Source organism: Neofelis nebulosa, chromosome 3 (assembly GCF_028018385.1).
Source record: "Neofelis nebulosa isolate mNeoNeb1 chromosome 3, mNeoNeb1.pri, whole genome shotgun sequence".
NCBI lineage: Eukaryota > Metazoa > Chordata > Mammalia > Carnivora > Felidae > Neofelis > Neofelis nebulosa.
The window spans coordinates 96,856,318-97,000,496 of NC_080784.1; positions in this window are offsets into that span (position 1 = coordinate 96,856,318).

A 144,179-nucleotide genomic window follows, 5' to 3' on the forward strand; every position below is an offset into this window, starting at 1 on the left:
TTTATTTCTGATTCCCTTTGTTTTAACAGCTTAGCCTTTGTTATAACTAACATATTATTCATATTTCTGTCCTTTTTTAGAACTATGGGGTTTTTTTGTCTAAGGTAGGACAATTCTAGGAAGTCATCTCCAAAAATAAAGAAATCCTCCAATTCATAGAAAACAAACTAAGAAATTAAATAGATGAAAAATCAAACTGAGATCTATTTTACACCTCAGTGAGGACTACAGATAACTATTATTATTAAGAGTGAAAATACCTTATTGTCCTCTTGTGTTTTGTTTCATGGGCTCTGTCTGCTTTCTTTTGTTGTTAGAGTAATATGATAGCATCCAACAAAACAATATGTATTTATTTTGCAACTCCTACATTACAAGCACACAATCTTTTCTTTGATTAGAGAGAAGAATGAGAGATGCTGTGTTTTTTTTTTTAAGTTTATGTATTTATTTTTGAGAGAGAGAGACAGAGAGAGCAAGCAGGGGAGGGACAGAGAGAGAAAGTGAGAGAGAGAGAAAGAATCCCCAGCAGGGTTTGCACTGTCAGCACAAAGCCCGATATGGGGCTCAAACCCATGAACTGTGAGATCATGAGATCATGACCCTAGTGGAAACCAAGAGTCAGACACTAAACCGACTGAGCCACCTAGGCACCTCAAAAGATGTTGTATTCCTACATTCATTTCCACAATGGACAGAAGAAAGAGTCCCAGGTAGAAGACACAGATCTCTGATGAATGGGTAAGAAAAACAAATAAGGCTCTGAGATCAGGGCCTAATCTCTGTTGCTTCCAGAGAAGCAAAACATCAAGAGCATGCACCATCACTCATCACTTCTCCATTTTGTTCATCAGTCCTTTTGTGCTGTTTGCCCTCCCTCAGCCTTCAGAAAGTCAATCAGGCTGAAATCATAAGGAAACAAATTACAAGATGGCCAAAGAAAGCAATGGACTCAGGGAAAATGATTATTTATATATTTGAAATCTTTTTAAAGAAATTCCAAACAGGTCTGAAAAATTTTTCTAAAGCTACATTTAAATTTTTACAAGTGAATACTCCAACTTACAGGTGGATAGGGAACAGTGAACATGGAATTGTTTGATCCAGTAGGTTAAGTAGTAGGCAGAAGATAATAGAGAATAAATTGCCAGCAGATGTTGTTGTTGGTTCAGAGCCTGGGACTGCCAAATAAGAATAGGCTGCTGGGATATCATAGAATATAAATGACTTTCTCACTCTGGGTGATTTAATTTCACTGAGTTGAAACTTGTAACTATTTATTATGGTGAGGCCAATATAGCTGAAAAAATTTTTAAGTTTTAAAAGTATTTCTTTACATGGATAGAGGTCAGTGTGGTGGATGCAATGGTATACCAGTAAGACCCCACCCAGGACTGAATCAATGTTGCAGGAGAGCCAGCTCTCTCGGTGACTAAGGATGCCAGCATCCTTCCCCGAAGACTGGTCTATGCAGACAGTAATAAATCTCAGCCCCTTGGCCCCAATTCAGGACAATTCTAAGGAGCCATTACAGTATCTTTGTGATGACTGCATCACAGTTTGATCTCCCCCTAAACCCATTCCTGCTTCCTTCACTCCCTTGTAAATGTCGATCCAAAAACACTCTCCAATCAACCTCTTACATGCAAATCTTCACCACAGAGCCTGTTTCTCAAAAAACCCAACCTGAGACACAGGGATAAGAAGGATAGTCTATTACCCAGATCTAAAATGGAAAATTAATCATTCTAGAAAGGCAATTGACTATAACACTCCTTAGTTAGTTAGTTTTGCACTATTTTTTTTAAAATTTTTTATTTGAGTATAGCTGACATTTGAGTTACATTAATTTCAGGTGTACAACATGGTGATTCGACAAGTTTATACATTATGCTATGTTCATCACAAGCATAGCTACCATCTGTCACCATACAACGCTATTACAATATCATTGACTGTATTCTCTACAGTGTTACCTTTTATTCCTGTGTCTTATCCATTCCATAATTGGAAGCCTGTATCTCCCATTCCCCTTCACTCACTTTGCCCTTCCCCCAATCCCCCTCCCCCTGGCAACCATCAGTTTGTTCTCCATATTTATAGATCTGATTCTGTTTTTTGTTTGTTTATTCATTTGTTTTGTTTTTTAGATCCCACATGTGAGTGAAATTATATGGTATTTATGTTTCTCAGTCTGACTTATTTTACTTAGCATAACATCCTCTAGGTCCATCCATATTGTCATAAATGGCAAGATCTCATCTTTTCTTGGCTGCATAACATTCTTGTGTGTGTGTGTGTGTTTGCATACCACGTCTTCTTTATCCATTCATCTATCAGTGGACACTTAGGTTGCTTCCATATCTTGGCTATTGTAAATAATTCTTCAGTAAACACAGAGGTGCCTATATCGTTTCAAATTAGTGTTTTGTTTTCTTGGTATAAATAGTCAGTAGTACAATTATGAGATCATATAGTATTTCTGTTTTTAACATTTTTGAGGAAACTCCACACTGTTTTCTACAGTGGTTGTACTAATTTACCTTCCCACCAACAATGCATAAGTGTTTCCTTTTCTCCACATCCTCACCAACATTTGTTATTCCTTGTCTTTTTTGATTATAGCCATCCTGACGGATATAAGGCAGTGTGGTTTTGATTTATTTGGGGTTGAAGTAAGTGGGGGGAGAAATGGAAAGGAGGTGTCAAGTTCTCTTGACTAACTGTAGCTTCCTCCTCATTGATTGATTACACTTTCCTTGCTAACCCTGAATGGTCATCTATGTCCAATTAATGCCAGAAGTCCAAGTCCTGATTGAAGGGTTGTTTTTCAGAAGTTACCAGGAGGCCCTGGAGATTCTCTTCATTTATCAGTTCTGTGAAAGAGGAAGCTATGTCTGGTCGTACCTCCTAATCCCCTCAACTCCTGACTCCCCCACAATACAAGATGATGGAGTAAAAACTGACATACCCCGCTGTCCCATGAGGAGAAGAAGGGAATTTTGCAGCACTTAATCTTGAGCCCATGAGGTTCTATTGTTCTGTTTGCTCCATAGATTGTCCTTTACACAGTCTGGGATGAGAATGAGAGGGTGCTGGAGTAAAGGTCAGAGTTCATGAGCTAATAATTTGATGGAGTTTTCTGGCCCCAATTGTTGCTGGCTTTTGGAGGTTCTCACTTTAAATTTGATGGTAATTAATGCCTCTTTGCTCAAAGAATACTAATCAGCTATTCTGGGTCAGCAGGAAAATCTCACTCAGTATCTTCATAATATGAAACTGGCACTTAAAACCATTTCTAAAATCTGCCCCCACCCAAAATATTGCCTATTACCAAATTAGTCTAGATTGTATAGTGAGATAATGCTGAGCCCCTGAATTTAGCATTTGAATTTCCAAAGTAGTTGTTACATTGATTAATGTATGAGAAAAGTGTTGCTTCATCTCTTCCCTTTGTATTTGTGGAGACAGAACAGTGTGGTACAAAATCTGATGATGACTAGAATGCCCACATAAATAATACCTTATTGGTTTGATGGGGCATTCTAAGTACAAGCCTTATGATTATAGCACCAGTTGAGTGAAATTTTCTATAATTATTCTGTTTCAATTCTACACATTGAATCCTGCTGTACATGAAATTCAGCACAACTTCAGGTTTTATCTCATAACTAGATGCCATCATTAATTTGCTTTTGTGTTATTTGAAAACAGCCCTCTATCGTAAATAGTTTGCTTCATACAATTTTCCTAACAACAACAAATTGAATCCTTAAAGGCATGTCTGTCAGAAGTCTATGAATTTGAAAAAAAAATAGAAGAGAAAACAGCATCAGCCCTGTTTGTTAGCAACCACAACCTCAGTCCTCAAACCAACTTAAGAGAAGAAAAAGGAAAAAAAAGCACTATTGGCAATACAGTTTGGGCTCCCTTAATTTCATGCACTGTGACTTCAACAATTTCTCCATTTCTCATCTTATTTCTATAAAAGTAGCTTCATTTAAAAGCAGGGAAACCACATTTCATGCTCTTCAGTTTCATTAAAGTTATACAAAAGGAGCCTACCAAAAGGAGCCTCTCCTAATTAAACAGTTGTAGCAGATGAAAATATTGAAATGATGAATCTGAAAGGAAGCTGACACTATATATTCCCCAGAATTTTTTATCATGACATGAAAAAAGGAACTAAAAAATTAAGATCTGAATCTTAGGATGAAGTGTCACATATGTCATTATAAAATGAAGAAATGAAGCCCACTGACTTCTTAAGGTAGTACAGGTGGTTTGAGACAACCAGAGAACAAAGGAATTTCCTCTGATCCTTCCTTAGGATAGGTTCTGTGTAGCTCCTGGACAGGGAATCTTCTCCTATGTTGGAAGGTTATCAGAGACTCACTCTTGTAAACTAACGGCAGTGGCTGGTTGATGCAGATGCCTTGGACTCCCACGAGAGTGCTTTCATCATAATTCAGCCCGAGTTATGGAGTGTGCTGGTTAATGGGCACTTGAGGTAAAGTGTTACCAAGAATAAGAGAGAGTAAAACTTAATGTGTTATTCCTCCCCTCCAGGACCTGCAAAATAAGCTTGCTTGATTGACAGTCGCCTCTCTCAAAGTGGAAAGAGTAATGACATGCTTCTCAGAGGCTTAGGAATGAGACTGCATTCTAGATGGCTTCTACCTCAACTCTGAAGGCACACAGAACAAGGTTTATAAAGCAAACACCATTTGTTCTGATCTCGGTAGTTATTTATTTCAGTGAGTTTCATTTCTTACAGCTCAGATTCTCAACCACTTACTGAGGTCTGATAAGTAGCTTAGAAATCTATACATTTCATATGAAATTTTATGTTAATGAATTTGTGGTCTAATTACTCATTGCCCTTTTCACTGTCTTATATTATTTACAGGGTGTTCCAAAGATGAGCTTTCCAACCCCAATCCTATTAAACCCCAAAACTAGTTGGTATGTTATTAGGTATAAGTAATTTTGACTTCTGATTTCTTTAATCCCTTGAGCTTTTAAAAACATTTAAAAGTTGACCTCATAAAGGCATAAAAGATTATTTCCTATTATCCCTATTCTTCAGATTTCTTGAATATTCCAGACCACTATGTAAGTTACACATGTTCTGACATGTTCTGACATGAAGGAGGCATTCTAAGGAAGCGTTCTAAGGAGGAATGCCTCTAAGGAGGCATTCACGTTAAAACTGTATAAGCTTAACATTTGTATGTGTGTCTATCTATTGATAGATACATGTATATGTGTTTCTATATATATGTATGTAAATATAATGACAGCTTTTGACATAAGGCAATGAACTGTCTGGTTCTAACAAAATTTTTGTATCACAACAGTTTTCTGAGAGTTGAAAGTAAATAGTTTGAGGAAGAGAGATTGTATGAGTAAACCACAGCCCTGAATAATGGTGAAAAGTTCTACACTGTGTGACTTAGACACACACTGTACATGAAAAGAAAACAATAGATATAGATAATACTGAAAGTTTACTATATACAAAATTCTGTTCCTTATGCTTTAGAAACAAGGCTTTAGGTAGATATTATCACTTTCAACATTTTGCAGGCAAAAATCTGAGGCTTAAAGAGACTAAGTCACTCCAAGATAAAGTGACTATATAGTTTATCACCTAAACCAGAACATTTTTGAGAATGAAAGGAGCCATTAACTGGTAGGATGCTAGGACAGGAGGTATAAAAGGGAGCTATCCTAGACAAACTAGAATATATATGTGCTATTCTATTCAACAGCTGAAATTCAAACCCAAGAAGACGAAGTCTAGAGCCTGGAACTTTATTTTTTTTTAATGTTTATTTATTTTTGAGAGATGGAGCGCAAGTAGGGGAGGGAGGAGAGACAGAATCTGAAACAGGCTCCAGGCTCTGAGCTGTCAACACAGTCTGACTCGGGGCTCAAACTCCAGAATGGCAGTTCTGACCTAGGCCAAAGTTGGAGATTTAACCAACTGAGCCACCCAGGTGCCCCTAGAGCCTAGAACTTTAACCACGAAGATATACTTAGTAGTTTCTTCCTTTATAAAGTAACAAGAAATAGAGGAATAATGTGCTTAGAAAGCACTGTAGCATAATGCATACAAGTTGTCAAATATGGATAAAATAAAGTTGTGCTGGTACATACAACTAACTGACTGGGACTCATATCTTTTTTGGGGTGGAGGTCCAAAGTAAGCAAGTAATGTGAAAATGGAGTAGAGTCAAACTTTACTTTAAAAGCTTCACAATGATCAACATCATAACCAGGAGAACTGACTCCAACTGCAGAAATTAGAGATTTCTACTCACCATCTCTTGTTCTTTCTCTCTTTCTCCCTTCTGAAGGTCTGGAGTTCAGTTCTGGTGAGTTAAGTGAGCATAGCATGAAATGTCATTGAATAGTTCTCAGTAGAATAAAACCAGTCCTCTGCATCAAGAAAAATGAGGGGGAAAAAACAATAAAAAATAGATTAGATGACACTTGCATAGAGAATGCATTTGAAGTGAGTGCATGAAGGATAATAATAGGCAGGGACAGGAGGTTAGGACATACCAGGCTGAGAGAACAATTTTCACCAGGATCATGAAAATGCCTATACCTGGAACATCAGACCCAGAGAAAGATGTAGTTGAAGAGTAAGATTACGCAGTACTTTGAATATCAGCTCAAGTTTGGTCCTCATTCTATAATCAGTGTATGGTAGCCTTTGGTATGAGTCAGATTCACCCATGAAGCATTTTCTTATAAGAGCCATTATGTAGCATTAGAGAGCAGTCATAAAAGGAACAAAAGTTTTGCCAGGAAGAAGTTGCTCCTGAGGCCTAGAAATTAATTTGGTGGTGAGATGTGGACTTGTGATTTTCATGTTATGCCCTTTGGTACTGGGTGTTTTGTTTGTTTGTTGTTGTTGTTTGCTGGAGATAGAGAAATATGTACATGTAAATTTAATTTTTTTATAATTAAAAAATTACATATACATACATAACCTCTCTTCTCAGTTCTCAGTTTAAGGGCATCTGACCATGGTGAAACATGAACATCTGCATATTTCAAAACATCCCAGGGGTGCCTGGGCAGCTCAGTTAGTTAAGCATCTGACTCTTCATTTTGGCTCAGGTCATGATCTCATGATTTGTGAGATCGAGCCCCACATTGGGCTCCATGCTAACAGCATAGAGCCTTCTTGGGATTCTCTCTGTCTCTCTCTCTTCCCCTCTCCCACTCTCACACTCACACTCTCTCAATCTCACTCTCCCTCTCTCTCTCTCCATCAAAATAAATAAATAAAATTTTTTTAAAAATAAATAAAACATCCCAAACCTGAGTCTCATGGGCACAGAAGTCAGGAACAATTATTATTGGCAATGGTGGGCCACCACAGGTTTTAGAGTCTGATCCATTTTAATAACTTTTTCCTTGACAATTTTTTGTGAAGGAAGGAAAGTCAAGGACTGGAGAATAATTAGAAAAAGTCTGCAATAGTTTAAGGATGAATGGCATCAAAAGTAGTTCCTAAATATAGACTGGCCAACATCTGATGGCCAAGCTTGCTAGAACAGCTTCACATAAAGTTTGAATAACAAAAGAAACTGATGAAATAAAAACTATATAAGCTGGAGAGAAAAATAATTATACAAGCAAAAGAGTGTGTTGCTATACTCTGATATATATCTGAGGTCAACAGACCTCACTTCAAATCCAAGCTCTGTCATTTACTATATGTAATAGACCTCGAGCAAGATACCAGACTTTAAGTCTCAGAACCTCATCTGAAACAAAGGAGTTTTACTGGTCAATGAGACCAGGAACTGCTTCCCACAGGCGTACACCCAGAAGTCCTAGGGTAATTTAAACATAGGCAGAAGCCAGTCTGACTCACAGAATCTTAGTAAATTTTAGAGTGATAAATACTGGCTGGATGTCATGAAAGTTGTGCATAGGCAACTTCAACCTGGCTCAAACAATGGACAATCTGACCAAGACATATGAAGGGACTTAAAAAAGCTAGTGATTTCTATCTCAAGATCAAACATTCAGTTTGAGATGTATTGATGAGAACTATCTTCTCCACAGCCATATATCTCAACCTCATATATCATGTCTCCTTCCCAATGATGTATTTTCCCTGCTTTAAGCCAGCTTCCCACCCATGTATGAAGACAGCATGAACCTAAGCCAATCCTCTTTTTCTCACTGTTTTCACATCCTCTCTCTTAGTCAAAGCAAGTTGCATGTAACGGATTAATCTATATCTTCCTCATCCCATGAACAGGTGCTTCTCTTTCATACAATATAGCACAGCAACCAAGTTGGCCTGCTTTCCACAAGTGGAAACGTACTCAAGATTTTCTGTTCATTTCTCATTCTCTTGACTCCCAAAAACAACTACTTTGTAAGACTGTGTAAAGATCAAAGAGAACATATATAAGGACCCTATAGAGAGTAGGAACTGAACAAAGGCCACTAATTACAATCTGGAAAATCCTGGCACCACTTTAGTTATAGGACATGTTTCTTTATCTGTAAGCTATACAAATAATAAATTCCTTCAAGAGTTGTTATGAGAATTAATTAATAAAATTGGATAACATATCAGAGTATGTCATTCACTTTAAAGGGGCTTTCCAAACACTAATTTCCTTCTTTCTAATTCCACTCTTCCAAAAAAGCACAATGCCTTGGAATTCTGGAAAGACTAAAATGGAAGTGAACACTTGGAGGGAGCTAAGCTGTCTGGTCAAACCACAGCTCTCCCAGCTCTGTACCTTTGGGCAACTCATTTAACCTCCTTGTACTTCATTGTCCTCAGCTGTAAAGGCAATAATGAAAGTATCTACATCACACTGGTATTTGTAGGATTAAGCCAGATGATGCATATAAAGCACCTAGAATAGGACCTGGCACTTAATTAGTGTTGGTGTTAACCATTATTGTTATTTCGTTTGACAATTCCTCTTTAGACCATTTCAAAAAAAAGAATCAGTGGGGTGTGTGGTCCCTGACAGGACAGGTTACTTGTGCTCTTCTCAATTGTTATGAGGGGAAATACCATCCACTGTGACATTCTTAGATACATTTACTTTCAGAGCTGAACTGTAAGTACTCTCTGTATTAGGTTCCTAGGGTGGCCATTACAAAGTACTACAAACTGGAATGGTTTAACAAAACACAAATTCATTCTCTCACAGTTCTGGAGGCTAGAAGTCCAAAATTGAGGTGTTGGCAAAGCCATCATTTCTCTGAAGAATCTAGAGAAGAAAATGTTCTTCTGACATTACTGGCAATCCTTAGCATTCCTTGGCTCAAAGACACCATGACTCCAATCTCCGCCTTCAATTTAACATGGCACTCTTTCTGTGTCTTCACATGGTCTTCTTCCTGTATGTCTCTGTGTCTCATCTCCTTTTCTTATGGGGTACCATGATGACCCCATCATAACCTTACACTTGTACAATGACTGTGTTTCCAAATAAGGCCATATTTCTGAGTACTAGATATTGGAAGTTCAACAAATGTTTTAAGGGGACATAATTCAAACCATAACACTCTCATTTATTTATTTTGAGAGAGAGAGAGAGAATAAGTGCACACATGTGTGTGCATGAGTGGGGGAGGAGAGAGAGAGAATCCCAAGCAGACTCCATGCTGTCAGTGCAGAGCCCAAGGTGGGGCTCTATCTCACCAGCTGTGGGATCATGACCTGAGCCAAAACCAAGAGTCAGATGCTTAACCAACTGAGCCATCCAGGTACCCCATAAGTCCCATAAATCTTAACAAAAACTCTTTCAATAGCATCTACCAAAAGCTTCATAATACCATATAAAAATAAAAACTAAGTAATCCTTCTACCCTGAAAAAGAAACTTGGTAACACTGGCTTTGAAAATTTGCTATTATCACCCAAGCTGCTTTTTTTTCTGTTAAAAGAAAAAAGAAGGTTTTAAAAAGTTCATGTACTTAAAAAAAAAATGACTAAACTTTAAAGTAAATATTACTGCTAAATAACTGTTACATAAAACCCCAAGAAAAGAACACTTGATATGGAGAACACAATGTAAACTGGGCATGCGTGTGTGTGCTTGCTCATGCACACACATGCATAATATGCACATACATTATTTGCCTCTGTGTCCCTGGAAAAGATGGAAATGGTCTGAAATCAAGCAAAACAGATGGCTGAGTGGGCCTTGTGAATCTCATATATCTCAAAGAAGTTAAGAAGTCAGTGCAGCATTTCTTCAAGAAAAAAAATCTATGAGTTCTTGAGTTTCTATACTTTGTCTTGTCTACTTCTAGACAACTTAGAATATCCACTTTTGAGATCTCCGAAGGTTAGGACTCTGAGGAAGACTTAAAATCTAAATGAAATAGTGCAAGAGCTTTTGTTCAGGATGCTCTTCCTTATAAACCAGAAATACATCGGCATGCTAACATAGCACTCAGATGTGTCTTGCATTACACTCTAGTTGTTTCTGAAAGAGTCTTGTAAAAGTTGAAGGAAAATAATTTATACTCACCAAAAGTGCTTGCTGTTCTCAAAAGAATTTTATGTTTAAACCTCTTGTGAAGCAAAGAATCCTTTGTGAACATTTGTACTGTATAAATGTAAAAAATTGTTATCCTTTACATGGGGAAATACCTTGTATGTATGTTAGAAGGATAGCACCTTATGGGTAACATATTAATGTGACAAGCCTCACCTCCCTTGAAAACATCTTATACAAATACCAGAAAAATTTTCTTGATACATTCTTTTGCAGTGATTTCTGGCTAGCATTGAGGGCCATTTATAAGCTCATCCCCAAGCCCGTAAGAACTTTGAATACACTTGGTCATCAAGCTTGATCTTTTGCTCCTTTAATCTTTTCTATGGAATTCTGGGACCTCTATCAATTCCTATCTTTGTCCCTAACATCCTTCATGGTCCAGCTGGAATTTTCTCCTTGAAGTTTTCTTTGGCATTCACTGCCTACTCCACCCCTACCCTGCCATACACACAATAATCTTTTTCATTTTGTGAATATTTATGGTGTTCATTATCTTTCATTTGATTTCTCTTGAATTATTTCTCATAAAATAGTTATCTTTTCATATATCTTACAGTACCCACCAGTTTGATCATTTTTGACAGTAATAGTTTAGAGTTTTTCATGGTGCCCACCCATTGCCTGATACAAAGTCTGTATTCATTATTATTTGAGGATGTGTTTAATGTCAGACATACAGTCAATGCATAGGTCACTGCACTAGGGGCCACAGGAAATATGAATAAGGCCCAGTCTCTACTTCAAATATAATCTGTTAGAGAGAAGGGGAAGACTCAAGTAAATATAAAAGGCAGACTACAATAAGGGCAATAAGGAGTCTATAAAATAATGACAGGGACAGGGAGACAAAGTAGACTAGATGGCTTGCATCAGGATAGGGTTTATGTTGAAGGCAGTTTTTGGAATGGACCATGAGAGGGGGGTCAGAATTTTAATAGGCAGGAAAGGAAGCCATTTAAGAAGCAGAGACCAAACTAAGCATAAAATCCCTGGATGATTTCTGGCATTCTGCAAGGAACTGAGCTACAAGCAATAGTAACCAGAGGTGGTAAACTTAAGACTGGTTAGCACAGGCAATTTTTTTTTCAACGTTTTTTATTTATTTTTGGGACAGAGAGAGACAGAGCATGAACGGGGGAGGGGCAGAGAGAGAGGGAGACACAGAATCGGAAACAGGCTCCAGGCTCCGAGCCATCAGCCCAGAGCACAGGCAATTTTTTAAGGACCCTCAAGTCTGGCTGAGCATGTACAAAGAATTATAATCCTCTGCATTCTCCATTTTTGCAAGCTAGGGTTCAGGAAAAGATATTTATTTTGATCGGTAACACTGAGTTATTAAACAGAATTACAATGTGTCTAAAATCCTAAATTAATTGAAAAACAAAGCCTGCATTAACCAAACTCAGGAACTTGCACTGTTATTCCTCAAAGTCATAAATCAGACCAAATGAGCACAGAGGCAACTGGGCTTCCTACCAAACATTAGTGAATTTCACCTAAATTTCTCTCTCTTAGGAAAAAAAAAAAAAGAATAAGCTTTCAGTTACCTACACTTGCCAAGACAGCAGATTAGCTGTAACTGTGTAAATGTCTGCTCAGTGCCACATGTATGCCTGCATGTAGTTAGATAATTAATTGATACTTTTCTCATCATTTGTAATGATAGCTCATTTCTAGGAGGAAGCCATAACCTATCAGGTTAAAAGAAATTTCTTCTCCACAAAGACAAACATTTAGTTTTCATTCTACATTTTGTATTACAAATAACAACTCATTATCTTCATCATGGTTCAAGTACACTTAAAGACAGAGAAAGAAAGAGATTAAAAACATATTTGATTTTTTTTTTGGTGTGTATAGTTTTTAATAGCAAAACAACCACCACAACAACTCAAGAGCAACAATGAATATTTCCCGTAAGTACCCAAATTTTTCTCAAACTAGTTACATGCATCTCAAACTAGATAGATTTTTAGATCTCTAAAAATCACCTAGAAATCCTCATGTCAATAATGGGAAAATCACTTTGGGGTCATAATATGCATTTTTCTACTGGTCAAGAGTACTTCTTCAGTATATTTTTCTAGGCTTGGTTTAATCTGATTCCAAGTGTGTTCTCTTGTCAGGAGGCTTCTTTCTTTCAAAATGTGCAGCTCTTCTGGATTTTTTCTGATATTCAATCTAAATCTCTCTCTTCTCTTACCCTATTTCAGAATATATTTTCTAAGGATGCCAAGTCACAGAGGCCTACATTCTAATTGCCGAGACTTGAAGTTGTTGGTGAGTTTTCTTTTTTCTTCTCTTTTTTATCCATTAGCCACATTCTCTTTGAGCCGCAGAGGAACAGATGTTGAGTTTCCAATAAGAAAAAGCATGAATCTCATAGGAAAATAGTATCTCCTGTTTCTAAAAGCAATATCAGAACAGAACAAAGATTCTAATATTTGACTAAATTTTGCTTAGGAAATGAAAATCCAATGGCCTCTTCTGTGTACATTGCTGATGTTTTAGTCTAAAATAAACTGGCAAGGCTATCTTAATGTTGAAATCTATGTCCCCCCAGCAGCAGTAATAAACTGTGCTTCCTACCAAAGCTCGGAATTTCTCTTCTGTAATTAGTTTACTGTGCTTGTAGGCCCGAACTTACTATTTACTATATATAGAATGGGATGGAATACAGATGTGCTCTCAGTATATTTCATACTGTGGAAAAACAAAGTTTAAAGTACAGTCAGGTACTTTGATAGAAAACCGCAGTTCTTTGATTACTTCTGAAGAAGTATGTGCATTAATGTCAAATCATCACTTGATATAAAAGCCCAGATTTTCTGATAAAAAGTAGCTTTTACAGAACATTGAAATCAGACAGATAAGCAGTTAAATGCCTTTGTGCTTTGTAACTCAGACCAACTGGTGTGTCTCCTGATGAATGTGGGAATAATTGAGAATCACATTTTGAAACTGACTGGAAATTGGCTGGAATTATAGATATTAGATCATTTCAAGAAAGCAGAGTCTAGGTCAGGGTTAGGGGTCAGTAAAGCAATGTTTAAAGCCCTTAATATCTGATCTGTGTCCTTCCCTTTTTACTTCCCCCAGCATCTAGCATAGTGTCTTGCATAGAGCTAATGCTCAATAATGTTTTTTTTTCTATATATATCAGAAAGAATGAGAGATAAGGGAGTAGAGATAGCAGTAAAAAAAAACTCTTTGGAGAAATTCTGCTGTTTAAGGGAATGGCAGCTGAAGGAAGGACATAAAGGTCAAGGAAAGGGGCTTTACTTTTTATTATTTATTGTTATTAGTAGTAGTAGTAGTAGCAGTAGTATGGGGGGGGGGGGTGGGAGACATCTTGAAATGGAAAGAAACCAACTAAGACTTGGATGTGCTATGAAGGAGGAGACAATATGACTTGTGCTATTGCTTGGGAGTTAAATAAGACCTTTAACTGATTATTAACTGATTATTGATACAGTAATTATTGATGCAGATACCCTGCAACTTGTTTACAGTATAGCTTTAATTGTGCTGTGCAATACAAACCCATGTTAGTGAAAGGAAGTGAGTCCACACTGGGAGCTTGGCTTTGACATGATAACTGTCTATAAGAGGACAAAGCTAGGACATGAAGATTTATGCAAGGTGGTCCCTACAGGATAATGACTCTGTTAAATACTCTTCAAAGATATTAGAGGAAATGTGGCCTTTCCTCCCCAGAACCTCACTGCTTAGAAAATCTCTAGTTTAGAAACCCCAAAGGCTCCAGGCTTTGGGACATACTTGGATGATGCGGTCAGGATTTGAGATCTGGAGGAAAGCAATTATAAAGCTGATTGAGGGTGGAGGAATGGCTAGTAGAGTCAGAAGTTGTAGATATTATGTTGAAACATTTTCTAAAAATGAGCCTGGACCATTATTATTATGAATAGACTTATTCCCCTGGAGTAATCACTGAAATTTCATTCCAAAAGAACAAGTGTTATTGTAGAAGAAAAATCAAATTTACTCTATGCAACTTGGAGAATTAGGAATACAACAGGGACACAGATTCAAGTTGATATTAGGAAGAGCTCCAGAAAAAAGGAATTGTTGAGTTATGTTCTTGAAGTATAGAAGCAAAAGAATAAAAATGTGTTAAATTATTTAATTTAATCTTAGATCCATTGTTTTTCATAGACCTTTGTTCATATAGATCAATTCTCTGCTCCTCAGTTTCATTGCTTTATAATAACTATAGCTATTACTCATTACATGTCAGGCACTATTCTAAATGCATTATGCATATTGACTCATTTAGCCCTCAAAAAATCCTATAGTTATTGTACAATTATTATCCCCATTTAACAGATAAATAAACTAAGAAACAGAGAGGCTGACTTGCCCAAGCTCACCCAGAGAGTAAGTGGTAGAACCAGGACTCAAACCCACGCATTCTATTTCCAATGCCTATTACCTCAGAGCACTTCTAGCCTGTCCAATCCTATCCTATCCTAGGCTCTTACCCTTTCCTAACCTCCTCTCTCCACATAGCAGTGGTTCTCAAACTTAAGTCTATTTCAGAATAACCTGAAAAGTTTCTTAAAACAGTGACTACTGAGCCCCACCCCCAGGTTTCTGATTCAGAAGTTCTGTGGTGGGACCTGAGCTTTGCATTTCTAATAAATTTACGGGTGCCACTGCTGCTGATCTTGCTACTATGGGAACCTCACTTTGAAAACCACTATTCTGCAAAATCATTGTAGAATATGGAACTAGCCTGGTTAATAGTAAATAGTATCTGTTAGGGTGAAGGCTATGCATTTCTTTCAAAGAAATAGAATTCAGACACACACACACACACACACACACACACACACATTCATTTTTCCCTTGTACAAACACCTAGAGCAGCTCACATCAGGATTGCCATTCAGGATAGAGATTTCTGCTATTTTGTTGCTCTACCATTCCTTAGGACATTATTTTCTGCATGGCCAATTCTGGTACTCAGTCATGTACAGGTTCCATCAAATGAGAATGGGAAAGTATACCAAATAAATTAAGGTCCAGACCCAGAAGTGACACATGGCATTTCAACTCATGTTCCAATTGCAAAAGCTAAGTCATCTGACTACAGTAACTGCAAGGAAAATTTAGAAGTCTTCTATTATATTCAAAAATAAAACATGGAAGAAATAGAGTTGGTGGTCAATATGCAATCTCTGCCACAAATATATTGTATATATTTCTACTTTGTCCCTTCTATACCCATGCCTTGCCTGCCTAACTACACTGGGTATTACACACACATTCTTTATTCTTATAGAGTCTAGAGCAGTCAGGATTTCCACCCTGGAGAGACTCAACAAGTATGATTAATCAAATTATCCAGAGTAAAGTATTTAACCTACCTATAATTATTTAATTATCAAAGTATACTAATCATATCTTTCCTTTCAATCATAAAGATTGAACTATAAAATGTAATTATGGAAAAATAAAAAAATTACTTTAAAAGCTCCTGTATTATGTTGGGCAGTTTGTTTTACTTAAATCATTCATCTAATCATCAAACAAACCCTATTTCAGATAAGGAAAGCCCATTTTTCAGTTAAGGAAAGGAAGTCACATAAAGATTACATGACTGGTCCCAATAACACAGCTGTCAATTTGTAGAACTGACTTTTGGACACATACGGATGTCGCCCTAAGTCTTTGCTTTTCTTTGCTGAATCTTCAAAAATATAAACATTAAATGATAAATCACTTAACATATGGACTGAGCTACCTTTCAATGATGAGAAAGTTATTCATGCCCTTAATATTCAGTTTGATGGTGCTTCCTAAGAGATTACTTCAAGGATTCATAGGAGTCTAATTTGAAGACATCTTATTTACTAGTCCTGAAGGCTGAGTGCCAGAATTATCTGCAGAACACTTAAAAATGACACTGTCTGGACCCACTCCAGACCAGCACCAAATCAGCCCCTTTGTGGTGAGGAACAGGTGTCCATATACTAGTATGCGTTATAATTGTACCAATGGATCTAACCAATGGGAAGTATTATGCTAATGAAAGAGTAGTCAGGCTGACTCAGGAAACAGGCAGCTTATAAAGACCTAAATGCCAAGCCACATCCCATAGGTGAGCTTTAAATTCTTACTGTCTTTAAACCTAAGTGTAATATTAAAAGTGTTCAGTATTTCCATAGACTCAGATACTTTTCAGCACACATTCCTCAGTTTCAATAAGTTTTCTTTTTATGATTGGTCCTCTCTTGCCTTGTCTCTCTGCTGTGACACACAGCTCATAAGAAATTCTTTTAGTAAGATATTTAATGAAAATGCCCTTGGATGGACACCAAGGTAGACCTTCTTAAGATAACAATAGTATAATCAAGTTCCAATATTGTTATCAGTGCAATATTGCTCCAGTATTGTTTAAGCTTCTGTGTAATCCACTAGGATGTTTTCAAAACCTGCTAACAATTGCAACTTAGATTGTTGTTTATATCTTTAACTCTGTCATCTATTCCTCTCACGAGAAAAGAAGAAAGTATTTCTCCTTCTGGAAGAACAAAAGAGTTAGTGATTAAATATAAATTCTGCAGTTTATTTAAATTTTATTTATTTATTTATTTATTTATTTATTTATTTATTTATGAGAGAGAGAGAGCACGCAGAGGGGCACAGGGAGAGGAGAGAGAGAGTCTTAAGCAAGCTCCACACACTGCACAGAGCCAGACACAGACAGAGCCAGACACAGGGCTGGATCCCACGACCCTGGGAGCATGACCTGAGCCGAATTCAAGAGCCAGATACTCAACTGACTAAGCCACCTGCTGGAAGCCGAGCTATACCAGCCTGAGTGGCAAGACCCGGGCTGTGGACGGATTGGTGACTACTAAGCGGCCCACCGACAGGGAAGCTTCTTGTACTCCCGCTTTTCGGTAATTTGGCCTTAAGACTACCTGGGATATTGTCTGTTGGGGAATTGCCCTCGACAGGCCCTCTGGTAAAAGAACCATTAGGGAAGAAAATAAGGTTCCACAAGAAATTGTGCAGCCTTATGTTTAGCCCTTGCCATCCCCTATGGAGACTCTACTTACAGGAAGGATAGCCTCATACATTTGCCAGCAAAGAGGGCCGGTAAAGGAGAGACATATGGGTTTGAAAGCCCCACTCCGGTAACTAAGGAGTGTATCTCTGGGCACAGGTGACTTCAACCCCTAGGCCCACCTGGCCCCCCGGAGGCATTCCAGATGATGACTGAACCTAGTCAGTTAAGGTACAGAATGGTTCATTGGTTCCTGGTGCATTGTCTCTCTGAGAATGTGTGAGGCATGGATTTCTAAGACTTTTTCAGCCCCTTTCTGGCACCTCGGACCGAGGCAAACACACTGTTCTTCTGGCCTCATGTGTTTAGGAGGTCATGTCCCTGTAACTGTTCCACTTGAGGTGTTGAGAAATGGAGGGCCTTTCACGAGAACAGCAAACAAATGCTTTGTAGATTATAGATAAACGCAGACGCATAATGGAATAATGTAAGAAATTAATCAATAATCAAAGGGTATGCAGGAAAATTAGGGGAAAATCGCCATGTTATTTCTTAAAGGTTGTTTACACATAGGAACATTTTCAAAATTAGGTAATGTTAGAAAAACATAGATGACGTATGCTACAAGGAAATCACTAGCATATATAATGCCACGTTTACTACAATAAATCGCCCAGTTCAACACACTGTTGTTGTCTGTGTCCATTTTTATTTTAGTTTTAGTTTTTTATTTTTTAGTTTTTTATTTTAGTTTTGTTTTATTTTCACTGACGCCGTTCTTCCTTTGGGAACCCCTGGTTGCTGGAGCTGGTCTCCGGCAGCCACCCAGAAGCCCCTCTCTAAATTTTAATATTTGACTGCACCAGGGATCATTTGTATTCTTCAATATCCATCTTCCCCTTTTCCTCAGTCATAGAACCCCTGAGTATCACTTGATCTCATGACGGCACAAAATAAAGACAGCCTGGAAGTCACATGTGACATGACTAAGTTCTGACTAATGAAATCTAGGCAGAAACAATCTTTGAAACTCCTGGGAAGTAACCTTAAAGTGAGGGAATATGCCTTTTTATTTCTGTTTTCTTCTTCCTAATATCTGAAATAAGGTTATAATGACTGGTCCTCCAACAGCCACATCAGACCTTGGTCTGTTGTACAAGTTGGCAGGTGAATCAGAAAGATGAGCCTGGATTCCCAATGACCTGGCACTGGCATACCAGCCCAGGTATGGGCTGGTTCCATTTCTATCTGGTTAAACTCACTATATTTTGGTATTTCCATCACTTGCACTAGAACCTAATCCCAATTAATACCTGGCCACTTAAAATAAGTCACAAATGGATTAGCAAACAATTAACAGAAAACATATACACATAAAAGCAATAGTTTAAAATTGATGTTTTATAATGAAAAAACTGAATATACTTTCTCTTTCTTGGTTGCTCTTTCACTGAACTGTAAGAGGGAGAGAAAAGGTGAAATATATAGCTTTCATGGAGGAAAATGTGAGAGTTTGAAATCATTTAATGTATGAAAAAATTGTTGCTAGGTGACTGTTGTCTGAAAGCTTGCTGAGGTGTGTTAGCACCTAGAAAAAAGTACAAGTAGGAGTAATGCTTCGTAAGTTTATCCCTTAACGAAGACATTGTATTATTTTAAAATGGTGAACACTGGGTAAACAAGAAACAAAAAACATTTTTTTCATGTAAGATAAAAACAGCTTTTGTCTGCAAGCAGCCACATTCTCCAGAGGGGGGAGTCGGTGCTGGCACAGGACCATGATGGGTAGCTTCCTCATTGTCCCCCTTGTTCCAGGAGCACCACACGGTCTCAGAGGCTCCAGGAGCAGCTGCCACAAAAGTCAATTTTAGCTTGTAACACCCGTCAGAGACTGAGTCGCTTGGGAAGAGGGGGGTCAGGTGCTGATGGTCCTTTTCACAAGGGAAGGCCCAGGCTGAATCTGGTGACAATCTTGTGTCACATTTACTGCATGTGCTGATGTGGGAAATGAAGGGAAGACAGACCCAGAAGTTCTTCCTGACTGCAGAGAGACGGGGGGAGAGCGGTCAGACTGGAAACAGGTCAAGAGCATAGTAAGCGGCCGCCCTTACATCAACTACCACTTCCCTCACCAAGAGATTCTGAAGATGGTAGAGAAATCATTCCTCCCCACCCACTTCCCTCCTCCTGGACACCTTCCTAAAACTGCTCTGATCAGCTCTGAATTTAAACTTCTCTCTCAAAATGCAGCTAAAATCTTCAGCTGAATGCAAAAGAAGATATTTGTCATCATTAAAGTTTCAAGAATGGGCTCAAGTCAGTCCTAATAGATGCAAGAAGAAGTAGTGAAGAAGGTTAAAGGTGTAGGCTTAGTGAAGCGGGAGATTCCAGAGGGAATATTAGAACTAGAAAGAGAAGATCTGACCTGTGAATACAGGCGTGCACCCACCCTCTCCTTCACTCCCTCAATTAATTTCAATTACCTTATTGCTGGTTTTGACCACAGAAGCTCAGGTGGCGCCCACACCCCAGGAGGAACATTTCTAATGATGACACCACATGGCTTGGATCAACCCTTCTGCCGGCTTATAATTTATCTGAGGACTCAAACTTTATTCTGACCTATCTAGGGGAAGGGGATCACATTATTGTGTTTATCCCTGTAGAGGTGAAAATGTACGCAGAATTAAAGCAAGGAGACATTGCCCATGGGTGGACGCAGCTCTTTTTCCTGCATTTAGAATGTTTCAGGCTGTGATGTGGGAGGAGAGCAAAGTGAAGGCACCCGGTGGTGTTTCCAGCAAAGCTAGTGTTGTCTCCCTCCAGGCAACAGTATTTGTAGGATTCTAATCATCATCATTATTATTATTATTATTATTATTATTATTTGCCACTTTAAAAGATCGGTTCAAAAATCCCGAGCAATAATTTACCTCACAAGAATTTGCTCATTATGTAGTTATTCCATCCCTTCTGCTCTTTCAAAACCTTATTTTGTAGCTAGGCACGAAATAATCTCCCAGAGTTTCTGGAGCAGGTCTTTTTCTATTCATGTGATTGCAAACAGAAACTCCTCATTCAAGAAGGAAAAGGTTATTAAACCAAGTGAAGGCCTTTCTATATTAAAATAAAATGACAGAAAAGAACTTTGACTGCAGCTGTAACTGTGAGGCATGATGTGAGAAGCTGGGAGTAGAGCACAGCTCCAAGACCTCCTGTCCATACCGGCATGTTGCCAGCAGTCAACTTAAAAGTCAGTTTGTTAATTTCATTTACAATGTGCTTCGATTATTTTTAAATATTGGTTTATTGTTTGGGGGTGTCCAGACCTGCTTTCTAAATGAAATTCAAGTAAGTTATTAAAACTTTGAGCTGTTATATTCTGAGATGCTCATTTGGAAACTATCTTAACATTCAAGCAATGATTTCAAAGTGCATCTGTGGTCAGAACACGAACTACATCCATGTTTTTGCAGACTTTTTTTTTTTCACTTAGTTCACTTAGTTCACTTGGCATTGTTTTGGACTAAGAATTGATAATGATTATACTGTAAAACAGAGTCCTGTAATTTTTGCCATTCTGACTATCACCACCCCATTGTAATGCCATGTCACAATTTGAAAAATTTTCTTTTACAAAGCATAACTTGACCACATCACAATCCAGAAATGTTACTGATTCTTTCCATCAGCCTTCTCCCAATGCATAAATTGTCCCAAAAGCATCCCAATGACCTTGCTGACTACAAGACAGATAGAAATTATTAGCCAATACTCTGAGCATACCACAGTCATTGCTAGGAAGTAAAGCACAAAAGTCATACTAAGCTGTTTCATTGGGTGTTATCAAGAAACAAAATGAACTAATTATTATTTCCTTTCTTTTTCCAATGATTTGTAATTCCTAGATGAAACCTGAAAAATACCAAAAGGTTTTAAGGCAACCCTTTAGAAAGTGACCTTTTGCTTTCCCCATTTCATTTGCCCTAAGTGTTAATTGACTTTGAAAAAGCAGTATATTATCTTTTTAGAAAAAAGAAAAGGATAGACCTGATTTGTGAACACCAACATCCTCCTGCATCAAAGTGTTGTTTAAATCATCACCCAGCAGAGCTGAGAACAACTATCCAGGAGAGTGAGAGAGAACAGATTTAAAAAAAAAAAAAAGGCAGAATAGTCTCAGAATGAAAGAGTGCCACTGCCATCTACAGGGAGAAATGATAGTAGCCAGCTATAAATTCAACAAGCAGGGAGATTATTTTAATTATCATCCTGCATTGCCAGTAATTTTCCTATTCTATTGGTGCACAGAGGTCACCTTTACTCACTCTTCTAAACACTCACAGACTTGGTGGGGACAAATGGATGTGGGACTTCACGAAAAGTGGTTCTCTCCTAGCAAGATGCTTCTGAGTTACTGACAGGTACATAAGAGTTGATGTGATATCCATGTAATTGAATGAAATTACTTTGTTCTGACATTCAGAAGATCACATGTGGGTTTTTCTTAGACCTCTGGACCCAAAATTGGTGTGCCTATTTCTTTCAACGTCTTTATGACATTTCCCCCTAAACAGCCTAACTTGTCTTACAGAATTAAAAACATTTTCCCCTTTAAAAAAAAATTGACATTTCCCTAAATGAAGTTAAGATATTTAATATACATTAAATAAAATAGTCTTGAAAATTATGAAAAAATAGTAAGTACAACTACCTTAAGAGAAGTTAAATTTGGAGACATTATTAGGCATATAGAACTTATGGGGGTAGGAGGCTAAGAAAATAAGGGGGTTGATGCTTTCATCAACATTCAGGCCAAATACAGTGAGAAGACATGAATTATTATGCTATGTTACTAATTGTTTTGGACATACAATTGTTTGATTTAAATGTAGGTTTAATTTAAAAATAGAGTATAGTCCGCAATCCCTATCAAAATAACACCAGCATTCTTCACAGAGCTAGAACAAACAATCCTAAAATTTGTATGGAACCAGAAAAGACCCCAAATAGCCAAAACAATCTTGAAAAAGAAAACCAAACCTGGAGGCATCACAATCCCAGACTTCAAGATGTATTACAAAGCTGTAATCATCAAGACAGTATGGTACTGGCACAAAAACAGACACTCAGATCAATGGAACAGAATAGAGAAGCCAGAAATGGACCCACAAACATATGGCCAACTAATCTTTGATAAAGCAGGAAAGAATATCCAATGGAATAAAGACAGTCTCTTCAGCAAATGATGTTGGGAAAACTGGACAGCAACATGCAGAAAAAATGAACCTGGACCACTTTCTTAAACCATACACAAAAATAAACTCAAATTGGATGAAAGACCTAAATGTAAGACAGGAAGCCATCAAAATTCTAGAGGAGAAAGCAGGCAAAAACCTCTTTGACTTTGGTCGTATCAACTTCTTACTCAACATGTCTCCAGAGGCAAGGGAAACAAAAGCAAAAATGAAATATTGGCACAACAAAGCTTCTGCGCAGTGAAGGAAATAATCAGCAAAACTAAAAGGCAACCGACAGAATGGGAGAAGATATTTGCAAATGACAGAGCAGATAAAGGGTTAGTATTGAAAATCTATAAAGAACTTATCAAACTCAACAGCCAAAAACCAAATAATCCAGTGAAGAAATGGGCAAAAGACATGCATAGACACTTCTCCAAATAAGACATCCAGATGGCCAAATGACACATGAAAAAATGCTCACCATCACTCATCATCAGGGAAATACAAGTCAAAACCACAATGAGATACCACCTCACACCTGTCAGAATGGCTAACATTAACAACTAAGGCAACAACAGATGTTGGCGAGGATGAGGAGAAAGAGGATCTCTTTTTCATTGTTGGTGGGAATGCAAGCTGGTGCAGCCACTCTGGAAAACAGTATGGAGGTTCCTTAAAAAATTAAAAATAGAAATACCCTAGACCCAGCAATTGCATTACTAGGTAGTTATCCAAGGGATACAAGTGTGCTGTTTTGAAGGGGCACATGCATCCCAATGTTTATAGCAGCACTATCAACAATAGCCAATGTATGGAAAAAGCCCAACCGTCCGTCAACAGATGAATAAAGAAGATGTGATAGATATATATATATGCAATGGAGTATTACTCAGCAATCAAAAAGAATGAAATCTTGCCATGTGCAACTACGTGGATGGAACTAAAGGGTATTATGCTAAATGAAATTAGTCAGAGAAAGACAGACATCATATGACTTCATTCATATGAGGAATTTAAGATACAAAACAGATGAACATAAGGGAAGGGAAGCAAAAACAATATAAAAACAGAAACGGGGACAAAACATAAAAGACTCTTAAATACAGAGAACAAACAGAGGGTTGCTGGAGGAGTTGTGGGAGGGAGGATAGGCTAAATGTGTAAGGTGCATTAAGGAATCTACTCCTGAAATCATCGTTGCACTATATGCTAACTAACTTGGATATAAATTAATTATGGGGTGCCTGGGTGGCTCAGTCAGTTGAGCGTCCAACTTCGGCTCAGGTCACGATCTCACGGTTTGTGAGTTCAAGCCTCACTTCAGGCTCTGTGCTGTCAGCTTGGAGCCTGGAGCCTGCTTCAGATTCTGTGTCTCCTTCTCTCTCTGCCCCTCCCCAACTTGTGCTCTGTCTCTGTCTCTCAAAAATAAATAAATGTAAAAAAATTTTTTTAATTAATTAATCTGAAAAAAATAGAACGTAGTCCACATGCATAAAACTACACCTCTTAAAAACATTCTCCCCCTTGGAAGAGAAAGTAGCTTATTTTTCCTCTCAGCAGACTTGGGGAAGAGTTTCTGTGAATTGTAATCACAATCTCTACATAAAACATTATTTAGGGGTTAATTAAATAGCAATTTGTGGCTTTGACTCAAAAAGCAATATTTCTTAATAATTTAAGAAAAATTCTTGTGTAAGAAAAAATTCCATTTATAATGTCACCAAAAAGAACAAAATACCTAGGAATAAACTTAACCAAGGAGGTGAAAGATCTGTACTTTGAAAACTATAAAACATTAATGAAAGAAATGATGACAAAACAAATAGAAAGATATTCCATGCTCATGGATTGGAAGAATTGATATTGTTAAAATATCCATATGACCCAAAGCAATCTACAGCTTCAATGCAATCCTTATCAAAATAACCACAGTATATTTCACAGAACTAGAAGAAATAATACTAAAATTTGTAAGGAACCATGAAAGACCCCAAATAGCAAAAGCAATCTTAAGAAAGATAAACAAAGCTGGGGGTATCACAATTCCAGACATCAACATACCCTACAAAATTGTAGTAACCAAAACAGTATGGTACTGGCACAAAAATAGACACATGGGGTGCCTCGGTGGCTCAGTCAGTTAAGCAACCAACTCTTGATTATCAGTTCAGGTTGTGATCTTGTAGTCCTGAGATTGGGTACCAGGTCAGGCTCCAAACTGAGCATGGAGTCTGCCTAAGATTCTCTCTCCCTGTCTCTCTGCCCCTGCCCCATCTCGTGTGCATGTGCTCGCTCTCTCTCTCTCTCTCTCTCTCAAAACAAATAAATAAACATTAAAAAAATATACACATAGATCAAGAGAACAGAATCAAGAAACCAAAAATAAAGCCATAATTATATGGTCGATTAATCTTCAACAAAGGAGGCAAGAATATACAATGGAGAAAAGACTGTCTCTTCAAAAAATGGTGCTGGGTAAATGGACAGCTACTTGTAAAAGAATAAAATTGGACCACTTTCTTATTCCATACACAAAAATAAACTCAAAATGGATTAAAGACCTAAATGTAAGACATGAAACCATATAAATCCTAAAAGAGAACAAGCAATAGTTTCTCTGACACTGGCCATAGCAGCATTTTTCTAGACACATGCCCTAAGGCAAGGGAAACAAAAGCAAAAGTAAACTATTGGGACTATATCAACATAGAAGCTTTTGCACAATGAAGGAAGCCATCAACAAAAAATGAAACCTACTGAATGGAAGAAGATATTTGCAAATGATATATCTGATAAAGGGTTAATATCCAAAATATATAAAGAACTCATACAACTCAACACCAAAAAAAACCCAAATAATTCAATTAAAAAATGGGCAGAGGACATGAAAAGATATTTTTCCAAAGACATACAGGTGGCCAACAGACAAATGAAAAGATGCTCAACATCACCAATCATCAGAAAAATGCAAACCAAAACCACAATGAGATATTACCTTACATCTGTCAGAATGGCTAAAATAAAAAAGAGAAGAAATAACAAGTGTTGGTAAGGATGTGGAGAAAAAGGAGATCTAATATTCTGTTGGTGGGAATATAAACTGGTACAGCCACTGTGGCAAACAGTATAGCTTCCTAAAATAATAAAATAAAAATATAAATACCATATGATCCAATAATTCCACCACTGGGTTTTTACCCAAAGAAACCAAAACACTAATTTGAAAAGATATATACACCCCTATGCTTATTGTAGCATTATTAACAATAGCCAGAGATGAAAGCAATCTAAGTGTCCATCAATAGATGGATAAACAAGGAAGATGTGGTACACACGTACACACACACACACACACACAGACAGTATGGAATATCATAAAGCCATAAAAGAGAATGAGATCCTGCCATTTGTGACATGTATAGACCTAGAAGGTACTATGCTAAGTGAAATAAGTCAGACTGGGAAAGAAAAGTACCATATGATTTCACTCATATGGAGACTCTAAAAGACCAAGTGAATAAATAAACAAAAAATAGAATCATACCTATTAATACAGAGAACAAACTGATGGTTGCCAGAGGCAAGAGGGATGGGGGAATGGGCAAAACGGGTGAAGGGGAGAGAGAGATACAGGCTTTCAGTTATGGAATGGATAAGTCATGGGAATAAAAGGCACAGCATAAGGAATATAGTCAACTATATTGTTCAAAAAAAAATTCTTCCCACTGTGTCCTTAAAATTCCTATTTTAAAAAGACTTCAATTATACTTCAGTTTACTATACTGTTTCAACACAGAACATTTGCCTGTCATATGAGTGTTGTCAGTGTTATAAACTATGGTCTTTCCCTTCATTATACTAAAGATGGGGGAGTAGCACCAACCAGCAATTAGTCATTTAGAATGATTTCTTGTTTGAGACATGAGTCTGCAGCTATGAAGTGGCTCTGCAATACAGGAAAGCAATACCTCTATATCCTCTTTTAAAAAAAAAAAAAAAAGTAAGAACTGGACTAAATGATGTTAATGATCTCTTTTCACTCTAGGAGTCCAAAGTCCTAGTTATATTACCATATGATCATGTGGTTAAAAATTGGGTTCAATATAGGGGCACCTGGGTGGCTCTCTCAGTTAAGCGTCCGACTCTTGACTTCGGCTCAGGTCATAATCTCACAGTTCGTGGGTTTGAGCCTTGCATCAGGCTCTGTGCTGACAGAGCCTGCTTGGGATTCTGTCTCCCTCTTTCTCTGCCCCTCCCCTTCTCCTTCTCTCTCTCTCTCTCTTTCTCAAAAATAAATAAATAAACATTAAAAAATAGTTTCAATCTAAAATGATAATTAAATATGGGTTAATAAATGAATAGAGTGCAGCCAAAGTTTTACCCACAATATTTCTTCTGATTAAAAACTTAGTTATAATCACTATAGTAATATTTGAAAGTCTCTATAAACAAAAAGTATGATGTTGATATGGATAAGATTTATGACAACAAATTGTTTTATACTGAATTAAAATATTCTTACTTTTGGAAGATGTGATATGGACTGTTACTCAGCCATTAAATGGAATATTACTCAGCCATTGAAAAGAATGAAGTCTTGCCATTTACAACGACATGGATGGAGCTAGAGAGTATTATGCTAAGTGAAATAAATCAGCCAAGGAAAGACAAATACCATATGATTTCACTCATATGTGGAATTTAATAAACAAAACAAAAAAGCAAAGGGGAGAGAGAGGGAGAAGCAAACCAAGCAACAGACTCTTAACTACAGAGAACAAACTGATGGCTACCAGAAGGGGGATGAGCAGGGGGATGTGTTAGCATTGGGAATTAAGGAGTGCACTTGCTGTGATGAACACTGGGTAGTGTATGGAAGTGCTGAATCACTATATTGTACACCTGAAACTAATATTACACTGTATGTTAACTAACTGGAATTTGGATAAAAACTTTAAAAAAAACTACACCCTTTAACATTACAGTAAAGCACATAAAAATAATTTCTCACCCACAATCTACTGAATTTATCCTAAATACGTATGTTTATTATAAGTGTTTTTGGAGTTGATAGAACAGAAAACTTTTTTGGCCCTTATAAATGTTGTTACATAAAGGTTTTAAGGTGGTAATTAGCTCACTATATTAAAAGGAAAGAAAAACATAAAGATGTAATGAGTTACTACATTCAAATTAAGTTCAAATTATTTCATTATAAAAAATATATTCTGGGGCGCCTGGGTGGCTCAGTCAGTTGAACATCTGACTTCAGCTCAGGTCATGATCTCACAGTCTGTGAGTTCAAGCCCCGCATCAGGCTCTGTACTGACAGCTCAGAGCCTGGAGCCTGCTTTGGATTCTGTGTCTCCCTCTCTCTCTGCCCCTCCCCTGCTCATGCTCTGTCTCTCTCTGTCTCAAAAATAAAATAAAAACATTAAAAAAATTGTTTAAATATATTTTTATTTTTGATTCTGCAGTTTGATGATGATGGATCAAGATACAAATTTTCTTTTATTCGCCCTTCTTGGATGGATCACTAGGCTTCTATGATTTGAATGTTGGTATCTCTTGTCAATTCTGGAAAAATTACAGCCAGTTTTTCTTGAAATATTTTATCTCCCCCATTCTCTGTGTCCTCTCTTTCTGGAAAGAGACTAGACATAGATCACATAGGTCACACCTTCTCATTCTATATTATATGCTTTTAACCTCTCATATTCTCCATCTTTGTCTTTTCATAGCTCAATTCCACCTAATCTCTTTAGCTATGTCTTCCAATTCACTAATTTTCTCTAATGCTGTTTCCAATCTTCTGTTAAACCTGTTCCTTGAGTTTTTAATTTTAAAAGATGCTTTTTCAAAAAATGCATTTTCCATTTTTTAAAATGCTACTTTTTCTTATCTGCATAGCCATTTTCATTAGCTTGCTCCTTATTCATTTAAAATATCACATTTTATTTCTATAAACTCATTAAATATGTCTATTTTTTCTTCTTTATCTAATACTACCCATAGCTGAAGACTTTCTGAACATGATACTACCATCTACTAGTCTTGACACTACCATCTTCTGATAGTCCTCACACTCTTGTTTTGTTTCTTTGTGTATTTTGGGATTTGAACTGCGAGCTCATATTCCTTAGGATATTTGTGGGAACTATTTGAGAATTGAGTTGAAGATAGATTCTTCCAAGAGGATTTGAACTTGCTTCTTCTACGATCCTAATGCACACCAATCTCACATCACTTCAAACCTACTGGGGACTGTCATGTGGCTAGCAATTCTAAAGAGATCTTTTTTCTCTCAAATCAATGTCAAACTTTGAAAGAAATGATTTTGCTTGCTGTGATAAAAGTGACAAGGCAAGGAGTATTATTTCTAGCTTTTATTTTATCTCTACCTTAAGGGTACAGGGCTTTAAGGTCCCATTTTTATATGGGGTCTCTTCTTTAAATCTCCAAATTTAGAAGGTCCTAGTCTTTTTCTCTTATTTTTCATACCCTATGGAGACATAAAAACTAAAGATCAGGCCACATGGATTTGGCAAATACTCTCAGAGTGAAAGCTGGCCTCATTCCTGTAGTTATCCGAGTTCTCACTTTCACTTATGTTTTGCCTCTGAGAATTTCTTAATTTTTTGCCAGAATGTCAATGATATAATAATGTGGGAGATTTTTGTTGTTTTTCAGCCAGAAGATCTGTCAAAGAATGTAGACTGACTTCCTGGTAAAAACAGAGGTCCATTTGTATTGAAATCCAAACATAAACCTATATATGTATTACATTTCCTATGACTTGAGATACTGAAAACTCAGCTTCTTGCTATAATATTGCTTGACAATTTGACTGATCTTTCAAAAATAAATCTAATTATGCCATTTTCCCCTTTAAACTTTTCCCTATCAGTCCTTTGCAACAGAATAAAATTCAGTCTCCCTAACATGTCTTACAGTATGCATAGATCTTGTTCAATTCTTTACCCTCCCCTTTCTCTACCATCAACACCATTATGATTGTAACCATCATTCAGTCCTATTGAGTCACACTCTCTTAAACCTTTTCTCATGTTCATTGCTAGAGCACTGTTCTCCTCCTAGTCTTTCTTCAGGTTTCAGCTTATCTGTCACCTCCTGCAAGAAGTCCTCCCTGAATCCCAAATCGAGGTTGAGTCATACTCTTCCTTTGTCCTCCCATGCAGCCTTATGCTGAATTCCCTATCACAGATTTGCCACACTGTTACCCAATTGCTTGTTTATATTTCTGAGTAAATAACTATATTCACTACAATTATAATTATAACCCCACTATATGGGATGCCTGAGTGGCTCAGTTAGTTAAGCATCTGACTCTTGATCTCAGCTCAGTTCTTGATCTCAGGGTTGTGAGCTCAAGCCCCACGTTGGGCTCTGCACTGGACATGAAGCCTACTTACAAATAAATAAATAAATAACCCCACTGTAACACAGGCCTCATGTATACTTGTCCTATTCAATTATTTATTTGGCACTTACCACAATCCTTGCAACAGAACAGGCACTCAATGAATTTTTTTATGTAAAAATAATGTATCTTTTAGCTTTTTCTTAATTGTAAACAAAGGTATTTTTGTACTTGGGTATTTCTTTTGATTGAGTCATAAATTATTGAGTAATACAAAGATATGGGGATCTGCATTCACTTTAAGGACATTGTTATTTCAGAACCTTATTTTTACCCTGAAAAGGCAATCTTCCAAAATATTGAACACAAATTTGAAATTCAGTTAATGCTGTTGCCAAGAGGACATCAAATCATAAAAGCTTTTGGGACTGTATTCCTATTGTCTATGAAGAATGATTTAATTTCTTCATTATAATTCCAACTGCATTGAAAGGAAACAAGGTAAAAGACTCATCAGAAGGTCTTCCTAACTGAAATCTTAGGAGATTGTGGTAATTTGACATTCATTAAAACAACAGCTAAAATGATTAGAGGTAAACAGACCCTAATCTAGCCTGTGTGTAACTAAAGGGAGGAAGAACAGTATGATATGCCTACAAGTCACATAAATATTACCTTTCTTTCTTCTTCACCCTCCTCTGATCCCTCAGTCACTTGTTTTGCTTCTGTGTTCTAATTTACTGCCTTCAAGATTCATGTGATGTCCTTTTTTTCTTCAGAATTAACTTAAGAATTTGACTTAGTCAATAGTGTACACATGCTATAAAATTATCCACCGGCTAAATGATTTCAGGCTGAAATTGCAGCAACTACTGGGATTTTTTTAAAACACCGAAGTAATTAGTCATCCAGCCCTTTGATTTTGATGAAAATAGAGCAAAGTGGCAATTTATAGACATGTTAATTTTGCACAATGGACATCATTCTTTATAGCAAATGAAATGTGCTAGGTTCTGTATGTCAAAAACCACACTGAAAATAATTTTCACAAGAAAATAGAGTGAATTTAAAAATCATGAAATCTAGAGCACAGAGTATTGAAAACTCACGATATTATCAGTAACATGGAGCAAGGGGAAGTCCCTGGAAACTTTTGGGTTTTTTATTCTTTAACTTTTCAGAAATATTTATAGAAGTAGAAAAAAAGTAATATAAACAACTTCTTTAAGTTTCTGTTCATAATTTTGACCTGTAAGAGAATTGAGATCTTGAGTCAGCTTCAGAATTGTTATTATAAAATTTCTGGGTCTAAATTAAATAGTCATGTTTTTCCAGGATCTTAGACATAGTAATATTTTATGATAAGGTCTGTGAAATCCCATTTTTAAGGGAAGAGTACAATTCTTATTTTTCACTTTCTGATGGTAAGCACTAAATCTCTCTATAGATAATGTTCTCAATTCATTATTATTGCATTGATATTGTACAACAACGTAACACACTCTTAATAAGGATTCCAGTATAAAGATACAATGGAACAAATAAATGTTTCATAAATGTTTAAATAGATACCACTGGTGTCACCAGTGGCAAAAGTGAATCAGGGACTAGTTCGGTATTTAGGTAATTTGTCTCTCATTCCTGAATTTTTGTCCAATCGTTATTCACCCTCCTATTGAAGTATAACTGAGCTTTTTTTTCTCCTTGAGAAGTAACATGCTATTATATGATTACTGCTTTCTCAAAGGTTCTTCTATCCAATTTAGAAAAAGAATCTGTGATTCTAAACATGAGTGTCTCTTTACAAAGAAGCCTGCTCTCCTTTGAGCAACATGGATTACAGGAAGACATACAGTGAACCAGGAGAAACAAGTTGCTGAAGTGGATAATGACCTGGATAGGATATTGAAGCCAAAGGTGCTTGTAAGTAGCAGCTGTGCCAAATGGAGGGAAGTGACTTGTGGCATGTCATAAGGATCAGCATTAGTATTGGTTTTAGTTACTTTTCTGACCTAAAGGAAAGAAAATACAGTAAGGTGATGAAATGTGCTGATGCTACTAAGTGGAGAAATTTCACCAATATGAGGTAGGAAAACAATAAAACTAACAATGATGGGTAAACTAGAATTATGAGCTGACAAGTACCTTCTGCTATTCAATTATGGGAAAGTCTAAATAAGGTTGACCTGAAGGTAAGTACACAAGAAAAATAAAATGAACCTTTGATGGTCCATAGTTATCAAATTGTTTCCCCCAAAAGTTCAATGCAGAGCTCTCTTTTATTTTTTCCAAATATTTAAGAACAGAACACTCATAGCATTGGATGTAATTCCATGCAAAGGGCCAAATGTCATAAAACATTGGTAGTATTGGGGGATACTATGTCTTCACCTTTGAAACAAGTAAGACAAGCCATAAAGAAGTTTGAGTATTGAATCAGGCAATCTAGTTTAACTCCTCGAAATGAAAAAGCTACTACTACAGATGCAATTAATATGCAACACCATGGAAAATACTTCCACTGAAAGAAAGTACAATGGAGGAAAAGCTTCCTACCTTTCTCAAATTTACAATTATAAACAGAAGCTGAAATGGAAAAAAAAGTCTCAACTGAGAAGTAGATGGCAAACTTGAATGTTTTTATTTCCACAGAGCAGGATTCAGACAATTAAAGAACAGTCAAAGGTGTCACAATAAAAATGAAATAAACAGAAGGTAGGAGGGAAAGGATAGATGAACTCGTATCACCCAGCCTCTGGTACTGATGGCTGTGACTGACAGACGGACCACCCTGTACATGTCTCTTGGAATTCCTCTTGTTTGAAATGCTGTTTCTTCAGAACTGTCTCATTATCAGAATTGTCTTACAGTAATTCCTGAAGTGTTTGGCTATCTAAAGCCATGCATATTCTTTAGCTACTAATAAGAAAGTTAAAATCTCTATTAAAAAATCATTTTTAAATTTCTGCACAAAATATTTTGTTCTGTTTAATGGATAATGGCCCTTTAAGAAAAGTATGATCGAAGGAGTTTTAATAGAAGCTATTATCTAATGCTTCTTTTAAAGTATGTGTAGGGTCCCGCTAAGGGGAACCAAGTGTAAAGTGTTTAATGAGTGAACAATCAACTGCGTAAAAAATAACCCACATCAGAGGAAGAAAAGGGAGGAGTAGTTTCACTCCCCCATTTGAGTGTCAGGAGAAACACTTCATTCTAATTAGAGGAAAAGCAGACATAGGGCCTTCAACACTTTCAAGAGCCCATTATATATTTCTTATCTTCCTGCTTTTGCTGCACAGAAGATTGGAATAATGACAATAATAATAACAACAACAAATATTTTTTGAACTTGCACCTTGTGGCAGGCAGGAGGTGGAGTGAAGCTAGAAAAAGGGGACCAGAGAGTAGACATTTTGGGGTTGTGATTCACTTCCCTTTGACTGTTTCTTCTTTGGCAGTGGAAAGAGGAGGAAATTGAAAAAAAAAAAAAAACCAGTAATAGCTGAAGAAGCACTGAGAGTCTGAAACCATGTACTTGCTGAGTTGGAAAGGAATACATGATCAACCATTATACATAATTAGTGTCAAAACACACAGATAAGGTCAAAATTCTGGATTATTAAGAAAAATACCAAATTATACAAAAGATGGTTTACTAATTTTAAAATGTTTATGTTTGTTTTGCCTCTATCTGTCTTTATAGTATGAGCAAACAAGGGGCGCCTGGGTGGCTCAGTAGGTTGAGCGTCCGACCTTGGCTCAGGTCATGATCTCGCAGACTGTGAGTTTGAGCCCCACATTGGGCTCAGCACTAACAGCTCAGAGCCTGGAGCCTGCTTTGGATTCTGTGTCTCCCTCTCTCTCTGCCCCTCCCCTGTTCACGCTCTGTCTCTCTCTCTATCAAAAATAAATAAACATTAAAAAAAAATTTTATAGTATGAGCAAACATTTATTAAATATCTATCATATGCCAAGTACAAATCACTTGATTTCAATTTCACACTATCTTTATGGGTTAGATGTTATTAGTCTTATTTCACATAGAAGAAATTAAGACCCAAAGAGCTTAAGTAAGTAGTCCATAACACAGTAATAGTTACTGTCAAAGCCAGGATTCAAAACTAGGTCTGTTTAATCCTAACTAGTTTCCTTTTTCTTTTCATTTATAGTGATTCTAATGTAAAAATAATATCAATTTTCAAGTATACAATAATATTAATGTACCTAGTTATTGCAAATAGAGAAAGACACTGTGATTCCTGATGGCCCATGAAATTACAGCACAATTCTAGACGAATTTGGACTTCATGTAAATTTTGTAAGAGTAACACATATTGTGAAATTGCTTACACCCAAATAACTAGAGACCCTTTTCCTCAGATCGTTCTTCATTATACTCAGTTTCTGTCTTCTATTCATTTGTTGCTTCGGATCTGTTTCAAACATCATTTCTTTGACCCAGTTGAAATTCTAACCTTTATATCAAGTAAGAAAACTTTCCATCTCAAACTCTAAATTATAAATTTAGTATGTGGTGTCCCTCCATCCTTTGTTAATTTTGCACAGAGCAGTATTTAGACCTTCACAATCTCTTCTGATTACCATTTACCTTTTTTCCCATATTTTGTTTTGTTTTATTTTGTTTTGTTTTGTTTTGTAAATGCTATAACTACTGTTACCAATAAAAGGTAAGAATGAGAAGCGTGGGAGGAAAGAAATGGTAACAACTACTTTGGTGCCCAAATCTAACCCACAACTAACTCCCTGTAACCTTTACTTACTTACTCTCATTTCTTCCCATTCTCCCCTCACCAATGTTTCCGAAGCTTTCTGCTCTATGCCGCGTGGGGGAACGGGAGAGTTGCAAACTTTAGTGAGAGAAGAAATAATGAAGATGAAGTTCACTAGAAAGTAACTACTAAGTTGATTAGCAAGTAGAAAGAAAAGGAAGAAAGGAGATAGGAAGGAAGGAAGTGAGGGAGGGATGGAGGGAGGGAATTCCAACAATATCTCTTTTTTTAAGTTTATTTATTTGAGAGAGAGAGAGCACATGTGTGTGTGGGTGCGTGTTGGGGAGGAGCAGAGAGAGAATCCCAGGAAGGCTCTGTGCTGTCAGCGCAGAGCCCAATGCAGGGCTCCATCCCACAAGCCCCTGAGATCACAACCTGAGCCGAAATCGAGGGGCAGATGCTTAACTGACTGAGCCACCCAAGTACCCCAGTAACAGAATCTTTTAGTCTCTTGACTACACTCCCTGAAAATGCATATAAATATGAAATCTGCAAACAAGTTCAAGAGTACACAGACCTCTCTCCAAAGCCCATTCATAGATTGAACCCTTGCATTGGGATTTATTGTGAAACCATGTCTCTGAATGAAAAATATAACTGAAAGATGATTTTCAAACACGTTGTGGCTGTCACCTTTGGCATACAGCAGCTTGATATACAAAGACTAGGATGTACAATGCACACGTGCAAAAAATATAAATAGAAAGCACGAGAAGTGCAGATTACATAATAGGCCACCAAAAATGCCTGAAGGACACTCTAGGAGTCTGACCCTGCATGGCACCATGTTGGCATATATCGGTTTCTTATGATACCACTGAGCTCTTCCTTAAAGAACTCACCCTGGCCTATTTTCCCTCCACTGCAGGTGGTTTGAGTCATCACATTGCTGTAAAGAATGTAATCTGCTCTCCAACTGGGAGCAAAGGTGAATTTAGTTGTGCTCTTTCTTCTCTCGTGAATAACATCTCCCTGACTGCTTACTGTAATGCCAGCACTTGTAGCCTCTATCTCCTCTTCCTGTCAGCATCTCGTCAGTTTGTTGGAGATTGGATCAGCCAAATGGAGTTCATCCAATACACTCCATCCATCTAACAATGTGACATCTAGGACAATGCTGTTTCCCAAGGAATCAACTGAGAATTGGCACACTTGAAATTTTTCATGCAAAGCTGTGTCCAAGTACCTTTTTTCCCTGATACCACATTGCATCAGGTTAATGCTAGATCTAATCTTGCAGTGAGCAAGTGGGGATAATACCCCACTGACAATAAGCTGCTCAGTCTGGCGAGTTATTAAAATGATCAGAGAAAAGGAATTATAAGAGCCCCCAAAAGAGTTTCTCTGTCCTATGGATAAGCAGCTGTCTCATGAGGAACACCTTTGGTGGCTCCCCATCGCCTACCTGATATAAAACAAACTCCTCAGCAGGGCTCTCCAGGTCCTGCACATTTGTTCCCATTCCTGTTCGCTTCTGAAATATGATCCTCTTTCTAGATATCTCTCTCTCTCTGTGGGTCCACTCTTAGCCTGAGCTTCCATCACTTTGCTTTTAGGCAAACTGCACATTTTTTTTCCTTCTGCTTTCTTTGCTTTGGGTGTTCCATTCCCATTCATTTTTCTTATATCAAATTCCCACCCAACCTTTGACGTGCAACACCTCCAAGCTGCCCACCTTGAAGCTTGAAATCTTCCTTCAAGCTGCCCACCTTCATGCCAGAAGAAGGCACTTATAGTCCTGTAGGTGGGACAGAGGGCAAGCTATGGATTCAGACAAATCTGAGTTTGAAGCCAGGCTGTGTGCCATTAGAAAAGTTACCTAACCTTTCTGATTCTCATTTCTTTCAACTAGAGAATTGGTACCAAAAATGCCTTTTAGGCATATGGTGAGTGTTGTCTGACATATGAACATACTCAATAAATGCTAATTCCACATTTTAAATTATATTGTGTCCTTTTCAGTATTTATCACATGCTGTCTCATTCTGTGCTTGCTTATAAAAATGTCTGGTCACCTCTGCTAGATAGTATCGCTCAAATATCAACTTATTGTAGAAAACTTCCACGATTTTCATAGGTAACCCACACATTTCCTTTTAATCCTCTTTCTCTGCTTTTTTGCTTCATAGTAACTATCACTATCTGAAATTGTTTGTTTCTTTGTTGTTCCTTTGCTTGTGATCTATTTCCCTTCCGATATGAGCTCGGTAAGAGCAGGGACTTTTTCTGTGTTGCTTACTGCTATATCACCAGCACCTAGAACAGAGCCTGGAAAATAGTAAATGCTTAATAACATTTGGCAAATTAATGAAGGATTTAGTAAGTCCCCCAGCGATAATTTTTTAACTAATATAAAGCCTCAAGGCTGGAAGGCACATTAAAACCCTTTTATTGATTACAGTGCTCCTCAGACAGCCATGCACACAACATAGCCCCTACTTCTAATCCAAGGAGACACTCATACCACCACCCCCACCCCATAATATTCCATGCTCTTGAATGCCTCCCTCACTTTGAGGTGCTATTCCTGCAGTCATACATTCCCTTTTCCCGCTCCTGATGAATTCCTCCTGATCCCTCAAAAGCCAAGATAACAAAGTGGCTTTGGAACCCACAGAACTGGATTTGATGCACTCATTAGCTGGGTGACATTGGACACTTTACTAGGCTCCTCGGAGCCTCAACTGTCTTGTTTAGAAAGTGAAAATAGCAGAGGTGAGTATAAAAGATACTGGACATAAATAGTCCATCAAGGTTTCTCATAGTAGACTGCCTACAAATTGAAAATTTTTAAATGAAACAAAAAAATTCTTTCCTGCTCCTTTCTCTATAAAACTTTCTATAACTAGCCAAGCAAAATTGATCACTCCCTCTTTACGCACTTTGATAAATCTTATAGATATTTCTAATATATAAATAATATTACATTGGTACCATTCGATTTCCAGTCTGTGTCTTCCATTTGAATTGTGCTTAAGACAGAAGGATTGACTTCTGTTGCTTCAGCCCTAGCACTGTGCCTGGCACAGAACAGATAGTCAATACATATTTGTTGATGAAATAAATGAATCTAGGAGAGTTGTACCTGGCCTGCTAGGCTCAATGCCCTTGCCATTTCTTTAGATTATTTTCCCTCATGGGAGATTGATTCTTAAATGTCACCTCCTAGTTTATAACTTTTCCCACCTGACTTCCCTTAGGTCAGTTAATAGAGTCTTGGTGGCTGTCCCAATCGATCTCCTAACAAGTAACACATGAATTGCCCTCCAATGTCCAGTTTATTTCTATTAGCTTGCTTTATCCAACTTAGTTTATATACTCATTCACTCACTCATTTATTCATCCCTTCAGTGTGCATTCACCGAACAAGTCTCAGAACTAGCAGGTAGGACCTCTCTGCTGGTTGAGTAATAAGCACATCACATAGTTCCTGTTATGATTATCCTTTATTTTTTTAAAGCATAGACAAAAGCCACATTCTATAGCATAATGGCCAGCAAGAACCAGTTTGTAATATTAATTACCTATAGCTTTGTACTTGGAAAATAGAGTCATCCTTAGTTTCCGTGAGCATAGTTAAAAAAAAAAAAAACTTGGTAAATATATGTTCTGATTTCCAACTAATTTTCTAAGATTGGTTTATCTATATTTATGTGTTTATAAGTGGTACTAAGAGATATAAATAAGTTAGGTATTGTATTACCAATTTTAAATGATACTATCATAGATATTATTGCCAGTTCCTTTAAATTTAAATCTAAGCCTTCAGCATATAATAAACTAAACAGAATTAAAAGCAAAGAAAATGATTCATTTTGGTGCAGGTTTTTCTATTTGATTATCTACCACCCCCACGCCCCCACCCCCTAGGAAAAAGAGAGGGAGAGAGATGTCACCCTGACCAGGCCTTCTTCAGAACAAAAGACTTTACAGATCTGGTAGTGCAGATAAAACTTGAAACTATTATCCAAAAATAAAGAATGAAAATGCTCTCTCCAGATGAGAAAGCAAAGTGAAAATAACACAGAGAAGAGAGTCACACAAGGGGACCCCTGCTCTCAAGGTTAGATCCCACAAGTAAGAAAGCCTAAACGCCTCTCTTGACACAGCCCGTCCCTCAGTCTGTAAATCTGTAAAATGGAGACAAAAGATGCACTCGCTTCATCATATAAGAGTCAGCAGGACTGATACAACTGGGCTGGGACTGCATTTCAGAATGCACAGATGAAGCATAATGAAAATAAAGCATAAAAACTGCTATTCAGAGATGCTTTTTCAAATAGTCCTGACTTCTCTAGATGCAGTAGGCTTTGTTCACATGGGTAGGATATTTAAAGGCCTCTGTGGCAAAACAAACAGTTCACTGTTTTATCTGGAGAACAGAATAAGACCTCAAGCCTTTGCTGACTGTCCAGGGTGCTATTTCAGATTCTGTACAATACATAAGCTGAAATGGTAAGTCTCTGCTGACTAACAGCACACAAGCTAGAGGAAAGACAAAAGCACAGGATTAAAATACAGCTATCCTAAATTCTTATTTTGATTTCTGATTTCCTAGTGCTCTACTTGGAAAATCATTTTCCTCTTCTCTCTCTGCAGTGAGTGAAGGGCTGGGCTGGAGTCAGAAGCCCTGGGTTAGCATCCAGATTCGGCCACTTACACAGGCCAAGACTTATGTACTTCAAACCTATGTGTTCTCATCTTTAAATCACTTATGTGATTCCTTACACTATGGGTGGTTTAAAGGATGACTGTTTAAAGAGCTATTTAAAATGATTCCAAAGACACTGTCAACTGTAAGCACTCAATGTAAGAATCTGTTAGAAGAAGCCTGCCTTTCAATTTCATGAAGACTACAGAGAAATCATTCAGTTTCCATCTGTGGAAAACTGAGCAGTATGTGGACTCGGGGTGGAAAGAAGTTTGCAGAGCACACGAAAACCTTGGTCTCACGAAATGAATAATGTAGTCAACTTCCTGAAAGAAATTTGTTCCATGAATACCTGAGAGTTTGTGGGCAGATGTGATAGATAAACCTGCAATTCTGCAATCAGGAGAAAGGCATGAAACAATCATCTTGCCCACTCCATTATGTAGAAAAAGGAAGATACATTAACACGTGCCGGCCCTGCAATGAGCAGACAAAATGACACAGTTAGGGAGTGTAGCAAGGACAGCAGGCCGCACAGTCACACATATTTCCACAGACAGAAACGCTGTCAGCAGAGGCAGCAGCAGCCCCCTCACATTTAAAGCACAATGATAAATCTAACTAGAGGAATAGATGAAGTTGGAATACGGAGAAGCTCCTGATACTGTCTGTGTGTTCATAACACACTAATCAAATCATCGAGAATGACTGCTTTCAAAGCCATAAATATTTTCTGTAGCTGCAGAAACACAATGCAGCTGTGTATTTATGTGATAAGCTCTCCATATAGAAAGCAGGTCCATAAGCTTACAGAGATAGGATGCAGGGGCCGATAGTAGAGAAGGAAAGAAAGTGGCTCTGCCCTTGTTCCACGTCAGCTCAGCAAGGGCCCAATGTGATATAATAATCTGTACGTGCATAGCACCTTCCTTACAGGGAAGAAAAAGCAATTCCAAAGCATTACCTCATTGCTTTTCATCACGCCCTCAGGGAATAGGGACCAAGTATTATCCAATTTCGCACGCAGTGAAAGTGAGGTTGTGATTGGCCGAACATCTGGGTAAAGGTTACAGAGCAAGTCTGTGCTATTGCCAAGATTAAAACCAGTTCTTCCGCCTTCCTTTTGCAATACCTATTACTTAAACACACTTTAAAACTCATTAGAATGGCAAGGAGAAGTGCTCATAGAACAACACCAAGTGAAATAAAAAATAGAAAACTTCACATTCAACATTCTTAGTTATATAAGATGCGTGTGTTTATAAAATTAGACTTGTGGACAGTCACTATTAGCAGCAAAAGCATCTGGATTGTGGGATTAATGGTTATTTGCATTTTTTTCTTCATGCCGCTGTTATTTTTCAAGTTCTAAGTGATGAGCTATCAAATCTTTGATGAGAAAAACAATTCAAAGTGCAAACTTCATTAACAGTGCTTTATAGATCATAGAAATGTGAAAGTATTGGTCAATAACATTTCTGAAAGTTTCTATACTAGATATGAGTGTGAACAAAGAAAAATAAACATCTCTACAATATTCTCTTTTGCTTACACTTAGACTGCACACTCCCTCCACTCTAACCCACCCTGCGCTAGCCAACAGATTCGTTTTCCTAAACTTCAGCCCTAATCAGTGACACCTTAATCTCTCCTAAATTAAGTCCAAACTACTGAGCCTAGGACATGACCACAAACAAACTCACCAGCTTATTGTTTGACTAATCCTTAACTACTGCATGCATAGTCCCTCCTTCAAAAACATTTCATTCACTGGGGAAAGAACCATCTTTTCAACAATAAATAGTGTTTCAAAAACTGGGTACTCACATGCAAAATAGTGAAATTGGACCTTAACCTTATATCATATACAAAAACTAAATCCTAATGGGCCAAAGACTTAAATGTTAAGAGCTCAAACTATAAATCTCTTAGAAGAGAACAGAGAAAAACACTTTAGCAATGATGATGTTTTGGATATGACACTAAAAGCACAGGCAACAAAAGAATCTTAGATAATCAGATTCCATCAAAATTTTTAAACTTTGTGATTAAAGGACATTATCAACAGAGCGAAAGGCAATCTATAGAATGGGAGAAATATTTCCAAATTATATATATCTGATAAGGGCTTAATATCCAGAATGTATAAAGAAATCCTCTAACTCAACAACAGAAAAACAAACTGGTCAAAAATGGACAAAAGACTTGAATACACATTTCTCCAAAGAAGATACACAAATAGCCACTAAGCACATGAAAAGATGTTCAACATCACTAATAATCAGGGAAATGTAAATCAAAACTATAATTAGATACTATTTCACATCCATTAGGATGGCTGCTATCAAAAAGAAAAAAACAGAAGATAACAAATATTCTCAAGGATATGAACGAGTTGGAATCCTTGTGCACTGCTGGTGGAAATGTAAAATGGTACAGCCAGTATGGAAAGTAGCATGGTCCCTCAAAAAGTTAAAAACAATTACCATATAGGGGCACCTGGGTGGATCAGTTCATTAAGTGTCTGACTTCGGCTCAGGTCATGATCTCATGGTTTGTGAGTTTGAGCCCCGCATTGGGCTCTGTGCTGATGTCTCAGAGCCTAGAGACTGCTTCAGATTCTGTGTCTCCCTCTCTCTCTGCGCCCCCCATCCCCTGCTCATGCTCTGTCTCTCTCTGTCTCTCAAAAATGATTAAACGTTAAACAAAAATTAAAAAAAAAAATTACCATGTAATCCAACAATTTCACTTCTGGGTATATACCCCCAAAAAATTTAAAGCAAGGCCTCTGAGAGAGATTTGTATACCCATGTTCATGGCAACATTATTCACAATAGCCAAACAGAGCAGCAACCTAAGTGTTCATCAACAGATAAATGGATAAGCACAATGCAGTATATACATGCAGTGGAATATTAATCAGCCTTTAAAAAGAAGGAAATTCTGACAGATAATTGCAATATGAATGAACCTTGAAGACATTAAGCTAACTGAAATAAGTCAGTAACAAAGGAACAAATACTGTATGAATCTACTCATTTGAGGTACGTAGTCAAAGTCATAGAGACAGAAAGTAGAAGGGTCATTGCCAGGAATTGGAGGGAAGAGGGAATGAGGAACGTTGGTTTGCAACCTCAGGCACTTTTGGGGTGAAATCTGAAACCAGCCACCTTACACAGAAGGCAAAGAGAGAACTTACTATGAGGCTTGCCTTGAGCAGCCATGAGATAAGTAGATCTCTGCACCCACCTCTCAGAATCATAAAAGTTTATATGTGGGGCAAATGGGGTTTGGTCATGTATACCAATCAGATGGTCTCAACAACACTTTGCTCTATCAAGACTTCACCCTTGAAAATGGTTCCCATGGTGGCCGTGGTGGGCAGATGTACATTCCAAGGACAGGGGAAGGGGTGAGGAGCCTCTGATTGCCTGGGTCCAGCTCGGGGGCCAACCAGCACTCATGTCCTCTTGATGACCTTCTCCAACGAGGAGTTATTATTGATGAGTACAGAATTTCAATTGTGCAAGATGAAAAAGATGGCTGAAGAAAAGATTTAGATGGGTGGTGATGGCTACACAATAATGGGAAGGTACTTAATGCCACTGAACTGTACATTTATATGGTTACAATGGTAAATACATGTTATGTTATTTTACCACAGGTTTTTTTTTAATATCACTTTTTTACAAAAAGAAAAAAACACACTGTTTTTTGTTTTGTGTAGCTTTGTTCCTTTAAACTGAAATGTCCCCACCCTACCTCCAGCTTTTGAAATCCAACCTTCCATTCAAGGTTGCTGATTAAACACTCCTCTTAGTAAAATCCCTCAACGAGATGCACCATCACCCTCACCTGAATCCTACCTGCAGTCTAGAATGCAGCAAGGTACATTACTAGAGCACTTTTCACACATTATATATATTTGATACTCACAAAAATATTAAAATATACATTTTAATGTATGTATGATGTTTAGCCAGGAAAAGTTATGCAACCTGATGAGGTCAAACCTCTGGCAGTGGCTGAGCATCCAGTCTAGGGCTTCCAGTTTTAAATGGAGCTGCCCAAAGCATATTGGATCTAACTTTTGGCACTCACTATGCACTACTTTGAATTATTCATTATTTATAAGCCCCTTTTTTGGTATCTCTACTAAGCTGTAAACTCCTTGAGAACAGAAACTAAATCTCAACCATTTTTGTAACCCCAGAAGTACCAACTATATATTCAATCAATTTCTGTGGAATTAATGAAATAATAACCTGGGAACAGTTTCTATAATAACAGAATGGATGCTACTAACCAAACACATGTTGATAATCTAGAATTTAAAAGTATAAATACCATAAAAAGACATTATATTCCTAGCTGATACCAAAGCATGGTAGTTGTCTAGATTGTTAAGACAGCCAAACCAATTAATTCGGTAGGAAAAAATGTTGTTCAGAAACACCATAACTGGCTTTCAGTGAGTAATACTCAATTTCTGCACTTGCCTTCACTCCTCTGCCGTTCACTAGCTGTGTTCATATAGGCAAATCATTCTCGATTTTGGATAAGGGTTATCACCACATTCTTATTCATTTATGCAAAATATTTTGTCCTGTTTCTACTTAAGAAAGATAACAAAACAATGTTTTGCATGACTGATTTTGTTAAATAGCAGCATCTGGGGGTGCCTGGGTGGCTCAGTCAGTTAAGCATCTGACTTCAGCTCAAGTCATGATCTCACAGTTCGTGAGTTCGAGCCCTGCATTGGGCTCTGTGCTGACAGCTCAGAGCCTGGGGCCTGCCTCTAATTCTGTGTATCCCTCTCTCTCTGTTCCTCCCCCACTCATGCTCTCTCTCTCTCTCCTTCAAAAATAAATAAAAACATTCAAAAAATTAAAAAAAAAAATACCAGCATCTGCACCTGAGAGGTTTGTCCACACTTCTCAGTTAGGTCTGATGGTTCTAACCCAGAATATTCTATAGCAGCTGGTCTCTCAATTGGACTTGGAGTATTACTTCTAGAGCTTTGTTTTTTTTTTTTTACACTTCTTAGCATTTATTTGAGGATTAATTGCAAATATGTAATACCAGCAGCATGCTGTGTTTACTGATATAATCCCCAGAAGTCTGTAGGCATATAAATTTTACGGTCAATTATTTTACTAGTCTCCATACATTACCAATCCCTATCATTAACTAGATTTCACTTTATTCTTTCAACAGTTATATTCTAATTGACCTTGTACTCCTTTGAGAAGAACAAAATGAAGGTTGTAGAACACATTACCAAAGTAATGCATGTTTCAGTGATAAAGTGTGGCCATCCGCTGCAAAGAACGTGGGCATTTCCACATACTCTCACGACTTATGATCATACCATCAGCCTAGCAGAGGCAACCTCTTAGTTACTAGAGATGTTTGAAGTCAGCCATGTCAGTAAAGCACGGAATATTTTTAGATGATCCATAAGCTCTCCGTCAGAAGGCTGTGCCTATGTGTAAGCTTGTCAAAGTCTTGTATAATGATATAATGATGCAGTATGAATCAGAAATGATAGAAATCCATTACAGGATTTGGGGGAAATACAGAAATTAGAGGTTCTCCACACAACCTGGCATTTTTCCCAAAGGCTTTTACCCTTGACTCAGTACTCAACTCATTTAATTCCTTAATATTGCCCATGAAACAAGAGAGGGCATCCCCAGGATCCTGGGTGATGCTCTAAGGCACAGTGGAAAGCAGGAATGTGACAGGACTTTACAATGAGCTAGTTCCCAAGCCATGGCTCCCACGCCAAGGCTCCCAGAGGTGTATCCACCAGGAAGCGTGCACTTGGCTTTTTACACATATTTTGTAATGGTTGTGAGGTAATTGCTCGTAAAGCTCGCTTTAAGTTCATTCCTTCACATGAAGCCAAGGCAGGCCCTGCACACCAAGGAAGGAAGAACTTTGGCTTGGAAAATAACAGAGGTCTTTTCTGTTTCATAGCCAAAGAGACTGAAGCTCAAGAAAGATGGTGGTGGGTGGGGTGGAGAGAACATACTTTAAACAATTTGTAGCTATTTTGCTTGATTTTCCCTCAAAGCAATAAATAACTGTGCTCCCTGCTGCTGGTATTTTATCAAGCTCTGTTTGTTATAACTGTGCATTATGTTCCATACAAGACAGCATCTTTGAGCTTTCTTTTCGTATTTCCCTACTACAATTTAACTCTGTGAGGAGCAATACCCATGTACCACCAGGAAGAAGCAAAAATAGCGGAGCCTGCTGCTAAATACCACCACCTGAATGCAGAATTCCCCTATTAGGAACAAATGAATGCCATGTTGTCTCCTTGAGCGTAAATTAGGGTGGTGAATAAAATAAGCAAGAGCCTCTAGATTAACATCCACTCCCTCCTGATGATGACCTTTGCCACTTAGAAGGTCAGAATAAGAGAAAATTATTTCCAACACAGTATACCTACCCACCCTCTCCCGAACACAGATCAGCAGTCATGGGGGAGGATTCCCAAAGGTGGTTCTATCAAGTCTGGTTTTTATTGAAGTGTGATTTATGTTGTGTCTCTGTAAAAGGCAGAGGAATCAGGGAATACTGTCCCATTAGTGTCATAATGACGTGAGTTGCAACTGACTAGAATCACGGCTGCTCAAATCATTAGCCCCATGACACCGAATGTGATTTAGCTCCTCCTAAGGCCTGTTCTCTCAACTAAAAATAGTAAGAATAATAATAATCACAATTATAACAGGGATAGTCATATTCAAAGCGTTTTTAAATTTCCATTTCTTATTTGATCCTTAGGGGGGAAAAACAGAGATGTATAGGTGATTATCTTCCTCATTTCTATAACAAATGAATCATTGATATATGAAACTCCTTAGGTACCTCAGTTTTCCTCCCTATAAAACAAGGCTTTACAAAGCTTTAAATGTACACTGGGCCTGTATTAATCTAAATCACTAAAAATAAATTGCAGGAACACTTCTCAAATGCAAAAGGACTAGGCAAAGTCTGTTTCAAATTCAGCAGCCTCTTCCTTTCCTTTTATGAATTACATTTAAATGAATTATGTCGAAAGAAGACCTGCCAAGGCTAAAACCTAGGCGTGTGTGAATGAGTGCACCGCCTGAGTACTAAGTAATCACAACAGGCGCAGAGCACATGCACCCTGGGCCCTGTAATCCACACTGTCTGCCCAAGTGTTGACAGGAAAATCCTCTGCCAGGAAGAATCCTTCTCCTCTAAAGACAAGAGGGTCCCGGAATTGGTGCTAGCAAGATGCTATTGCAGTGAGGAATGGGAAAAAGCGCTGACATCCCTCTCTGCCATATGAAACCAGTAAATCTAGTTGTGAAGGCAAGTAAACTTGAGTTGTGGGGGGAAATGTTCTCCAGCTAAAAGTCCCAGGAGCTCAGTAAATGTTTTCGTATTAATAATGGTTTATAGATGGAATCTTTCAACTTAGAAATTTTAAGATGTCATTTAGTGATAATTTAATAAAGAATGCTACAGCATTAAAAGTAATATAAATAAAGGAAATGTAGTCACTGTAAGGGTCATTTGGACAATTATTTCATCTCTTTGCATCCAGCATTTTGAAATGATACATCGTCTTTTCTCACTTCTTCTGCAATAAATCATTTACCAAATGTAAGTGGTTTCATAAATAAATGACTGTATCTATGACTACTCTCCCCAAATCAATAATACGTTTATTGATAATTCTGCATTTAAAGGTTCATTTCACCTTAGTATTGACATTCTGTCTCCCCTGCCATTTCATTAGATTTAAATTTTTTTTCATTCTTGGTAATGAACTGTAAGAAAGTTCCTATGTTAGAAGGTGGTCCCATTTCAGAATTGGGCAGTGAAACTCAATATATCATTTTCTATTAATTACTATAATCAGTAAAGTTTCTTGTTTGTCTGCTCAGCAAAATAAAGTTAGGGGTCTTTTTCTTCATTTTGTGAGGCAAAAATTCCTGGCTTCTCCTAAAATGTCTCCTTTAGCAGTTCTGTAAAATGGAGCAATATATAAAAACTTAACTTCTCATGAGCCTTCAGACTAGACTTGAGTCAGTTCAATAAATTCTTTTGAGGAACAACAAAATGTCCAACACTGGGTGGAGTGCCAGGGATTCAAGAACTAAACTATAACACTGGTCCTTGAGAAGCCTACATTCTAATGAGAAAGCAGATATATGCACAGAACAAGAATGCCAGCCCAGTGGGGTAATTTAGGGACTGCTGCACAAGACAGATAATACTTAGGCTACATGTTAACCCTTTTAACATTAAGATTTCTCAACAGAGTATAAAACATAAATGTGTCTCAGTCAGTTTGGGCTATTAGAACAAAATACCACGGACTGGGTGGCATAAACAACAGACATTTATTTCTCAGTTATAAAGGCCGGAAGTCTAAGATCAAGGTGCAGATAGCCACCCTCTTGCTACATCCTCACATAGTAAAGACAGAAACTCTGGTGTCTCTTCCTCTTCTTCCAAGAGCATTAATTCCATCATGGGGGCTGTACCCTTATGATCTTATGTGAACTTACCTCCCAAAGGCCTTACCTCCTAATACCGTCACATTGAGGGTTAGGGCTTAAACATATGAATGGGGGAGAAGACACAAATATTCAGTCCATAACAATGAGAATGTCTAACTCTATCAAATCACTAAGAAATTTAATAAAATTATTACTACAATAATTTAGCATGTGACCTTTTATAAAAACCTATATGAGAGCATCATGATGTAGAAGAATCACGTCCTTCAAAGGCAGATCACTACACAGTCACTGAACCTCAAAGGAGATTACACAAGCAGGAGAAATACAGAGGTTTTCTTTTTCACCCTACATTAATGCTGTAATACCATAAAAATTGTTAAGATAATTTTAAACTCTGGCACAGGGCGACTGAAAAAAAAAGGTTATACTGCCATCTACTGGCAGTACTCCATGACGACTGTCAGCAAATGGGTACTGGTTTCTACCTGCAGGGTCCAACTCGGTTCTGCCAGCAGTAACAGTACAGGTGTGGGGAAAAACACTTCTCATTAGCTATTTTATTAGAGAATATACATTTAAAACCCATTTCCAATAAAATGAGTTTTCTGAAACTCATTTTCATTGTATTATAATCAGATAAGGAAATGTTAATGATATTTTGTAAGTAAGTTTTAAAATAATAACCCCAGCAGAAACACATTTTTTATTCACACCTCTTGAATTTTTTATGTATACCTTGTTTTTTCCAGCACAATTTAATAAGACACACTATGGGGAAAAGGCTGCATTTGCCATCAGATTTTCAATTAGCTAAAACAAGATACTGTCAGCAGTTGAATGAAGTAGACAACACTATATTTCATGTATTGACAAATATTTAAATGCCTTTTTTTTGTCCCAATTTGAGAGCAGGCTTCATTACACCAAATCCATACACTATGTGTGTTTCTCTAACTTTCCCCAAGATTTTACTTTAACTATAAAACCATTTATGCACCCCCCCAAAAAAGAAACCAATAGTTCCATCACTTGCTAGTTTTCATTATATACTGAAACATCCATTCAGCATTTTTATCTGCTAATGTAACAGAAACTCATCTGCTCAATGAGATTTATTACTTGTTTTTTTTTCACATGTTCACAAGATATTGTTGTACATTTTGCAATGGGTCTTTATTATCTAGTAATGATGGCTTGCAAATTAAATTAGTTTTTAATGGCATAGTTAAATTCTAATTTATGTTTTGGAGCTTTGTTTAATTCATTTAGTTATAATGTAATCATTTTCTTGCTATTTTCTTACATTACATAGAGAGAACAAAAGAATAGGGTCTCATCTCATCACATTCAGTTGTTTTGGCTTTATTAAATCTTGTGACTAATTGCATTTCCCCCAAGAAACTTTCAAAACAATTGTAGTCTGATCCTCTGGGCAAAACTATCTGGTTGCTCAGCATTCTGTCTGAGAAACTGAATCAAACTATTACTGTAACTCTAAGGGTTGGTTGGATATTGCACTTTCTCATACTCATTATAACCCCACTGCGCTGTGTAACGTACTGGACAATTATTCTTTTGCAACAAATTCCTTTCCTGTGAGCTCTCTTTATTTCCTGAGCCTTTAGGAAAACCAAAACCAAAAGCGATCATTAGCGGCACAAAAAGTAATCTTTTATAATGTCTACGTGCATTTTCTTCTCTCTCAGTCGACAGGACTTTCATGGCTGCAATAACCTTTCATAATACCTTTTCGTTGGGGTTCCCATGGCAAGAGCAAAAGACTCCTAGCAAGTTTCAAGGTTTGAAACCAGAAACTGGATTCTGGGGTGGCATAGGAATAATTGATGTGGTTTAGAAATTTCCTGAGTGGGCTTGACCCCTCTTCGGGAAAGCAACCAAATTTTCCCAGGAGGATTGAAGCACCCTCATGACATCTTAATGAGGACCACTTGCACCACTGGCTTTTAAGTTCCATCCAAATAAGGAAGGCCTCTCAGGCTCACTCTTCCTTTTTTCTGATAAGAAAAAAAAATAGTCTCAGACCCCAGATAATTTTTTCATTCTGATTTCAATTCGGGTGTGCTTTTCTGCATTTGGTTCCCTCAGAGTTTCTAGGTACAACGTGCAGACGCCAGAGGTGATCAGATCACAGATTCTGCTCGTCTGCCTGACCACCATGTTTAAAATTCTTGACACTGGCCACCAAAAGGAGAGTATGATTATCAGGAAAACATTTTCTGATCCTGGAAAAGCAATTTACCACACCAATTCTGCTGACAAGGAAGCAAGTGTGGCAACTTCACAAATGAAAACAACACTAAAAGGAACATCTCACCATATTTCTTATGAAGATAAAACAAGAATATGCTGTTGGGGTGAGGAAACGTACTTTTCAGTTTATGCCTTTTTCATAAGTTTTATTTTCTTTCCCTGCACGTATTCAACTTTTTGTGAAGCTTCCTAAAATAACAACATGATGTAAACATGTGATATTACTCCTAATTTTAATTCAGTTTAATATTTTACCTATTAAAGGATGAGAAAGAAATAAGCTGGGACATCAGGGGTCCTTTTATATGAAAGAACATTTCTCTAAAAACCCAATGAAGAAGAAAAGCTGCCTTGATGTTAATCCCCCTGTCCCCCAGTATGAACCATAATCCTTGGTGTTTTCTGGTCCCCAAATTTGCTGCTGACAATGACTAGCACAGCATCCACAGAATGAATCCAAGATCATAAATTGGTCCTTGAAATTTACTTATTCAGGAGACACATCTGCACTGAAGTGAGCTTGGAAAGAAAAGAACATTTGTAGAAAAAGCAATTTTCTTCAAAGCTCACCCCTGCTCCTAGCTGCTCACACTCTCCAGTCCATTGCCTAGGAGCTGCATGCAGAGAGGAGACTTCAGCTGACAATCTGCAGTCTTTGTGCTCCTCACTCTGTAATCCACCAGGTGTTATGTAACACACCTCACCCTTTCCCTAATTCGCACTGAGGCCATCTTTCCCTGAAATTGCAGTTCACTCTGATGGTGATATGCTTAGATCCTTAGAGTAGGAATGAGACTGTTTAGGACATGATTTAAATGAAAATTTTATAGATGTGAATGCAATTCATTTAAGTATAAAACTATCCTATTGCTTATTTCCATCCAGTACAACTGTGAACTTTAAAACAGAAGCATCCATGACTACGCTGATTTATGGGTCATGTACTCATCCAACTAGTGTTCTCTAGGTCCTGCCAATAACACACCAGCCATGGAAGCCCCAACCCTCCATACTAGGGTTTCTGCCAGCTATAGAGTCCCCATGGCTTCCCAAACTCTCACTGTCAGGGGTTGAATTAAGTCCCCCCAAAAGATATGTTATAAGCCTTAACACCAGTACCTCAGAAGGTGACCTTATTTGGAAATAGGATCATTGCAGATGTAATTAGTTAAGGTCTGATCATATGGTAGCAAGATGACCCTTAATCCAATATGATTAGCGTCCTTATAGAACACAGGCACATAGGGAGAATGCCCTGTGATGATGGAGGCAGAGACTGGAGTGAGGCAGCTGCAAGCCAAGGATTACCAAGGATTAGCAGCCATAACCAGAAGCTAGGAAGAAACAAGGAATGATTCTACCTACTCTCAGAGGGAGCATGGTGCTGCTGACACCTTCATTTTAGACTTGCAGCTTCCGGAACTGTGAAGGAATAAATGTCTGCTGCTCTAAGCCATCCTAGTTGGTGGCACCTCATTAGCACAGGCCTAGGAAATTAATACACCCACCCACCTACCAGAGGCTTATCCTGGCCTAAAATCAACCGCACCAACAGCAACCACTGCCCACTTCCTGGGAGTCAAAGGGACTTAGAAGTAATCATGAGTTTGTTTCACTGATGTTGCAGGTGCACTGGATCCCACAGATCCTACAGATCCCACAGATCACTAGCTTGAAAAGTCAACCATCAAATGATGATATTCATAATAAAGACACGGTATCAAATTCCAAATAATTTTTATAAAAACACATTTTTGATTATATTATATACATTTAATTTTAATATCATAATTTATCAGAAAGTCTTTAAAAATTGGGGAGCTGTAAAGCTCATCATAGCAGACACAAATTTTCCAAAATTCTAGCTGTAGTATAAAAGCTAAGCTTGAACTTTATTAACCACAAATCTTATCAGTAATTTTTTTTCCTTTCAAGATTTTTATTTAAATTCCAGTTAGTTAACATACAGTGTAATATTAGTTTCAGGTGTAGAATTCGTACATATTCAACATGTACATACAACACCTGGTGCTCATCACAGCAAGTGCACTCTTTAATCCCCATCACCTATTTACCCATCCTCCCACCTACCTCCCCTCTGGTTATCATCAGCTTGTTCTCTATAGTTAAGAGTCTGTTTCTTGGTTTGCCTCTCTCCTCTTTTCCCCCTATGTTCATTTGTTTTGTCTCCTAAATTCCACATATAAGTGAAACATATGGTATTTGTCTTTCTCTGACTGACTGACTTACTATTCTTTGCATAATACTCTCTAGCCCAATCCACGTTGTTGGATGTCAAAATGTCAAAATTTCGTTCTTTTCTATGGCTGAGTAATATCCCATTGTGTGGGATATTTATCCATTCATCAGTGGATGGACACTTGGGCTCTTTCCATATTTGGCTATTATTGATAATGCTGCTATAAACATCGGGGTGCATGAATCCCTTTGAATCAGTATTTTTATATCATAAATACCTAATAGTGCAATTGCTGGATCATGGCATAGTTCTATTTTTAACTTAAAAACGTATTTTTAAAACATCTGTTTAAATGGGTTATACCTATTTGGATGAAGTGGACTGTTTTTAATATGCCGTTTAGTTTTGTAATGGATGTGTCTAGGAATAATTCATTTTTATCTAAGAAAATTTTATAATTTTATAATTTTTTTATAAATTATGTTATTCTGATGATGAAAATAAACACAGAACTGGGGAAAATTTGGTTTGGACCTGAGGAAATCAGGTGCGTGTGTGTGTATACAGTCGACCCTGGGACAACACGGGTTTGAATTGTGCAGGTCCAATTATAGGTGGAAATTTTGTAGTACAGGACTAGAGAAATAAAAATTTTTCTCTAGCTGGCATTATTTTAGGTATACCATATATAATACATATGATGTACAAATACATATGATATACATGTTAATTGCCTATGTTATTGGTAGGGCTTCTGGTCCACAGTAGGCTGTTAGTAGTTAAGTTTGTGGGGAGTCAAAAATTGTAAGTGGATTTTTGATTGCGTGCATTGTTCAAGGTCAACCTAACCTAACCTCAACATTGTTCAAGAGCCAACTGTATATATATTTTATATACATATTTATATAGATATGAATATATGTATATTCACTGAATATAAAAGGTAAATAAAAGGGGTTAGCTTTTTATCTAATTTTCAAAGGAATCCATACTTTTAAGAGACAGAAAAAGAAAATAATAGCTTTAATGGTATTTAATTGTGAAGACGACTTGCAAATTTGGGGCACCTGGTTGACTCAGTCGGTTAAGCGTCCAACTTCAGCTCAGGTCATGGTCTCACAGTTCGTGAGTTGGAGCCCCTGCATTGGGATCTGTGCTGACAGCTCAGAGCCTGGAGCCTACTTCAGATTCTGTGTCTCCCTCTCTCTCTGCACCTCCCCTGCTCACGCTCTCTCTCAAAAATAATAAAATAAACATTAAAAAAATTTAAAGACTTGCAAATTTGACAAAAGTCCTTCATAAGTGTGTCATTGGTTTGGGCATCCTGGCATATTAACCATCACCACATACAAGAGGCTCAGGAATTTTTGATTTTTTTTCTAGACTGTTCAGGACAGTCAGTTCTGTTCAGGACAAAAACACCTCCAATAATCTTGTCCTCAGCTACTCATTCCCATGACCAAACCCTACAGCATTTTCCAAACTTCTTGAACTTACTATAAATTAAGAAATGCATTTTGTATTGTGACCCAGTATAAACAGACCTGTATATGTACATGATTTATATGAATATACATATTATATATAATTGAAACAAACATGTCACAAAGCAATTCTTGTCCTTATTACTTCTAACACACTCTAATATTTTTCATTCTACTCTATTTTAATAATGCTGATCCTGACCCACTAGACCTATTTCACAACAGCTGACATGAGTCATGACCCACCCTGAAATGATAGCCATAAATTCTGTCATTACAAATAACTCCAACACTTCCATAGCCCCTGTTAAAGCACCCAGATCCCCATTTTCCCTCTTATCTTTCCAGCTTATTTCTCAGAGAATCCCAGCTCCTATAATTCCTCTATACCAGCAGAACATATAACCCATTGATTCTACCATTTTTCCTTGAATCTGTCCCTTTATAGCCTCATTACCCTTCACACCAAATAAATGCCATTAATGCTTTATTATAATCACTTTTTTACATTGTCTCTCTTCTTTTGTTCCCTCTTGCTTTGTCTTACTGTCCTAGTAAAACTCGAGTCTTGGTTAAATCTAAGTCTGTGAACTCTGGGCCTGCATGCCAGCAGGTGAACACAGTTGGAGGTAGACATGCAGCCATGCTGCTGGTCTCACTTTTAATTTGTCAAAACTGACTCCAGGTGGGCCTTAGTGCCCTTATAAATCTCATCTGACCTCATGCTCTAAACACCATTGCGCTGGTGATGCCCATTTTATGTCTCCAGCACTACTCTCTCTCCTGAACCACAGATTTGTATATATAATTGCCTGTTCAGCAGATTTACTTGGAGGTCTAAGAGGCACCTCAAACTTAGTATGGCGAAAGCCAAGCTCCTGTTCACCAATTCCCCACCTCAAATCTTCCTCTCCTACAGCCTCCCCACCTCAGAAAATGCTACTCCATTCTTTTAGTAGCTTTCCACCTCCCTCACAATGGAAGTCCTCCACAATGACACCCCCATAGTTACCTTTCTGACCTCTCCCACTAACTTTCCACACTCAGCCAACACCAGTCACACTGGCCTCTTCTTCATTCTTCATGCCAAGCATACTCCCACACCACTGCCTCCACCCTTGCTGTTCTTCCACATGCTTTCTTTTTTTAAAAAAAATAATTTATTGTGAAATTGGTTTCCATAAAACACCCAGTGCTCATCCCAGCAAGTGCCCTCTTCAATATCCATCACCCATTTCCCCCTCTTCCCCACCCCCCATCCACCCTCAGTTTGTTCTCTGTATTTAAGACTCTCTTATGGTTTGCCTCCCTCCCTCTCTGTAACTTTTTTTCCCCTTCCCCTCCCACCTGGTCTTGTGTTAAGTTTCTCAGGATCCACATATGAGTGAAAACATATGGTATCTGTCTTTTTCTGACTGACTTATTTCACTTAGCATAATACTCTCCAGTCCCAGCCACATTGCTGCAAATGGCAGGATTTCATTCTTTCTTGTTGCCAAGTAGTATTCCATTGTTTATATAAACTACATCTTCTTTATCCATTTTTTTCTCTCATATGGTTTCATGGCCCACCTTCTTTAGATCTTCACTCAGTGTGGCCCTTATGATCTCCCATTTAAAATTTCATCCCATCTCTACTACAGCACTCCATATTCCCATCCCTGTTTTATTTTTCTCCTTAGCACTTATTAATATACTATATAATTTACTTACTTATTCTGTTTATTGTCTGTCTCCTCTATCCAGACTATAAGCTCTAGGAGAACAGGAATTTTTTACTATTTTGCTCTTGACTATCCTTACAAGTGCCTGGTACATAGTATAATAAATGTGTTCAGTGAATAAATAGATGAGTGAATGCCAGTGTCATATAAGTCCACATATTACATCTGAGTTCCAATGGTGAAACCAAATGTCCTAGGAGTTTAATTGGGATTGTCAATCTATTTTATACAACTTCATGACCAGTATGCAGAATCTGCTCTCTTTTATATTGCTGTGAACACAGAATCAGTTTCAATTGCCCGATGATAACATTGTCCCCAACTTACCTGGGAAACATGCGTGCACACATACACACACACACACACACACACACACACACACACAGAGTAAGAAAGTCAGAGATACCTTGATCTTTCTACATCTCAAGACTAAGATCCCATTCCTAGGATATTTGCTTGAGAGATGCAACTTTCTTCCAGATCCTGCTAAAGGATGGGGAAGCACAGATTTCTGAGAGCTCCAGGTATGACTAAACTTGACCCAGAGGTCCTTGTGTTTCAGATAGGGAAGGTAGAACCCAGAAAAAATGAAAATCACAGGTTCAAGCAGTTGTCTGTTTTGCAAGAAGTTTTCATTTACCTTTTGAACAGGCAATTCTTAGGAAGAACTACTCATTCTACAAAACTTTTTAATTGTGCAAAATATAAAGCAAAGCACCCATTCTGGACTCAAGGTATACAGGTTAATTTAATCCCAAGAAGAAAACACTACCTGTCCGAGTTAGCATAGAAGAGAGTTTTAAAAAAAGAAAAAAAGAGATTGTTTTGTAGATAAGATAATCACATGAGGAAGATTAGGTTGCTTTGGGAGACAGAGATGGCGTGTTGAAAATTCCTCCCATCAGCTTGGAGAAGATTTGGATATCTATGGGATGAGGCAGATGACTAACAGATGAATTTCATAAGAAGCTGAGAAGTTGGTGAGAGGTTGAGGGCCTGGTACTGATGAAACAATTCATTGAACCTTTTGTAAAACCAAAAGAAAACAAACAAACAAAACAATAATGCATAATAAGCACTCAGAAACTGTAATTAATAAATTCGGGTACAAATAGAGCTGCCTTAGAGCTTAAATGACCAAATATAGCATAGACCTGAAAAGAAAATTCTCCTCATCTCTGTCTGTCTGAGGACTGAAGCTTTGGGACCATTCAAAGACAGCACCCTTGACAAAAAGGTGAATACTGTTAGCAGCAACCAGGGTGAGGCTTTCAGAGGCCCCATGACGTGGAAATAGAAGACCATATTGGATATGTCTGTGCAGATGCGTGAGACACCCATTCAGGGGCTCCCAAAAATAGCCTGGGGAACTTTAAGGGGGCAGGTTCCATATGGGGGGAATGGGTAGGGGCTCAGAAAAAAGTGACTTGGGCCCACAAGTAGGCTGCTTTGGCCACTCAATGTTTTCATACATGCCTATGAGGCAACTGAGAATAATTTTTAAGAGTATGCTTAAGTTTAAATCAATCTGGGATCCAAGGTGGGCTAGTGAATTAATTTATTTATTAATTTATTATTCTTGTCTAGTCAGTTCCTAAAGGGAAAGGATAATTGGGATTTCAGCTAAGAGCTCCAAGGAGTAGTCTAAAGAGGCCCAGTTCAGGCAGACTGACTTCTCAGCTATCCTGAGGATTTAGGTGGAGTAATTAAGAAACACCGGATCCCCTTCAGACTGGAACCTATGAAAGTCTCAAACTTGGAGAACCACTTTTAAGCATAATTAACGATGATTCTTTCCATGATACGAAAAGAATTACTTGGGGTCACTGAAAACAAAACCCCATATGCCCCAAGTTGATAACCGTACAGACTTTCTAGTAACATCAGCATGTAATTTTGTTGTAATAAGATAATCCTACCACAAGAAAGAAAGCTGGAAAAGAAAATAATTCAAAATGAAAAAATTCAAAAGAAAAGAAAAAACCCATGGCATGACATATTTAGACAACTTGGGGTTTTTTACAGCAAGTCAAGTTACAGCAAATTCTGTATAATGGAGTAATAATGAGTATATAGCAAGAAAGTGTTTCCACTTTGCATTTTAGTATTCATTCCTCTATTTTTTTTAAAAAAAAATAAAAAATTGAAACAAGCTCTTGGTTGTTTTACCTGGAGGCTTAAAGTTTGTCCTCAACTTTGTGATTCATGATGCACCTCCCAGAGGGGCATTATTAACAATGCTGAGCCATCTGGTGGCCTCCTGTTTTAGCCAATCATTCTTGCTAAGTAGATATTAACATCAGTTGTTCCTGCAGTGCTGAAGGAGTGCACATGCTGTAAACATGTAAATGTAACAATCTTTTTAAACATTATTTTAAATTTGGATATCCTCTACACTTTTGTGCCCACTGCTTTAGTTACAGCTCTGCCCTTGAAACTTGTTTCATCGACATCTGATCTCAAGTGTCATTGAAAGGTATTGGGAGGGGGATATATTTACGAAGACTTGAAGAAAATAAAGGATAAATCTAAGTGATGTTAAAGACAGATTCCCAAGATCACTGGCTACTGTCAATCTCCCAATATCCAGTAAATCTTCAGTTTTGTCATTGGCTTTCTGTGAACATATAAAGCCATATGTTGTGAAGAGGTCAGTATCATATGGCAGCACGCTGGCCAGAAGGTGATAGCTTGCTAAGTCAGAATACTGTCAATTGCTGGACAAGTTTCTGTGTAAATTAAAATTTAAAACCTGATATTTCGAAATAGTGCAAAACTTAGCTCTCATATTTGCATTGGCTATATGAGGTGGAGATGTAATCCATGTTTGTTCTGATTATTCTGTTAAGGGTTCTCTAGCAACTTTCTTTTCTATACCCAGTTAGTATTCCACAACAACTATAAAAAGACTGTTCACAGACTGACCTTCAGTAACTTCTAAACTGTACAAAGGACCCCTAGACAATGTCAGCCTCTGAATACCCTAACAGCCCTAGGGAGGAGAGGCCAGGGCTGGAGGGAGGAAAAGAGAAGAATGCACACAGCAGGGAAGAGTCTTAGCAGGAAAGCAGGTAATTGTGGTCCTCAGTCAATGCTAGGAAAAGGACAGAATGTGGTAGAGAAGACTATTGATGGGTCATGGGGAGACAGGAAAGACCAAATCCCTTCCAACCTCTAAAAATCTGACTTTAGTCATTTCTTTAATTCCTTTTATAAAAACAGAAAATTCCTCATTCCCATCTCGTGTTCCACGTCCACATTTTTGCTAAGGGGAACGCATAAAATGAAATCCTCTACCTTCATCTGGATGGGGAAGGCCACAGCTTCCCTCTTCTGTCAGCACATATTACAAGGAGAGGAGAAGGGATGCTTTCTGCCTGCTGGGCTCCAAATAAAGCTCTGTTTATGTTCCCTTGGAGTTCACATTCAGAAAAAAAAAATCACATAGTGACCCCCTAAACAACCCCAAAAGGGCTACAGGGAGACTTGATAATGGAATGGTTCACTGGGAAAGAGCAAAAGGCTTAAGTTCCTGAGTTACAAAACAGCCCCAAGAGAAAGCATTATTCCATGCCCCAGCCATGTCGTGCCACATGCCCCGATGGTTGCTTTCTTTTCCACAACGAATTGTGTTTTCACATCTATTGTTGCAAATGTTTCAAGGCCACTAGAAGCTAGTGAGTCCTGTTTCTGACACGGCTGGAGAGCAGATTGTCGGGTATCGGGGGCACCTTCCCTGAGGAGTGAGCCCTTTTCTCTCAACGCGCCAGTTGCCTCGCAGTCATTGGAGGCAAAGAATGCAGAGCCCCGCCCGTCACGCTGCCGTAATAGACTGTGATTAAACCTTGGCTGAACTTTCCCTCACAAAACAAGGTATCACATAAAGTATCCAAAATCAGGGGTATTGGGGAAAAACAATCATTCACTTGTTCAACCTAAAAAAGGTTTCTAGATCTAATTGTTACCTGCAGCGCACAACATGCAAAGGTTGCTGGCTACAAGACAGAGTTGTATAAATAGCATGACAAACAGCTGCAGATTTCAATTACTCCATGATCATCAGTGTATAGAAGAAAGAGGCAATTTTGCAGAGGAGAAACCACAGGGAATACATTGGACTGACAACTGCCTGGAATTCAATTTGCCGAAGTGATATTGAAATATGGGGGAGAAGTCGCAGTGCACTGATTAAGTTTCAAGCTGCTGCATTACTAATACTATCTCATGAACCTGTATGCTCTGCTATCACCATGGCAACGCGATCATCAGAGCAATCCCGAAAACAGGCTACCCCATAGACTGTTCATTTACATTTGTGATAAATACTGGAAAAGTCAGGTACATTAATAAGCCAGGACACTCACAGAACCTGGCATCCCAGAAAAATTGCAAAGAGCAGAAAATATCGTTTTTCTATACCTTTACTTATTTGACACATATAAACAAACAAATAAGAAAGATGAATGAACAGGAGAGCCAAATGTTCATCCAAGAAGAAATAAACACAGAAAATCTGTTTCACTATAGCAGTGGTGATATTTAGATTTGCCCAGAGCACCTAATGGGGATTAAAATACCCTGCTTTGAGATACTTGAGGGAAAGAGGGGTCATACACACACAAATACACGCAGGTAAAGTTAAGAAGGTCACTTAACAGAATCAAATTGTTGGTTCTCATTGCACATAGATGTACAAAAATTCTTCGCATGACTAAAGTTTTTGCTGATTATATTTACTGTGTTTACTGAATGAATGAAAAATAATAAGCATTTTTGACAAACTGGACTTATTAACTTGACTCATTATAAAAATTTCTCATTTTCAAAATTTTAATTTCTATTTTCTTAACTTTGATTATAAAGGAAAAGTGAAATATAAAAAAGTATATACCATTTCTGGCTTTTCATTTTTATTAGGGAAATTTGATTTCCTGATAGAGTATGACAGAAATATTAGAATCTAACTTGGAAAGTATGCTATTTTTCTATAAAATTAATCAGATGAGAGAAAAATCTCAGAGCTACACTTTTAAATGTTTGCTTTTTGAGAAATGGCAAATGGACATGTATCCTCTAAAAGTACTCAACATCTAATATTTTTCAAGTGTTTCCAGCCAATATCTTCCATTTCAATAGAATGACACCTTCGTCTTTCAGCCCCTGTCTGTCCGAAGGCTATATATCATCCTTAACAATGAGAATCTTTCTTCAGGCTTATGTGATATTGCAAGCTGGAAGCTAGGACAGTTTATTCTTATGCACTATATTAAAAAAAATCTGTTTCCCAAATAGTTTGCTCATTGCAGTTCAAACAAAGTTCACTCTTAGCAGGATACTACAATAAAAATCTCCAGAAGCAAAGGCAACGTGCAATGCATTGTTGTTTTATTAGCAAACTATTTAGAGGGCTGTTATATTGTGTTACTGCAATACAGGAATGTAGTAATTTTCATTCCAAAAGAAACCCATATCTCACATGGAGGAGCAGTCAATAACAGACACCTGAAAGAAAAAGTAACAAAACTTCTAATCCTCTCTTTGCCTCTTTCTTGGGCAGACTTCCCAGACTGTATTACCAATCTATGCATGCATTCCCATTCAGATCTTCTCACTTTGTCCTATTTCCTGGACCTCTCAATGCTTCCTTGTTCTTTGGAAAGCACCAAGGCACAGAGGGAAACACACACAGGATTTGGTATATATTAAACTTGAGTTGAAGTCTCAATTCCCAACTCTGTAACACTAGGTAAGTCAGTCATTTGATTTCATGCATCTAATTTTCCTCATATGTAAAATGGGGATCACAACTATTTAAAGATTAGATGAAATAATATATTGAGTGTGTACGTGTCTGCCCCATGATAGAAATCCAGTCAAGGTTAGTTCCTTCCTCCTACCTTCCTTCAGGACACCTGCCCCATCCATCATGCTCACCTGTTCACTGAAGTACTCGTAAGAGCTTCCCCTTTCACTGTTCTTCACAAAAACTTTCCTGAACAAATAGTCTAACAATGACACTATATCCTAAACTGAATACCCACATAAGCCTTATCAGTTAGACCATTTGGCTGTACCCTATCGAATTCCTTTTGCATTTTGCATTGGTTTGCATTTCACACCAATGTCCCCAATCACCCTCTCCTTTCTCCCTCTCTTCTTCTAGCACTTCCTTAGTTCCTCTCCCAATTCATTTTCCCCTGGAGTATCCAGGTACTTCCTCTCCAGGAAGACAAAGACGATTGGAAAGCTTCCCATGGAAACAGTGTCCAAATCGGGCAAGTTATAATATTAAAATATCTCTGGAAAACTTTGGTAGATTTACAAAAGCATAAATAGCAAAAAGAAATGTCAGAATCTCAAACAGACTGGGTTCTGACTCAAGCTCTTTTGAAGTTGAGCAGGTAAGTTGGGAATTAATAATGAAATAAAAGAAATAATAATTCATCCAATACTAGGCACAGATTTCCCAAATAGAAGCTGCTCACAATACCCTCTCCACCACATTAGACTGAAGAGTTCACTTTCTCTTTACTCAACATGCGTATAAGAGAGAGTTGAAGAAGGAGATGAAATGAGCAATTGCCCATCTCCAACCATTCCATATGCCCTCTTCTTTTGTTCAGGCTGCTATAAACAAATACCATAGACTGGTTGGTTTAAAGAGCAAACATTTATTTCTCACAGTTCTGGAGGCTGGAAAGTCTAAGATCAAGACACTGGTAGATTCAGAATCTGATGAGGGCCCACTTCCTGGTTCATAGACAGCTATCTTCTTCCTGTGTCCTCATAGGCAGAAAGACCAAAGGAGCTCTTTGGTATCTCTTTTATAAGGACACTAATCCCACTTATCAGGGCTCCACACTCATGACCTAATTACCAACAAAAGTCCCCACTCCCTAATACCATCACATTAGAGGTTAGGATTTTCAATATGTGTATTTTGGGGGAACACATATAGTTCATAACACTCCCAGAACTCTTCCATTTCTGTAAGCAAAACTTCTCTTTCTCCTCCACACCAAAGTGTACCAGTATGGTAGTGGTGAGAATCTCACTGAATTAGAAGTTAGGAGAACCAAGTTTTGGCTTCAGATCTGACACTACTTACCCATGAGATCTTTGGTGCCATAAGACCTCTTGGCCTCCATTTCTTCTTTCAGGGATAATCATTTTAGACCAAAGACCCCTTTGACAGTCTGATGAAGCCTGTGAAACTCTTCTCAAAAGAATGCATTTATTTTTTTTTATTTAAAAAATATTTTGGGGGGGTGCCTGGGTGGTTTAGTTGGTTAAGCGACCGACTTCGGCTCAGGTCATGATCTCACAGTTTGTGAGTTCGAGCCCTGCCTGGGGCTCTGTGCTGACAGCTCAGAGCCTGGAGCCTACTTCAGATTCTATGTCTCGCCCTCTCTCTACCCATCCCCTGCTCACGCTCTGTGTCTCTCTCCCTCTCAATAATTAAACGTTAAAAAAATTTTTTTTAATTTTTTTAATGTTTATTTATTTTTGAGAGAGAGAAAAGACAGAGCACAAGCAGGGGAGGGGCAGAGAGAAAGAGAGGGAGACCAGAATCGGAAGCAGGCCCTAGGCTTGGAGCTAAGCTGTCAGCACAGAGCCCAGCATCAGGCTCTAACCGACTAACCGCAAGATCATGACCTGAGCCAAAGTCCGACATTTAACCAACTGAGCCACTCAGGTGTCCCAGAGAAGAATGCATTTAAATGTATAAAATAAAATAATAGGAATACAAAGAAAACCATTTACATTAAAATATAGTTATCAAATATTTTAAAAACAAAATTATGATATAATAATATCTATGCTTCCTTTTTAATTCAATTAATAAAATGGTTTACTGGCAGGTCTAAAATCACTGTAAGTTTGAGGCAGAAATGATTATAAATGATACTTCAAAATATCTGCTATAAATGATATATCTGATAAAGAATTAGTATCCAAAATCTATAAATAACTTTTAAACTCAACACACAAAAACAAATAATCCAGTGAAGAAATGGTCAGAAAACATGAATAAAGTCTTCTCCAAAGAAGACATCCAGATTGCCAACAGACACATGAAAAGATGTTTAACGTCACTCACCATTGGGGAAATACAAATCAAAACTACAATGAGACACCAACTCATACCTGACAGAATAGATAAAATTAATTACACAGGAAACAACAGATGTTAGTGAGGATGTAGAGAAAGGGGAACCCTCTTACACTGTTGATGGAAATGCAAACTGGTGCAGCCACTCTGGAAAACAGTATGGAGGTTCCTCAAAAAGTTAAAAATAGAACTACCCTATGTCCCAGAAATGGCACTACTAGGTATTTACCCAAAGAATGCAAAAACACAGATTCAAAAGGGTACATGCACCCCGATATTTATAGCAGCATTATCAACAATGGCCAAACTATGGAGAGAATCAAATGTCCATCAACTGATACATGGATAAAGTAGAGGTGGTATATATACAATGGAATATTCCTCAGCCATAAAAAGAATGAAATCTTGCCATTTGCAACAACATGCAAAACATGCCATTTGCTAGAGTGTATTATGCTAAGTGAAATAAGTCAGCCAGAGAAAGACAAATACCATATGATTTCACTCATACGGTGAATTTAAGAAACAAAGCAGATGAACATAGGGGAATGGGGTAAAAAGAGGGAATAAAACCATAAGAGACTCAACTATAGAGAACAAACTGAGGATTGATGGAGGGGAGATGGGTGGGGGATGGGCTAAATGGGTGGTAAGTATTAAGAATGGCACTTGTGTTAAGCACTGGGTGTTATATGTAAGTGATGAATCAGTAAATTCTATTCCTGAAGCCAATGTTACACTATTTGTTAACTAGAATTTAAATAAAAATGGAAAAATCTGATGTAATTATAAGTATCTGAAAATATCTGTGATTTTTAATGGGAAAAAAATTACAGGTATTGTTATAATACTATGATTTATGACCTACATTCTTAATCTGAAAAATGCAAAAATTCAGTAAAAGTTTACTTAAAATGTTTTTGTAAGTTAGGGAATTCTGCTAAGTGATCTCTAAAATACCTTTTGACTCTAATATTATGATTCCATTATTTTCACCAAGCCATTTTTCATCATTCTCACTTAGTTCTGAATGCTTGCCTCTTGATTACACTGGGCTCCACATCATGTTGAACTTCAAAGAAAGCCATTTTAATGTTGTCTTCACCATCATATTAGAATTTGTCAGCCCAATCTGTTACAACAGTTATAACTCCAAATCCTGATTCGTCATGATCATCTTTTCTGCTAAGCCTCCCTTTGCTTCAGTTTCTCTGGTAGAATGAGAATGATGATGGTTCTCACCATATGGCTGCTATGAGAATTAAACAAAGCTGCAATACAGAAAGCAGTTATAATAGCCCCTACAGTACAGTGGAGTTACAAAAGACATTAAATGTTTTTTTTTTCTTATTAACAATATTATTCCATTACTTTTGGCCACACTTATAAAGGAAGATATAGAACATGTTACCTTCACCCACTACAAATACATGTCATTTAGCTTCCACTGGGTCTTATCACTGCCTTATTCATCTCTTATTCACCATTGATTTGTTAAATATTGAATGTGGGACTTTGAGCACACAACTGTGTGTGAAGCACTACTGTAGATGCTAGAATCTAATTCATTAACTTGCTCATTTATTAAATAAATATTTATTGAACACTTACAGTGTGGTAGGCACTGTTTAGGGTATTGGGAATCTACCAAAGAACAAGAGACAAAATCTCATAAAGCTTATATTCCAGTAGTAATATTACCATTTGATCATGGTCAACAAGGCCCCCATTCTACTGAATCTTACATTCTAGTTGGAGGTGACAGGTAACAAGTTACAAGCAAATAAATTATAAGCAGATAAATAAATTATAAGCAAATAAACAAGAATATCAGGTAATAATAAGCATTACTGTAATTCATGATCAGTTCACCATTTTGCTTTCTCCTACCTCTCTTCCATACAAATAATAATAATCTTGGATCTTGCTTCCCTCTTAGAGATATCTTGCTCTTCCTCCACAACTGAGATATATGTATTCTATAACTTATATTTTTTATCAATAATTCCCTACTAGACACCCATAATTTAAGTTTCCATTTCCTCCAATCTACTGAAACTATTCTCTGAAAGGTCATTATTAACTCCCTTTTGATTAAAATCCTTTTAGAAATTATATCCCTTTAGGTGTCTCTAAACTGTTTTGTATAGATAATTATAGTCTACTTGAAATTCTCATCTTTTTGGAGTTACTGTTCTGTTCCCTTCTTCCCTACCACCTTCTACTGCCATTTTTACTCTACTTCTTTTACTGGACTGTCTTCCAACTAATAACCCCTTTCCAGTGAATTCTCTTGAAGGCTCTATTTGCCCTCTGCTCTTTCCTGATATCTCAATGCAAATGACTTCCAAACCTGCACCTCAAGCCCTGGCTCCTCACCAGTGTAGGACCAGTCATCCATATGATATATCCATTCGGATGATCCAGTGGCCCATCAAAATCTGTACATTCAGCAAACCAAAGATTCTCCTATCTCTAATGTGGTTAATGGTCACACTTCACCCCTATCATGGGATGCCTAGTTCCTTCTCTTCCTCTTTATTATCATGAGTAGAATGAGGAGGGAAAAGGTCTTTATGACTCTTTTCTCTCTTGAATATTAATCTGAGTTGAATCATATTCCATGGATACAACTGAACCACAATGTTTGCAGTGACAGGGCATTAGTGATTCACATATGTTGGTATAGCTTCTCTCTGGTACTCTCCAATACCCTATACTCCACAGCACTAGAACCTGTATCCTTGGAAAAATCTAGCTATCTTTGTCTCTCTTCTTGCCATAAATGTTGTCAGGGAATCTGACATTCTTTGTGTCCAAAGATTAAGGTTAAGATTTGAAAACAGGTAGAGAAAGATCTCCATTTATGCTGGGTCATATGCAGATCCCTAGTCTGTTGGCAGAGTGGGACTTCATTTACCATGTGCCATTATATCTTGTGTATATATATACGTATATGTACCGCACCTGAATTGCTAATAATATCCACATTACAAGGCCAAGTTCAAATCTTTTTTTATAGCAATTAATACCATAAGCTCTGCATTGAAAAAGCTCAGAGTATGACTCTCAAGTTCATTACATAATACCTGTGTGAGTTTAATCAAGTTATTTAACATCTCTGAGATTTTACTGAATACAAATGTGAGTTAAAAGAGATAATCTGTCTGCAGTATTTAGCACTATTGCTGGAAGGTAGGAAGCATTCAGTAAATGCTCACATAGCTTTGAAGCTTGTGCCCCTCTTCCAGGCTTTCCTATATTACTTAACATATAAAAGTATGAATTTATAGAACATTACCGGTTTACTACCATTGATAGTTTTCTAAATGTCCATGTATAGTCTTTTATCTCTAACAAGGAATTTGAATCTCCTTGTGGGCCATACTTAAAGCTTTACCTTTTCCCAAAAAGCCAAGAGTGACCAGCACAGTACCCGCAAACCTCAAAAGCATATGACTGTCAAATGCTACATAATAGGTAACACAGGGTCACATTTTTAATCATGTTGCCAATAAATATTTTTACTACAGATCAAAAAATGTGCCTGGCACGTGAATGGCAGCTTTTGCCATTAGTCAAACTTCCTAGTTTGTAGGAATTTTTACTATAGCAGAGCTCTGCAGAAGATTGCAGCACCAACCCAACCCCCACCTGCCGTAAGCTAAGTTAAATCAGGTAAAAAAAAAAAAAAAAAATATATATATATATATATGATTTCTCCTGACAAGTGATGCCACATCATTGCAGTTGTATAGGAACCAATCTAGGATGCAACCCCCAAAATAACTAAACAAATGAGCTCGATGGTACTTCAAGGCAAACAAGTAGAATCATGAATAGCAATAAATAACAAACAGCTCTTGCTCATTATACTGTGATGACTGGAGTAAACAGTACAGACAGCTAATGCATCCACACAATATCTGTCAAATTATGTTGTAGTAAATATTATGTTATTGAATATTTATTTGCATTTCATGAAATATAATTTAAGTGGAATATTTCAGAGACTCTTTCCATTTGGAATCTGACCTCCACATGTATGTGTATTCATTTCTGAGGAGCAAAAGGAAGGTGAGGCTTAATAATTTCTCATTCCTGTTTTTCTCTCATTTATCAATCCCTTCAAACTGGGCAACTGCAATGTTCTTTAAAAAAAACCTTTGTAACACCCTGTGTTTCCCTCCAACAGTTAAGGTTAGAGCTTATTCACTTTACCATCATCACATTACAATTATAGAGTAAAAAGGAAAAAAAAAAAAGAGAGAGAGAAAATTAATGCTCTGCTTCAGAGGACAAGGTATTATTATTTTTAATGTTGTTATTTGGGCAATTTGTTTTTTTCTTCAGTACTTAATCAAACTTTAATCAAGCCAAGAGCCTAAAGCAGACTTCTGAAAAGAAAAATGGCCAAATGCACATGCCCAATCACCACTGCCAGGTGAGTAACTCTTCTCTCTGGTTCAACAGAGTGTGAGCCCTGATAGTACATCAGGCCTCAACTTTCTTAGGGTGGCTTGCCAGCAAAGAGAAGCAATGCAATTTTAGGCTGTGTACACAAACACATCCGTCATAGAGCAGGGGAAGAATGCCCCAATGTTGCCCTTAGGAGCATCATCTACTATGAAATACAGTATACTGCTCCCAGCCCTGGCAAATCAGGAAAGTTTTGATCAAAGAGGGAAGAACTCAGAGGGGAGTTACAAACGTGGATGGAGGAAGAGCAGAAAGTTTTAAAAGACTGTAGCAAATATTGTGTGGCCAGGCAATGACTAAGACGTATGAGGAAAACATTTACAAGCACAAGGAGAGGGTAAACATGAAGGAGAGAGAGGAATTGTTTGGGGTGCACAAAAGCGGAATAACAGCAGTAATGAGATGAAATTGAGCAAAGGAAAACTTAGGCTGAACATCAAGGAAGAGTTTTCTAACAGCAAAGCCTATTAGACTGCCAAATGGCTTCTCAAGGGAAGAGGTTTGAGCTCCATTGTCCAGGTCATTTAAAACTGGACTGGACAAAAGCACTCAAGGAAACAGTGTGGGAAACAAGCCTTCCCCAGCAGGGGAGAGTCAAGATGACCTACCAGTTCTTGTTCCCTCTCTCTAATTTTTGTGATATATAACATCACATCATTACATGGCCTCCAAATGGGCTGCTCCTTGGGCTGAGGGTATAATGAGAGTGGATTACTTAGCATGCAATGTACTCCAGGGGAAGCATGCGGAGGCCCAACCTGTAAACCACAGCTCATTAACCAGCAGCTACTCAAATTATTCTGTGCATCTCTGGCCTCATTCAAATTAGAATCGGAGAGTTTTCCCTGCCAGGCCAGATGAAAGCTTCAAGTTTTCAGCATTTTACAGTCTGTTTTACTATGAGCTATGAATTCCACATGTTTTTAAAATTTTGATTTTGTCTCAACAGATATGAAGGAAAAAGGTGCTAGGAAATAATTGGAAGATGGCAAATGACAGCAGATTGTTTTCGGCATGGGATATGATGCTGCAATAGCTGATAGAATAAAGCCAGTCACTTGGTAGAACAAGCCGTTTTCATTGGAATGAAACTTCCGTCTATTAGTATCCTTGAAGGATTGCAATATACATACATATGGGTATGGGTCTCCAGTAGCCCCTCATAAAACTAGTCCGTGGTAGCTAAGTAAACACCTCTTGGCTTCTTCATTGCTGGTCCTTGCTTTCAGGGCACCTTCTGATCTTTAGATGTGAATCAGCAAGAAAAGGGGAAGGTTATTAGAAAATGATGCCTCACGCTTCCATGAGTTGTTAATAATGTTTTCCAGTATAGTTTATGGAGATCAGTCTTGATGTTGTAAAGTTACACCTTAAATATGATTTTCTATCGTATTTAATCAAACATCAGTTTTGATGCTTATTGGGTGCCTGTCTTTTTCATCCTGCTTGCTCCACTGTTTAGACCATGAGAACAGTTATTTGTTAATGATTCTTCCTCCTTCCCCCCAGAAAATGCTCCCTACCTTAAAAAATACTAAATCATGTAATGTTTACCTGCAGTCTTAATCTGTGTCCTTCAACTTAAGTCCCAAAATTAACTACTCCTACTCTCGAAGTCTATTCAATCATCCTGTATTATAGATTTTTGTTTTGCAAAATTTCAGCCATGCCATATCATCAATTTATCCACCATTCAGCAATTATTTAAGTAAGTAAATAATATATGCCAGGCCCCATGTTAGACCCTAGAACTACAAAATAACTGCTTCTGTCCCAACCTCAAGGTGCTCATGTTCTAGCTGGAGAATCAGACAAGGCAAACAAACAGACAACAACATGGAAGTGTCTCATCAGAATGACAAACTGTTTTGGGAGTACAGGGTGAAAGATAACTGAGTTGGCAGAAATCAGTGTGATAGCATGAGAAATGTCTGGTCTAACTTACCTCTGTTCTTACAAAATTTCTCTAACTTTCCCTTATCCTTACCTCCACTCTGGCACCAGCTTGTAATATCAACATTTCAATCTTCCCAACTGAAGCTCCTTAGATAACCTGCCTCACACGTCCTCCACAAATATTCCATCCACAAGAGCCATTTAATATATTATAGCTACCTTATCATTAGGATTTGAGCTCATCCTTTATATTTAAATTCTACTTATAAATACACAAATGTGAGTTTGAGGCAAGCCTAAGTCTTCTTGCTGTTAAGAAGTTGGATATTTCTTAAGACACAGCAGCTATTGGGGCGCCTGGATGGCTCAGTCAGTTAGGTGTCAGACTTTGGCTCAGGTCATGATCTCATGGTTCATGGGTTTGAGTCCCACATCAGGCTTTGTGCTGACAGCTCAGAGCCTGGAGTCTGCTTCAGATTCTGAGCAGGGAAGAGGCAGAAAGAGAGGGAAAGAGGGAATCCCAAGCAGACTCCAAGTTGTCAGGAAAAAAAAAAACAATGCAGGGCTCGATCTCATGTACCATGAGATGATGACCTCAGCGGAAATCAAGGGTTGGACACTCAACCTACTGAGCCACCGAGGCGCCCCTACACTAGTTTTCTAATAGGCTTACACATTTTCAATCCTCTGTGCCTTTACTCCAACTCTGCACTAGCCTCACTCCTCATTTTCTCTCCTTTAAAAAAGATTATTATTCCTTACAGCCTTGGGTCAAATACACCAGTCTCCAGGAAAACTTCCAGGAAAACCATCCCTTAGTAAGGATTAAATCAGGTATATCTGGGGCACCTAAGTGGCTCAGTCTGTTAAGCATCCAACTTCAGCTCAGGTCATGATCTCACGGTTTGCAGGCTGTGCTGACAGCTGGAGCCTGAAGCCTGCTTCGGATTCTCTCTCTTCTCTGCCCCTGCCCCCCCCCCCACTCTCTCTCTCTCTTTCTCTCTCTCTCAAAAAGTAAACATTAAAATTTTTTTTTTTTAAATCCTTATTTTTTGAATAAGATATTTTGAAATACCTTCCTCAAATCCTCACTTATTCTGTTCTGTTTTACATTATTCATACACCATTTTAAATTTCTGAAGGACAGAAGGTGTGATTTATCCATCTTTCTATCCTTCAGGGCCTCATGCATACTAGGTGCTCAACTAAAGATTATTGAGTGAATACATATTACTTTGTAATCTGAAAACCATTTGATAATTGTTTTAGTCAGCCTGGGATGCCATAATAAAATACCATACATAGGATGGCTTAAATGAAAGAAATTTATTTCTCAGAGTCTGGAGGCTAGAAGTGCAACATCAAGATGCTGGCAAGGTAGGTTTCATTCTGAGGCCTCTGCTCTGGGCGGAGTCGTAAGTGGCCATCACTTCCCTGTGTGCTCACATGACTTGATCTTTGTGTGCAACATAGAATGAGGACAGGAGATTTCTCTCTTTCCCTTTTAGAAGGGCACTGTTGGGGGAAATTACTAAGAGGATATGACCACCAGATGACCCATGAGCTAGACCCAGGCAACTGAAGGCTCCCACCCTCTCCCCTCTCCTTGGAATGTATGTTCTGCCTACCATTCCCACAGTAGGAACCAGCTTCAAAGATACAACCTTGAGAAAATAATATGTTTCTGAGACCATCTTGACTGAATACATAACTGAACTCAATTAAGGCTTCTCTATAAACTGTTAAGATTCTGGTGGATGGGTGCCTAAGATAAGCTTGTGGCCTTGTCTTATGGCTGCAAGATAAGCCTCATAGATAGGTTCCCTTGATTATTAAAACTGCTACCTTCCAATCTGGATGGTCAGCCCCTTTCTTCAGTCTCTCCTCGCCCTCTGTGTTGAGGGTCCAATTTATAAACTGACAGGCTTTAATCACACAAGGACCCCACCCTCATGACATAATCTAATCCTAATTACATCCCAAAGTCCTCATCTTTAGACACTATCACGTGTGGAGTTAGGGCCTCAACATTCCTGTCTTGAGAGAACACAGTTCTACCCACAGCAATAATATATCCATAAAGCTACACACATGCGTGCATTTCTGCATGCACATGCACACACTTCACTCTGTTCCCACTTAATTCTTCCCTTTACTCTATACATCTTTTTCAAACAAATACTAGAGGTCTAAGGCAATTCTGCTTGTATTTGGGACTTGAGATAAAAGAACGGTGGTGAAAGCCCTAGCTTTGTCTACAAGCTGAGACTCAAGGGTGCTGCCTCTAATGCATTAATTAAAATCTCCAGTGCTCTGAGAAAGTGATTTATTGCCATACAAATGGGTTGTTCTTTGAATTTCATGTTTAAAATACAACATCATGTTTTAAAATGTTAATCCTAGCAGAATAAACTTTCTGAGCATTGTTTGGTCTATGTCTTATGTAGCAGCCACTCTTACATCTGTTCAAACCTGGCTATAGTCACATTTCATGATAAACCAAAGCCTTAAAGCCATCTACACATCTTCATCCTTTAGTGATTAGTCTTAACTGCTTCCTCCAACAAGATTTGGAGAAAAGTGACCAAAATGATTTCCAAAAACTAAGATAAAACCATAGGACTATGGACTCTAAGAGTTAGCTGTTCAAAGTAATTACGGTAGAAATAATAACTAATTGGACTTTGGTGCTTTTACAGTTTATAAAGCACTTTAAGGGTTTATCAATTGTATTTATAGTCCAAATTGCTACCTTTTCCATGCATATCTCTCTATAAAGTTCCAAATAAATGCTAAACCAACTTATTTGGAAAATTTCAAGAGACTGAGAATTCATTACCTTACACAGCCATTCATTCCTTAGTTTAGAGGGCTTTAGTTATTAAAATGCTCCACATTATGATCCTAATCAAATTCCCAGCTACCTCCACTCCTTGTTCCTATTTCTGGCCACTGAGTCTCACAAAATATGCATAACCTCTAGCCCTTTGACACCCTTTTATCTTCCTATCACCATATTTGGAAAACATAATTCTTTCCTGTAATTACTGATAATAATAACAATGGCTAACATTTATTCAGTCTTACGGTATGACAAGAAATTGGTATTCTGAGCACCCAATTTCCGACATGGTGGAACCAACAAGCAAATCTCAGTGTGTCAGAACCTAACTCAATTCTGACACTTTCTATCCAGAGACAGCATCAGATTCCACAGGTAAAGGGTTCAGTCCTATAAGACTGCACATACACACACCAGATGCCAGTTGCAAGCCCAGGTTGTTACCTATACTTCTGACTGGTCACAAATCAGAGGTTCCCAGGATCTTTTCCTCAAGTTCAATTAGTTGCGTAGAGTGGCTCAAGAACTCAGAGAGACATTTTATCCACTAGATCACTGGTTTAATACAAAAGGATATATATAATTCGTCAACAGCCAGATGGAAGAGCTATATAGGACAAAGTAAGCGGGAAGAACCCAGACCTTCCATGTTCTCTCTCAGAGTGAGTCATTCTCCCCAAATCTCCATATGTTCACCCACCCAGAAGCTCTCAGAACTCAGTCCTTTTGGGTTTTTATGGAGGCTTCCTTACACAGGCATGATTGATCAAATCATTGGCTATTGGTGATTGATTCAATCTCCAGTCTCTCTCCCCTCCCCAAAAGGTTGAAGAGTAGGACTGAAAGTTCCAGCCCTCTAATCACTTGGCTTGTTCTCTTGGCAACCAGACGCCAACCTCAGGTGCTTTCAAAAGTCGCCTCATGGGGCGCCTGAGTGGCTCAGTTGGTTGAGTGTCCGACGTCAGCTCAGGTCATGATCTCACGGTCTGTGAGTTCGAGCCCCGCGTCGAGCCCCGCGTCGAGCCCCGCGTCGAGCCCCGCGTCGAGCCCCGCGTCGAGCCCCGCGCGTCTGTGCTGACAGCTCAGAGCCTGGAGCCTGTTTCAGATTCTGTGTCTCCCCCTCTCTCTGCCCCTCCCCCACTCGCACTCTGTCTCTCTCTGTCTCAAAAAAATAAATAAAAACATTTAAAAAAATTTAAAAAAAAAAGTAGCCTCATTCACATAACAAGACAATATTTATCACTCTCAACCCTTCAGAAATTCCAAGGGTTTTGGTTGCCATGAACCAGGAACTGTGAGCAAGGACCAAATATATATGAAAAATATATTTTGGTCCTCTGAATGACCAAATATATATTCTTTATAAGTCATAATATTGCAAACAGACTCTGTTTGAATACTTTATTTATATTAAGTTACTTATATTAACTTATTTGAATTCTTAGAACAACACTCTGAGGGATGTATTATTATGATCCTCAGAAGGCACACAGAAAGATGCCTGCCAGCACAGAGCTCACAAGTGCCAAAGCCGTGATTGGGACCCAGGCTTCAGACTCCAGAGCCTTCACCCTTACCATCTAGGCTTTGATGGTTTCCTACCACTCTCTTTGCTCTCCTTAGCATATGAGTTAGTCTGTCTTTTATGTCCCCATGAGTTTAGGATGAGCTGTTTCCAACCTATCAGTCAATGTGGTAGGCTTCAAAGGCCCATATAAGAAGTGCTATTACTGAAGACAAGCTTGAGGTTTGCTGACGCTAGAAATTCTACTCCAGACACTTAAAATTAGACTTGCTAGAAGGGAGAGAGAGAAGACTAGGGTATCAATATTTTTTAAGTCTCTTCAAGTGATTTTAATGTGCCCTCAGTGATCCAGGGCAAAGATTCATAAGCTTTAGTGTTCACAGAAATCATCTTAAATTCTGATTCAGGAATATAGCTTGGGGCTCAGAAACTGACATTTTCATCAGGACCCAGCCCAAGCAATTCTGATTCAGAAGGCACAGAATTAGACAATTTTTATTCTCTCACACCACTCCAACGCGCCATAAGTGAAGACATCTGAGAAATGGGCAAATGTTTCCTACATCATCAACATGTTCAGGACCACAGTTCAAATTCACTTCCTTATCTCCTCCTCGTCCTCCATTACTCAGTCCCCACATAAGCACTTGATGGATACAGACATCAGGTACCCAATGTATCCCAATTATGCAGACATTATTGAAGGCAAGTTCACCTGAGGTGGGTACAACAGCCTACACTGAAAATACAAAAGATGCACTTTTGAAAAATATTTACAGCAGGATATCTTTTAACTGTTCTTAACAGATCATTATGTACACACATCTTTTCACATTCCATACAATATTTTTATATAAATAAAATCTGCTGACTTCCAGTCAATTCAACAAACATATTTAGTGCACCTGCTAAGCTCCAGACACTATGTTAAGGGGACATAGGGGGAGGAGAGAACGATAATAACAAAAATGAATGAAACATCATCCCTGCCTTCAAAATACTCATGTTCCTGGACTGACCCAACTCTTCATCGCAGCCAGCCAGAGGGATGATGTTCCAGATGACCAGAACCCCAAGTGCAGTTCTCACCATCACAGCTCTGTTCATAGGGAATTGTAATCATTTACATTATCCCCATCCTAACACTCACTGCTTCCGGAAGTGTTCCAAGAGCTGATTCCCTCTTGGCTTTTTTTCTCCTGTATTCATATCTTCATTCATTTATCAGATGAACATTGTACTTCTAGCCCTTCTTTTTATGTATGGACTCAGACATAACCTGGATTCACCCATGAACACCACCTATCTCTGTTCACTCTTGGCATATCTCAACCCAATATAGTTTACAGTCTACCAAGAGACATGTGCAGACATATCCACAATTAATCATAAGACAGAATGTATTAAACGTTATAAGGAAAACAGACAAGCAAAATGCCATCACAGCATAATAGAGAGAAGGATGATTTCTGACTAGGATGGCAGAAGGCAGCTTCATGGAAATGTGATGTTCGTGATTTGTCTTAAAGAAAAAGGAAGAAGTTATCAAGAGTTAAAAGAAATCTAGATTAGGGGAAAAGAGTGAATGGGGTAGGGGGGAAATTTAGGACATTACCAGGTTAAAGAAATAAATTGGGGTAATAGAGAGGTGACTAGCAATGGCTCAAAAGTGGGTTGGAAAGAATATGTGTATGGCCTTGAATTCCATGAAAAAGAATTTGGACTTTATGTCCTATGGAGTGATTATCACAGGTCTTTCAGTAAGGATGCAATAGAAAAAGCTATACTTTAAGAACAATGCATTGACTGCCACTTAAAGCATAAATGGGAATTGGAGGAGGTTACTAAGAAACAAATCATTAAAAATCATTTGAACCATTAGATATTTATTCTCCTCAGAAGTGAGCTAGATAATGTCCATTTGTCCTCAAGGCCACTTTCCAAGATTATCCATCTGCTCTCTCACCTAAGACACTGACTAAATCACCATCTCCCTTTATGTCTGGATTTCTATTCGTTTAGCCAATGATGAAGACCCACAGGAGGTCTGGGGGAAGCAGGAGAGTGAGCTTGAAGTGTATACTTCCTCAACCTCCCTCCACTATGAGGTTACCTAGGGCAGGCTGTGACCTGTCCTAACATAAGGTCACAGCTCCTGTCAGCCAGTCTGCTCCATGACCACCCCCCCATACCCTAAGACCAGGGAGCTGCTCTCTCTCCTTATCCCTTCAGTCCTAGGTGATAACAGCAGCCACCCAGGAGCCCTGAAGTACCATATTATCCCTGATGGTTTTCCTGTACTGTGCCCATACCTTAGCAAATAAATGTTTTATCAAACTTTCCTTCATATACTTCTCACACTCACTTACTTTCAGGAAGCCATTGGTGTCTCGCCAGGGCCCTGACTGGTGCAGGAGCCACTAAGTATCCCTGAGCCAGGGTGTTGGCCAAGAGCATAGAAACGCAAGAGTGGTGCTTCTAAGGGCACAAACCTAAAAGCTTCTTCCTTGCTGAGGAGATAATAGCTATGGTAATCCAGTCATGATATCTTAGTTAATTCATCCGTTTTAGATTGATGATGCAATCACAAAACATTTCTGAAACTCAATCCATGTCTGAAAAGAAAGGGATTTTAGTTATGATGTGGATTCATGATCAAGCAATTTGCTGTAGAGGCAAGAGGGTACACAGACTTTAAGTCAGACCAGCGTAGCTTGCATTTACAGCAGTCCAGGGCTAAGTAACTGCCATCACAAGAATGAGGCTTCCTTTAACACGGTGTGACTGTTTATATAATGTATGCGAAAGCTGGCTTGAAGAGGAAAGCACTGAGAAAAGGAAGCCTGAGATGCTGAAGCTGCAGTTCTTTGAGCAGAATTGTAGGAGAGAATGTTTGGAGTCTTCTATGTGGGTCTATATAGCAGTCTATTCAAACAGATCAGATAATACCTAAAGGGCAGGTGGCTTATTTGTTCTAAATGCAGCAAGAGGTAATGGCATGCTTAAGTCATTTCTGCAGCAGCCTGTAATTTCACAAGTGCTCAAACATTTCCTTTGACAGCTGTGCTGTGCGTTCATTATGTTGTCAATGTGAGTTCTATAAAGGAGAGAATGCCTGGTAGGAGAAGAGCTGGGGGGAGCAAGTGTTCAATGTTTTTTATCTCTCCAATTGGTTTAAAGCAATCAAGTAAGGCAAGAATCCTCTTTCCTGAAAATATTCAAATTGCCCATTTCACACACTATTCTATCTTTTATAGAAAGATAAAGTTAATCTTCCATGATTTACTTGAAGTTAGCGATTACAAGTATCTACTTTTTGACCAGCCTTATCACATTCTCTGGGAATATACTTAAATAGAGTGGGAGAGAAAATTGAATGGCCATGGGGAGAGGGATGTAGAATTTAAAACACACACATGCGTGCACGCACGCGCGTGCAATTCATGTAAATCACGGAAATAAGCAGTTTAAGAAAAATTGAAAAATAAAAGTAACTTTTCAGGTTTGAATTACATGGGAAAGGGGGATTTCTTTTTCTTTCAGAAAGAAAACATGATAAATATCATACAAAAGAAAACAGAAGGTAGGGAATTGTTCTCCTCTCCCATGAGCCCTTGACCCTGATTAAAGCAGCCTAAGAGATGTGATTCTGACAGATGCCAGTGTCCCTGTCTTTGACTCCTTAAGTCCCTTTCTTTCTCAATCAGCACTGCTCTCCCATGGAGAACTAAGGATGCGAAGACCACAGAGAACCAAGCAAAACCTCTTTATTATTCCTCCTTCCAGCCTCAGCTGTGAGTGCTTCCAGCTGATGACAGAAGTGAAAAGTGGCAATAAAAGTAAAGTAGGTCTATCTATAACACCAACCAATTAGAGAAAGACAGAATATTTCCTTCAAATTCATCAAATGTGAATCACCTTAATAACAAAAGCACACTGGACTTCAGCTTCCTATCCAGCAGATGCCAGTATACCAAGTTAAGTTGTTGTTCTTCTTCTTTTTGTGCTCTGACTAGCCTGTTAAAATAGTTCCATCAATTGACCTAATTTTGTTCACCTCTATTCAACTTTACACTGTGCGATTGGTTCATAACTCCGACTGATTGAAAGGTATCCACAGCAGCTGGTTACTCTATTTGAAGCTCGCATATCTTTTTTCCATGTTTCTTTTTGTTTTGTTTGGCCTTGCTTTGATACCAAGGCAGCCTCATGGCCCTTGATATTTTAAACATTTTAATAAGTGGACTTTCACCAAGGCCCCGCAGCCAGAAGATTTTAAAGATTTTAAAGAGTCAGCTTATTCCATGTTTTCCTTGTTTATTAATGGTAACTAACTGCCTTAATCAGTGCTAATTAAAAATATATGACTTCTGATATTAGTCTAATGTAAACTAATTTGGGGGTTTCTAATGGGATAAAATAAATACACTAAATTAAACTAAAATTAAATTGATAGTTTGAATGGAAAGTGGAGAATATATATATATTCTATATATATATATTCTATATTCTATTCTATTCTATATTCTATTCTATAGATATAGAATATATATATAGAATATATATATATAGAAAATATATATATATATATATGTATATGTATATAGAATATATATATATATATATATATATATATATATATATATAGGCTCCAGGCCCAGAATGGAGCCTAACATGAGTCTTGAACTCATGACCCTAAGATCAAGACCTGAGCTGAGATCAAGAAGCAGACGCTTAACCAACTGAACAACCCAGGCACTCCAGAATTAGGACATCCCATCAACAAATATTTACTGAATTGTTTAAATATATTGCACTGTGATAGCACATGGTCCCCATTTTTGAGGAATGTACAATCTGATGGAGCAAGATATAGATGTCTCTCCCCCAAGATTTCTGATTGTGTACAATTAAGTGGCAAATGGGCCCCATAATTTGAGAGGAAAAGTGTAATATATAGCAAGAGAAACTAGATATAAGTTAATATTTATTAAGTATTTAATAAGTGTCAAACATTCTTATCACTTTATAGTCCATGTGGTAGGTGCTATCATTCATACTTCTTACAGGTGAGAATACTGTAGAAAGGTTCAGAAACTTGCTAAAGGCCATATAGCAAGTAAGTGGAATTTACTGGTGTCAGAGCCTGCATGTGTTAACTATTTAGTAGATAAACATATACGGTGCCTTAAAAGAAGAGATTTCCATTTTAAACAGAACAAAAATGACATTGTAACTAAACAGAACAAAGTCTTTAAGGAAAATTGTTAAGAAATACCTGGGGAGGAAAAAAAAAAAAGAAAGAAACACCTAGCAGTGGGGGTTATTTCCACTATTCCAATAATTTCCTGTTCAACCTCTGCTAAGAGTCATAAAATATCAGAAAGAGATGAGGAAAGAGTGAGGAGCCTAGCCAAGTAGAGAACTGTCTGCAAGCAGAAGGTTTAAAGGAAAGACACGCCGGTAACAGCTGACCCTATTTTATATTTATAATCTTTGGACTAGCCAGATTGTAAAATTCTGTCATTCTCTAATCTTGGTGACCATACAGTGAATCAGAAAATATACATAAATGGAATATGCCCAATAAATACAAAATTGTATTCCTTTGTATTTTTTCAATAAACACATTTTTGAGAGCTGAATTTATATTTGCATTCCATTAGATAATATTGATACAGTAATGAACAAAAAAGACACAGGGTTTTTGGGTATGGAGCCTACAGATAAGCAGGGAAAACATTAAACAGCTACAAAATAAATGTGATAAAAGGCATAAAGAGTTATGGTATACTTGAAAGCATCTAACAACGTCTTCTCAGGGAAGGTGTATATTTGAGGAACTTAAAGATCCTTAGAGACTGAATGGCAGAAAGTGACACAGAGGGTGTGACATGAGTTTGAAATGGCTGGGAAGGACCAGATTATGTAACGTCATATAGATCATGCTGAATATTTTCCTTTTTATCTGTAAGGCATAAGAAAGACATACAAATGTTTTCACATATGAAATAATAAGATTTATATCTTTAAAAGATGATCCCAGATATCTGGAGAGAAAATTAAAAATGCTCTTAAGTAGTTCATGGAAAGGATGATGGTTTAGATTCGTACAATGACAATGGAAGTGAAAAGATATGGTCATATTCAAGAAATATTTAGGCAATGAAATTGGCAATACTTGGAGACTGATTATTTATGGAAGTATAGAGAGAGGAATGGATATACTAAGGACATGCAAAGAACAATGGTGGATGATAGCAGTATTAGTAAGATAAGGAATCCTGGAGGAAGATTAAGGCTAGAGAGAAAATATTGCATTCTATACTAGTTTTTGAGGTGCAAATAAAAGAGCTAAGTGAAGATAAAGAATAAAGCTGATAAGTATAAGGGTCTGGAGCTCAAAAGAAAAGTCACTGGAGATATAAATCTCAGCAGTAGCATGTGGTGGCAATTACAGCTGTGGAAATCAATAAGATTACCTAAGAGGAATGTGTGAAGAAGGGAAAGAAATTACACATTTTTTAAAAAGTGGTTTATTCTGAATGCCATGAATTCTAATATTTAAAGGAAACTTCAAGCTTAGACAGAAAGGTAGCAAGACATTCAGGGTCATAGCAGCAAAGAAAAAAGAATGTTTCTAAGGAAAGGAGTAGAGATCTATCTCTAATAATGGTGACATACCAAGGCAGGATTTCCATTCCATAGAAATCAAGTACTAACATGGGAAAAATATTAAACATAGCAATTTCAGAGGTGCCTCGGTGGCTCAGTCGTTAAGCCTCCAACTCTTTTTTTTTTTTACATTTTTTAAAAAATATATTGGGGGCGCCTGGGTGGCGCAGTCGGTTAAGCGTCCGACTTCAGCCAGGTCACGATCTCGCGGTCCGTGAGTTCGAGCCCCGCGTCAGGCTCAGTGCTGACAGCTCAGATCCTGGAGCCTGTTTCAGATTCTGTGTCTCCCTCTCTCTCTGCCCCTCCTCCGTTCATGCTCTGTCTCTCTCTGTCCCAAAAATAAATAAAAAACGTTGAAAAAAAAATTAAAAAAAAAAATATATATAATTTATTGTCAACCTAGCTAACATACAGCATATAGTGTGCTCTTGGCTTCGTGAGTAGATTCCCATGATTCATCACTTACATACAACACCTAGTGCTCATCCCAACAAGTGCCTTCCTCAATGCCCATCACCCATTTCTGCCCCCCCCCAACCATCAACCTTCAGTTTGTTCTCTGTATTTGAGTCTGTTATGGTTTGCCTCCCTCTCTGTTTGAAACTATTTTTCCCCTTCCCTTCCCCCATGGTCTTCTAAGTTTCTCAGATTCCACATATGAGTGAAAACATATGATATCTGTCTTTCTCTGACTGACTTATTTCACTTAGCATAATACCCTCCAGTTCCATCCACATTGTTGCAATTGGAAAGATTTTATTCTTTCTCATCACCAAGTAGTTTTCCATTGTATATATAAATCACATCTTCTTTATCTATTCATCAGTTGATGAACATTTGGGCTTTTTCCATAATTTGGCTATTGTTGATAGCACTGCTATAAACATGGGGGTACATGTGCCCCTATGAATCAGAACTCATGTATCCTTTGGATAAATTCCTAGTAGTGCTATTGCTGGGTTACAGGGTAGTTCTATTTTTAATTTTTTGAGGAACCTCCACGCTATTTTCCAGAGCAGCTGCACCAGTTTGCATTCCCACCAACCCTGCAAGGGTGTTCCTGTTTATCCATGTCCTTGCCAACATCTGTTGTTTCCTGAGTTGTTAACTTTAGCCATTTTGACCGGTGTGAGACGGTATCTCAATGTGGTTTTGATTTGTATTTCCCTGATGATGAGCAATGTTGAGCATCTTTTCATGTGTCTGTTGGCCATCTGGGTGTCTTATTTGGAAAAGTGTCTATTCATGTCTTCTGCCCATTTCTTCACTGTATTATTTGCTTTTGGGTGTTGAGTTTGAGAAGATATTTATAGATTTGGGATACTAACCCTTTATCCAACATATCATTTGCAAATATCTTCTCCCATTCCATCAGTTGCCTTTTAGTTTTGTTGACTCTTTCCTCTGCTGTACAGAAGCTTTTTATCTTGATGAGGTCCCAGTAGTTCATTTTTGCTTTTATTTCCCTTTCCTTCAGAGATGTGTCAAGCGAGAAATTACTGCAGCTGAGGTCAAAGAGGTTGCTGCCTGTTGTTGCCCTACTCTAGGGTGTTGATGGCTTCCGGTCTCACATTTAGGTCTTTCATCCATTTTCAGTTTATTTTTGTTTATGGTGTAAGAAAGTGGTCCAGTTTCATTCTTCTGTGTATTACTGTCCAGTTCTCCCAGCACCATATGCTAAAGAGACTGTCTTTTTTTCCATTGGATACTCTTTCCTGCTTTGTCAAAAATCAACAAAAACAGGTCAACACCATGACATATCCTAGTGGAACTGGCAAAATACAAAGATAAAGAGAGAATTCTGAAAGCAGCCAGGGACAATGGGTCTTAACCTAAAAGGACAGACACATAAGTGTAGTAGCAGACCTGTCCACTGAAACTTAGCATGCCAAAAGTGAGCGGCAGAAAATATTCAAGGTGCTGAATAGGAAAAGTATGCAGCCAAGAATCCTTTATCCAACAAGGCTGTCATTCAGAATAGAAGGAGAGATGTTTTTTTTCTTTTTTTCAATTTTAATTCCAGTGTTGTTAACATACAGTGTTATATTAGTTTCAGGTGTACAATATAGTTATTCAACACTTCCACACAATACCCAGTGCTCATCACAAGTGTCCTCCTTAACCCCCATCACCTATTTCACCCATTCCACCATCCACCGCCTCTCTGGTAACCATCAGTTTATTCTCTGTAGTTAAGAGTCTGTTTTTAAATTTATCTCTTTTTTAATTTTTTTATTTGTTTTGTTTATTAAATTCCACACTAGTGAAATCATATGGTATTTGTCTTTCTCTGACTGACTTATTTCACTAAACATTATATTCTCTAGCTCCATCCATGTTGCTCATAATAAATAGCAAGATTTCATTATTTTTGACGGTTGAGAAATATTCCATTATATATATAGGGGTGTGTGTGTGTGTGTGTGTGTGTGTGTGTATGCACACACACATCTTTTTTTTAAAGATAATCCTTTAAAAAAATTTTTTAATGTTTCTTTTTGAGAGAGAGACAGAGCATGAGCAGGGGAGGGGTACAGAGAGAAGGAGACATAGAATCTGAAACAGGCTCCAGGATCTGAACTGTCAGCACAGAGCCTGACACAGGGCTCGAACTCGTGAACCACCAGATCATGACCTGAGCCAAAGTTGGACACTTAACTGACTGAGCCACTCAGGCACCCATATACCACATCTTCTTTATCCATTCATCTTTTGATAGAAATTTGGGCTGCTTCCATCATTTGGTTATCGTAAATAATGCTGTCATAAACAAAGGAGTGCATGTATCCTTTTGAATTAGTGCGTTCATATTCTTTGGGCCAATACCCAGTAGTGGAATTGCTGGATTGTAGGATAGTTCTATTTTTAACTTTTTGAGAAACCTTCATACTGTTTCCGCAGTGGCTGCACCACTTTGCATTCCCACCTAAAAATTCCTCCTTTAAAGAAAGCATCAGGCCCAAGTGACTTCACTGATGAATTTTACCAAACATTTCAGGAAGAAATAATACCAATTCAAATAATAACAATACAAAATCATTCAGCAAACAGACAAGGAGAAAGATTCATTCATTTTTTAGGCCATTATTATTCTGCCAAATTCATGATAACAAAGGAAAACTACAGCCCAATATCCACCATTAAAATGGATGCAAATATCCTTAACAAAATATTTGCAAATTTAACCCAACAAAATATAATACCCACTCACAATAAAAATCCTTAATAAACTACTAAGAATTGAAAACTTTCTCAACCTAACAAAGAGCATTTATGAAAAACTAATAGCCTGCAAGAATCTGACACAGTGAGTCTGGGTAGGACACAGAGATATGCATCTTTGTTAGTCCCCAGGTGATTCTGGTACAGGTGGTCCATTAAGAAGGAAAGCCCTCAGAAAGACTGATTTTTCTCAGAAGGCCAAGCAAGTAGATAATGTCATTAAGGGACACCCAAGGTTATCACCTTAGAGGATCAGGCCATAGTCTCCATTTGGGAGGATGTTACAACTCTGGCCTCACAAGGCCAGAGCTAAATAAGGACATACAAAGCCATATGTAAGTAACAAAACTACCCTTCCAAACTAAGAAACCAACAGCCAGTCAGTGAACACGTGGCCAGAGTATGTACGATCAGTCAGGTTGAAGAGAACAACTAAGAATAAGAAGTGAATCCTGAGATGGCAGCACAGAAACAAGGTTGGGGTGGAAGGGCCAAAATCAAGAAGAGGAATGGCCTGGTAGACAGTAGGGAAGTAGATTAATTAGATGAAGAGATAAAATTATAGTAGTATTTTAAAAATATTATTTGTACAGGACATGTCAACTTCATTATCTTATACTATATTCATACTAGTACCAATTATCTCATTAAAAAAATAATCCTAATAATCTCCTCTTCCAAATAAGGAAGCAAGACTGAAAAGGATTAAATTGCTTACCACATCACTTAGCTGGTCAGTAGGGGAGCCCAGGAATAACTCCAGCTCCTCTGACTGGGATCCAGGGCACTGTCCAATCCACCATATGCTAGTGGAGGTGAGAGTGCGACCTATGGAGACAAACAGAGACAGGACAAAGGAACTCCAACCCTAAAGATCAGGGAACATACCTCTCTGCAGGTTCTACTCTTTTATCAGTGAGAAAAAACACTGGAGTCTATACGTGAAAACATCTAAAAGCCACTAGGTGTTTTAAAAGCTATTAGAATTTGTGGTGAAAATGGAAGTCTGTGGTACTTTTTAGGAATTGGTTTCAGAGACTTCTCAAATGAAACCGTTTTGCCCCTGTTGATGCATCATTCTGCACCTCACTACAGTGCCTTATCTGCCTATATTTTAAGACTATATTCTGTAATCATTCTACAGGACAACAGGAGGTTTCCACTTCTCAACTCCACAGTAACAACCCTACAGTGTTAGCTGCTAAGTTTAAGCCACTTGAGATGCCTCGCTTGGCAAGCAAGAACAAATTGAATAAGTATGATTTAGAACTAGAGTCTTAATTATAGTATTGCGTACCTGAGGTAATTATTCACATGATGTAGTGGTGCTTGAGACTATTATTTGTGATCGACTCAATTAATGCAATTTGGCCTGGCCCACAAGTGAAGTCAATTACCTGACAATCACAAGAGTCTCTTGATAGTTTCGAACTGTTCCAAAAACAGCTTCATGCACTATGGATAGGTTAACTATACATAAATATATAACTACATATAATATATATTTATTATAATATATAACATATATGATACATACTTATGAATATATATATGCTATAAATCTTTTTTTAATGTATGTATTAAATTCATATAAGTCTATTTTTGCATTTGTCTATCCCTTTATGGAAAAACCACTCTCAATCCAAGTCTCTGAGATATCAAAATCAGTATTCTGTCATAACATTTTTCTGAAATGTTTGTATTAAGCTTCATGCAGACCTGAAATGAACATAAGTAACCACGCTAAACCAATCACTCAATGCTAGCCACTGAGTGGTGCTGGGAAATAAACAGAGGGCCAGCATTCACACCGTACTGGTCACAGGCCTTCAACAAACCGGGCAGAGTATAATGAGACACGTTGTAACTTTTCACTTAAATAACAAGATGAGGAAGATGATTCAAATAGAGTTAGTTATCTCAATCATTTAAAGCCATCTTCTGGGTGGCTCACTCGGTTAAGCATCCAACTTTGGCTCAGGTCATGATCTTGTGGCTCGTTGGTTAGAGACCCATGTGGGGCCCTGTGGTGACAGCTCAACATCTGGAGCCTGCTTCAGATTCTGTGTTTCACTCTATCTCTGCCCTTCCCCTGTTCACTCTGTCTCTCTGTTCCTCAAAAATAAACACTAAAAAAAATTTTTTTAAAAAGCCATCATCTAGCTATGCCTACATAAGGAAACAACACTGACCAAATGTTTGTTTTCCTTCTGAATTATGACAATGTGATCAGCTTAATTTTAATGCCAGATAATGCTGCCAGAATTAAACTACAGAAATTATTCCTCGATATGGTGGTTGCAACATAACATCATTAATGAAACATTCAAAATTCAGCTACTGGAAAAAAAACTTATATAAAATGTCTCATTTCTCTCATCCACTTCTAAGATACATAGCACTATATGTATCTTGTATTATAGGGGCATGAAGATCCATGCCTATAGCTGACTTGGCATAAACTCCTTGAACCAGGCAGAGAAGAACAGCAACAATACTGACTCCATTTATTCAGCATCTACTCAGTATCAACCACTTTGCTAAGCACTTTTCATGCAATATTAATTCAATTCACTCAATCTACTGAGGTAACACTGTTATTCTCTCCATTTTCTTACGTTGGAGGTAAGGGGGTTCACACCAGGTAACTAACCCAAGCTCACTGAACTAGTAGTGACAGAACTTTGATTCTAAACAGGCCTGTCTCCAGCTATGAATACTGCTTCATGATACCCGTGAACAGGCTGTACACACTATCCCCAGCTGGTCACCTTAGAGACCTTCTGGTCCAATGCCTATTTATGTTCATAGGGCAGGATACAGGGGACCAGAGAGAGGCCATGTTATTATTAGATGGAACTGGAACTCAGGCCAATTGATTCTGCTTTTGCTTTTTAAATGACAAAAGATGATTTTAAGTTTCCTCCTCCTGTTAGTCTCCAACAAAAGTTTAGATATTCCAACAAATACTTTTGTTTCTTAATTAAATCAACTGCTTTCTCATTCCTATTATCACTGAAGTAGAACATTTAATAGAGTATTCACCATAGGTTTATTATGAAGTTGTTCAATTTCTACCTTCTCTGTTATACCTTATAAAGCTTCACATTTATTTTTCTTAACCTTCAGAACATATACCATAACAAGAAACCTTGCTTGTAAGCAAAACACCTTCAGAAAACAAATCAGAATTCTCAAAACATGGTTAGGCTCACCTGCTTAGCAGGGGCTTAATCAAGGCCAAGGGAAAAAATCACCAAGCATTTAACAGCACTATTTTGAGGACTGATGAATGAGTCAAAATAAAAATTATTCTATTATTTAAGGTCAAACCAATCATTTGGCAAACATTTATTACTCAGCCTCTTGTTTACATTTTTCATTTACTAATCATTCTTTAAAAATGCTTTTTAAAATGTTAAGGTATATTTTCTAGGTAAATGAAACATAAAAATAATGGTCTTTAAAGAAATTGGGTATCATTATCTCAAACATACTATAGGCTACATAATCCTGGGCAAAATTAAATCCTGGGCAAATAACATTTTTCAGTGCATTGATGGTATATGATAAAATAAGAAGAATCTAAAATAAACAACAAATGAAAAAGAACATTGACCTAAATGGAAATGATGAGCCATAAACAATCCAAAAGCCAAGTTTCCCAAGAATATAAATTTTTGTATGCCACTGACGTCAAGAAACTGAGCTTTGGAGCCCCTTACTTGAGAGAGGAACTAAACTTGACACTCTTGCATTGAGTCAAAAACCTGCAAAGGGATTATTAGAGAAGTCTCAGGAGACTGAGCCTTGGGGTCATTGTCATGAGAAGAAAGGTGAACCTGACACCCAGAGTAAATGAAGAACTTCAGAATGGATTAAAGCAGTCTCTGGCAGAGCCAGGACTAGGATAAGGCAAGAGAGGCACCTACGATACAAATTTAAGATGGCATACTTGCATGATTCTGAAGAGTAAGTGCCTCCTTAAATTCTGTACCCTAGATACTTGTCTTGCCCCACCCTGGTCCTAACCCTGGTCGCAGGTTGATATCATAGCTCTGGCTCTGCCAGAAACAAATACAAATCTTCTGTGGATGAAGGAATTCCCAACTAAGGCCCTCAGAATTCTCACAGATGAGGTTCAGCCAAATCTGAGCTCACAAATACCACTAAACCCACAAGGAAACAAACATATGAATTAGAATCAGCAGAAACCACAACAAATATTTCCTTGGACAAACAAGGACTTTGGATATTGGAATCTCTGATAATTAATATAAATTATTTAAAAATATAAATTAGTATTTAAAGACGCAAGACATGAAATGGAAAATGAGCTAGGTTATTAAAACAGTGTGGTATTGGCAAAAATACAGCCATACGGATTAGTGGAACAAAAAAGAGAATCCAAAAATAATTCTCATATTTGTGGTTAATTGATTTTCAACAAAGATACCAAATGGTGAAGAAGATAGTGTATTTAACAAATGTTACTGGGATAATTTGTTGCATATTAAAAAATTAATGTTTACCTCATACTACACATAAATATTAACTCAAAACAGATTATATACTTACACATAAGAGCTATAATTATAAAATTTCTAGAATTTTCTAAAAGAATTTTTTTTCCTTGGATTAGATGAATATTTCTTAGATATGATATAAAAGGCATTATCTAGAGAAGAAAAAAATTGATAAATTAGGCTTCATCAAAATCAAAAGAAATTGCTAAGAAAAAGAATAAATTTGTTACAGATCCTGAGAAAATATGTGCAAATAATATATCTGATTAAGTAAATTTATATCTAGAATATAAGAGGAATTCATAGTACTCAGTGATAAAAGGTGTACAGCCCACTTTCTTAAAATGGGGGGAGAGATTTAAATGAACATTTCACAATGTGAATAGAAATGAAAGTATATGAACGATGACTAAGAACATGAAAAGATGGTCAACATAATTAGTCATTAGAGAAATGCAAATTTAAACCATAATGGGATCCCACTGCACATCCACTAGAATAGCTAAAGTTAACAGACTCACAATACCAAATGTTGGCAAGGATATGGGAGAACTGAAATCTTTATACATTCCCAATGAGAAGGTAAAATAATACAACTTTTTGGAAAAATGTTTGGCAGTTTCTTAAAAAGCTAAACATAAACTTACCACTTACCCTAGGAGTTCCACACCTAGCTATCTACCAAAGAGAAATGAAAACATATACCTACACAAAGGTTTGTACATGAATAATCATAGGACCATTATTAATAATAACCCAAAACTGGGAAAAGCTCCAAATATTCATCAACTGATGACTGTATTAAAAAAATATGGCATATCCAAACAATGGGCTTTTACTCAGCAATAAAAGGGAACAAACGACTGATGCATGCAACAAGATAGATGAACCTCAAAAGCATGTTGCTACTTTAAAGAGGCCAGATACAAAAGACTACACATTGTATGATTCCACTTTTAAGAAATTTCTAGGAAAAGCAAAACCATCAAGACAAAGTAGGACCATGGTTGCCTGGAGGTAGATGTGGAAGTGGGGCCCTGCTCCAGATGGACATGAAGGAACTTGTTGAGCTGATGGCAATGTTCTACAAATGGATTGTGATGAATATTGCACAACAATATAATTTCCTCAAAATCATCAACTGCATGTTCACATTGGGTGAATTTTATAATATGTAAATCATGCCCCAATAGAGCTATTTTTAAAAATGAACAATCAACAATGACTATTTTTTTAAAAAACAAAATATAAATTATTGAATAAAAAATAATAGTTCAATAATAGTCCAATAATAGAATACTCCAATTTTAAAGTTCTACAGATGGAATATGGACTACAGATTAAACATTATATCAAATCTCCTGAATTGGATAATTGTACTATGGTCATGGAACAGAATATCTTGTTCCTAGAAAAGGCATACTAATACATTAAGAATTAAATAGGCATGATATATGCAACCTTTCTTCAAATGGTTCAGAAAAAATAAATTGTGTGTATCTGTGTATATGTGTGTGTTATGGGAATGGGGAGTGATAAAAAATAAAGCAAATGTTCTGCTATTATTACTAGTTTTTTTTTAATGTAAGTTTATTTCAACATAGAAAGTTTAAGGTTAATCATTTGAAAAGACTACTAAAATACACAAACTTTAGTTACATAATTGATAAAAGTTTTTAAAACTGCAAGTAAACAATATTAGAAATGAAAAGGAAGATTTATCCCAGGCAGAAATGAAAAAGGAAACAAGAAAATAAAAAACTTATGTCAATAAATTGAAAACTTCCATAAAATTACTTTATTCCAGAAAGAAAAAGCCTTACTATTTCTATAATTATCAAGAAATAGATTCAGAAGTTAGATTTTTTTGGATTAATCTGCTTTGGATTCTGTCTCCCTCTCTCTCTGCCACTCCCCTGCTCACGGTCTCTCACTGTCTCTCGAAAATGAATAAACATTAAAAAAAAAGTTTTTTAAGTTAAATTTTTTCATACAAAGAAACTGCCAGACCCAAACTGTTTAACCAATGAATTTTACTAAATTTTCAAGGAACAAGTTATTCTAAAATGCTATGAACTCTTTCAGAGAACAGAAAAAGAGTTATCACTTAGATAACTCATTTGTAAGGTTAACATAACCCTAATACCAAAACCAGACAAGGACAGAGAAAAATTTTAGTCCAACCTCACAAATGAATAAAGAAGAAAAATGAAATCGAGTATTGGAAAACTGAATACCATAGTACTTAAAAAATAATACATTAGGGGCGCCTGGGTGGCGCAGTCGGTTAAGCGTCCGACTTCAGCCAGGTCACGATCTCGCGGTCCGTGAGTTCGAGCCCCGCGTCAGGCTCTGGGCTGATGGCTCGGAGCCTGGAGCCTGTTTCCGATTCTGTGTCTCCCTCTCTCTCTGCCCCTCCCCCGTTCATGCTCTGTCTCTCTCTGTCCCAAAAATAAATAAAAAACGTTGAAAAAAAAAAAAATTTAAAAAAAAAAAAAAAATACATTAATACCAAATTCATTTTTTTCCAAAAATGGGGAGAAAGTTTAATGTTAGAAAAGTTATGAATGTAAGATACCACATTTACACATTAAGAGAAAAACATAACTGTAATTTTAATAGACACAAAAGTTGACTTGATAAATTTCAAACCTGTTTATAATTTTTAAATACACTTAGAAATGAAATAAAAAGAATACTCAATTAACAGTCATTCCAGCAAAAATCAATCTAAATAAACATTAGATATATTTCTTTTTAAAGTAAGTGTGAAGATTAATCATTTCACAATGTGCACATATATCAAATCATCACATTGTACACTTTAAATATATACAATTGTGTCAATTATACTTCAATAGAGCTGGTAGAAATAGATTAGAACAATAAGTAAATAATAAGAAAGCAAGTACAAGGCAAATTATCCACTATTATCATTTTATTCAACATTATACTAATACATATGCTTACATACTAGATACTATACTTTTTAATACAGTTTGAGACAAACTGTCAGGTGGAAGAAACAGACAAGTCTAAGAAAGATAATGGAGGAAAAAACACAGGATGCATAAAACCAAACACTCTATAATGCCATTTTTGTAATGTTTAAAGACATGAAAAATAACAATATATTTTCAAAAGATGCATCGTCTTAAAATGAGAAAATGATAAACAGCAACTCAGAATAATGTTTTCTTCTATGTAGAACGTAGGAGTATGGGTGTGGGAGGAGCCCACAGGAAGCTTCAGTAACATCTAACTCAGGATTGGGGGAGTAGGCTGGTTTTGTTTTGTTAATTTGCTTGCATAGTTTACATATATATTGGGTGTATTCTTTTGCATATGTCAAATATGAAAATGTTTAGTCTCAAAAAAATCAAGGTCCAGCACCTGGATGGTTCAGCTGGTTAAGCATCTGACTCTTGATTTCAGCTATGGTCATGATTTTACCATTATGAGATCAAGCCCCAGTCAGGATCACACTAGGCGTGGAACCTGCTTAAGATTCCCTCTCTCCCTCTCCCTCTGCCCTCCCCTGTACACTTAAAGGAAATCATGACAAAAATCTAAACAGGTTAATTTATTTACTTACTATATTTCAAGTTCCTTTTAAAAATAAATTGATGTATAGGGGCGCCTGGGTGGCTCAGTCAATTAAGTGTGCGATTTCGGCTCAGGTTATGATCTCACAGTTCATGAGTTTGAGCCCCACATCGGGCTCTGTGCTGACAGCTCACAGCCTGGAGCCTGCCTCAGATTCGGTGTCTCCCTCTCTCTCTGCCCCTCCCCCACTCACACCCTGCCTCTCTCTTTCTCTCAAAAATAAATAAACATTAAAAATTTTTTTAATTGATGTATAGTTGATACACAATGTTACAGTAGTTTCAGGTATATAACATAGTGATTTGACAACTCTATACATTATGCTGTGCTTGCCCCAAGTGTAGCTACCATCCATCACCATACAACACTGTTATAATACCATTGACTATATTCCCTATGCTGTACCCTTTATTCCTGTGATTTATTCATTCATAACTGGAAGTCTGTATCTCCTACTCCCCTTGACCCATTTTGCCCATCCTCCCCCCTCCCTCTTTGGCAACCACCAGTTTGTTCTCTGTTCAAGTTCCTTTTCATCAAATTTTTGTGGCAGTTTGTTTCCCTAGGACAGCCATGAGATTTCTAGCAGACAGGAGTTTATGCTCCTTTAACCTATTTACTTATAGAATGACAAGAAGGACATGTGGGTTCCAAGGATCAGTAAGATATATTTCTAAAATACACTTAGAGCAAATTTGTTGGCTAAAATTAATTGTGACATACTGGGGAGCTTTGAGGAGCATCAGTAAAACTAAACTAAACCTTTATATATGCAAATGAGGTAATTTATATGAAAACACTGTAGAAACATGAGCACATGCCTAGTTGTAAGGGCCTGGGCCAAAACAAAGTTAGGTTCAAATCTTGACTTTAATTAACTTTCTGAACTAGACTCTTCATCTATAAAATGAAGACAATAATACCTCCTTAATACAGTGTGCCAACCCATGGTGATAAAATAACCATAATGTTGTAGATAAAGACAAAAGAACCATAAGTGTTGCTTCTTACATAATTTTCAATGTAAATTGCAATCATCTTCAACAAATGTTCATTATAGATACTATATCTCATTTCTTTATTGGAACCAGTGAAATTTTAATAGCCTTCTTAAATAGTTGATTTCAAGCAGTTATATTGCTTCTCCTATGGCCTACTGGGGAGGTCCTTAGGAGACAAAGATCACTTTTACAGTACGATGTTTTAAAATAATAAAAATAGTTTTGTAAGAACATGAATTTTGCCTACTCATGAGGGGTTTCCATAAAATTCAGTAGAGCCCTCTTTCCTGGACTCCACATCTGTCATCTTTCAGCAGAAATCACGAGAAAGCCTCTGAGACCGATCTGATCACAGCAAGTATGCACCTCACCCATCACAGCTCCATTAGTAAAAAAGGAAAATACTCAGACATTGACAGTTGTTCCACCCTCCTGTTTCTCCCACAAAACTTTTACAAATTACCTTGTCTTATTTGAGATTGTCAGTACTGATATTTTCATGCCCTTCACCCACTTTGCCTACCTCTCCATTCTAATCGCTCCATGGCCTGCCAGAGTCCTTTTTCTGAACCCATATATCCAAGTCCTGAATCTTCCATTGTGTCCTCTGGAATTCACAGTCAGCCATTGTCAAGTCCCCTATATCCTTTCATCTCCAAATTCCCCTCCAAATTTTTGATCTGAAGGAAACACAGATCTTCCTTGAGGATACTACTTCCCCTACAGCCCTCTTAAATAGCGACTGTTTTTTCTTTTTCCTAGTTTTGGAATGGAGAAAATGCCTTTCATGCTCTTCATTCTGCTTTCAGACTGTCCATCCTCCCCCATTTTAGAAATGCTCAGCTCTGGGGGCGCCTGGGTGGCTCAGTCGGTTGAGCGCCGACTTCGGCTCAGGTCACGATCTCGCGGTCCGTGAGTTCGAGCCCCGCATCGGGCCCCTGTGCTGACAGCTCAGAGCCCGGAGCCTGTTTCAGATTCTGTGTCTCCCTCTCTCTGACCCTCCCCCATTCATACTCTGTCTCTCTCTCTGTCTCAAAAATAAATAAACGTTAAAAAAAAAAAAAAAGAAATGCTCAGCTCTGTATTCCATAATCAGAATATATATGAATCTCAACTGGTTGCAGTCACTGCCCTCCTTTCTTGAAGACGTTTTGCTCCTGGCTCGCTGTCTTAGTCTACATTATGCCTGTAATTCTTGTAAGTTTAATATCCATGTAAATGAGTCTTCCAATGCCTTAGCCTCCCACTTCTTTGATATGATCCTACACTTGATCTCAGATGCTCACTTCCATGAGAGGCCCATGGGAAGGTCTTCACTAGAACCTGACCATGCTGGCATATCATATTGCTGTGAATGGACTGTTAAAGGCAAATCTGGTAAGGGCTCAGAAGGGGAAAGCTGTGGAAAAAGCCTCAGTTTTCTTAGAGAATAACAAAGTGGTTATGAACAGAATGTTTGTAGAAACATGGACAAAAACGTTTGTGGGTGGTTCAGTGGGTTAAGTGTCCGACTCTTGATTTTGGTTCAGGTCATGATCTCATGGTCATGGGATCCAGCCCTGCTTACATTCTGCACTGAGCGTGGAGCCTGCTTAAGATTGTCTCTCCTTCTGTCCCTCTCTCCAGTTCACATTCTTTCTCTCACTCTATCTAAAAAAAAATCTAGAACAAAAAGAAATATGGACAATAAAGGCCATTCTGATGAGGTCTCAGACAGAAATGAGGAACATACTATTGGTAACTGGAGGAAAGGCGATCCTGGTTATAAAGTGGCAAATAACTTAACTGAATTATGTTTATGGCCTAGTGTTTTGTGGAAAGTAGAACTTGTGAGCAATGAAATTGGATATTAGGCTGAAGCTATTTCTAGGCAAAGTGTTGATGGTTCAGCTTAGCTTCTTTTGAATGCATAGAGAAAAATACAAGAGACAAATGACTTAAAGACAGAATTGTTAACCCAAAGGGAAGCAAAACTTAAAAATTCAGAAAATTCTCAGTCTATTCCTATTGCAAAAAATGAGAAAACACGTTCAGAAAAGAACACTAAGATTGTGATCAAGCCAACCTTTGATGAATATGGGTGTGAACCACAGGCTTACTAACCCATCTCAGCAGAAACACAGCCAATTTAAGGGAGAGAAAAGGAGAAAGGAAGGAAAGAAGGAAATTGCCAGACTTTAGATTTTACAGGATAGGACCATAGAACTATTCAGCTGTGAACATGCAAAGTTCTTCAAGACAAAAAAAGGACCCCAAAGGGGATTCAGAGAACATCAGGGCTGCCTCCTGAGTTTCAAAAGGAGGAGGTCATTGCCTGGGTTTCAACAGGCCAGGCAAACCCCACCCAAACCTATGGGGGCCCTACCTCCACTAAGCACCTAGATTTCAAAGAAGGAAGCTACCCAGACCTTTAGACACACAACCTGGGCAGAAGTCCAAAGCAACGGTGAGGTCTCTGTAGAAAGCTCCTGCTAAGGAAATGCCCAAAAGAATCATGAAGGCTAGGAACCATGAATAATTGTAAAGGAAAAAAATGGAAATCGGCATTTGGAAACTATATAGGGCTGCCCCCCAAACCTGGTATGTGACTATATCCCAGGAGAGCTGCACACCAAAAACTCCAACCCATGAGAGCTGCCACATGGGCTTTGCTTAACAATGCTTTGGGAGCAGGGTCACCCCAGTGTATCCAGAAGGTAGCACTCCTGCCCCAGCAGGCCTGATGTGGCAGAACATCTGGTCAAAGACTATTACCAAGTCTTAAGATTTCATGTTGTTTGCCGTGTTGGGTTTTGAACTTGCTTAGAACCTGTCACCTACTTCTTTCCTATTTCTCTCTTTTGGAATGGGAGTGTTTACCTGATGCCTGTCCCACCATTCTATTTTGGAAGCACACAACCTGTTTGATTTCACAGGTTCACAGCTGGGGAGAAATTCTGCCTCAGAATAAATCATACTAATATCTAATATCTAATATCTAATATCTAATATCTAATATCTAATTTATGTGATATTTAAAATGAGACTTTGGACTTTAGACTTTTGAGTTGATGCTGGAACTTAAGACTTCTGAAGCCATTAGCATGGAATGAATGTATTTTGCATGTAAGAAGGACATGAATTTTAAGGACCCAGAGGTGGAATACTAAAGTTTGAATGTTTGTGTTCTCCTAAAATTCATATGTTGAAATCCTAATGGTAATAGGACTTAGGGCCTTTGAGAAGTGATTAGGTCATGAGAGCAGAGCCCTCCTAAAGGAGATTAATGCCTTATAGAAGGGGCCCTAGAGAGTTCCCTTGTGAACTCTCAGCAAGGTGTGAAGATGTGAAGACACAGCAAGAAGGCATCGGCTATGAACCAACAAGGAAGAGAGCTCTTACCAGACCCAAATATGCTGGCAACTTGATTTTGGACTTCCCAGCCCCTGCAACTGTGAGAAATAAATTTTCGTTATTTATAAGTCACCCTGTTTATGGTGTTTTTGTTGATGCAGACTGAACAGACTAAAATAATCATTTGTTTGTCAAAAACAAATGTTCATTTTCAGCTCGGGTCAGTTTTAAGTTTTGCACATTCATTTGTTGACTAAGTAAAAACTATTGATTACCTCTCATGTAATGGACCTTAGTTTAGATTCTAAGGATTTAATGGTGGTGTGATTTTTTTTTTTAATTATTATAGTTCTCTCAGATAACTCTAAGTTTGCTCCATTTTCCAGCATTGGTCTATGCAGTTGATAATCCAATTTTTATCCTTTTAATCATTTAGTTCCCTGTGTACTAACTGTTGGGCACTGTTGAAATAGAAAAAAATTCTACTGGGTCAAAACAGTGAAATCAAAACAATGTCAAAATGTGCTGGACCACACAGCCCTTGTCCTTACTGGGTGTGTCTACTTACATACCCAGATACCAGTCATTTCCCTATGTCCCATTTTTTTAAGTTTATTTATTTATTTTGAGAGAGATAGGGACAGCATGAGTAGGGGAGGAGCAGAGAGAGAGGGAGAGAGAGAATCCCAAGCAGGCTCCGTGCCACCAGCTGTGGAGCCCAACACAGGACTCGAACCCACAAACCACGAGATCATGACCTGAGCTGAAATCAAGAGTCAGACGCTTAACCCACTGAGCCACCCGGGCGCCCCTCCCCATATCCTCATTCTTCATCAAACAACAATATCAAAGAACAAAATTTAATTCTAATGTCTTGAATTAAAGGCGCCAGAGAGACCCTCGAGTAAAGATGTTTAGCAAATTACCTGTAAACATGGGACTAGTTCTTAGGAGAATGCCTAACACCAGTAACAAAAATTCAGGAGTCATGGGACTAGAAATGAGAGTTGAGCCATAAGTCTTGATAGGACTTCCAAAAGAGAGATCACAAAAAAAGGAAATTCGAGGAAGACCAAGAACCAGTTTTATGATCAGAAGAGAAAAGAATATGAAAGGACTTTTAAAAAGTAGAGATTTTAGAACAATTAGAAAGAAGATAATTTTAAAAATAGAGGAGGACAGTGCTTTAATTAAAAACCAGTTAAATAATTTATTTTTGTTTATAGTAAAAAGGTGAGTGTGGCATAGTAAGTGAAAGAAGAATTTATAAAATATATCATGGCACATACACAGAACACCATGCAGCAATTTGTAATAATTAAAATAAAGCCAAATAAATTTTTAAAAAATTTCCTTGCTGCTAAAAACTTAAAACTTGGACAGATTCTCTCTCTGTTTTTTTTTTTATATCTGCTGATCCATCCCCTCTATAGATATCTGAGAAGGCAAATTCAGAGGCATTCCTACTCAGTGTCCAACTTTGCCCATTGCTCTGGTGTCACAAAGAAATTCAACAGGTTTACAAGTCTTTTTTCAAGACAAGAGAAAATTTGGGCGGTGGGGGGAACCAGGGACTCGAAGATGAGTACTAGAGAAAAAGAAAAGTGGAAATCAGCATTTATAAGCTATATGGTGAACACATTGTTCTTCTCCCTTCATCCTGGCTACACTGCTTAATACTTCCCCCATGTAATTAGAGAACAAAAAAGCTGATCCCAAGAGATGGCAAGAAACTATAACAAGATGAAAAGTATGGATTTTTGTGAACCTAGAGAAAACCACTGAAGTTGGCTAGCCAACCCATCAGCTTCCACCCCAAAAGGAATAAAAGGTACCTAGGAATAAGGGGACCCCTAAACAGCATAAGTCTTAAGCAGGACAAGTCTGAGATGGGAGGGGGAAGTAAGAACCATGATGGTTCTGAAGGCTCACAGGAACCTAGACAGGCACTTTAGATGCTATTATGTGCTCTAAGACCCCAGCAGGTCCATCAATGCCAAGAGAATCATCAGAAGCCATACAGAGACAACAAAAGGACAAGAACTAGTAGAGGCCTCCCCAACCTGCTGATCCCGAGCTGTGGTTGCAGCAAGCATCCCCAATGCCAGGAACCAAACTAGGCAAAAACACTAGTGACAAGAAGCAGCAGAGAGGGAAGTTGTGAATGGGATGTACATCCTACTCCCCACTCATTCCATGCTTAACTTTCACAGAGTCCCCATCCTTCCCTGACATCTCCTATGAACACAAGCATCTGAATGAGAGCGAGAAAGAACAAAGGAAGGAAAATCTCTTCAGAAGGGAAAGAGATTTGGAGAACAAACTCTGAGTGAGCAATACCTGAGACTGTAGTACTTGACTTTGACTGCCAAAGAGCCTGAGTCTTAAATTGGAAAAGACAAAAATAACTTGAAGACTCATTACAATTTTTGCTGCTGTGCCAAAAAAAAAAAAAAAAAAAAAAAAAGGCTTAGAATGCGGGAGAGCCCATGCAGTTATGAAACACTTTCATTTTTACACACATCTGATTCATAGCTGTTCAAGTTATACCTATTACAGATATTTGATAACATGGAAAATGGTACATAACATATTGTGAAATGATAAGATTAGCTTAAAAACAGTATTTATAGAATGATCCCATTTTTTAAGGGTAGACGTGGTTAAAAAAAAAAAAGACTGGACAATATACTATGTTGTTAACAGTGGTTCTGTCTCTGAGTGGTAACATTATGCATCAGTTTCTTTTTTTGTATTTTTCAGTTTATTTTCTTGTGTTTTTAATAAGTAGCAGGGTTTTTTTTTTCTAACAAAGAGGGGGAATTTTTGTTTTAAAAAAGAAATAATGGCCAACTGTGTTAAAAGCCTCAAAAAGAGTGATTTCAATAAGGATAAAAACTACAAAAAATAAAAGGCAATTGGATTTAGCTGGTGGAATACTCATCATTGATCCACAGAAGAATGATTTTATTAAAGTCGTTTGTAAAATTCTACTATTCCTGGTTTTAAAAATAGTCTTGGTATCATACAGTCACATCTCATGCATACACAGAATAGAGGATATGTGACTCATTCATTTCTACACTACACCCTCCACTGAGGGAGGAACAGAATCATAGATGTCTGTCCTGATGGAAGTTCCCAATCTGATTGGAAACAATTTCTTTACAAGACCAGACTAGTGGGACAACACAAAGACAAATGATGGAGAAATTATTCCCAGCTTCATGATACTTCCCTGTCCCCAAGTAGTCCTTCTAGGTCAGATACAGAATTAGGGGCTAATTTAGAACTTCTATCTAACAATTCATTCAGTTTGCTTTCATTTTTTTATTTCTATGAGATTGTCACTGTATATGACAGATTAATGATGACATATTTACTTCTGAATATTTTTAGATATATTCCGGATTGTGGAATAAAGTTTCATAGAGATGGGCACAACACAGCAGGTGGTTGATATCCAAATTAGTTACAGCTGCCACATGTAAATAACGGGAGAAGAAATTGAAAATATAAAAAAGGTAATTATATATAGAGAAGTGAATGCAGTGCATCAAATGATGATAAAAGAACATAAACCTTGCGATGACCTATTGTGCTACTGGATGTTACTATTATCCCACAGTTTCAGTTCCTATTTCTAACCTTAAAAGGATGATTTCAGAGTCCTTGGAAGAAAAGACTTTAATATGCAGAATCCCTAATGCATAATACAATCCTAGAGAAACAGTGGGTGCTCAATAAATGTTAGTTGATACTGACAATAGAACCAAATTTAGATAATGAAGTTTTATAAATCTGAATACATGTGTGTTTCTTAATAAATACTAAGGATGCAACTAGTCCAAGAGGAAAAGACAGGCAAGTCCTCGTGAGTTTCACATTAAATATTTAGATAGTCTTCTGACTCAGGGACACCTGCTAAGCCATGATAAGAATAATGCACTCTGGGCTGTTCAAAATTGTTTGACCCTATGAAACATTAAAGCCATTTTATTCTCAAAGGGTTCTCTTATAAAAGAGTAAAAGTAACCTCATTCTTCCTGTAGAATAACCAAAAGGAAATCTTACATCAGTTTTCTAAACTTAACGGTCTAGTTAGTCTGAAAGGGCAAACTGCAAAGGCCTACAGGTCCTCCACTATCTTTCTAGAGTGTACGATGAACAGTTCTATCTCTGTCACACATAATAAGAGGTCACTTGACAGCATGAATTAAAAGGTTCCTAAAGGTGCTTCAGTCCAGAACCCCTTTCCCTAGCCTACTTTAGAACCAACTGATGGAAACCCAGAGTTTCCTCCACAGCATCCTGCTAAACAATTTCATGTTATAAATCAGGAGAAATAAAATGACTCATCATAGGTCACTTTAACAAAAGTGAAGAAACAGCACGGGAACTAAAATTCAGACCTCTTAAATGCCAGCAGACTGCTCTTCACATTAGTTTGGCTGTCTTCCCTTCCTTCTGGCACGATATTCCCATCCTTAAGGTTGCTTTTGGATAAGAAAACAAAGTGAGCAACACAACATCTGCCCTAAAATAATTTCAGAAACACATTAACATAAACGTATTTATATCATTAGCTGTCGCTAATGTGCCCCCAAGAGGAAAAGACTCCTGCTTTCTTAGCTCTGCTCATGTGTCTTTCCCATCTCTGCAAAACCACTCCCATTCCTTGCTTCTGATAGAAATCCTGCCCAATCTTTGGCACTCAACTCAAATACCAAATTTTCTCAACTCAAATACCAGAACACATTCTCCCATATCTGGATTCCTATAATAGCATTCACATATAACATTGATTTTCCCACTCAAAAATACAGAACTTTATTTTGTTATATGACTGTTTCATGTTTCTATAGGTCATCTCCCAGTTAATTTGTTCATTCCTTGATGGCTGGACCAGGCACCTTACTTCATTAGTATCCTTCATGAAATCTCATGTATATATTTAAAACAAATGGATATGTTTAATATTCTATCTCTTTGCAAACAGAATTTAAGGCAGTAATAAATACCTGTTGAGTTTAACCAAATATGAATTCAGGAGAATGAATTGCTGAGAGGGAAAGAGACAAGTTCTACATGACAAGGTGGACCACCACGGCCCCGGGCCTTCACCTCCTGCACAGCCGTGCCAGGCCTGCTGTCACATCCACAAACAGACAAGTTTCCACTGAAATCCCTTCATGTTTTATTTCACATTAAGTGACACCATAAAATCTCCAATCGTGACATTTCAGAAACCAGTTGTTCTAAGATATTAAAAGCAGACTCATCACAACTCATTTGGACTGTTTGGATACACAAGGTGATGGAGGTTCCAAGGGCATGCTCTCTTTATTTGCATCTTAGAAAAAAACAAGTCACCCTGGTCTGCAATTTGGCACTTAAAACTCTAATCATGCCTCAGGTCTATTTGCATCACATCATTTCAGATACATATACAATGTATCTGAGGCATACATAGTAAACAGGATATATTCAAGAAATTCTAAAATTCCCATTTTTAATTGTTAATTTGCTGTGAAACCACAATGCACCATGTCATTACTTCATAAATCTGCATTTCTACTTAAAAAGAAGTTCTTAGTCACATGAAGACAAATTAAATAAATATTTTTCAAGATAATTATTTTTTAAAAAATAATTACAATTAGTTGCAATCATCACTAAAATAATAAAGTGTTTGGCTCATAGCCTGTTTATCGACTTTGATTTTTTTTTAATATACCCATTAAGCTTTTTGTCAAGCTTTCAGAACTCCACCTGGTCAAGTAGGTCATAATTCTGAATGCTGTGCTATTAGCTGACTTTTAATTAAAATCTGTTATAAAATCAGTTATTTTTTGACCTTCATAAATACGTATATTCATCAAAATGCACAAAATGTCCAATTTAAAAAATAGTGTGGCTTATGATATAATGTAAATTGAAAGCCCAGGATATATTATTTTATCTGTATGATATATATACCTCTTTTAACAGTTTGCAAATTTCAGCAATTATGAGTATAACCCTGTTTCCCTAGATCACATCAACCTGAAGACACACAAGTAAGTCCCAATGACAATAACAAAATTGCCACAGCTTCAAGCCCCACTCAGAGTCTACAGAATAAGTATTCCTGATCATAATGGTAACCCACATTAATCCAAGCCAACTCACACTTTACCTAAAAGTAGGCTGAAGCAAGGAGTGTTATCCAAATAAATGTCTAAGAACCGAAAAACAATTAAAGCAATTTAGATCTTTATTTCAGCCTCTTGGAAACATTCACAAAATAACAGAAAAACTTATAATGTGTCTCCATCACGCCTTCAACTTTCCCAAACATAGCAGCTCTCTCATTGTCTCTCTCATGGTCCTTTCCTTTCCAATCTATCTCTCTTCTCTTCTCTCCCCTGCCTTACCCAGAGAGGCTTTTCATCACATGTATCAACTTGGCCTAACTGGCCTCAGTTCTGTACAACCTTCCTTGCAGGTAATATGCACTAATCACTGACATGCAGCTTCCTGGACCCTGAGTGCTAATTCTAATCCATACTGATGACACTCCTGCTGATTCAATGCACAGATCACCCTGCTTCTCTCTTCCATGCTTCAACAGTTACCTCACATCACTCATGCAATGAGGCTATCAAGGAGAACCCCTTTTGCTTCCAGGATCCTATAAAAATCTTTGAAATACTGTTCATCTCATGAGAGCCTTCTCTTCAAGGAGCACTAGCACAAAAGTAGGGAGAATTCAGGGAAACCATGAGAAAAACCTAGGTCAGAGGATAATATGGGGTAGCCCCTCATGTTCTATTCTCATACTAACCCTTCAATCTTATACCAATCCTTTTTTTTTACAAGGCTTCTAAACAAAGCCCAAGAAATATTTAATGAAACACTTTAAAACGTATATAGTTTTTGACCTACTAATTATACATTTTGCTCTATAATCTGTACAGAAATTTATAACATTCTTTTTTTAAGTAAGATATAGAAACAGTAAAAATACTCAACAACAGGAAAAGGTTCAATTATGGCACCTGCATACAATGAAATATTATACAGCTGTTGTCAAAGAGATTGATCAAATGGTTAGATGAGGAAATACCCTTTTCACAATCAAGGTGGAAATACAGATATAAAACAGATATCCTCTTCTTCATTAATCAATATTTGACTAGTAAAAAAATGTTAAAAGCAGATTCATAAAAATTGGTGTATATACATTGAACACAAAACATAATTATAATTTAAAACATAAATGTATATTTTTCCATCAAATTTTGGAAGTAGACCAAGATCAACACCAAGTTCTGTGTCATCTGTATAAACCATACCCACAATGCTGAAGGATTTTAAGCAGGAGAATGACATGACCCTGTTAACATTTTGGAAAGATCCCTAATTGCTTTGAAGAGAAACAAGGCAGGAGAAGATTCCAATAATCCAAAAAAGAAAAGAAGGTGGTCTGGACAAAGTATTAGCAGTGCAGGTGGGAAGAAGTGCTGGGATGAGACTGATTTTTAGAGTAAGCAAGCGCCAACAGGGCTTTTAAATGATTAGATATGGGCGAGGAGGAGGGACTCCTAGGCCTGAGCAACTGCAGAAATGTAGAAACACTAGCTGGAAAGAAAACAACTGGGGACAAGCAGGGAGGCTAGCAAAATATCAAGAGTTGTTTTTGACACACCACACTTGAGGCACCTAATACACATCAAAGTGGAATGAATGAACAGTGAATATACAAGTTTGAAACTCATGAGAGAAGTGGGAGCTGGAGTTACAAATGAGACATTAGCCTATAATTGTATTAAATTATAAGAGACTGGATGGAACCATCTAGAGGGAATATATAGTCAGAAAACAAAGGCCAAGAAATTGGAAAATGGAGAATTCAATAAAGAAAACTGAGAAGAAACAACCAGTGAAACAGAAAGAAAACTTTGATATCTGGTTCCACAGAAGCCTAGTAAAGCCTGGAGGTGTTGAATGCAATGAACACAGATAACTGGCACCAATTTTGACAAGCTAGTTGTCAGAGGTAGCCTTGACAAGAGCAGTTGCAGTGGAGGGGTAGGGTGAAAATAGTGGAGGGGTTGGGAGAGCATACTGATGAGAGTACATTTTTTTTAAGAATGAAAGGAGTAGAAATGGACACAGAAAGTCTAGGCAACTTTTTCAAGGACTTTTACTGTCAAAGGGAACAAAGAATTAGAATGATAGCATAAGGGGAAACCAAAGTAGGGGCGCCTGGGTGGCTCAGTCAGTTGACTGTCCAACTTTGGCTCAGGTCATGATCTCATGGTTCATGGGTTTCAGCCCTGAGTCGGCTCTGTGCTGACAGCTCAGAGCCTGGAACCTGCTTCAGATTCTGTGTCTCCCTCTCTCTCTGCCCCTCCCCTGCTTGTGCTTTGCCTCCCTCTCATAAATAAATAAACATTAAAAAAATAAAAAATAAATAAAAAGAAACCAAAGTAAAGGAAAGGTTTTCCTTTTAAAGTTGGAAACTATTACACCATGTTTATAAGCTGATGGGAATGACCCACTGGAAAAGAAAAATGATAAAGCAGAGAAGAGATGGGATATTGCCCTGGCAGAGAATGCCAGAATATAACAGGGAATGGAGCACAAGTGAAGGAGCTGGCTACAGGAAGAAGCAAGGACAGTTTATCTGTGGGAACTAGAAGGAAAGCAGAAAACGAGTGAAGATATAGGCAGATTTAGTAATGGGAAGTGGAAGCAATTGTGAGCACTTCTGTCATCAGCTGAGAATAAGGGTGAGATAATAAATATTAGAAGTTTAAAAAGGGAGAACAAAGTAAAATTATCACCTCAGAGAGAAGGAAAATGAACCTGGAGAAATCTAGTAGGACTGCCCTGCAGGACTGAGTGCTCACTTGAGATTTGTCACCATAAATCTAAAGAGACTAGCAGCATAGCTGGATATTTCTTTAAGCCACATTCAGGTATTTGATTCCAGTCAGGAAATAAAGCAGTTATATTTAAATAGGGTAAGAGTTTTGTCAGGTAAGAAGAGAGCAGGGGATCTGAGGGTGAGTGACTAAAGGCTATTGACTCTAAACTAGACAAGAAGAGAAGAGAGGACGTAGGTGGGTGAGGGTGGGAAGAAATGAACCATGAAAAAGAAGTGTGGAAGTGGGGAAGGGTCAATGGATTAAAGGTCCTGATAGGTCAAGAACAAATGAAATGAGAATACAGGGAAAGTGAGCTTAAAGATAGGAAGTGATGGTTTCACATGCGATGCTTGGAATTAATATTTTGGTGGTGGGACCAACATTGCCAAAGACATGGTTTAGTGTATGACTCTGAAGTGGGTGATGAAAAGGACAAGACCATTAGAAATGAAGTCAAGGCACTGACTAGTATGGGTGGAATGTCTAAGTGCTTATTACCAAGATGATGGAAGGATTTGTAGTAGAAATGAGTATTTTAGCCAGGTGCTAAATTTTCAATAAATGATAAATTTTTCAGATTATATGCAAGTAATTGACCTACATGATAAGCTCTAATATTAAACTGTTAGCTTGTTGAAAATAGGAACTGTTTATTTTTTTCTCTTTAGTGTTTTAGAAGAATGTCTAGTACATAATGGCTACTTAATAAGTACTTGCTAAGGCACCCCCCCAGTTTCCATATTTTAATATCCCCATTAACCCAAGATCAATTTAGCAAGACTGACATGAAAAGGGGGAAAGTAAGCCATACATCAGGAAAAAACAAAGACACATAGATGACTTAGAAAAACTTAAAAATTAGTATCACTTTCAACAAAAACTATTTAATTATTTAATCACCTTTTAGAGGAGAGAACATTGTAGCCACCATGGTCCTCCTCCGCTTTCCATTGAGACTATGATCACCTTCTTCTATTGTCCCCCACAATTCAACCCAACTTTTCACATCTCACACACAAAAACTTAAAGTCCCTATGCTAACCAAACTTTTTCTTGTAGAATAATTTAGTTTTACTATTCAAATATGCCTTTTGCAATCTCATCTCCCACTCCATGCGGCTGATAAACATATGACTTCCAACTCAATAGACTACATGTCTTGCTATGACCAGTGATGTTTCAGAACTCTCATAGATCAGCATTATCCTCCCTGAGTGTTCAGTTTTTTAACTCAGTTCAGCTCAATCTCGCTGTTTGAGACCAGAAGAACTAGAGTAGGATTAAGGAGAAAGTCATGACAATGGCTGCGTGAGGGGCTAACCTATATATATGTTAAAATAATATTGGAATAAATGATTAAACTTTAAATTCATCCTTTATCATAAGCCTATGCCCTCAAGTAAATGTCCCCTCTCTATTGCAGATATAGCTCTATTGAGTATTTTTTTAATGAGTAGTTGCAGTTGTGGGCAGATGAAGTGAGCTGTAATCAGCTGAAATTCCAAAAACTTAGTGATGCACATTTATTGAAGTGTAATTTATTTTATTGCTTAAATCTTAAATTCTGTGCCTCCTAAGAAGTTGTCTGGTTTGGTATATAGAAAAGGAAGCTGAAGAGATAACAGCAGCATATTAATAATGTTTATACCTAACTTGAGGTTAAATGATTTGGCCTATATCACACAGCTAGTAAGAGCAGAGGTGGTATTTATTTATTTATTAAATGTTTATTCATTTTTGAGAGAGAGAGCATGAACTGGGGTGGAGCAGAGAGGGGACAGAGGATCTGAAGTGGGCTCTGCACTGACAGGAGCGAGCCCTATACAGGGCCCAAACTTACAAACCATGAGCTGTAGTCCAATGCTCAACTGATAGCCACCCAGGTGCCCTGCAGAGGTGGTATTTAAATCCAGGCAACCTGGCTCAGACCATGCACTTTTTACCTATTACACTATTTTTGTCTTTTCTCCACCAAAATATTGATGCTCTTTTGCCAATAAAAAGTAAATTACTGAGTAAATATTTCTTTGCACAATTTGTTCCAATAGACATTCATTTTCTTTCCACCTCCACTAAACAGTAAGCTACTTGATGGACATTGGTACTCTTTCTCTGACTGACTTATTTCATTTAGCATTACACCCTGCAAGGTCCATCCATGCTGTTGCAAATGGCAAGATTTCATCTTTATGGCTGATTAAAATTCCATAGTATGTATGTGTGTATATGTATATACACATACACACATCTTACACACACACACACACACACGCACACACACGTTCTTTTTCTAGTCATCTATCGACACGTTACTTTCATATCTTGACTGTCATAAACAATGCTGCAATAAGCATAGGGGTGCATGTACCTTTTTGAATTAGTGTTTTAATTTTCTTTGAGGAAAAAAACAGTAGTGGAGTTACTGGATCATATGATAATTCTATTTTTAACTTTTTTGAGGACCCTCCATACTGTTTTCTACAGTGGCTGCACCAATTTGGATTCCCACCAACAGTGGATGAGGTTTCCTTTTTCTCCACATCCTCGGTAACACTTGTTATTTCTTTTCTTTTTGATTTTAGCCATTCTGACAGGTGTAAAGCGTTATCTCACCGTGGTTTTGATTTACATTTCCTTGATGAAGAGTGATGTTGAGCATTTTTTCAAGTGTCTGTTGGCCATCTGTTTGTCTTCTTTGGAAAAATGTCTATTCATGTCCTCTGCCCATTTCTTAATCGGATTTTTTTGGTGTTGGGTTGTATACATTCCTGATATATTTTGAAGTTAAGCCCTCATTTAATATATGATTTGCAAATATCTTTTCCAATGTAGTAGGTTGTCTTTCTGTTTTGTTGATGCTTTCCTTTGTTGTGCAGAAGCTTTTCATTTAGGTGTAGTCCCAATAGTTTAATTTTGCTTTTGTTTCACTTGCCAAAGTCCAGAAATAAACCCATGGTTTTATGGTCAATTAATCTATGACAAAGGAGGCAAGAATGCACAACGGGAAAAAGTCTCGTCAACAAATGATGTTGGGAAAACTGGACAGCTACATGATAAAGAACACTGGTTTTAAAGCGTACCAAATTATTAGCTTCCCTGAGGCATGCCCATGGTCTCCACCTAGTCCTAGGAGGCAAAATGCATTGCTCTTCTGAATTCTACACCTTTCCTTGTATCTACCCTTTGCCGTGTGACTTTGCAGTTCTTCCTGCAAGGTGGGGAGTTTACTTCTTGGTCTTTGAATTGGAGCACAGCCATGTGACTTTCTTTAGCCAGTGGGATATAAACAAGCAGAGACTTGATATATGGTTATATCACCAGAGAAGAAAATGCTTGAGTAACCCACTGATCCCAGAAGAATGAGAGATATTTAAACCTCCAGCCTATTGCCAAGCCCTATCTCCATCAGCTGACTCCCAGCCAAATCTCAGATGCAGGAGCAAGAGGCTTATTGCTGCTTATCACTGAATTTCTTAGTGATTTTTAATCAGCATCAATTTGGCCAAAGTTAACTGATAAACTCTACTCAAGACCCATGAAGTTTTAGTCCATCCTTCCACTGTTAGACTCTAGCCTAAGAGACCCTACTTACAAATATTACAAACAGAAAAATATTTTAATTGCCCTTTTTAAAATTATTTTCTTTTTTTTAATTTTCTTAAATGTTTATTTATATTTTAGAGAGAGAGGCAGAGCACAAGCAGGGGAGGGGCAGGGAGAGAGGGAGACATAGGATCCAAAGTAGGCTCCAGGCTCTGAGCTGTCAGCACCGAGCCCCACATGAGGCTTAACCTCACGAACCATGAGATCATGACCTGAGCCAATGTTGACACTTAACCGACTGAGCCACCCAAGTGGCTTTAATTGCCCTTTAATTGCCCTTTATAAGTAAAAATACATTTTGTTTGTTAGAATTTACATAAAACTCTACACTTCCTTACTATGAGCAACCAGAAAAGGAAATATAATGAGTAAATATAATGGGTTTGCAGTGGGGGGAGGAGGTTGTGTTGCTTACTTTCTTTTAAAATATTTGGTAGAGTTTACTTTCCTGTTATTAACACAAGGAAGGCATAAAAACAAAGAAGAAAACCCTTCAAGAAATATTCCCTTATTTAAGAGTAGTAGATTAAATAAAATTTGTGAAACTACATGCAGGGCCAGTGAAATAAGAAACCAATTCATGGAAAAAACAGAGAAACAGAAATGGAGAGCAAGCTATGCAGGACTTAAAAAGGCTTCCAGGAAGATGGACCAGAGATGTTTCTATTCGCAAGTGGGGGAAATTGGTAAAGAATTCTTACTCCAGTATATTATATAGAAAGGTTTGTAGCTGGCATCATTCCAAAGTGGAACTCAGAAAGCAGCTCCTCATATGAATGGTTTTCTACATTGTGATTAGGTTTTACAGTGTTGGCATTACATTCACTCATTCATGCCACATCTTTTATTTAGCACCTACTATGTACCAGGAATGTGTTGCAATAAATAATAAGGATTAAAATTTGAAGATTGCCAAAGGAACCTATGCAACAAGAACAGCATTGTTTTGGGGGAAAATGAGTGCCATTATTTTAAGCTAGCTGACAAATGACCTTTTATAATATAATCTCCCTATAAATTAGGAGCTATATTGTTCCATACTTTTGTCTGCTAAGTACACCAGAGGGGCTCAAGGAACTTACGGGTTAAAAATAGATGTGTTGGCTAATTTTAAAAAGGAAACTGCAATGAGATTACCGCATGGAAAGAGTAGGTCAAAATTATAGTAGACATGATTGATAAGTCCGTCTGGAATGGCTTCATTCCAACTGGCTGGTATTATAACAAATACAGCCAGTAGCTTTAATAGGTGCTTAGCTGAAAAGAAGATAGTTTACTGCTTGCTGTTTTAGACACCTGATGACAATTCAGGAGAATGTATTTGAACTACAGTTCCATCTTCAATTAAATACTGTCTATATTGAGAAAAATTTTCAGAAATATCTCAAGCACATTTTAGATTTAAAAAAGGATAATTTACACCAAGGAAGTTTGGAAAGCTACACTGGGAAGCCATATATAGAAAATCAGAAAAGATTTCCAAATGCCTAACAGCTCGTTGAACTGGGAGGATTCTACTGGGATAGAGTGAGAGACTTTACTGTCATGCCCACAAATCCCATCCAAGGATAGAGCCTATCTTATTAGATCAAAGTGTGAATTAATTGACTCTTTCCACATAACAGGATCTATTTCAGCTTGCACACCAGTTTATGTGAAAATGAGAGAGAACAGCAGAGTAAGGCATAAAGGACTTAAAGGCGGTAATAGTATTCATAACCAACTGAGTAATAGCAAATTAAACACAAGATGGTGCATCTCAGTTTTGAAACTGATGATGCTGAGGATGTCATAAAGAAAGCGTCCAAGTGACAATAAATGCAGTTTTGAGGGAGAAGTTAATGATGGTATTTTCAAAATTTAAAAGCAAAGAAGAATAAAAGTGGGTTATTTAATGAACAAACTTGATTCTTAGAACGAAGATTTTGAGAATCAGGAATGGTACAAAGTTTGAATTCAGATTGGTTACATTCCATTAAAATATTATTGAAATCAATACACTTTTACTTATCCATCTTTATTACTGCATGTGTAAATGTCCTCACTAAAGACTAACAAAGATAGAAGATTCCACCCTCTATACTTGTATCAGTTTGGCTACATTTTATTTAAATAATTCATACTGTATTTCTGACGGATATATAGGATATATATGCAAATAGGTTAAGTAAACTTCCTGTTTTTTCCATCATTTAATTGTTAACTACCAAAGAGGCCTGTCTAAATCATAGATGTCATTGTTCTCCTACTGGTGACTTTACCACATTAATGTTAGCCTATATATAAACTTCTGATTAAAAATTGTTTTTTTACTATATTTTTCGAGATGGATGTGAAAAGGCTGATATAAGCCTAGACAACATTTTAAATTTTTTTTTAACATTTATTTATTTTTGAGACAGAGAGAGACAGAGCATGAACGGGGGAGGGTCAGAGAGAGGGAGACACAGAATCCGAAACAGGCTCCAGGCTCTGAGCCGTCAGCCCAGAGCCCGACGCGGGGCTCGAACCCACTGACCGTGACATCATGACCTGAGCCGAAGTTGGCCACTCAACCGACTGAGGCACCCAGGTGCCCCTAGACAACATTTTAAGTATCAAAGAAGAATTAGCTGGCATTTGAAATACTCTGTATCTTTCCATTTACAGTCCCCTCCAAATTTGTAAAGGGTATTATCTCCCAACTCAGAGAAGGCTGGTTTCTGTACTTACAAGTGGATGGATATGCCTTGACAAATGGATCAGCACAGGTATAATGAACACTTGAGAAATAATTTGTTTGAACCAAGAAAAGACTTTGTCCTCATGCAGAAGATTAAATATATGGATTTATGCAGAAAGTGAGATTATTAATTTATGCATAAAAAATAAATGGGTAAAGGATTATCTAGAATGTAAAATAAAACAAGTCTACAAAAATCATGATTTAAATTGGCTGTTATTCAGCATCTATTACTTATTTATTCAGACTACAAATACTGAATGAGAACTTACCATGTATCCAGATTGTGCTTGAGTATTCAAATCAGCTAATTTTGAAACTGTTTCTTATGTTCATAATAGGCATTCCAACAGTTTGTGATCACATATGATTTCAGGTTGTCCATACTCTAATTGCCACTGTTTTAACAAGCTATCATGTCCTGAGGCAAATAAATAACTTTACCACAGTGGGGAAAAAATGAGAGTTTAGAGCACATGATCTCAAAGGCCTCTTTCAGAACTAATATGCTGTACATCAAATGAATAAGAGGAAGAATAAATAATCAGATTACAAATATAGTTTTAATTAATTTTCATATATAAAATATGAAAACTAAATTTGATAATGTGATAGAAAATTTCATAAGTGGCAGAAAAAATCATGTCCAACACATGTCATAAAATATATTTTATATACAAGGGAAAGCACATGCAAGATGCTGGTTAGAAACAGCTATCATTAAGCCAGAGATTCGCAGAAATAGAACCCCAGAGAAAAATAGCAGAGGCTAGCTTTCCCTTCCATGACAGCAACTACAACAGGATGTTCTTCAAAGCCTGTGCATGGGTGGGGGGTGAGGGGGGTGGGGAAGCTGTATGTGTTTTCTTTTCTCCATGAAGTTGCTTCAATTTCAGAATTCCCTTAGAATTCAGGTAAGATTCTGGACTGAAATCTCCTTAGAGAACACCAAACTCCGCAGGAAACAACTCCAGAGTTCTGAAGACAAAGTCACCTTCCATATCAAGTGCAAATAATCATCTAGCTTCCAATTAGAGCTCAGTTCCACAGTGCTATGCCAATCATTTAAACAGTTTGCTATCCTTTTATGATAAATAAAAATTGAGTATTCTGTCAAATAGTCCACTGTCCCTTCTTTTGTGGAGGTCATAAGAATTTCCCTAAATTTTAAAAAACTATCTCCACTTTACGTCACTATAACAGATAATAATATCAAGGCTAAATATGCTATAAAATGAAGGATCTTAAGCGAAATCTCTTTAAAGTCTTGAGGTGCCTGTATTTGTTATTCTAAGAGTAGCTGTAGGAATAGCGACATTAATTATTGAACTGAAGGTAGATGAATGCATTCTTCATGGTGTTCAAAAGCTCTCTGGGAGCAGAGTCACCATCCAGAATCCCTTCTGAGCACCTGCGCCTGCTTTCCAAGGCACTTTTCCTGTCCTTGAAGCACCACCTGACACCAACAAAGTCCCTCTTTTTTACCACAGACTTGACTTGAAAGAGAATTGAAAAATCCACATGCTGCCTAACTTTATTTACCTGGGTGGTTATTAAGTCACTAACTTATCCTCACATAAACTGCTTTTGTGTTTCCAGGTGCCAAATATAGAGAAATCCCAGCTCTTTCTTAAATGTATTACTGAAAACCTCTTTTGTCCTCTTTCCAGCAAATAGACACTTATGTATACTTGTCTCTTGTTTTGTGTGGGAGGCTCTGAAAACACTCCAGTCAGAAATGAAGAAGATACAGCTGCCATTTTCTCTCTGGCAGAAATCTAGCTTCAGAACACGTCTTAAATCCCTCTTTATGAGGACCAGAAGGGCTTAAAGAATTCAGATAAAAGATGACAAAATTCCATTAAGTGACAGTAAACCAATATGTACACAAAGGCAAGACCTGAGGAAACAGGCTCAAGTTATAAGAGAAGGGATTTGGATTTGATATTAGAAAGAATTTAATGACATAACAGTCATGAAAATTTATCAACAAAGTAATTGGATATGTTTTGTTTTAAATGAAGAACTTTCCAAATGGAATAGAGATGAAATAGAATCTTCCAAAAGCCTCTTGCAGTGTTGTGATTTTAGGATTTTTATTTTCATCCCCATATAGATTCTGTTTGTTACAAATTAAACTATCCTAACTATCTTTGCCCCTTAGTTGAAATAAATTTTATTTTTGAATCACTATAGATAGTAGTTTCTGCAGCAAAAGAGATCCCTAACATTTGCATGTGGTACTTGTCAATGGTTATGAAATCGCAGACTACCACTTGACAAATTGTGAACCTGGTCTCCATCACCTGCACTGATTCCTGTTTTTCTTCTTTTACTCCCTCAAAGGCACCCCTTCTGACTTCTTCTAATGTTCAAAATCTTCATGTTTTCTTTTTCTTCATCTGGCTTTCTAAAATAATGTAATTACCCATAGTACCTTAAGACAGAACTGTCCAAAATATGCTGAAAAGAATATTAGATCCTTGCTATATTAATAGGATTTATTTGGGAAAAAAAGGCTCCCATAGTCAAATATATTTTAAGAAATGCTGTTTTAAATACATATAGATATATTTTTTGTGCTTTGAGTTTTAATATGTTAATACGTATTATGACACAGCAGGAGAGAGCTATAGCAGACAGACAGCACTGCCCAAACTTATTTGGATATAGAATCTTTTTTTTTTTTTTTTCTGAAAAACTCAGGAGGACTTCGATTTCTCTGGAAGTACTCTGAGAAATCCCAGGGGAGGGAAGTACGTTAGATTTCTGAGGGGGTCTTCCACCCTGAGGTTTTAACAACTCCTACAACCATTAAGTCAGGTTCTGTGGCCACGCATCCAGAAGTTTCTAATTCAAGCTCCTAAGTTCATTCTCCATACATGTGTTAAGTTTATCTATAAGATCTAAGTAATAGATAAAAAATGGGTAACATTTGGATCCAAAATAAAACTGTTCTCAAAAGCATGTGGTCTAGAATAAATAGACTAGCCAGACCTTAATTTTAGATGTATTGTTTGCTTTTAGCTCAAACACACCTTAGTGCTATCTTTCTATATTAAAAATTAATTTTCTTCAATATAATTTAATGAATTCAAGAATTGTTTAATGCTTACTGTGTGCCAAGCATTATGCAAGAAAATCAATAAATATTTAATAATTTAATAAATATGATAATAATATTCAATGAGATAAACTATTTTACAGGTACAATATAAACATGTTATTAAAAGTTAACCAAAGAAGACCTTGTTAAATCAATATCTAATACAAATCAACTATGAGCTATCTTTCAAATAATTCAAATGAGATTTTCGTTTCTCTTTTGGACTTATTTCCATAAAAGATGACAAATCCTTTGCTAAGTACTTATTTTCTTGTTTGTATATATTTATATTCTTTTAATATTTATTCACATTCTTTTTTCTCATTTAATGACCAAAATATCCATCAAAATAGTACTTTATAGAGCCTGACTCTCCAAACCTAAAATATTTCATGCTCTAAAAATTGAGTCCTTTCATACCATGAAAATCTCCTACTCTACCTTAAAGGTAACATGTAGATGAACAAAATGATTCTAGAACATTTTATTCTGTGCCTATTCAATAGTGGACAAAATCCAGCACTGTTAATAAATTACTGCTTCTCTCTCTGTGTTAGTTAGCCTGAAGAAATTGATATAGTCTCCAGCTGTGCCTAATTTGTAACCTCCCTGTTTGCATACATGATGCTTTGCTAAACATCAAAAAAAAAAAAGTGACTCTTGATGTTCAGTCTAGAGAAACAGAATTTTCTGTAGTACATTTGAAATAAAACGTCAAATCAATGCGGAAAAAAATGCCAGCAGTAATAAATTAAAAGAACATAGGTGAGGCACAGAAAAGGTATGTCAAGTTGTTATCATATAGATGGGTCTTAAAGTCGAGTAAAACATTTGCCAAGGAAAGATGCAGTTTCCACCAGGAGGACAGAGTGAGATGAGAGGGCTAAATTATCCAGAAGATTCAATTCTATTACTCCAATTCTTTTACTAACTCCACCAAACAGAATTTGAGGTCTTTTCTGCCAGGACTGTGATGAGGTATTCGGTAAATTAAATGTTATTAAATCTCAATTGCATCATTTTCATCCAACTGCATCTGTAAGATCTTTTAATAAGTTATTCATATGTTAGATATATAAAAATGTGTGGGTAGCATTTGCACTGGAGGTGCTGTTCTGGTAAACACGTTTGATTCGATTTTTATAACTGAAAAGACTCAGCTGGACCACTAATGTTTTGAACCAAAGAATCATATTTCATCTACAGAACTCTGTATTTTAAAAACATTATCATTAATCCCCAGAACACACCTGCCATTGTAGGGAGGTCTAGGACTAGGTGTTCTTCCCCTAACAAGGAAAAAATTCTTAGGCATGGTATCTAGAATCACAGACTTAAATCTCAGAAAATCCTAAAATTCCAGTAGTAGCTATAAAGTTTTAACACACTCAAGCCCTTTAAGTCAAAGAAATCCCAGAGTACATCTAAACTTAGCTTTGTGAGGAAAGAAACTACACCTGAGAGGGACATCATATCAATTCCTACCACGAGATTTTGCCCTTCTATTAAATCAAACCCAGAAATCTGGATTACAATAGTCCCAAAAGATATCGGGAAGTATGAAGTGGTGAGAGACTTAATCTAGATCTATACATGTGCATTTTTAAATTTGAACCTAGCCTTTCACACTAGCAATTTATTTTTAAAAATAACCTAATGCCCATTAGATGTAGGAATATGTGTAGCAAGTCAAATGTTCCAGTTGAGAGCTCTTTGATTAACTCCCCTTTTTGGTTTGTCCAGGCTGTGGAAAAATCACATTATTTGAATGACAGTCACAGGTGAGAGGGAAGAAAATACACTGCCCAAAAATGTTTCCTAATTGCTCAGAAGCAACTAGTTCAAAGGCATTTTTGGAAGAAACCATCTAAAGTTGAGCTGTCATAATAATTGTATTTCCTTTGTATTTACAGATCAGCTGAAGAAGGAAATTCTATATATAATTGTGTGCCAGGAGCTAGAATACAATGATGACAAAAATTTATTCTGTTGTCATATAGCTTATAGTTAGGACATGATTATTTCATATTTTACACATTTGACACAATGATTTTAAATACTTCTGGTATTGTTTTTATCTTCTGATGTGCTAATACATTCATATTTTTCATATTTTATGACAAAGGATGTAGTTTTAGGAGATGCTAAGACTGGAGAATCACTTTTGATTAATTGCACATTCATTTATTCATGCATTTTTTATTCAGCAGATATATGTTGAGTAGTTTCTAAATGCTGGCCAATGTGCTAGATGCTAACAATGCAGTGGTTAACCATACAGTCCTTGCTCTCAGGCATTCCAAGGGTTGACAGTGGTTATTCATATACTCAACAGGTATTTATTCAACTCCTACTATGTACCAGGTGTTGCACTAAACCTGGAGACATAGCACCAAACATAACAAAGAAGACTCCTGTCCTAATGTAGCTCACATTTGAGTGGAGGGACAGAAAAATGAGTAAATGAGCAATTAAGATGATAGATGAAGGTTTCCAGGGGTTTAAGTGAAAATGTAAGTCACTGAAAATGTTTAAACAAAAGGGTTCAATGTATATTTTAAGAAGGCTGATGTATGGAAATAAAGAGAAAACAGGGACATAATAAACCTGCTATTGCTGACATCCAGACAACAGATGTCAGTGGAGAGGAGTAGACAACGTTAGAGGGATTCTCTGGAATAGAAGAGAAAGTGGAGAACCACAAGATTCCAAAGATAACAACAGTAACAACAACAATAACACAATAATGATAGTTAAACCATTTTAAAGCATTTGTTGTGTACCTATCAGTGTGAATTATACATATTAGATGTTAACTCTTCTAATCCTCAGATGAGGTATAAGTATACCTATTTTACATACAGTGAAACTGAGGTTTAGAGAGGTCAATCAGTTTACAAGATCACATAGCTACTAAGTGGCAGACAAAGACTTTGAACCCATGTGTCTGACTCTAAATCAGAATACTTAACTCTTAAAGGAACAATTTATACTAGCAAGAATATTTACCACATGCAGTATATTGGTCTGAATCAACAGTGGTATGTTATATGCAATTATATAACTATACATTATAAAACTACAATAATTAATGATAGTATGTGCTACGTAACTATTATTTACTAACACAAGTTATATAACAGAAGTTATTATTCAGTTGGCAAAAGTGTTCACTTCAATTGTCCTTTGCTCGCCTCTTCCCCTCTTTCTAATGTTAGAATTCTGCAAGGCTCTGGCCTAGGTCCACTTACCCTCTTTTCCTTTTCTGTCTCTCTAGCCGACCTCCTTCATTTTCACAGGGCTTCAAAAATCATTTTTGTCTGTGGCTCACAATCAATAAATTAGACTATATAATTCATGGATCCAAACAACTTCCAGGTGTCTCTACTTGATATCTCACCCACCACATCAAAATTAACATGTCCAAAAGTTAACCCAACACAAAACCTGCTTGAATTCCTGTTGCCACACCTCCATAAACAATCCCTCCATATATCCCATTTTTCAGGCCATAGGCCTGCGAACTATTTTATTCCTTCTTCTTCATCATTTTCAATGCATAGTTTACCACCAAGTCTTCTTGTTCATTCCACCTGTACATATATTTCTTTTCCATTCACTTGCTCTTTTTCTCCATCTCTTCTGTATTATCTCTTAATTGCATTACTGCAGTAACCCTATAATCAACCTCATTCTTATCTATTCTATCACCTTTAGTCCAACCTTCCTCCACAGCAGCAAGCATCTTTATAAAACATAAATTGTTTCTTTTCATCCCTTTACTTTAATCCCCTCCGTGTCTTCTCATAGCTAATAAGAGTTCCAAACTCCCTACCATTACGCACAACACCCTGCATGACTTGCATTTTGCCTACGTCTCCAGCTCATCTACTGCCACTGTCACCCTGGCGCATGCATTACAGTTCTATCAGCCATCATACAATTGTTCAAACAAGAGAAATTCTTTCCACAGCATTTCATTCTGCCCAGAATGCTCTCTCCTCTCCTCTCCTCTCTTCTTCTCATGCTAGTCCCAACCATATCATCAAGATCCCATCTCATATTTTCATTTTTTCAGAGTCATTCCCTGATCTTTTGATCTAAATTTTGCTTCTCTGTTATGCTTTTCTTATAACATTTAATGTATTGTGTAATTATGTATTTATATAATTCTGTATTTTTGTGCTTGTATAATTTTTATTCATATACTTCAGGAGTAAAGGTTTAGGTCACCTTTTGATTTTAAAACCTCCCAAACAGCTGAAGTGCTTAGTTGGTAGGCTCCAACATAGTATTCTTTATCAGAATCTGTTATCAAGGCAATGTTGTGACAACTTTCTTTGCCTGTTGATTGCATGAGCATCCCAAAGTGGCTAGAGAAATCTCTACTTCCAGGTCAATGGAATGAAGGTTGTGTTCCCTGTGGGAAACATTTCACCCTTCGGAACTGAAACCTCTCAACAAATACAATTCAAATATGTACCTGTGGGAAGATAAGTTTGGCATGTAAGTCATAACAAGTAATGGTGAATGGAGGCACGCTCACTTCCACACCTTGATTCCCACATCCGTGTATTCTGGCCATGAGGGAAACTGCATCATACATTAGTCACCAGTTGAATGTATATACCCCATCTCCATACATGAGAATACCAAAAGCACCTAGACAATACAATATTTTCGTGAGGATAAATCATTGATCCCTCAATAATAAAAGAAGGGCTAGCCAGTTCCCACGGAATGTGTGTCATATCTGGGACTTAACATTGGCTTCTGGCTGTTGGCATGCTATTCACTTAGCAGTACAAGTGGTCAGATTAGTCTTAGTGAGAAGAATCTCTATTTTGAGTATGCATAATCTTGTTCCATGTCATTATGTGCATTTTATTCTTGATTCCAAGCAAGCAATAGCACTTCCAGGAAAAGAAGCTTAAAGGTCCACAGTGCAGGTCACCCCATTTACCTGATTACTGAAAGCCCCTGTGGTGGGTGTGCTTTGGTGAGCTTTCATGTGAGTCACAAATTTCCTCAACACTCTGTGTATCTTCCAAATTTCCAACCACATTTCTCTTCCCCATGCCTCCTTGTCACTGACTTCCCAATTGTGCTGTTTCTAGGCCCTTGACCATCTGGATAAACTGTTAGCTATTTACCTTGAATCCATCTAGATCTTTTCTTCTGTCCATATCTCTTTCCAGACAAATAGGATGATAAGATATACTGCTTGATATTCTGCTCCCTGGGAGGATTTTCATTCCGCATTGTCCTTCTGAACCACCCCTACAGTTAGACTGTAATGCTACAGCATTGAATTCTGGCTGGTGCCTGCATATTATACAAAACCACCTATAAACCAGGCCTGAACTTTTTCTTCCTAAGTACAGGTGTGGGGTGGGGAAGAGATATCAAGGCAGCAGGAGTAAGTGCTATGGAGAGTTTAAGTACTTGCTCTTGACACTCAAGTGTCTTTAGGGCTGCTAGAGCCTGATATGACAGAAGTTAACTTGCACCTGATGATAGAATGTTGTTGCTCATCCTGTTATTGCTTGGTGGTTCAGGTTAACATCCACTTTATAACAGGCAGCTGAGGTTACAATTTACTTGTTCTATGGTTAAGCCCCAGTATCAAACCAAGATTTATTTCAAAAAGAGAATTATTATTTGTGAAAAGGGTATAGCTTTGCTTCAAAACCTTAAGGATCTGTGGAGCAATTCTCCTGAGAACTGTAAAGGCTTGCATGGAGCATACATCACTGCTGCAGATACTTTAACATAACTGGATCCACTAGGTCACAAGGCTAAAGTGGTGGATGGAGCAGCTCACATCATATCCTGAAGCATTCCTATAGCCTTCTGTTGCTATTGGCCCCACTCAAAACTGGAACACTTATGAGTCACTCAAAAAATGGTTACTCAAACATGGTATATATCACCTCCTGAATCCAAAGGGTAGTCTGTTTTTTTCTTATTGGAGGGCACAAAATGCAACAATTTGTCTTTCACTTTGAATGGGACATGTCAATATTCCCAGACTACTAAAACTCTAGAATCTTCAACGACATGCAGTTTCCTGGATATTTTATGAGAGTTTCTGATATATTTATTTCCTATTTCCTCTTTTCCATATTTAATCAACATGATATCATCAATATAGCAGACCATCATGACCATGATGTGGGATGAGAGAACCAAGGTATTTTGCATCGGGTTATCAAAAAAAGCCCTCTGAGGTACTTGGAATTCCATACAAATTTTGGGATCAGCTTTTCCATTTCTGCAAAAAAAGCCATTGGGATTTGAGTAGGGATTAGATTGAATATATAGATTGCCTTCGGGAATATTGCAGTTTTTATAATATTAACTCTTCCAATCCATAAACAAAGACTGACTTTCCATTTATTAAGTCCTCAGTTAGTTTATTTCAGCAACATTTTGAAATTTTCAGAGTGTAAATCTTGCACCTTTTTAGTTAAATTCATTTCTAAGTATTTTATTTTTTCAATGCTACTGTAAATGGAATCATTTTTGAACTGTTCATTGCTTATATATGGAAAGGAAACCGTTTTTTGTGTGTGTGTTGATCTAGTGCCCTGCAACTTTGCTGAAATTATTTTAGTTCTAACCGTATATTTGTGTATTATTTAGGATTTTCTAAATATAGGATCATGTCATCTGTTAATAAATGTATGTTTGTTCTTTTCACTTTGTCTTTTATTTATTTTTCTTGCCTAACTTCTCTGGTTAGAACTCCCAGTACTGGTGCCTGGGTGGCTCAGTCGGTTAAGCGTCCGGCTTCAGCTCAGGTCACGATCTCGCGGTCCGTGAGTTCGAGCCCCGCTTCGGGCTCTGGGCTGATGGCTCAGAGCCTGAAGCCTGCTTCTGGTTCTGTGTCTCCCTCTCTCTCTGCCCCTCCCCCGTTCATGCTCTGTCTCTCTCTGTCTCAAAAATAAATAAACGTTAAAAAAAAAATTAAAAAAAAAAAGAACTCCCAATACTATATTGAATAGCAGTGATAAAAGTGGGCATCCTTGTCTTGCAGTTTTTGCATATAGGTCTTACACATATTTTGTTAAACTTATCCTTAGATACATTTTTGTAGATGCTGTTTGTAGATGATATTTTTAATTCCTACATCCATTTTTCTACAAATATAAAAATACAACTTACTTTTACAAATTGTATCTTATACCTTGAGATCTTGGTTAAATTCACATATTCATGCTAGCAGCTTTTCTATGGATATATTAAATTTTTCTAATTCATTACTATGTCATCTGTGAATACAGAAAGGTTTAGTCCTTTCCAATCTCCATGGTTTTATTTTTTCTAATGTTAATACACTGGTTAGATCCTCCACTGCAATGTTATATAAAAGTGATGACAAGAATTGACCTCCTTGACATGTTCCTGTTTATCAATGGGAAAGCATTAAGTCTTTTACTTTTAAGCTTTATGTTAGATGTAGGTTTTCATAGATTTGCTTATCTACTTGAGGAAGTCCCTATTAATTCTTTAGGTGAGGGTATTTTTTATCATGTATGATGGTGAAACTATGTCAAATTACTTTTCTGCATCTATCAGGATGATCATGTGTTTTCTCCTTTAATATGTTAATATAGTGAATTATATTGACTTTTTAATGTCATTGCTTTCCTGAGATAAATTCTAGTTGAACACAATTTGTTAGCAACTCCTCTATATTGTTGGATTTGATTTGCCTACTATTTTGGGAGGATATTTCTATATCTATATTCATCAGATAAACTGATCCTTAGTTTTATTTTCTTATAGTACACTTGTTTAGTTTTTGTACCAGATTAATATTGGTATCATAAAGTAAACTGGAAGGTGTTCTCTCTTTTATTTTCTGAAAAAATTTACACAAGACTTGTTTTATTTCTTCTCCAAAGTGATAGAATTTGCCTTAAAACTATCGAAGTCTTGGAGAAGGAGACAAGATGGCAGAACAGCATGGAAGTTTTTTGTGTGTCTCACGTCCATGAAATACAGGCAGACCAACACTAAACCATCCTGCACAGCTAGAAAACTGACTGGAGGATTAACACAACAATCTGCACAACCTGAACCACAGAATTCAGCAGGTACATGGCTCAGAGAGGTGAACTTGGGGAGAGAGAAGCCGGCCGCAGGCAGGGAGTCGCCAATGCAGGAGGAGAGAGGATAGAGACTAGGGCAGGGGAGAATATGGGAAAAGCACCCCTCCCCAAAAGCAGCTGGAGAGAAAGTGGAAAATTGGAAACAGCCGCAGGGACTGAACTAAAAAAGGAGAAAGGAGAAAGGAGAGGGTTTAAATTCCATTAAGATTATGTAAACAAGGGGAGCGCAAAGTCTGCAACTCCACAGCTCAATACCTGGTGGTACTCTGGTGGGAAGAGTGAATCCACAGGAACAGAGTGGGGTCCAGGAGGTTCTCGGGCCACACAGGGAAAAGTGGTTCCACTGCTGGAAGGGCATTTGGTAGAGACTGTTGAAGCACCCTCGTCCCAGCAGACCCCAGAAAATGGTCACATTCGCTGGTGCTGGAACAAGGTCGTTACGAGTAAAGCCTGGTGCCAGATGTGTGCTGTGATTTTCCATAATCCCTGAAAAGCTGCTGCTACACTATCTCGCGAACTTTTTCTGGGGCGGGCTGGCACCTGGCTGCAGTCTCAGGCACCGGCAGCAGCAGGGTCCAGCAAGCATTCCAGGGTGCAGCCGATATTCGGCCAATGCTCAGTGAGATCCTCCCACAGAGGGGTGGAATAGGTCAAAGCTGCAGTCCTTCAGAAGGGGCCGGGGAAAACAGCTGCATCTGAGACAAAACTTGGGAGAGAGGTACTGTCTGGAGCTTTGTCACGGAGAGTGAAAAAGCGGGGAGTAGACAAAAGCTGAAGACAGAGGACAGGTGCGCAATTGCTGATCGGAGAGAACACAGTTCCCATACAGGAGACAGAGTAACTGGATGACGCCATTTTCACCCTTCCAGCACATGCGCATACACACCTGTGAGCGCTGCAACAATCCACCCCAGTAAGCTACCAGTGCCATCTAGTGGAGAACAGAGCCGTTACACTGAGCCCTGCCCAAATGGGCCAACCTCGCTCTTCAAGAACACAAGTCTCATTGCCCGCTTAGCTTATGGACTGTAAAGCGCTTCATATTCTGACTTCTAGGGGAAAACGAAGTAATTTCAGTCCTATTTCAATTTGTTAGCAGGTCCATCTATTTGATTTTCTTTCTTTTTTTTTTCTCTTTTTCACTTCTTTCCTTTTTCTTGAATACAGAAAGAGAAAATTCATTTTTATTTTCAATTTTTATTGAAAATATTTCTTTAATTTTTTTACTATATTTTTTTATTTTTGTGTAAATTTTTTCAAATTCTGTTACATAATTTTATTTTAGTCTACTTCAGTGTATTCACTGTTTCAAATTTTCAAACGATTTCCTTTTTTTCTTTTTCTTTTTTCTCTATTTCATTTCTTTCCTTTTTGTGAATGCAGAAACAGAAAAATTTCATTTTTACTTTCAATTTCTATTAAAAATGTTTATCTTTAATTTTTTTTTACTATATTCTTTGCTTTTATGTAAATGTTTTCAAATTCTATTTTACTTCCATCATTTTATTTTAGTCGACTACAGTGTATTCACTTTTTCAAATTTTCAAAAGATTTCCTTTTTTTCCTTTTTTCTCTTTTCCATTTCTTTTTCTTGAATACAGAAAGAGAAAAAAATTAATTTTTATATTTAATTTTTATTAAAAATATTTTTCTTCCATTTTTTCTACTATATTCTTTACTTTTATGTAAATTTTTTCAATTTCTATTTTACTCCCATCATCTCATTTAGTCTACTTCAGTGTATTCATTTTTTCAAATTCTCAAACGATTTCCTTCCCCCCTTTTTTTTTCTCTAATCTGTCAAACCACTTTCAACACCTAGACCAAAACACACCTATGATCTAGCATCATTTATTCAATTTCTGTGTGTGTTTTAAATTATTTCATTTTAATATTTTTTTAATTTTAATTTTTTAAATTTTAATTTTTGTACCTCATTAATTCCTTTTCTCCCTTCAAAATGAAAAAATGAAGGAACGCACCCCAAAAGAGAGAGCAAAATGAAATGACAGCCAGGGATTTAACCAACACAGATACAAGCAAGTTGTCTGAACCTGAATTTAGAATCACAATAATAAGAATACTAGCTGGAGTCGAAAGTAGATTAGAATGCCTTTCTGCAGAGAAAAAAGAGGTAAAAAATAGAATGAAATTAAAAATGCTATAACTGAGCTGCAATCACGGATGGATACAGCAGTGGCAAGGATGGATGAGGCAGAACAGAGAATCAGTGATATAGAGGACAAACTTATAGAGAGTAATGAAGCAGAAAAAAAGAGGGAAATTAAGGCAAAAGAGCATGATTTAAGAATTAGAGAAATCAGTGACTCATTAAAAAGGACAACATCAGAATCATAGAGGTCCCAGAAGAGGAAGAGAGAGAAATAGGGGTAGAAGGGTTATGTGAACAAATCATAGGAGAAAACTTTCTTAACCTGGGAAAGACACAGACATTAAAATCCAGGAAGCACAGAGGACTCCCATTAGATTCAATAAAAACTGGCCATCAACAAGGTAAATAATATTTAAATTCACAAAATACTCAGGCAAGAAGAGAATCTTGAAAGCAGCAAGGGAAAAAACTCCCTAAACTACAAGGAAAGACAGATCAGGTTTGCAGAAGAACTATCCATGGAAACTAGGCCGGCCAGAAAGGAGTGGCAGGATATATTCAATGTGCTGAATCAGAAAAATATGCAGCCAAGAATTCTTTATCCAGCGAGGCTGTCATTCAAAATAGAAGGAGAGATAAAAAGTTTCCCAGACTAACAAAATTAAAGGAGTTTGTGACCACTAAGCCAGCCCTGCAAGAAATTTTAAGGAGGACTCTCTGAGGGGAAAAAAGATGAAAAAAAAAAAGTGTATATATATATATATATATATATATATCTCAAAACCAACAAAGATTAGAAAGGACCAGACAATACCACCAGAAATTCCAATTCTACAAGCATCATAATGGCAATAAATTCATATCTTTCAGTACTCACTCTAAACATCAATGGACTCAATGCTCCAATCAAAAGACATAGAGTAACAGAATGGATAAGAAAACAAGATCCATCTGTATGCTCTTTACAAGAGACCCACTTTAGACCTAAAGACACCTTCAGATTGAAAGTAAGGGGATGGAGAACCATCTATCATGCTAATGGTCAACAAAAGAAAGCCAGAGTAGCCATACTTATATCAGACAACGTAGACTTTAAAATAAAGACTGTATCAAGAGATGCAGAAGGGCATTATATCATAATCAAGGGGTCTATCCACCTCCACCAAGAACCCTAACAATTATAAACATTTATGCACCAAATGTGAGAGCACCCAAATATATAAATCAATTAATCACAAATAAAAAGAAACTCATTGATAGTAATACCATAATAGTAGGAGAGTTCAACACCCCACTCACAGCAATGGACAAATCATCTAGTCAAAAAATCAATAAGGAAACAATGGCTTTGAATGACACACTGGACCAGATGGACTTAACAGATATATTCAGAACATTTCATCCTAACGCAGCAGAATATACATTCTTCTCCAGTGCACATGGAACGTTCTCCAGAATAGACCACATACTGGGACACAAATGAGCCCTCAACAAGTACAAAAAGATTGAGATCATACCATAAATAAACATATTTTCAGACCACAATGCTATGAAACTCGAAAACAACCACAAGAAAAAATGTGGAAAGGTAACAAATACTTGGAGACTAAAGAACATCCTACTAAAGAATGAATGAGCCAACCAAGAAGTTAAAGAGGAAATTAAAAAGTTCATGGAAGCCAATGAAAATGATAACACCACAACCCAAAACCTCTGGGATGCAGGAAAGGTGGTAATAAGAGGAAAGTATATAGCAATCCAGGCCTTCCTAAAGAAGGAAGAAAGATCTCAGATACACAACCTAACCTTACACCTTAAAGAGCTGGAAAAAGAACAGCAAATAAAACCCAAAACCAGCAGAAGGCAAGAAATAATAAAGATTAGAGCAGAAATTAATGCTATCGAAACCAAAAAAAAACAAAAACATAACAGATCAATGAAACCAGAAACTGGTTCCTTGAAAGAATTAACAAAATTGATAAACCACTAGCCAGTTTGATCAAAAAGAAAAAGGAAAAGCCCAAATAAATAAAATCAAGAATGAAAGAGGAGAGATCACCACCAACACAGCAGAAATCAAAACAATAATAAGAGAATATTATAAGCAATTTTATGCCAATAAAATGGACAATCTGGAAGAAATGGACAAATTCCTAGAAACATATACACTACCAATACTGACAGGAAAAAACAGAAAATTTGAACAGACCCATAACCCATAAGGAAATCGAATTAGTAATCAAAAATCTCCCAAAAAACAAGGGTCCAGGGCCAGATGGTTTTCCAGGGGAATTCTACAAAACATTTAAGGAAGAGTGAACACCTATTCTCTTGAAGGTGTTCCAAAAAAATAGAAATAAAAGAAAAACTTCCAACTCTTTTTATGAAGCCAGCATTACCTTCATTCCAAAACCAGACAGAGACCCCACTAAAAGAACTATAGACCAATCTCCCTGATGAACATGGATGCAAAAATCCTCAACAAGATATTAGCCAATTGGCTCCAACAATACATTAAAAAAGTTATTCACCACGACCAAGTGGGATTTATACCTGGGATGCAGGGCTGGTTCAATGTCCGCAAAACAACGTGATTTATCACATCAATAAAAGAAAGGACAAGAACCATATGATCCTCTCAATAGATGCAGAGAAAGCATTTGGCAAAATACAGCATCCTTTCTTGATAAAAACCCTCAAGAAAGTAGGGATAGAAGGAGCATACCTCAAGATAATGAAAGCCATATATGAACGACCCAACATTAATATCATCCTCAATGGGAAAAAACTGAGACCTTTCCCCCTAAGGTCAAGAACAATACAGGAATGTCCACTCTCACCACTGTTGTTCAACATAGTATTGGAAGTCTTAGCCTCAGCAATCAGACAACACAAAGAAATAAAAGGCATCCAAATTGGCCAGGAGGAGGTCAAACTTTCAATCTTCACAGATGATATGATACTCTATATGGAAAACCTCATGAATTCAGCAGAGTCGCAACATATAAAATCAATGCACAGAAATTAGTTGCATTCCTATTCACCAACAATGAAGCAACAGAAAGAGATATCAAGGAATCAATCCCATTTACAGTTGCACCAAAAACCATAAAATACCTAGGAATAAATCTAACCAAAGAGGTGAAAAATCTATACACTGAAAACTATAGAAAGCTTATGAATCAAATTGAAGAAGACACACACACACAAAAGGTAAAATATTCCATGCTCCTGGATAGGAAGAACAAATATTGTTAAAATGTCAATACTACCCAAAGCAATCTACATATTCAATGCAATCTCTATCAAAATAACACCAGCATTCTTCACAGAGCTAGAAGAAACAATCCTAATATTTGTGTGGAACCAGAAAAAATCCAAATAGCCAAAGCAACCTTGGAAAAGGAAACCAAAGTAGGAGGCATCATAATCCCGGACTTCAAGCTGTACTACAAAGCTGTAATCATCAAGACAGTATGGTACTGGCACAAAAACAGACACTCAAGTCAATGGAACAAAATAGAGAACCCAGAAATGGACCCACAAACATATGGCCAAACGTACTGACAAAGCAGGAAGGAATATCCAATGGAATGAAGACCCTCTCTTCAGTAGGTAGTGCTGGGAAAACTGGACAGAGACATGCAGAAGAATGAACCTGAACCACTTTCTTACACCATACACAAAAATAAACTCAAAATGGATGAAAGACCTCAATGTAAAACAGGAAGCCATCAAAATCGTCAAGGAGAAAGCAGGCAAAAACCTCTTTGATCTTGGCCACAGCATCTTCTTACAGCATCAACACACCTCCAGAGCCAAGAGAATCAAAAACAAAAATGAACTACTGGGACCTCATCAAAATAAAAAGCTTCTGCACAGTGAAGGAAACAATCAGCAAAACTAAAAGGCAACCGATGGAATGGGAGAAGATATTTGCAAATGACAGAGCAGATAAAGGGTTAGTATCCAAAATCTATAAAGAATTTACCAAACTCAACAACCAAAAAACAAATAATCCAGTGAAGAAATGGGCAAAAGACATGAATAGACACTTCTCCAAAGAAGACATCCAGATGGCCAACTGACACATAAAAAAATGCTCAACATCACTCATCATCAGGGAAATACAAATCAAAACAACAATGAGATACCACCTCACACCTGTCAGAATGGCTAACATTAACAACTCAAGCAACAACAGTAGTTGGCGAGGATGAGGAGAAAGAGGATCTCTTTTGCACTTCTGGTGGGAATGCAAGTTGGTGCAGCCACTCTGGAAAACAGTATGGAGGTTCCTTAAAAACTAAAAATAGAACTACCCTACGACCCAGCAATTGCACTACTAGGCATTTATCCGAGGGATACAGGTGTGCTGTTTCAAAAGGACACATGCACTCCCATGTTTATAGCAGCACTATCAACAATAGCCAAAATATGGAAAGAACCCAAATGTCCATTGGTGGATGAATGGATAAAGAAGATGTGGTATATACATCTATATATCTAGATAGATAGATAGATAGATAGATAGATAGATAGATAGACAATAGAGTATTACTTGGCAGTCAAAAAGAACGAAATCTTGCCATTTGCAACTACGTGGATGGAACTGGAGGGTATTACGCTAAGCAAAAGTAGTCAGAGAAAGACAAAAATCATATGACTTTACTCATATGAGGACTTTAAGAGACAAAACAGATGAACATAACAGAAGGGAAACAAAAATAATATAAAAACAGGGAGGGGACAAAACAGAAGAGATTCATAAATATGGAGAACAAACTGAGGGTCCTGGAGGGGTTGTGGGAAGGAGGAATGGGCTAAATGGGTAAAAAGCACTAAGGAATCTACTCGTGAAATCATTGTTGCACTATATGCTAACTAATTTGGATGTAAATTTTAAAAAATAAAAAATAAAATGAAAAAATGAAAAAAACTAAGTCTTGAGTTTTCTTTGTGGAAAATATTTTACTATGAATTCAATTTTTAATAGATAGAGGACTATTTAGGTTTTCTCCTTCTTGAAACAGTTTAGTACTTACATTTTTCACAGAACTTGTGTATTATATAATTTATTGGCATAAAGATATGCATAACATTCTCTTATTTTACTTTTATACCCTATAGAATCTTTAGTGATGACCACTCTTTTAATTTCACTTCTGTTATTGATAATTTGTATTTTCTCCCTTTTTATTTTCTTGAGCAGTCTAAGTAAAATGTTATTCTTACTAATGTCAATGAGCTAAAATTAATTGATATTGCTGTTCAAGTTTTCTATATTATTGATTTACTGTTCTATCAGTTACTAAAATGAACATTGAAATAATCAATTAAAATTTGTATATGTCAGTTTTTCCTTTCAATTCTGTCAGTTTTTGTTTCATGTTTTTTAAGGATCTGTAATTGGGGCCCCTGAGTGGCTCAGTCAACTGAGTTTCTGACTTTGGCTGAGGTCATGATCTCACCATTTGTGAGTTGGAGTCCCACCTTAGGCTCTCTGCTCTCAGCACAGCGCCCACTTTGGATCCTCTGTCCCCCTCTGTCTCTGCCCCTCCTTGCTCATACTCTCTCTCAAAAATAAATAAAACATTAAAAAATAAAGATCTGTAATTGACAAAAACCATAAAAATTGTACATCTTCTTGATGAATATTTTATCATTATGAAATAATCCACCCTATCATTATAAATAATCCTACACCTGAACATTGTTTTTCTCGATACTAATATATACACTTCTAATAGTCATCTTTTCATGGTACATCTTTCTCCATCCTTTTACTTTTTTTTTTTTTATTGTTTTTTTTTTTTAACGTTTATTTATTTTTCAGACAGAGAGAGACACAGCATGAACGGGGGAGGGGCAGAGAGAGAGGGAAACACAGAATCGGAAGCAGGCTCCAGGCTCTGAGCCATCAGCCCAGAGCCCGACGCGGGGCTCGAACCCACGGACCGCGAGATCGTGACCTGAGCCGAAGTCGGACGCTTAACCGACTGAGCCACCCAGGCGCCCTTCCATCCTTTTACTTTTAAGCTACCTGTATCTTACTTCCTCCCCCACCCCACCAATTCTGACAATTACTGCTTCTTCAATGAGGATTTAAACCAATTCATGTAAGATAATTATCACCATACTTGGATTTAAATGTACCATCTTGCTATATATTTCCTATTATCCCATATGATTTTTGTTTTTTTTTTTAATTTTACTATCTTTTCCTTCATTCTTTTGGATTAAGTAGTTTCTTTAGTTTTCCATTTATCTCCTGTATTTACAAGTGGAATGTCTCTTGTTGTTTAGTGGTTGCTCTATTTCACTAACCCATCTTTAATGTGTCACAGGCTACCTTCAAATATTTCACCCTGTCAGACATAAGATTCATTCTACTCCACTCATTTTTAAAGCTATTTTAGTTATACTTTATTTCTAAATACTTTAAAAATATCATAATTCAGGTATTATACATTTTTCTTGAGTAATCAATTATCTTTTAGAAAAAGTAGAAAATATGAAAACATTCTTATATATTTTATAAAGGATTTTCTTTAGTATTTTTTGTATTGCTGGCCTACTGTATTTCTCGACTTGTTTCTCTGAAAATAGTTCTAATTTGACTCCATTTTTGAATAACATTTTGTGATAGAATTTTTTTTTCCTTTCAACAATTGAAAGAAGTCACTCTACAGTTTTCAGGCATGTGTGCTTCTATGAGAAATGACTGGCCATTTCTATCTTTCTTTCCTTGAATGTTAATCAGCCATTTTTTCTCTAGATGCTTATAAGATTTTCTTTTTAGCCCTTGTCCAAAAATTTGGTTATGGTGTATCTTATGTGGTAGTTTTCTTTTTTCTCTTTTGTTTAAATATTAGTGTTCACTGAGTATTTTGGGTATGTGGATTTACAGTTTTGATCAAATATAGAAAAATGTTGTATTATTTCTTCAAATATCTTTTTCTGCTCCTTCAAATCCAACTATATTTTTTTAAATTTTATTTTAGAAAGAGAGAGCACAATAAGGGGAGAGGGGCAGAGGGAGTGAGAGAGGGAGGGAGTGAGAGAGAAAGGGAGTGAGAGAGAGAGAGAGAGAGAGAGAGAGAGAGAGAGAATCTTAAGTAAGCTCCACGCTCAGCAGAAAGCCTGACACAGGGCTTGATCCCATGACCCTAGGGTCATGACCTGAGCCAGAATCAAGAGTCAAACTCTCAACTAACTGACTCACCCAGACGCCCTCCCCCCCTGCCAGTCAGAGACCACTGAGGATCTATTCATATTTTTTTCAACTTAATACTTTCTATTCTTCAGTTTAGATTGTTTTATTTCTGTTGTTATATTTTTAACACCTAGGAACCTTTTTAGCTTCTAATACTATATTTTTAGCTCTAGATGTTCCATTTGCCTATTTTATATATCTTCTTTCATAATTATGTTTATGTTTTACTTCAATATTTTCACATATCTATAATTGTTCTTTAAAACTTCTTTTCTTTTGGGTGCCTGGGTGGCTGAGTCAGTTGAGCATCTGACTCTTGATTTCAGCTCAGGTCACGATCTCACAGTTTTTGAGTTCAAGCCTTGCATCAGGTTCTGCACTGGCAGTGTGGAACCTGCTTGCAATTCTCTGTCTTCTTGGGATTGTCTCCCTCCCCTGCTTGCACTCTCTCTCTCAATCTCAATCTCTCTCTCTCTCTCTCTCTCTCTCTCTCTCTTGCAAAAAAATAAACATTAAAAATAATTAAAAATTATTTTAAAAAGTTTTGACATACAAAAAGCTTTACATAATTAATATTTACAACTTGATGGTCTTGGAGATATCATCTCCAAGATGGAGATGGTTTCACCACATCTACAATATATGCCATAAACCTATCAATCACCTCCAAAAGTTTCCTCTTGCCCTTTAATTTATTAATATTGTTGTTGTTGCTGTGGTTATTTTGTTATAACATGTAACATAAAATATATCCTCTTAGGGGGCACTCGGGTGGCTCAGTCAGTTGAGCATCTGACTTTGGCTCAGGTCATGCTCTTACAGCCATGGGTTTGAGCCCCACATCGGACTCTGTGCTGACAGCTCAGAACTTGGAGCCTGCTTCAGATTCTCTGTCTTCCTCTCTCTCATCTTCTCCCACTCACACTCTGTCTCTGTCTCTCAAAATTGAATAAACGTTAAAAAAATTTTAAAGACATATCTTCTTAAAATTTGTTTTAAGTTTTTAAATGTTTATTTCTTTTTGAGAGAGAGAGAGAGAGCATGCAAGTAGCAGAGAAGCACAAAAAGAGGGGTACAGAGGATCCAAAGTGGGCCCACTGTGCTGACACCAGAGAGCCCAATGGTTCGAACTCATGAACAATGAGATCATGACCTGAGCCAAAGTCAGCTGCTTAACCAACTGAGCCACCCAGGCACCCTGACCCTCTTAGCAAAATTTTAAGCAATACAGTATTGATAACTACAGTCATGACACTGTACAGTACATTTCTAGAATTTATTTATCTTGTATAACAAAATTTTGTAGACTTTGAGTAATATCTCCCCATCTTTCTCTCTCTACAGCCCCTGACAACTGCCACTCTACCCTCTGCTTCTATGAGTTTGACTATTTTACATTCCACATACAAGTAAGATCATGCATTGTCTTTCTGTCTCTGGCTTACTTCACTTAGCATAATGTCCTCCAGGCTTATCTGTGTTATTGCAAATGGAAAGATTTTCCCTTTTTTTGAAGGCTGAATTATATTCCATTGTATGTACATTTTCTTTATCCATTCACCTGTCAATGGACTTTCAGGTTGTTTTCATATAGTACCTATTGTATATAATACTGCAATGAACATAGGGGTTCAGTCATCTTTTTGAGATCCAAATTTCATTTCCTATAGATATATACACAGACTTGGGATTTCTGGATCATATAGCAGTTCTATGTTTAATTTTTCAAGGAAACTCCATATTATTTTCTATAATGACTTTACTAATTTGCATTCCTACCAACAGTGTATGAGGGTTTCCATTTCTCTGCATCTTCACCAATACTTACCATTTTTTATAGTAACCATTCTAATAGGTGTGAGGTGATATCACATTGGTTTTGATTTGTATTTCCGTGATAATTAGTGATGTGGAGAATCTTTATCATGTAACTGTTGTCTATTTGTATGTCTTCTTTGAAAAAATGTCTGTTCTGGTCCTTCATCCATTTTTTTTTTTATGGCTGTGGGAAACTTAGAAGACAGAAATAGGGAGAACTCAGTCACATCTACAAAGCTCCCTGCAACTGTTCTAGGGTGCATATCTATAGGGTAAACACCAGTTACTTACAAATTTCAATTCGTTGCACAAACAACCTAACAGCAACATGCTTGAAAAGAGAAATTAAATGTTCAGTATAGTCTCTCCACTGTCATTTGTCAGACCATAATCTCTTCAGGCCCTGTATGAACTCAGAATTATTCAGCTTAGAGATACCTATGACTTTTCATTGCCCACCATCATACAGTCTCACTTGTGTATATAGAAGAGCTTAGTATTCACGCAGACTTAAGAAAATCCCTGTACAGAATTCTGGCACTCTTTCTGTATATAGCTCCTTCCTCTCTGGAACACTGCCTCAGAAATTCCAGTTGCCTCTGCCTACTTAATTCCAATTTCTCTTGCTCAACCCAGTGAAACTGCTATACTCTACTTGGGTTTCCTCTTCCTGCCTCATGGTACACAATTTGTCTTCAAGAAGAAAGTAAGGGCAGTCAAAGGTCATCTGGTTTGTCTCTCTTTTTCAGCGACTACAATCCTAGCTTATGGTTTGATTTCTGGGACCACTTCCAGTACCAAATAGCCTCTCAATATTCAGTTAGGAAAACCATTACAATCTAGGTATTTCAAATAGGAATTGATTTAATACAGGTAAATATATAACTATTAAACCATTGGAAATGCTGAAAGAATGAATGACAGGGAAGGTCACCACTATATTTAAGATTTGCTATTAGTTTTAAGAAAGTTAGGAAGTTGCAGAAACTATAGCAAACCACGAACAATATTTTATACACCTCTATCACAAAAGCAAGTGACTTGTAGAAAAAAGGCCTGAGGGTCACCACAAATTTCATGTGTGCTGAAGCCTATGCATTTTCCTGCCACTGCCAAAAGAATAAAAATATGGTATCTTTTTCTCATCTACCTTCTATGTATTGAAGAAATGCTTCTCACTGAAGGATAGAAGGGAGAGCATAGAAAGGAAACACTATTAAAAACACTAAAAAATAGTGTTTCATAGTGGAAACTACTGAGTTTCCAACAGATAATCAACACAAATAGAGCATTTGATTCAAAGCCAAAAGTGTCTTTTCAAATCCTTGGTCTGCCACAATTATCTGCATAACCAAGGCAAGCCACATAACCTCCCGTGTCAGTGATCTCCAAGAACACTCAGGCTCAATGATTTCCTGAAGGACTCACAGAACTCAGAAAGGCTGTTATACTCATAAATGGTTTATTACTGGGAAAGAGTACAGACTAAAATCAGCAAAGGGAAATGTGCATAGGGAGTAGTACAAGAGAAACCAGGTACAAACTTCCATTTGTCCTCTCCGCAGTGGAGTCACATGGGTGGTACTTAATTCTCCCAGCAAGAATGTGTGGCAAAACATGTGAAGTGTTACCAACCAGGGAAACTCACCCACACCCTGGTATTCAAAGATTTAACTGAATATCAGTTACAGAGGATGCAACACCTACTTGGCAAACCTCAGCTACTCAGACCACAGCCTCCCAGAGGTGAAAATGATACAGACTGGCCCAAATTTCCAGGCACACAAAATAGGTAGGATTCTCCAAAGGCTCGGAGAGCCAAAAACCAGTCCTGAGGAGTTAGGGATTGTGCAGAGTTTCAGCAGCTCAGGCCTGCTGGTTAGCTCTTCTTGCACACTTCCCTAAGCTTAAGTTTCATTATTTATAAAATAAGGCTTGTTGTTCATAATAAATGCAATTATGTATATAGAAAGTTCCTGGCCCATGACTTAAAAGGAATTAATATTTTTTATAGAGTTCAAAAAGAAAAATTAAAAGGACTTACATAGCCTTTCTAACATCAAAATATCTTTATGGTCTTAGACAGCAAATAAACATATAATTAATTGATTTTTGCTACCTGATATTGTCTACTCAGTGTGGCTATTCAGATGTACTGGCACTTAATAGAAACTCTTCTAGAGGTACTCCATTTATAATCATTGAGTAGAATTTTAGTATCAGGGTACATTCACATAATATATAGGTTGTGCTCTGCACAAGGGTACCTATCCGACGGGGCAAGTCAGGGACTATAAAGTAGCCCAAATTTTGCTTACCAACCTGTATGCCACACCTCCATCTACCTTGGAAAATCGTTTTTACTTTTAACTTCACACATAGGCCTGTAAGAGCTAATAGTTGCTGTGTCACTATTGTTATCTCCATGTTATAGTGACAAAACTAGTAATTTACTTAACAGTGACTTTTACAACATTGTGTGCCAACATTAGTTATGGATTTATTTGAGGAAATGTGAACATTCTAAATATTTACCATACAAATTCTAATTACCACTTTATTGAATACAAGATGTATAACTTACCAAATGAAACAATGTGTTCTATGATGTATTAAAATACTTTGATTTGGAATAGGAATAAGCAGTTGATATTATTCCAAAAAAAGAAAATGTGCACCATGAATATATTCTACACACACCAGACCATTTCCAAAAGCTACAAAGAAAAGATGTTGCTCAGATCCTCTGGTGTTTGTTTTAGCATTACAGCCATTAGCTCTGGTTATTAGATTCTCACAGGAGACAGGAAGGATTACCACTAATTGTAGGCAGTATAAATTATCATGTATGCTGATGACATTTTAATGTTCATGACAAATCCAGACAAATCTTGGTAAGCTTTGTTGGATTTACTGGATTAATTTATGTAATTGTCAGAATATAAAATTAACTGTGAAATTCTGGTCTGATACCAATGAATGACTTTTGCCTTAAAGCAACTGATCACTTACCTGCCTTTCCCTTGGAAACTACTGATGATATAATAACTTAATGTCAAGGACTCTGTAATCTTATCAAAATCATAAATATTGAAAAATAAAACCAGGTGGGAGAGGGAAGATGGCGGCGTAGGAGGACACTGGGCTCACCGCGGGTCCTGCTGATCACTTAGATTCCACCTACACCTGCCTAAAGAACCCAGAAAACCGCCAGAGGATTAGCAGAACGGAGTCTCTGGAGCCAAGCGCAGACGAGAGGCCCATGGAAGAGGGTAGGAAGGGCGGCGAGGCGGTGCGCACTCCACAGACTGGCAGGAGGGAGCCAGGGCGGAGTGGCGGCTCCCTGGCCAAGCAGAGCCCCCGAGTCTGGCTGGCAAAAGCGGAGGCGCCTGACAGACTGTGTTCCGACAGCAAGCGCGACTTAGCATCTGGGAGGTCATAAGTTAACAGCTCTGCTCAGAAAGCGGGAAGGCTGGAGGACAAAGGGAGGGAGAGCTGCTGAGCCCCCTGACGGCAGAGCTCAGCTTGGCGGGGAACAAAGGCGCACGCCGGCGCCATCTCCCCACCCATCCCCCAGCCAAAATCCCAAAGAGAACCAGTTCCTGCCAGGGAACTTGCTCGCTCCGAGCAAACACCCAACTCTGTGCTTCTGCAGAGCCAAACCTCCGGCAGCGGATCTGACTCCCTCCCGCTGCCCGAGGGCCCCTCCTGAAGTGGATCACCTAAGGAGAAGCGAGCTAAGCCTGCCCCTCCTGCCCCCGTGCATCTTGCCTACCCAACCAGCCAATACGCCAGATCCCCAGCACCACAAGCCTGGCAGTGTGCAAGTAGCCCAGACGGGCCACGCCACCCCACAGTGAATCCCGCCCCTAGGAGAGGGGAAGAGAAGGCACACACCAGTCTGACTGTGGCCCCAGTGGTGGGCTGGGGGCAGACATCAGGTCTGACTGCGGCCCCGCCCACCAACTCCAGTTATACACCACAGCACAGGGGAAGTGCCCTGCAGGTCCTCACCACTCCAGGGACTATCCAAAATGACCAAACGGAAGAATTCCCCTCAGAAGAATCTCCAGGAAATAACAACAGCTAATGAACTGATCAAAAAGGATTTAAATAATATAACAGAAAGTGAATTTAGAATAATAGTCATAAAATTAATTGCTGGGCTTGAAAACAGTATACAGGACAGCAGAGAATCTCTTGCTACAGAGATCAAGGGACTAAGGAACAGTCACGAGGAGCTGAAAAGCGCTTTAAACGAAATGCAAAACAAAATGGAAACGACGACAGCTCGGAATGAAGAGGCAGAGGAGAGAATAGGTGAACTAGAAGATAAAGTTATGGAAAAAGAGGAAGCTGAGAGAAAGAGAGATAAAAAAATCCAGGAGTATGAGGGGAAAATTAGAGAATGAAGTGATACACTAAAAATAAATAATATACACATAATTGGTATCCCAGAGGAGGAAGACAGAGGGAAAGGTGCTGAAGGGGTACTTGAAGAAATTATAGCTGAGAACTTCCCTGAACTGGGGAAGGAAAAAGGCATTGAAATCCAAGAGGCACAGAGAACTCCCTTCAGACGTAACTTGAATCGATCTTCTGCACGACATATCATAGTGAAACTGGCAAAATACAAGGATAAAGAGAAAATTCTGAAAGCAGCGAGGGATAAACGTGCCCTCACATATAAAGGGAGACCTATAAGACTCGTGACTGATCTCTCCTTTGAAACTTGGCAGGCCAGAAAGGATTGGCACGAGATCTTCAGTGTGCTAAACAGAAAAAATATGCAGCCGAGAATCCTTTATCCAGCAAGTCTGTCATTTAGAATAGAAGGAGAGATAAAGGTCTTCCGAAACAAACAAAAACTGAAGGAATTTGTCACCACTAAACCAGCCCTACAAGAGATCCTAAGGGGGATCCTGTGAGACAAAGTACCAGAGACATAGCTACAAGCATGAAACCTACGGACATCACAATGACTCTAAACCCGTATCTTTCTATAATAACACTGAATGTAAATGGACTAAATGCACCAAACAAAAGACATAGGGTATCAAATGGATAAAAAAACAAGACCCATCTATTTGCTGTCTACAAGAGACTCATTTTAGATCTGAGGACACCTTTAGATTGAGAGTGAGGGGATGGAGAACTATTTATCATGCTACTGGAAGCCAAAAGAAAGCTGGAGTAGCCATACTTATATCAGACAAACTAGACTTTAAATTAAACGCTGTAACAAGAGATGAAGAAGGGCATTATATAATAATCACAGGGTCTATCCATCAGGAAGAGCTAACAATTATAAATGTCTATGCGCCGAATACCGGAGCCCCCAAATATATAAAACAATTACTCATAAACATAAGCAACCTTATTGATAAGAATGTGGTCATTGCAGGGGACTTTAACACCCCACTTACAGAAATGGATAGATCATCTAGACACACGGTCAATAAAGAAACAAGGGCCCTGAATGATACATTGGATCAGATGGACTTGACAGATCTATTTAGAACTCTGCATCCCAAAGCAACAGAATATACTTTCTTCTCGAGTGCACATGGAACGTTCTCCAAGATAGATCATATACTGGGTCACAAAACAGCCCTTCATAAGTTTACAAGAATTGAAATTACACCATGCATACTTTCAGACCACAATGCCATGAAGCTTGAAATCAACCACAGGAAGAAGTCTGGAAAACCTCCAAAAGCATGGAGGTTAAAAAACACCCTACTAACGAATGAATGGGTCAACCAGGCAATTAGAGAAGAAATTTAAAAATATATGGAAACAAACGAAAATGAAAATACAACAATCCAAACGCTTTGGGACGCAGTGAAGGCAGTCCTGAGAGGAAAATACATTGCAGTCCAGGCCTATCTCAAGAAACAAGAAAAATTCCAAATACAAAATCTAACAGCACACCTAAAGGAAATAGAAGCAGAACAGCAAAGGCAGCCTAAACCCAGCAGAAGAAGAGAAATAATAAAGATCAGTGCAGAAATAAACAATATAGAATCTAAAAAAACGGTAGAGCAAATCAACGAAACCAAGAGTTGGCTTTTTGAAAAAATAAACAAAATTGACAAACCTCTAGCCAGGCTTCTCAAAAAGAAAAGGGAGATGACCCAAATAGATAAAATCATGAATGAAAATGGAATTATTATAACCAATCCCTCAGAGATACAAACAATTATCAGGGAATACTATGAAAAATTATATGCCAACAAATTGGACAACCTGGAAGAAATGGACAAATTCCTAAACACCCACACTCTTCCAAAACTCAATCAGGAGGAAATAGAAAGCTTGAACAGACCCATAACCAGTGAGGAAATTGAATCGGTTATCAAAAATCTCCCAACAAATAAGAGTCCAGGACCAGATGGCTTCCCAGGGGAGTTCTACCAGACGTTTAAAGCAGAGATAATACCTATCCTTCTCAAGCTATTCCAAGAAATAGAAAGGGAAGGAAAACTTCCAGACTCATTCTATGAAGCCAGTATTACTTTGATTCCTAAACCAGACAGAGACCCAGTAAAAAAAGAGAACTACAGGCCAATATCCCTGATGAATATGGATGCAAAAATTCTCAATAAGATACTAGCAAATCGAATTCAATGGCATATGAAAAGAATTATTCACCATGATCAAGTGGGATTCATTCCTGGGATGCAGGGCTGGTTCAACATTCGCAAATCAATCAACGTGACACATCACATTAACAAAAAAAAAGAGAAGAACCATATGATCCTGTCAATCAATGCAGAAAAGGCCTTTGACAAAATCCAGCACCCTTTCTTAATAAAAACCCTTGAGAAAGTCGGGATAGAAGGAACATACTTAAAGATCATAAAAGCCATTTATGAAAAGCCCACAGCTAACATCACCCTCAACGGGGAAAAACTGAGAGCTTTTTCCCTGAGATCAGGAACACGACAGGGATGCCCACTCTCACCGCTGTTGTTTAACACAGTGCTGGAAGATCTAGCATCAGCAATCAGACAACAAAAGGAAATCAAAGGCATCCAAATTGGCAAAGATGAAGTCAAGCTTTCGCTTTTTGCAGATGACATGATATTATACATGGAAAATCCGATAGACTCCACCAAAAGTCTGCTAGAACTGATACATGAATTCAGCAAAGTTGCCGGATACAAAATCAATGTACAGAAATCAGTTGCATTCTTATACACTAACAATGAAGCAACAGAAAGACAAATAAAGAAACTGATCCCATTCACAATTGCACCAAGAAGCATAAAATACCTAGGAATAAATCTAACCAAAGATGTAAAAGATCTGTATGCTGAAAACTATAGAAAGCTTATGCAGGTAATTGAAGAAGATATAAAGAAATGGAAAGACATTCCCTGCTCATGGATTGGAAGAATAAATATTGTCACAATGTCAATACTACCCAAAGCTATCTACACATTCAATGCAATCCCAATCAAAATTGCACCAGCATTCTTCTCGAAACTAGAACAAGCAATCCTAAAATTCATATGGAACCACAAAAGGCCCCGAATAGCCAAAGTAATTTTGAAGAAGAAGACCAAAGCAGGAGGCATCACAATCCCAGACTTTAGCCTCTACTACAAAGCTGTCATCATCAAGACAGCATGGTATTGGCATAAAAACAGACACATAGACCAATGGAATCGAATAGAAACCCCAGAACTAGACCCACAAACGTATGGCCAACTCATTTTTGACAAAGCAGGAAAGAACATCCAATGGAAAAAAGACAGTCTCTTTAACAAATGGTGCTGGGAGAACTGGACAGCAACATGCAGAAGGTTGAAACTAGACCACTTTCTCACACCATTCACAAAAATAAACTCAAAATGGATAAAGGACCTGAATGTGAGACAGGAAACCATCAAAACCTTAGAGGAGAAAGCAGGAAAAGACCTCTCTGGCCTCAGCCGTAGCAATCTCTTACTCGGCACATCCCCAAAGGCAAGGGAATTAAAAGCAAAAGTGAATTACTGGGACCTTATGAAGATAAAAAGCTTCTGCACAGCAAAGGAAACAACCAACAAAACTAAAAGGCAACCAACGGAATGGGAAAAGATATTTGCAAATGACACATCGGACAAAGGGCTAGTATCCAAAATCTATAAAGAGCTCATCAAACTCCACACCCGAAAAACAAATAACCCAGTGAAGAAATGGGCAGAAAACATGAATAGACACTTCTCTAAAGAAGACATCCGGATGGCCAACAGGCACATGAAAAGATGTTCAACGTCGCTCCTCATCAGGGAAATACAAATCAAAACCACACTCAGATACCACCTCACGCCAGTCAGAGTGGCCAAAATGAAGAAATCAGGAGACTATAGATGCTGGAGAGGATGTGGAGAGACGGGAACCCTCTTGCACTGTTGGTGGGAATGCAAATTGGTGCAGCCGCTCTGGAAAGCAGTGTGGAGGTTCCTCAGAAAATTAAAAATAGACCTACCCTATGACCCAGCAATAGCACTGCTAGGAATTTATCCAAGGGATACAGGAGTACTGATGCATAGGGGCACTTGTACCCCAATGTTTATAGCAGCACTCTCAACAATCGCCAAATTATGGAAAGAGCCTAAATGTCCATCAACTGATGAATGGATAAAGAAATTGTGGTTTATATACACAATGGAATACTACGTGGCAATGAGAAAAAATGAAATATGGCCTTTTGTAGCAACGTGGATGGAACTGGAGAGTGTGATGCTAAGTGAAATAAGCCATACAGAGAAAGACAGATACCATATGATTTCACTCTTATGTGGATCCTGAGAAACGTAACAGAAACCCATGGGGGAGGGGAAGGGAAAAAAAAAAAAAAAACAAGAGGTTAGAGTGGGAGAGAGCCAAAGCATAAGAGACTGTTAAAAACTGAGAACAAACTGAGGGTTGATGGGGGGTGGGAGGGAGGGCAGGGTGGGTGATGGGTATTGAGGAGGGCACCTTTTGGGATGAGCACTGGGTGTTGTATGGAAACCAATTTGACAGTAAATTTCATATATTAAAAAATAAAATAAAATAAAATAAAATAAAATAAAAAAAAAAAAAAAAAAAAAAAAAAAAGACCTCTCTGACCTCAGCTGTAGCAATCTCTTACTCGACACATCCCCAAAGGCAAGGGAATTAAAAGCAAAAGTGAATTACTGGGACCTTATGAAGATAAAAAGCTTCTGCACAGCAAAGGAAACAACCAACAAAACTAAAAGGCAACCAACGGAATGGAAAAAGATATTTGCAAATGACATATCGGACAAAGGGCTAGTATCCAAAATCTATAAAGAGCTCACCAAACTCCACACCCGGAAAACAAATAACCCAGTGAAGAAATGGGCAGAAAACATGAATAGACACTTCTCTAAAGAAGACATCCGGATGGCCAACAGGCACATGAAAAGATGTTCAACGTCGCTCCTTATCAGGGAAATACAAATCAAAACCACGCTCAGATATCACCTCATGCCAGT